Here is a 144,179-nt window from a genome sequence, read left to right on the forward strand (position 1 = left end):
GTTTTCAACAGCTGGCTGATTTTTCAGTAGCTTGCCAGGCCTTTCTTCCAAGGTGCCTCTGGATAGACTCGAACTGCCAAACCCTTCTGGTTAGCAACTGAGGGCATTAATCATTTGCACCACCTATAGACTTTAAGGAAATCCTAGTGGCATGGTGATTAAGACTTTGGCTGTTAGCCAAAAAGTTGGCAGTTCGAATCCACCAGGCATTCCCTGGAAACCCTACGGGGCAGTTCTACTTTGTCCTGTAGGGTCGCTATGAGTCAGAATCCACTCCAAGGCAACCGGTCTGGTTTGGTTTCTTGACAAACATTAAAAGTCTAATAAGGGAATACATTATGAATCACACGCCTTTTCCTGCTTCCTCTGGCTAGAAAGACTAGTTTCTTTCAGTTTTAGTCCCCCCGCCCCCCCCCCCCCGAATGTTACTCGGTTTCACATAACTGGGGCTACCCTTTGGATGCAGCAGGAAGAGAATAGAGAGAGAAAAATGAGACAACCAGGAGACTATTTCCTGATTTTCTGGGTTTTTAGGTGATTCTCTTGGGGTTTTAGACCGCTCTGCTGACACCGTCAATGCAGCAGTACAGCTTTGGCCGTGCTGGGGCTAGACTTTGTGTAGCGTCGGGAGAAAAATGAAAAAAAAGGGGACTTCCACATTCTGTGACTCTCAGGGGCCCCCTGGTTCTCTGGCCAGAAAAAAAGGACCTTCTCTTGGGAGTTTTTGCTGTCCATGCCCATAAAACAGCTTTGTGACTCAGGCCACTTTGGGTCAAATCCAGGAGAATAAAAAGGAAGAAAAACCAGAAAACTCATTACCATATTGTTCATTCTTGAAGTTTTGCCTTCTGTCTTTTATGAGTGCTCAGAGTTGCTTTTTTGTACTTTATCCAATAAATGGTTGTTATAGGCTTATTTCATCTTGGCCAGCACGTGTTCTTTAGTAAATTTCTTTTGTGTATGTGTGTGTGTGTTTGTAATACACAGATTCCTCTAATGTACAGTATTTATGGGGCAATACTGATAGGACTTAATCGTGTTGTTGTTAGGTGCCATGGAATCAGTTCCAACTCATAGCGACCCCATGCACAACAGCACAAAACACTGGCTGGTCTTGTGCCATCTTCACAATTGTTGCTATGTTTGAGCCCATTGTTGGGACCACTTGTTGACTGACCATTGTCAGTCCATCTTGTTAAGGGTCTTATTCTTTTTAGATGAACCTCTACTTTACCAGGCATGAGATGTTTCTCCAGGGACTGGTCCCTCCTGACCTCAGGATAACATCTCCAAAGTAAGCGAGAGAAAGTCTCATTATCCTCGCTTCTGAGGAGCATTCTGGCTATACTTCTTTCAAGACAGATTTGTTTGGTCTTGTATGGTACATTCAATATTCTTTGCCAGCCAGACCTGTTGCCATCGAGTAGATTCCAACTTTTTGCCAACACCATAATTCAAAGGCATCAATTCTTCAGTCTTGCTTATTCACGGTCCAGCTTTCCCATGCATATGATGCAAGTGAAAACACCATGGCTTGGGTCAGGTGCACTTTAGTCCCCAAGGTGACATCTTTGCTTTTTAACACTTTAAAGAGGTCTTTTGCAGCAGATTTGCCCGATGCAGTGTGTCTTTTGATTTCCTGGCTGCTGCTTCCCTGGGTGTTGATTATGGATCCAAGTAAAATGAAATCCTTGGCAACATCAGTATTTTCTCTGTTTATCATGATGTTGCTTATTGGTCCACTTCTAAGGATTTTGTTTTCTTTATGTTAAATTAACATGTAATCCACACTGAAGGCCATAGTCTTTGATCTTCATCAGTAAGTGCTTCAAATCTTCACTTTTCAGCAAGCAAGGTTGTATCATCTGCATATCGCAGCTTGACTTATCATTAAAAAAAAAAGAAAAATTGTCATAGTTTAGTTTAATTATTTGTTCACAAGTCAGTGTCCCCACTAGACTGAGCTCCTCTGAGGCAGGGATCATGTCTTACTCATTTTTGTATCCATAGTGCCTGGTACAGTGCCTAGCACACTGATAATGCTCAGTAAATTGTTGTTTAATGAAAGAATAGGCCACCTATGCTTTGATGAAGGCTTCATGGATAACCTAAAAGGAAGCTGGAATTTTGAAACCAGAAGCAAATGGAAGCCTGCTTTTAGGTGTCTACAACAATGGCAAATATTAGGTTGCTAATACAACTTTTTTTTTTTTTTAATACAACTATCCCAAGCATTAGTCTAAATTTAAAGGATAAATCAGTCCTTCTTGCTGTAGTGAATATGCTTCATTAAAAGCAGCATATCAGACCTAGAAGAAATAGATGAATTCCTAGAAAAACATTACCTACCTAAACTAACACAATCAGAACTAGAACAACTAAATAGACCCATAACAAAAAAAGAGATTGAAACGGTACTCAAAAAACTCACAACAAAAAAAAGCCCTGGTCCGGACAGCTTTACTGCGGAGTTCTACCAAACTTAGAGAGCAGAGTTAACACCACTACTACTAAAGGTATTTCAAAGCGTAGAAAATGACAGAATACAACCTAACTCATTCTATGAAGCCACCATATCCCTGATACCAAAACCAGGTAAAGACATCACAAAAAAAGAAAACTACAGACCTATATCCCTCATGAACATAGATGCAAAAATTCTCAACAAAATTCTAGCCAATAGAATTCAACAACTTATCAAAAAATAATCTACCACAACCCAGTGGGATTTATACCAGGTATGCAAGGCTGGTTTAATATTAGAAAAACCATTAATGTAATCCACCATATAAATAAAACAAAAGACAAAAACCACATGATCTTATCAATTGATGCAGAAAAGGCATTTGACAAAGTCCAACACCCATTTATGATAAAAACTCTCACCAAAATAGGAATTGAATTTTTTTATACAAAGCCAACAGCCAACATCACTCTAAATGGAGAGAGCCTGAAAGCATTTCCCTTGAGAAAGGGAACCAGACAAGGAAGCCCTTTATCACTGCTGGTATTCAACATTGTGCTAGAGGTCCTAGCCAGAGCAATTAGGCTAGACAAAGAAATAAAGGGCATCCGGATTGGCAAGGAGGAAGTAAAATTATCTCTATTTGCAGATGACATGATCTTATACACAGAAAACCCTAAGGAATCCTCCAGAAAACTACTGAAGCTAATAGAAGAGTTTGGCAGAGTCTCAGGTTGTAAGATAAACATACAAAAATCACTTGGATTCCTCTACATCAACAAAAAGAACACCGAAGAGGAAATAACCAAATCAATACCATTCACAGTAGCCCCCAAGAAGATAAAATACTTAGGAATAAATCTTACCAAAGATGTAAAAGACCTATACAAAGAAAGCTACAAAGTACTAGTGCAAGAAACTAAAAAGGACCTACATAAGTGGAAAAACATACCTTGCTCATGGATAGGAAGACTTAACATAGTAAAAATGTCTATCCTACCAAAAGCCATCTATACATACAATGCACTTCCAATCCAAATTCCAATGACATTTTTTAATGTGATGGAGAAACAAATCAACTTCATATGGAAGGGAAAGAAGCCCCGGATAAGTAAAGCATTACTGAAAAAGAAGAAGAAAGTGGGAGGCCTCACTCTACCTGATTTTAGAACATATTATACAGCCACAGTAGTCAGAACAGCCTGGTACTGGTACAACAACAGGCACATAGACCAATGAAACAGAATTGAGAACCCAGATGTAAATCCATCCACATATAAGCAGCTGATATTTGACAAAGGCCCAGTGTCAGTTAATTGGGGAAAAGATAGTCTTTTTAACAAATGGTGCTGGCATAACTGGATATCCATTTGCAAAAAAATGAAACAGGACCCATACCTCACACCATGCACAAAAACTAACTCCAAGTGGATCAAACACCTAAACATAAAGACTAAAACAATAAAGATCATGGAAGAAAAAATAGGGACGTTAGGAGCCCTAATACAAGGCATAAACAGAATACAAAATATTACCAAAAATGACGAAGAGAAACCAGATAACTGGGAGCTCCTAAGAATCAGACACCTATGCTCATCTAAAGACTTCACCAAAAGAGTAAAAAGACCACCTACAGACTGGGGAAGAGTTTTCAGCTATGACATCTCTGACCAGCGCCTGATCTCTAAAATCTATATGATTCTGTTAAAACTCAACCACAAAAAGACAAACAACCCAATCAAAAAGTGGGCAAAGGATATGAACACGCACTTCACTAAAGAAGATATTCAGGCAGCTAACAGAAACATGAGAAAATGCTCTCGATCATTAGCCATTATAGAAATGCAAATTAAAACTATGTTGAGATTCCATCTCACTCCAACAAGGCTGGCATTAATCCAAAAAACACAAAATAATAAATGTTGGAGAGGCTGCGGAGAGATTGGAACTCTTATACACTGCTGGTGGGAATGTAAAATGGTACTTTGGAAATCTATCTGGCGTTTTCTTAAAAAGTTAGAAATAGAGCTACCATACAACCCAGAAATCCCACTCCTCAGAATATACCCTAGAGGAATAAGAACCTTTACACGAACAGATATATGTACACCCATGTTTATTGCAGCTCTGTTTACAATAGCAGAAAGCTGAAAGCAACCAAGGTGTCCATCAATGGATGAATGGTTAAATAAATTGTGGTATATTCACACAATGGAATACTACGTACGCATCAATAAAGAACATCATAACATGGAGGAACCTGGAAGGCATTATGCTAAGTGAAATTAGAGGCAAAAGGACAAATATTGTATAAGACCACTACTATAAGATCTTGAGAAATAGTATAAACTGAGAAGAACACATACTTTTGTGGTTACGAGGTGGGGAGGGTGGGAGGGTGGGAGAGGGTTATTTACGGATTAGTTAGTGGATAAGAACTACTTTAGGTGAAGGGACGGACAATACTCAATACACAGAAGGTCAGCTCAACTGGGATGGACCAAAAGCAAAGAAGTTTCCGGGATAAACTTAATGCTTCAAAGGTCAGCGAAGCAAGGGTGGGGGTTTGGGGACTATGGCTTAAGGGGACTTCTATGTCAATTGGCAAAATAATTCTATTATGAAAACATTCTGCATCCCACTTTGAAATGTGGCATCTGGGGTCTTAAATGCTAACAAGCGGCCATCTAAGATGCATCAATTGGTCTCAACTCACCTGGATCAAAGGAGAATGAAGAACACCAAGGTCACAGGATAACTATGAGCCCAAGAGACAGAAAGGGCCACATGAACCAGAGACTTACATCATCCTGAGGCCAAAAGAACTAGATGGTGCCCGGCCACAACCGATGACTGCCCTGACAGGGAGCACAACAGAGAACCCCTGAGGGAACAGGACAACAGTGGGATGCAGACCCCAAATTCTCTTAAAAAGACCAGACTTACTGGTCTGACTGAGACTAAAGGAATCCCAGCGGTCATGGTCCCCAAACCGTCTGTTGGCCCAGGACAGGAAACATTCCCAAAGACTACTCATCAGACATGGAAGGGAGTGGACAATGGGTTGGAGAGAGATACTGATGAAGAGTGGACTACTTGTATCAGGTGGACACTTGAGACTGTGTTGGCATATCCTGTCTGGAGGGGAGATAGGAGGGTAGAGAGGGTTAGAAACTGGCAAAAAGGTCACGAAAGGAGAGACTGGAAGAAGGGAGCGGGCTGACTCATTAGGGGGAGAGTAAGTGGGAGTATGGAGTAAGGTGTATATAAGGTTATATGTGACAGACTGACTTGATTTATAAACTTTCACTTAAAGCACAATAAAAATTGTTAAAAGAAAAAATAATAATAAAAAAGCAACATATCAGAGAAATGGACCAAGGGCAGGAGTTCCAGGAACAGTAACCATAGATTTGGCCAACGGAGGTAATAAATTTTCTGGGGAAAACTCAGCTTTTAATATATTATGCTTTATTCACATATGTGGTGTCTTAGTTATGTAGCGCTGCTGTAACAGAAATACTACAAGTAGATGGCTTTAACAAACAGAAATTTATTTTCCTACCATTTAAGAGGCTAGAAGTCTGAATTCAGGGTGCCAACTGTAGGGGAAGGCTTTCTCTGTGGGCTCTGGAGGAAAGTTCTTATCTCTTTGAGCTTCTGGTCCTGGGCAATCTTCATGTGGCTTGGCAAGTGTCTTCCCCCATCTCTGCTTCTCTTGCTTGCTTGTTTAATCTCTTTTATATCTCAAAAGAAATTGACTCAAGATACACCCTACACTAACCCTGCCTCATTAACATAACAAAGACAATCCATTCCCAGATGGGATTATAACCAAGGGGCACGGAGGTTAGGATTTACAACACACATTTTGGGGGACACAATTCAATCCATAACAGGCGTGAACCATGACCGATTTTGCTGATACTATAGAATAAAAACAATGAAGAACATCTCAATTATGCATCTTTGTTCACAGTGATTTCTCTAAAATAGATTTATAAAATATAGAACACAGTTTCAATATGCTCCTTCATTTCAAATGCCAAAAAAATGAGGTTTAGTACTGAGATCATTTCCATTGGATTTTATATTAGTATCAATTAATGAGCCTGATTTTAAATTTAAGAAGTAAACCTTAATTATTTCTTTTTCTAAATGAGTGTCAGCTGATTTAATCTAGCCCAAATGAATGGGTCTCTTTTGGTTGATCAATACGAAAGAGAAACTCTGCAGGTACGAAATATCCAAGATACTCCACGGTATCTGGGGTAGTATCATAATGGTAGTGTCCACCTTCTCCATGATGACTGAAAAAATGAGTGTGCTCCAATCGCAAATCAAACCCCTAGGAGAACAAAGCATCTGTTACAATTCGTATTATTTTGGATAGGATTTTTTAAGGGGGAGAGAGACCTTTTTTTTAATTTATGTTACAACAGTTTATTTTATTTTTTAAATATGTAATGCATTCACATGATTCAAAATTCAAAGGATGAAGAAGGATAAAATCAGTAAAATGTCTTGTTCCGCTTCCTCCCCTCCCGACTTACTTCCTTTCCTTGCAAGGAATATAAGGAATTTCTTGTCCATCCTCCCAGAAATATTCATCTTTTTTACTGAAGTGGTAGTACTCTACACAATCTTCTGCATATTGCTTTTTTCCCTTAACAATATACCTTTGAGGTCTTTGCATATTAGAACATAAAAGAGCTTCCCCATTCTTTCGTACTTACATGGTGTTCACTATATGGATATACTATTTCCCAGTTGACAATTAGATTATTTCCAATTCTTCTGCTAATACAACAATGGTGTTAACTATTGTCATTTTACGTATCTGTGCAAATAGTTAAGGATACATTCCTCGGATATAATTTCTAGATCAAAAGATATGACCAGTCATTATTCTGGGAAACATTTGCCTTGAACTGGTCTATACTGCACTGTTTTTCTCTAAGGGTAAGCTTGTAGTATTGTCTTAGAATATAATGAACACCAGATAAGATGATAGGAGATCTGAATCCCGGTTCTGATTTCGCTACTTAACATGGCTCTGGGTGCCATTTAAAATGCCTGTGCCTTCATTTTCTCTAAGGTAAAATTTGCTCTACCTAACGCATAGGTGACTGGTCACTTGCTCCCCTAACTTTCAAGATAATTCTAGATATTATCTTAGTTCTTAAAAAACAACACAAAAAGTAGGATAAAAACATGAGTCCTAAAACTCAGGCGTTATCATTGTAGTATACTGCAATATAAAAGGGAAATACAGACTTACTGGGTCTCTGGAGACAAAAACTGGCAGACAAACCAAAGGAGCCTTCATCTCATAAAAATTCAACCATTTATTCACGTCTTCCTCAGAGTTCAATGGGCAGGAAGAAAATTCTGCAGGCTACAAGAAAAAAATCATTAAGTAAATATACTGAATGTTAAGTCACTGCCATCAAGTCAATTCCGACCCTTTGAGGGACCCTATATTTTTTTTATATAGGACAGAGAACTGTCCCATAGGGTTTCCAGGGCTGTAATATTTATGGAAGCAGACTGGACACCTTTCTCCCTCATGGTGGCTGGTGGGTTAGAACTGCCAACCTTTCAGTTAGCAGCAGATTGCTTAACCACTGTGCCACCAGGGTTCCTACACTGAATATTACTGAAAGTTAAAACTTAGAAATATATGCAGTTTCATTAAGTTAAAAAAATGTATGCCCTCTTTGACATTCTAGTGACTATTTTGGGCATCAAGAGAAGTTATGTACTTTAGTTTTCCAAAGAATAGTCAATGTGTACAAACTAAAACTGATGAAGGAATGAGTCTAATATATTTTTATTTTTCATAGCCTACCAGTTTTCTTGTGACTATGTTGCCATCCTAATCTGCAATCTCATTACTCCTACCAGTACATGAAAGAAAAAAGCAAGGCACGAAAAGTAGATAGAAGGAAAGCTTTGCGTCATCCTCTGTTTTTATGGTTCCTTGAATTCAAATAAAAAACCTGTTGTCATGGGGTGGATTCTGGCTCATAGCGACCCTGTAAGGACAGAGTAGAACTGCCCCATGAGGTCTCCAAGGCTGTAATCTTTAAGGAAGCAGGCTGCCACATCTTTCGCAGAGCAGATGGTGGGTTAAAACCACAGGAATTTTGATTAGCAGTCAAGCACTTAACCACTGTGCTACCAGGGTTCCTTTGAACTCAAATACATTTACAAACATAAATAAATAAGTACACGCACACACACACCATTATTTATGGTAATGCTCTCCTGTTCACTCCTGATAAGAGCTACTAAAGGCTGAAGAATTTATAAATTATAAATTGCTGAAGAATTAGAAAGTTTAAATCTCATCTAAATGAAATCTATACACCCAGGAATTAGGAAGAAAGGAGTGCTTCTATGTACTTTTGAAGACAGCTGGGGTTTTTTTGGTTAAGAACAAAATATAAGCTTCATCTGGAAGTGCAAAACATTATGATTCGGTCCTATAATCCTTTGGTATTTATAAATATATCTATAATTCTTTTGCTAATAATTTGGAAAAGTAAGTAGGTTTACAAATACTACCTCTTTCTATACAGGATCACTGGCTTGCCACTTAAAATTATCAAGATGAAAAAGCATTAAAATACTACATTATCTTATGGCTTTACTGAAAAAATGAAAAAGAAATTAAGTTGAAGTTATTTTTATGGCTCATTCATTCATGTACCAAAAGTTATAAAATAAAAAGTCCCAAATGCCCTGGGTCTGGCTTTGTATTCAATCTCTAATGCTTTATAAACTGATTTAGTCCCTTAGATTATAACTTTTCATAATGAGTTCTTTCCCCAAAAGCACAACCATCTTAATAGTGAAGTTTAGTATGTATTGAGCTTGGGATTCTGGGATTGAAAATAATATTTAGTTTCTAGGGCTTATACTCACATCTATCTTGTTCTTAAAAACACACTGAAAAGAAAGTTCTAATATATTAACATGAAAAAAGAACTCTAGCTAGATGTTATCTCACAATGTGATTTATAGTATTGTCTGTCATCTAAATTTTAAAATAATAGGCTCATAGTAAAAGGATTTTACTCAGGATGTCTTCAAAGATAGAATTATCAAAGTATATTAAAAAATCCTAAATTCTTAAGTGTGGTCGCATACACACACACACCAACACATGCAGAGCCTTACCATAATGTGAGTTTTCACCTTCCCCTTCTGAACGAGGAAAGTACCTCCCATACCTACAGGCTTATCTCCATAATGTTTTTCAAGAGTCTGTCTCATACAAGTCACAAAGTTAAGTTCTCCAGTTCTTCTTTTGGCTTTCACCTCAATGACCTACGGAGAACATAAATACACATACCACTGTTTTAAAATGCAACACTTGATGTTGCATTTTAAACTTCCGAAGTGAAACATCATATAATTAATGCCATCATACAAATATTCACTTGTCTGTTTACAGCACCCAGATCTGAGTTGATGTGTCTCAAATACTCTGTGAGTCTTGATCAGTCAGACATATGCCAGTCATATATAATTAACTCATGGTTTCCTGGAGAAAATCGCAGCTAAATCCTGCATTTAACCCTGGAGACACTCACCACACGTGTCAAGGTGAAAACAGATAGAAAATCCTCTGGTTTAAGGGATTAACCTCCGGTTTTTTTTTATGGGGGGAATGATTACATTTTCTGACTTCCCTCAATATTCTGACTGAACCTATGTTATCTCTATTAGGTTATTTAGCCTTTACTACTTCATTTCCAAAGGAGCTGAAGTGGCTGTCTCTATTAAGATATCCAAGAGCCCTCACAACTGCTAAGAATGAAGTCATCTTTTTATATGCTAACATGAAGTAAATATGAAGGAAGGCACTAATTCACCTTACTTTTTTCTTGCTAAAATGTCCTGCTACCATCATCCCTGTCTAGTTGAATCAGTGTATAAACTGTTAGGAACAAGCAAACCACCTATTTTGCTACCTATAGGTAGGAATCATCTATTTTAGCTGCATGGTTAGTTTAAGCGACTAACTCATTCCTCAAATTACTATCCTGTTACCTTTTAGTTACGCAGAAAAAAGAAACTGGTTACTGAGTATTATTTTTAACCTTAGCTTTAAATAAGTCTCTCACTCTTACAGTAGTACCCTGAATCTTTCATAACTGGGTTATTCAAGGGGCTTTGCCTTAAGCAACTTTTGATTTTTTTTTTAATGAAAATCATGTTTGAAGTCATAAAATTTTCAAAGTTTTAACTACTGGAGACTATTTAGCAAATACAGTGTTATTATGGACAATCACCTTGCCAGGTTGGCCCTCACTGGCAAAAAGATTAGCCATTAATGCACACCCAAAATCATGATATTTCTCACTGTATTTCTCTAGCAGGCACCCTCCATCTGCAGGGTTAACACGGGCAAAGTAACTTCCATTCACAGGAGGTTTGTGTTCACTCTCCGTTTGAACAACTGGCATAAACTGAAAAGTAAATAAAACAATTTGTCAATCCTATAAAGGGATTATCTTTAAAAATGTGACAAAATATTTTATCCCAGACTTGAAAACATTTTTATTTCAAGACCTAATAAGAGAACATAAAACATGCACTATTAAATTTTAGACACCAAATGTTAAAGAAACAGAGATACAAATACCAAAAATCTGGAAAACATAAAACGTTTACAGAATTTCTTAGTGATTCTACAGCATTTGTAACATTTCCTTAAAATGTCTAATTTTAAATTTGAAGCTTTTTTTCTATCTGGAACACAAGGCAAATGATGTTTCTGCAAAAGAAGTTGTGTGATCACTGACAAATGGTCACATCTGAAAAGGCTGAGTGAATGCGCAGACTGACTGCACTCTTCCATTCATGAAGTGTCAAGAAACACTGATGCAATATTTTTGTGTTGAAAATGTACTGACACGTGTAATAATATATAGTACCTTTGGCAAATAATCAACACACTTCTCTAGACTGAAAGAGAGCACTGACTAGATCATTACGTATTCTATTCATCTTCTGATCCAAAGCTGCCCTTTACCAAAAGCAAAGAATTACAGAGGAGCTAGGAATCCTCTGATGTGTGAGGATAAAAATCTTTTACATTCCAGGGTCTACAGTGGGACCTTGGATTCATCTCGGGCTGCACCTACGCCATCAGAGAATTTCTGTAAATAGTGGCTAGTGCTCCATGACAGTTGGGCCAAGGGTAGAATATGCTATAAAAACAGTATCAAATGATGTGACATGACACCAACCACTTACAAGTCAAGCAGGCTTTCTGATAGTAAAAGGAAAAAGGCAAACCAAATGTCAGATCAATAATTACATTATATATACACTGACCTCAGCATTGAACCCAAGAGTCTGAAATGGGCCTGCCCCTGCTCCAAAAATGAAAGCTCCAGGCAGCTTGATTTCTTTTGCAATCTTATTCAGATCATAAACCTATATAAGAAAACAAGAAATATTACTTAAATTAGATCACAGTGGGACCCTGGACTCATAAATTATAACTTATAGTAATTCTCTGGTTTTCTTTTTATTACGAATCCATAACACTTCCTTGCCACATTGATCAATGGCTCTTCAAATAAATAAGAGGAATCAACCCAACTTTTATGATCTTCATGCGAATGTGAAGAGAAAAAGTACAACACTTACTTTTTTTAGGTTTACAAGAGGCAATAAGTAAGGCACACCTCCTACATCTGCAATTCTAGTTTTCCCACAGATGCCTAAAAAAACATAAGCCATCTTAAAAACACAAGAAACATCTAAGTATAAATGCCAGAAGACACTAATTTATTAAGAGTATACAACTTCTCCAGTCTCATAGAGTTTTACGAACAGCAGGGGCTGAAAGATGTATACAGCTAGGACCCCTCCCTGTTCTAACTACCTGTGTCTCTAGTATCTTCATAACTTGATGTAACTGGTAGCATAAAGCCAACAGAAAGTTGATGATAGAGCAAGGGCTAGACTTGGGGCAAAGTCTGGATTTGATGAGATTTTTAGAATTTGTAATGACATACTCCTTTTAAAATCTAGGTGGCTTTTTTTGCTAAAATTGTTTAATTTATCTCTGGTAGAATATAATTAGCTCTTTTAAAAATCCATATTGGGAAATCCTCTTGCCAAAGTTGCTTACTCTTAAGATTGTTTATGAAAATGACAGGCTAATTAGAGATAACTTCAGATGAGAGGAACTTTATTTACATTTCACATTTTATTTACAGGTTGGGAGAAGGCACTTTTATTTTTTAAATGCAGAGTAGAGAATAATCACCTTTTGTTTGAGAAAGGGTAGTCCTGTTAGTTTCATACTAACATAACAACCTGTTGCTGTCATGTAGATTCCGACTCAGAGCGGCCCTATAGGACAGAGCAGAACTGCCCCATAGGGTTTCCAAGGAGCAGCTGGTAGATTTAAACTGCCGGCCTTATGGTTAGTAGCTGAGCTCTTAACCACTGCACCACCAGGGCTCTACTAACATATTACATAGTAAAATAATTATGACTGCTCTATTTATTTTTTTATTGTGCTTTAGATGAAGCTTTACAGAAAAAACTAGCTTCTCATTAAACAATTACTACACATTGTTTTGTGACATTGTTTACCAACACCACAACATGTCATCACTCTCCCTTCTCAACCTTGGGTTCCCAATCACCAGCTTTCCTGTCCCCTCCTGCCTTCTAGTCCTTGCCCCTGGGCTGGTATGCACCTTTAGTCTAGTTTTGTTTAAGGGTGAACTTCAGGAGTGACTTCAGTACTAAGCTAAAAGGGTGTCCAGGGGCCATACTCTTGGGATTTCTCCAGTCTCTGTCCGGCCAATAAGTCTGGTCTTTTTTTGTGAGTTAGAATTTTGTTCTCCATTTTTCTCCAGCTCTGACCAGAACCCTCTATTGTGATCCCTGTCAGTGATTGTTCTATTTCTTTAGCTATACAGAGAGTAGATGTACAAAATTCTAATAGGCCTCACTTGTAACTGCGGATTTTGGAAACGTTTTCCTTGCAATTAGCAGAAATTACTCATGGATAAGACACTAGTAAGTGATAGTAACATGGAAAGGATGTTTAGAGAAACCATTAAGGGGCTATTTCAGTAGTCTAGGCAAAACACAAACAATAAGCTAATAACGATGACTGTAGAGATTGAGGAGGAATAAAGAAAGGAGAATAGGAAACTATGGTGAGGTAATAAGTTAAATTTTAGACATGTTGACTTCAAGTCATCACTAGTATATACAGGTAGAGATGTACTGTAAGCAGATGGAAATACTAATCTATAGGTAAGAAAGAGAGGTATCTAGGTGAGATGTACAGATTACAAAGTTGTATCAAGGTAGTAATTAAAACCACAAGAGTAGATGGAAAATCCCAGAGACAGTGTACAGACTAAGAAGAGGCTGAGGAAAGAATTCTGGAAAACATCAATAATTGATACTAAAAAATTAGAAAGAGAAAGGAGCTAGGAAAAATGATGAAGAACATCAAGGAAGCAGGAAAAGTACCAAGAGAGGAGAGAAGAAAGAACCACAGGGAGAAGAGAAAGAACCAAGAGCACAAGTGCCAAAAGATAGCAATACCCACTGCCGTCAAGTCAATTCTGACTCATATCGACCCTACAGGATGGAGTAGAGTTTACAAGGAGCGCCTAGTGGATTTGAACTGCCGGCCTTTTGGTTAGCGGCCGTAGCACTTAACCACTACACCACCAGGGTTTCTGAGATAGCAATAGTCAGCCTCAAATATATAGCAAGATTACATTGGTGACCTTAGCAAAACCAGTTCATATAGAAGATGCCTAACTGTGTTTAGGAAAGATGATACATATACATAGCCGGCTTCCTTAGTATTACAACTTAAATACTCACAAGTTATTGAACAGAAAACTGTTTTTCAAAGTATAACACTTTGGATGAAAGAATTAAGGTAACCATTTTCCTTCTTCCTTGTACTTTTCTGTTTTATGATTTTTTATTTATTTGCTTATTTACTTATTTAGCAGGGAGTACATATTATTCTTCGGAGCCCTGATGGCATAGTGGTTAAAGAGTTTGGCTACAAACTAAAAGGTCGGCAGTTAGAATCCACCAGGCGCTCTTTAGAAACCGTATGGGGCAGTTACTCTGTCCTATATGATTGCTATGAGTCGGAATCGACTCAATGGCAACAGGTTATATATTATTCTTATATTTAGAATAAACATGGCTATAAAAAAAAAGTATGCTAAATGCTGTCAAAGTAATTTAGACTTCCAAATGGTACATAAAACTCATAGAATTTACAGACGTACTTTAAATCAAAGACTGTTTAAGCTGGAAAGACACAAAAAGAACACTTAATCCTATCCCCCACTGAGGCCCAGATATATTAAGTGGTTTACCCAGGGCAATGAAATCAGCATGTGGCAGAGACAACTAGAGTGCAAGGCTTCTATGACAAATTAGCTTTTTTTCTTTAAATAATTTATTTGATGTTATTGTTAAGAATATACACAGCAAAAACACCAATTCAAGTTTCTACACATACAATTCAGTGACATTGATTACATTCTTTGAGTTGTGCAACCATTCTCAGCCTCCTTTTTCTGAGTTGTTCCTTTCCCATTAACATAAACTCACTTCCCTCTAAGGTCCTATCTAATTTTTCAAGTTGTTGCTGGCAATTTGATCCCATATAGATAGATCTTAAAAGAGCATTATGCTCACGGCAGACATTCTTTACTAGTTGAGCTAAACCACTGTTTGGTTTTAAGAACATTTCAGGGGATATTTTTGGTTTAAAGATTATCTTAGGGCAGTAGTTTCAAGGGTTCATCCAGCCTCCATGGCTCCAGGAAATCTGGAGTCCATGAGAATTTGAAATTCTGTTCTGCGTTTGTTGCTTTTGATCAGGATTTTTCTATAGAATCTTTGATCAAAATGTTCAGTAAGGGTAGCTGGGCACTATCTAGTTCCTCTGGTCTCATGGCAAAGGAAGCAGTTGTTCATAGAGGCAACTAACCAAACGTTCTATTTTCTCTTCCTATTCCTGACTCTCCTTGATCCTCTGTTGCTCCAGGCAAACGGACATCAATTGCTGTGCCTTGAATGGCCACTTGCAAGCTCTGAAGACTCGAGACACTACACAACAAACTAGGAGGAAGAAGAGAAGTACTAAACATGTTATTAGGTATGGCAAATTGGCTTTTAAGAAAGATGTCAATTATATAATAAAGGAACACTGAGATAGTTTATCTCTAAATTCCTCACCACAGCAGGGTATAATGGAAGAAGCTTGGACTTTGGAAGCAAATAGGACTTTGGAAGCAGACAGACCTAGATGTGAATTTCAATTACAAACTAGGTCAGGTTGGGCTTACTTAACCTCTGAGCTTTACTTTTCTCATCTATAATCTGGTAGTGTTATTATAAAAATTGATTAACAGATCAAGTATACGTGTCTATCACACTGTCTGAAAAATTATATTTACTCAACCAATTTAATTTCCCTTCCTTCTCACTTAAGATATTGGCCAGATCATCACCTGGCAAATAAGTATTAAATTGATGATTCGAATACAAGGCTCTTAAGATCCCTTCTGATTTTAAATAAATAAATAAAAACATAACAATTAAATTCCTGTAACAGACACTTGAACAAATAAAAACACCACCACCATGTGATATCAAGGATTCTAGCATAATGAATATCTGTTTAAATTGTGAAGATTATAAAAATGCATAAAACAAAGTCTCTTTCCACAGGGTATAAAGTTAAGTTTGACCAATATAAGATAAAAAATGAGCACAGAAATTAAGCATAATTTAGCCTGTAAGGTGGAAAAACATCTTTTCTCTGTGGATAATTTAAAATAATCCTTAAATATAAACCTGATTTCAAAAAAGATAGGGACTGAAAAATAAAAGCTAATTGCAAAAACTGCTTACCTAATGCAGGAAAAGTAAATGGTTCCTTAGTCAAATCAGGGCAATCAACTACAGAGACCTGGACATCAGCAAAGTTATCTTTTAACCCTTTCTGCAGAACTAATAAAGACAAGAAAAAGCGGAATTTAACATGAGGTAAAAACTTGGCCACCACATATCGAATCTTCCCTAACTTTTTTGTGTGTCACACTCCCAAACTAAACTCATTTAACAAAAATATTGGGTGGGGAAAATGGTAATAAATAATGCTTAGACATTAGATCCATAATTAATCATAAGGTATAATAGACTAAGACAGACACATTAATATCTTATAACAAAAAAAAAAAAAAAGAACAACAAAACCTGTTGCCATCAAGTCGATTCCCACTCATAGTAATCCTCTAGGACAGTGCAGAACTACCCCACAGGGTTCCCAAGGAGCGTCTGAGGGATTCGAACTGCTGACCTTTTGGTTAGCAGCCATAGCTCTTAACCACTGCGCCACCAGGGCTCCTTCTAACTTATAAAAACATAGTGATTATAAATCATTGAAAATAAACAGACTGCACACATAGCCAGAGACTATCTTCCTTTTGGGGAGAGAATTCCAAAGACCTATTGAAATGTAAATATTTAAACTGTTTTAAAATAAATTATATGCAACAACTGCAATGAAGCTTACAATCAACAAAATGTTGAGCAAAAGAAAAAAGAAGCCAGATACCAAATAGTATATACTGTATGACTTCATTTATGTGTATTTCAAAAACAGGCAACTAGTAGAAGTCGGAATAGTGGTTCTCTCTGGAGGTAAGGATATTAACTGGCAAGGTACAGAAAGGCGCCTTCTGGGATGCGGGAAATAGTCTGTCACTTAATCTGGATGGAGGTTACATGGGTATAAACATATGTTAAAATGCATCCAGTTGTACACTTTATATCAGTGCACTTTACGATAGACATTACACCTCAATAGAAATGTAAAAAAATAAGCACAGGTGTCTCAAAGTTATAAACCTAAGAACAATGTACTTTATGTACAAACAGTCTTACAAAAATTTTCTGATAGAAGGACCAGCCATTATTGTTTATTCTTCTTTTCTAAATTTTATTTTGTTGTTGTTGAGAATATACACAGCAAAACATACACCAATTCAACAATTTCTGTATGTACAATTTAGTGACGCTGATTACTTTCTTTGAGTTGTGCAACCTTTCTCACCCTCCTTTTCTGAGTTGTTCCTCCCTTATTAACATAAACCCACTGCCTGGTAAGATTCCTATGTAATCCTTCAAGTTGCTGTTGTTAATTTGATCCCATATAGATAATTGTTAAATGAGCATAATGCTCAAGGCGGACCTTTTTTTACTAGTTATACTACCATTCAGTTTTAGGATAACTTTAGGGGACATTTTGGGTTTAAGGACATTATGGTTTATTGTTTTGGAATTACACACTCTAAAAACACAAAGTTATCCTAAATCTAGCCATATAAACATTCCATATCAGATCTTTTGGAGCCCTGGTGGCACAGTAATTAAGAGCTAGGCTGCTAACCAAAAGGTTCGCAGTTTGAATTCACCAGCTACTCCTTCGAAACCCTATGGGGCAGGCAGTTCTACTCTGTCTTACAGGGTTGCTATGAGTTGGAATCGACTCAATGGCAATGGGTTTGATTTTTTTTGACCAGATCTTTTATCTGTATGAGAATAGGAACCAAAATGAAAAATCCCCCTATCAATACAATAACTGTAAATTAATGAATATATAAATTAAGATTCAGGGTGTAGAAAATAGTAAAATCTATTTTTACCAATTACAAAGGGACCATGTTCTTGCTATAAGATATTCTTGCTATAAGATATTCTGAAATACTGAAAGTCGAAAATAAATTTTGAGCCAAAAAACTTGTATTACATATTTTGTACTGAATATATCCTACACATATAGAAGGAAAATAAACCATAAACATGCAGGAGAAGTAAGTGGCAGAAAGGCACTCAAAGAGAAGATTTGTATCACAATCCAGCTGTCCTACTGTATCGGGAAGGCAGAAAGACTGATAGAAAAGAAATACAGGTAAAAAACACTAATAATACAGATTGTTCACTAGCTGCTGATAAATTTAAGGAAAAAAACAGGCAGGCTCTAAGAAAAAAGCCACAACCAAGCAAAAGATAAGTATACTTTTTGACTTCAACCTCTTCAGGACAGATACACTTTGAGCAATAAGGGTAGGCTTTATAGTTACCATCAGAATAGAACCTAATGGCTCAAAAAAAAAAAAGCGTCGACATTGTGACAGGCCATGCAGTTTTGAATTAGAACTATTCCTGGCTTCACTTTCCATCTGTATTCATATTTTCCTTTTCTTATCTATCTTTCCTCCTTCAATGTGTTATCTTGAAAAAAGCTGCTTTAAATTCTTGTTTGAACAAGGTGATACACATAAAAGTATACTTCAGAGAGAAATCTAAGGAAGTTCGTTGTCAGTCTGTCACATGAGGAGAAGGGGAAAAAAAGTACTATATTGGGAACATGGTTAGTATGCAATAATAGATTATATATTCGAATATTGTAACTGGTAAAATGATAATAAAACACAAAATTGTACAACTCTTTGGGTATCGCACACATTTAAAACTTAGATTACTATGGTTATTTTCTTCCTGTAAAACTGGGATCTTACCAAGAATCTATAAATGGTGAATTTTTGCTCTAACAGCTTTTTTTTTTGCCGGGGGGAGGTTAGACTTTTTGAATAGAAATAGTACAGAATAGACACGGAAAAGGACAACGAGTTTCTATTGTATTTACCTCCAGCCAGCTCCTCCAGGCTTGGCACATGAAAAGGAGACTCGACACAAGCCATTTTCTTTCTTCTTTAGGTGTAAGGTTGTACAGATAAAGCTACTGCAGGCTAATTCTCACGAGAGTCCACAGTGCACCAAACATGAACAGCTGCTGATCTGGAATTGAACACTCAGAGTTTAGTTATTAAAAGAGGACAAAAGGGCATTTAGGTTTCTGTTCATACAGAAAGGCAACCATATCTCTTAACACTTTATTCTCACAAGCAACTCTTTATTAATACTGATATTTTAAGTCATTTTAAACAGACTGGGAAGGGGAAACTCCAAACCAAGAGATCACATGTGATTCATTTTTTTTAGTCATACACAAAGATTGACATGCGATTTAATGGTTGGTGTAAGGAATACAGGTCCTGAAGCAAAAGGTACTGGCAAATATTTCTATAATAGATGATTGGTGTGTTCTACTCTACATTTGACATTTAGGTTAAAAATTCAGTTCCTTAGAGTATCACTTTTACAAAAGAAAATCTAAAGTACTAAAAGAGATGGAAACTTCTAGAAATAATCAGCTTTTGAAATTCAAATTTTTACTTTCATTTACAAATATACGTTTTATAGTAAGCAGGTTTTTGTTCAATTATTCTGATAATCTTTAACCAATTATAATTTGGTATTTTAAAAATATATGCTAAGTGCATGTACCAATAAATAGGCATACATAAAAACATACACAGCGATTAATACCTTACCTCAAGGGTTCACATGATGAGGAGGTGTACCAGCAGAGGGAGATAAAATGAAGCCAAAAAAGACTCCACAAACAACAGACGCAATATGAAGTGGGCGGGTAATCCTACACTAGGCCAGTCACGACAAGGAATAAGAAAAAAAAACCCTTATGGGAGTTTCTAAGAGCACTGTTGTTCTTGTTAAAATTGTTAATAAAACACTTCATTAACTGGATTAGCCTCTGACTTTAACAAGCTTACTTAGCAAGTGAAAGGTTGGCCCCCCAACATCACTTGAAAAAAAAAAAAATTTTTTTTTTAATTCCCCAAAGATTCACAGGTTTCCTAGAAACTGGGTTTCTAGTTTTGATCATTTTTGACAAGTATTTTCTATAAACATAGTACTGCATACATTTAGCACTTAGTGCTTTATCATTTACCAGCTTTTATTTATGAGGATAATAAAAGCACTCAATATCTTTGTTTGCAGTAGAAATTACTCAAATGAAAATTCAAATATAATCCTAATTTTATACCCTTTACTAACTCTAGAAGGTCAGTTTTTTATTTCCCCACCCAAACAAAGTCCAACCCTGCAAGGCTACAGCCTGAATGATTGATTTAGAAATGTACAACTTCAGACAGGCCAACAGTTAGCACAGAAGGCAGTGTGGTAGTAGTATGTGTGTGTACATGTGTGTGAGGGCAGGGGGTTGTTAGGGTTTGAGTGATGAGAGCTAGGGGGTTAGAAAGGTCTTAATATAAATTCATAAAGGCTCCAAGAGGAAAGCCTTGGAGCAGATGTAGGCAAACAATATTTACCCTCCCAATACAATTCGTTGGAGTTAATGGCCCAGAAATTGAGTTTAGAATAGGGAATAGAAATAGGAGGCAGTTGGGTAAGTCAGGTTGCAGAAAGAACACCCCAAAAGGGTAGACCAACTATGGCAACCAAGCTACCATTTACTGAGCGCAGCCTTATACCAGACATTCTCTCAAAACCTCTCACGACCATGACAGGGAGGTATTATGTTTCTCATTTCACAAAAGAGAAAATAGGTCAGAGAGGATGTATTATTTATCTAAGTTCACTAAGTTGGCAAATGGCAGAAACAGAATTCCAGGTCTAGCCCACTATAAAACCAGAACTCATGACACTGTTCCACGCTGGTTAACTGGTGAAGGACTGATACATTTCAGCTGAAAATAAGGAATAATCTGTACAGAGTTATCCTATAGCACTCAAAGTATTATCTATGTACATCTGTTTGCTTGCTCTCTTTTCCATAGTTTGTGATCTGAAGATAGGATTATGTTTCTCATATCTGTATTCCAAGTACCTAGCATACATTGGGGGCCCTGGTGGCACAGTGGTTAAGCACTTGGCTGCTAATCAAAAGACTGGCAATTCGAATCCATCAGCCACTCCTCGGAAACCCTATGAGACAGTTCCATTCTGTCCTATAGGGTCACTATGAGTTGGAATTCACTCTGCAGCAACAGGTTTGGGTTTTTTGTTTTTTTTTTTGTAGCATACAGCGGGCATTACATTCACAACACACCAGACTCATAAAGCTCTGGTACAGGGCCAGCTTCACTGGTGTGCAACTAGTGCAGTCACACAGGGCCATGCACTCAGAAAGGCACTTGGTTAAATGTTCTGCTGTCACCATCTTGAAATTTTTTTTTTTTAAATAATTTTGTCTTCGAACTTGGGTTTTGCAAATAAACTCCAAAGAGACAACAGGGTATGCACAGGAGCAGAGGAGAGCACTGCGACATGCATGCCCACCATGGGTCCTTGCCACCACTTTTGCAGACAGCATTTGTGATGTCCTGTTTTTTTATAAGCAGCAGAGAAGAGCCCTGATGGTACAGTGGTTAAGAGCTTGGCTGCTAACCAAAAGGTCTGCAGTTCAAATCCACCAGCCACTCCTTGGAAACCCTATAAGGCAGTTCTGCTCTGCCCTAGAGGCTTACTATAGTCAGAATACACTAGATTGGAAAGGGTTTGATTTTGGTTTTTATGAGCAGAGAGGATCCCTAGTTAAGTGTTCAGCTGCTAACCAAAAGGTGAGCAGTTTGAATCCACCAGCTGCTTCTCCAGAGAAAGATGTGGCTATTTGCTTTTGTAAAGATTTACATTCTTGGAAACCCTAAGGTGCAGTTCTACTCTGATAAATAGCATTGATAAGAGTTGGAATCATGGACCCAAGATGCATGGGAATTCAGTAAGCCTCAAAATCTTTGGCTTCCAGAGTGTTGGCAGAACGTGCAAGTATCAAGAACTGAAATAAAAACAGTTGAGTTAGCTTTACACAGCGTTTCTACTGTTCTAAGGTATTTCTTACTAGAACAAAACATACATTTGTATGAGCTATGAAATACAAATTTTGTGACGTTTCAGTGATTCTGCCTAAGAGTTAAATGTTATTAGATTTGTATTTAATACTGGCATTGCACAATATAAAGATAAATGATAAAATTCATGCCAACAATTTTAAATTTTTATTTTTCTTTACTTAGAATGGCATTACACAGCAAATAAAAAACATAACAAGTCGAGAGAGACCACGGAAGGAAAAGCTTTTTCCCTGCTTTTTGAACACGGGACCCTGCATTTTCATTTTGTACTGGGCCTCATAAATTCTATAGCCGGGTATGCTCCTTGAACAGGGCAGTGTATAAGACATGCATAGACTCCGTGGGTCAAATGCAGTGGGCTGCCTACAGAATCAGACTTTCTATACCTGAAGCTGTTCGATATCTGGCGCCAAATGGGGTAAAGAGACCAGATTACCCTTAAAGTTCTTTCTAATCCTGGGATGACGCTGACTATAAACGGAGACTAGACAACATCACTGCTTATACAAGAAAGCGGAAAATAATCAAACCGACTCATTCTTTTTTTAACTACTTTGTGGAAAAAAAATCAACTAGTTTAGCTGCTGTACCTTAAACACTCCGCAACCGGTCAAGGAACTTTTTTTTTCAGGGGAGGAGGGTGAGGGAACTGCAAAAAAAAAAAAATTCCTCCGCGGGTAACTCGTGGTATATTAACCAACTCCTGGGAGGCTGACCCTTAGTTTAGAAGGAATGGTGAGGCTAACAAAACGAATCTGAAGGTGTCTGGAGGGAAACTGGGTGTGCTATGGTGTAAGACTGGAGTCCAGGACAAAGGTTACACATTTCGATAACGGTCAAACCATGAACCTTTCCCAATATTTTAACACAGAACAGATATTTGAAGGCAAAAGTATTATGTCAAAAACTGCCAAAAAGGGATGCTTCACATTCCTGAACAGAAACCCAAACTCATCTGCCAACCTAGAATTCTACAGCTTGGCATGTAAGAAAAACACACACCATCCGGTACCAGGCTTTAGAAAGTCAGACGACAGCAGGGCGAATGCGATACCACCGGAAACAATTCACGGTTTTTTTCCTCGCAGTTCACATCCATTCCGCTCCTTTCGCCCACAATTTGTTTTTGCCGTTTGTCAAAATATTTTTGGCTACTGCACTTACCTAATTCGGTCTAGGAAGCCTCAACTTAATCTTCACCGTTCCCTCCGACAACCCCACCTCCTGACGTCACGACCTCAGGCTCCGCCTACTTCTTATCACACCTCCCCTGGCGTTGATCTAAATGGCTCCGGGGAGTCTCATCTCCTCCCACCTCTCGCTGTCGCCCGGGTGTCCAGTTGTATCGCGAGACTTCGGCCCCACTCTTAGGCGGGTCGCGCGATAGCTCTTCCCTTTCCTCCGAACGGTTGGAGAGAGGTAGGCCGTTTTCTGCGCGGTGCCGTGTTGGAGCGGGAGGCTGCTGGGTGCTAGGTACAGACTTCAGGGACACTTCCGCCGCGTCAACCCGAGGCTTCTGGCCCGAGGCCTGGGCTGAAGTGCTTACGGGCGTTTGCTTCCTACCAGTCTGGTGGGCGGGGGAGAGGCCGCTGATCTAGTTTTCCTCGGGACCACCGCGTAGTTTGGGGAAATCGAGCGCTGGAAATCAGGCCCTGAGGGTGGAGGGCTTCCCCGGGCCTAATGGCCGGACAGAGTCCCGAACAATCGCGGTTATCGCCTGTGGGCCTGTTTCGTTGGTCTGGTATGTAGCTGTTAAGATGTATGCCAAACGCCGGCATGTTTCTGACGCCAGTTTTTGGCGTGCGGTTAGGTGTTCCCGGAGGCCTAGCCGAAGGTCACCCGGTTGTGAGTGGTCGTGGGGGTGCTCTGTGTTAGATCTGGCCGAGCGCTCTAGCTTGCCACGTGGCTTCGAAGAACCGCAAAATCCCTGGATGGGAAGACAAGTACGAATGCTAGTTGAGCAGGTTCTGATAAAGTGACTTAAATTAGCTTTATTTTGGTGAGTGCTCGGTGTGTGTGTGTGTGTGTGTGTTTTAATTCCAGGTATACTGTCAGGGTCCATTGGATCCAAATTTTTGGGGTTTTGATTTGGAGCAGTTGGTACTTCATAGCTTATTAGCGGTTTTAGAATTTTGCATTTAAAAAATCTTTAAAAATTCTGTTTTGAGATTACCGCATGGGTCCGTTGGGCAGTTTCACAAGTTTCTAGATTGCAGCACTTATTGTTTCCCTAGACTTGGAACATTTTGCTGTTTTATCATGACAATTTATTGCATCGTTACGCAGTTTGTCGATTTCCAAGTACGCTGAAGACTTGTTCTTTGTTGCCATCTGAGACCCCATGTGTTCAGAGTAGAACTGTGCTCCCTGTGGTTTTCAGGCTCCTCTGGGTGGGTTTCTCCCACTATCCTTTTGGCTAGTAGAGCACTTGAGAGTTTGTCACCCAGGGACTCCTATGTGCTAAAATAATACAAAAATAGAATGATGGCATCCTGTAAGGAAGATGAGCTTAGGAAATCATCTTTCAGTTTTTCAATTGCATTATATGTGAAGTATTGTAAAATGACAAAAACCAAATCAAACTCATTTCGAATCCAGTCGATTCTGATTCATAACAATCCTATAGGACAGTAGAACTGCCTCGTTGAGTTTCCAAGGAGCGGCTGGTGGATTCGAACTGTCAGCCTTTTGGTTAGCAGCTGAGTTATTAACGGCTGCGCCACTAGGGCTCCACAAAAGACACTAAAACCCACTGCCATGGAGCCGATTCTGACTCCTAGCGACCCAGTAGGGTTTCCTGTAAATCTCTAGGAGGCTGACTGCTATGTCTTAATTCCGCAGAGCTACTGCTGGTTTCACACTGCCAATGTTTTGGTTAGCAGTTATCACCATAACCACTTCGCCACTAGGGCTCCTTCAGTAGTCTGTTTTAGCCTTTCATTGAAAGAAATGAAAATTCACAATTCTCAGTTTCTGTGCATGAAGACAACATGGGAACGTTTACCAAAAAAAGGTTTCATAATTACTTAATGTTAAGAGACCATAAGTGAAGTCCCAGACCAGATGTTGAAAATGGTGATGGAATCCAGGTGTAAATGGTGATGACTTTTTCCTGGTGTACTGAGGCCTATTGAACCACAGTCTACCTTCTGGCAGTTTTTCCTAGGAGTTCCTATCTATCTTGGGAAATAACCTTTTGGCTATTAATTGTATATTACTCATGGCTCCTGGTGAAATTACAGTTTTTATTGGTAATTAGAATGACGTTGGATGCTTTTGCTGGGAATGACAGTACTTTTCTGGATGGTATCTTGTACCATTGAATAGATTTGGAAAGACAGAATAGAACCTGTCAGTGCAATTTCTCATTTTTAGAGTTTGATGTGAAACTGTTTTCTAGATGAGAAGCTTTTAAAGGCCTGTTCAATCAAGTGATTGTGCCTAAATTCACAGCTAATGGTGTAAAGTACTTCAAAATTTCCGGTATTAAGATACTTGCTATCTATGTGCTGAAGTTTAGTGTTTATTCAGGGAAGCTATATCACATCTACTGAATTTATATTTTCAGAAATTTATCCCCTTAAAGCAAGGAACGGGTGATGGATAAAACAGTCTGACTTGAGGGACTTGGAGTATTTATCTAAGGAATGGATTCTCCCAGCTACACAATGACATCTGATTTAGCTACTGCTGTAGAAATTGAGGATCATAGGTAAGTCTGCATTTTTAGATCAACTGTTACTGTTTTAAACTGGAATATCTCAGCAGTAGATTCCATTAATGTTTACTGTATTCGAATTACCAGGAAAACAAATCGTTGTAGATATTAGTAGTGGTAAGAGTTAATTTTCAGAAATTAGGAAAGATGAAAGAAAAACTTGATTTACACAGACCTTCAAAATTAGATTAAATCTATGTGATTTTATTGAGTTATTACAACTACTTTGATTCAAAAGTATCTGACTTCCTGGATAAGTTGCCTCATTTTTTTATATCAAGTAAATGGACATCAGTGGAGAATGTTGCATAAAAATCAACCCATTAAGATATTCCACATAATGTAGAATGCTGACGTAAGTATATGAATTATGTGTTTAGTACTTCGTGAATTGTGGGGGCTCGTCAGCATTAGTATATTCTCATCAAATACTTGTCTGGTATGTCATATACACCCCCAGTTGGGGGTCCTGGTGGTGTAGTGGCTAAAAGCTCAGGCTGCTAACCAAAAGGTAGGCAGTTTGAATCCCCAGAGTTGTGTGGGCCATTTTATGTAGGGTGGTCAGAACTCAATGGCTAGGTTACCCTGGCCCCATCCCTGCCTCTTCCATTTTTTAGTGAAATTATACTGAGCATGTATCCCTGCTTTGGTCTTTGGGAGGAGTGTCTATTTGGGATAGGTTATTAATAATCGCATTCAGTAACATGAGGATGCAATTTTTTTCTTTATTTCTAGTGATAACTCTGAATCTTCTGGTAGCAGCTTATTTAAAACTCAGTGTGTTCCTTCCTCACCTAAGCGGAGGCAAGAAAACCCTCTAAGGACTTTTGTTCATTCATCTGAAAGTGTTCAGGCAAGAGATTCATCAAGCGATTCCTATGTGGAACCAAGACCGTTGACTTTAAAAGCAGTTTTTGAGAGATATAAGGAAAGGAAACGTAAAAAAAAGAGAAAATATAAGCCAACAGGAAGACCAAGGGGAAGACCAAAAGGAAGGAAAAGCACTAAAAGCTCACAAATAGACAAAAAACAATTAAAAAATAAAGGATCTGCTTTCCTGTTTTTAGAATCAGAGAATGGAAGAAACCCACTTCCTTGGAAAAAAATTTTAACCTTTGAGGTGAGTCAGCATTAAATATGTCTGTGCACATAGCTAAGGTTGTAGCTTAAAGTTTTTTTGGCCACTTTTAGAATTCTCTAAAGATATCTGGAGTATATTTTCCCTTCAGCTTTTTATGTGTTCATCCGATCTGTAGCTTTGATACTGTACTAACTACTTTTCCGCTCAAAGTATACTTATTCTTTAGCTACTTGATAAAATTGTCACTGAGGCTTCTGGGAGGAACCTTTGGTCTTATTTTCTCAGTGACCCTGGCAGTGTTAATTACAGTTGAATGAATGAACCATGACCAGTAATTATAAGTTCTTGGTAAGGGAATCCTTGCCCCCTTTTGAATATAGTCATTTGCTGAGTCATGAAAGAAAATATATTTTGAAAGACCATGTCTTAGTATATGTTTTTGATTTATAGCAAGCTGTAGCAAGAGGATTTTTCAACTACATTGAAAAACTAAAGTATGAATACCACCTCAAGGAATCTTTGAAACAAATGAATGTTGGCGAAGATTTAGAAAAAGAAGATCTTGATAGTCGTAGATACAAATACTTAGATGATGATGGGTCCATATCTCCTATTGAAGAGTCAGTGTAAGTTGAATCATGTGAAATAATTTTGGCCATGGGTTTTATGAAGTCTGTATTTAAATTTTAATGTTAATTGTTGCCTATTTTGCCATTAATTTATGTTTTAATAGTGATATGAACACAGATACAGTAGGCTATTTGGATTATTACAGTTGAGCTTTTATGACATTGGCACAAAAAGACCTTTATTTGGAATGTTACACAGAATACCACAGAGAATGTATGTCTTGACTGGTATGGCTATTTCATGTGTACATGCAATGTCAAAAGTTCTTAAAGATCTTTTAGAGCAGAGCACAGACCAGATACTTGTAATGGGGTGAGCAACAGGTATTTATTATCTATAGAATAAACAGGACAGGGATGAGAAGAACAGGATACATCATTAGCAGCTGGGTTTCCTGAAGTTAGTCTCCCATCCACATCAAAGTACACCCCAGTTTGTGCCTTGGAAGGAGAATGCATTAAGTTCCTCTCCCCAGAATTAAATACCAGTTGGACAGCCATGTCTGTGTGCCAAGTAGCATGTACAGAGAATAGGTAGGGGATGGTTATAAAAGGGAAAGGGAAGATCATAGAAATGAAAAGCCTCCTCCAGGCAATGGGCATCATTTATTACCCCTGCTCAGGGTGTTCTAGGCTAGATTTACTGGCACCAGAGAATAGCTCTTTGCCTCTTATCCTGCTAGAGCTCTGGGTTTCTTCAGAGGGCAGTCATTTTCCCCTGTAAAACATACTATGTCATAAGTAGCTGTTAAGTCCATTAGCCCCTAAAAAGATGGTAAGTGGCCAGTTAGCATATTTGTGCATCCAGAAGTATGTCAGAATATACATCTAATTGATTGTCATTACGTGACTAATGGTGCGTTTTAATGTTTCAGGGCTGAGGATGAGGATACAACTCATCTTGGACATAGTGATGAATGTGATATCAAGTTGGTGGTAAGTGATTTATATCTTTATCCTGTTTTATTATGGGAGGGTAATTTTAAAAGGTTTAGTAATTAGTGAAGGAACTGCAAAAATATATATATATATATTGGGTACTGATGAGAACATCTAATTCTCCAAAGAAAATGTCATGATTTGCAGGAATTACTAGACTTAGTTTCAGAGTATTTGATGTAACCTATTACTGCCCTGATGACACGGTGGTTAAGAGTTAACGGCTGCTAACCAAGAGGTCAGCAGTTCAAATCTACCAGCTGCTCCTTGGAAGACCCTGTGGGTCAGTTCTACTGTCTTAAAGGGTTTCTGAGTTGGAATCAACTCAGTGGCAATGGGTTTCGTTTCTTTTTATCACCATTGTATGTCATTTCTAAAGATGTCAAGTTGTATTGTTTAATTTTGTTATGCAGGAGGACACTTATTTCATAATAAGTTGTGAATTACCAAAGAAGAGGAAGGCAAATTTAGGTGAAGAAAATAGCGAAGACACTGCATGGATTTCAGAGGCCAAAAGATTGGACAAAAAGGACAGAATGACCTGAAATAGAGATAGGAATATCAATGTCAAACAAGGTAAACATCAGGAAAAAGCAGCTTTTCATGGAAAAAAAGTAAATGTGAGCATATATGTATGCCAACAAGTTTGTAATCATTAGGAAAAATTTTTTTTATTTAAAAAAGCTAGTGAAATTATACATGTCAGAAAATTTGTGGCTTTCATAAAGAGAAATCGTCTGCTAAAAATAAATAAGGGCTGGCTGTGTTTGCTGATACTTGTTCATCTCAGGTGTTATTTCGGCATTGAAGTTTAGAGATCTTATTCAATCCTGGGGGGTGGGGAATCATAGATAAATGACTGACAACTAGCCATACGCTCCTTATGGTACCTAAGTCCTCTCAATCCCAGTTTATTCATACAAATGAATTTCAGTACCAAATGCTTAGTACCCATATACCCAAATACTTTAAATATTTGGAAACCCTGGTGGCATAGTTAAGAGCTACAGCTGCTAACTGAAAGGTCAGCAGTTCGAATCCACCAGCTGCCCTGCAGGAGAAAGATGTAGCTGTCTGCTTCCATAAAGATTTGCAGCCTTGGAAATTCTACGGGGCAGTTCTACTCTGATATGAGTTGGAATTTGACTCGTTAACAGTGGGTTTGGGTATACAACTTTAAACTACGATTTTCTTTAACTTGGTCACAATGATATTCCCGCATAGTCATATATCCTGCATTTCTATGACAGCACTTGTGTTTGTGTTTGTTTAATTTGTGGACAAAGACTCATTGACAGGTGCAAAAATAAATCCTCTTTTGCAACCCAGAACTCATTGTTCAGTATGAGTTTTGATACAGATAAGAAGGGACATATATAATTAAACCACTTGCCATCGAGTTCATTCCAACTTGCGGTGAACTACCCCTGTCTGTCCGTGGAACTGGGCTCCATAAGGTTTTCAGTGTCTGAATTTTGGCACGTCGCCAGGCCTTTTCTTCTGAGGCACCGCTGAGTAGACTTAAATCAGTCTGGGAGCGTGTTAACCATTTGCACCAGATGTTTAAAGTTGACGTGGGTATTGCCATTATGTCCAATTCCTGCACTGTATTGTGGACTTTATTAAAAACCATAGGTCTTAAGGGTTATCTTAGCTGTATCGATTTATTCTAATTTTAACGTTGAAGTGAAACATTGATTGCCTCTTTTTTAGGCTTTTGTCTTGAGAGCCTGATGTGTGAAGTTGAGGTATGTCTAATACTTTAGGTACTAGTTTTTTTTCTTTATTGATCAGCTTTGTCTAAATGTAGTACATTGTCAGGTAATTTAAACATACACTGGTTTCATTTTACTAGAAGACCTTTGGTTTCCTTTTATTTCTATGTATAATACTGATTTCAGGAAGTGATCAGTAACGCTTCCTAATAAAATGGTATCGTCTTGATTTTATGAGAGCTCTAAATGAAAGAATTACAGGAAAGGGTCCTTAAAGCTCTAAGTTAGGCTCCATGTTTTTGTGAGATAGGAGCTGTAACAAGAATCAGAACCTTTAGGAGATGTAGTATAATGCGAGAAATGATTGCAAAGGTAACTTCTTTAATCTGAATAATTTAGAAGTAATTAAAATTCCTGCACTGGGCAGAGGGCACCATGGGCAAATCCTACCTTCATTGCTAACTGGTAAGGATCAGCATGAATCTCAGTTCGCACCTTCCCTCCCCTTCCCACATCTGCATCATGAGCAGCTCCATGCGTGTGGCACTGTCGTCCTCAGCCACCCGACTAGGTCAGCAGATCCTGACTACCACGTCAGTAGCCCACATGACCCCCTCAACTTCAGATCAGCTGGCTCCCAAATTTGGGGTTTTCTTTACCCTTCAGGGTACCATCCATAAATTTAGGGGTCCCCAGCTCTGTAACTTGTGGCCTGCTGGCTCCCAGTGTCCTGTGAGCTCAATAATTACCCGGAGCAACTCACAGAAATCACCAAGAGTATTTATATTTAGTTTAGTTGTCTATGGGAACCCTGGTGGCGTAGTGGTTAAGTGCTACAGCTGCTAACCAAAGGGTCAGCAGTTTGAATCCACCAGGCGCTCCTTGGAAACTATGGGGCAGTTCTACTCTGTCCTATAGGGTCACTATGAGTCAGAATTGACTCAACGGCACTGGGTTTGGTTTGGTTTTAGTTGTCTTATAACCAGAAAGAAGGGTAAGGTCTGGGATGGGTCCCAGCACAGAGCTTCCAAGTCCCTGAAGCACACATTCACTCTCCAACCTAGAAGCTCCCTCTGAGTCTCCCATGGTCTAGGGCTTATATAAGCCATGACACATGGGTTTTTTTGTCAGTTACCTGTGAGACCTCCTTGGGGCTCAGTGAAATCCATCCCCTAAGTTGCAAAAATTAAGGTCAAAAGGACAAGGGGACTCATTGCACCATAATCACCTAACTTGTTCTATTGGTCTTGACAGTGATTTCCAATCCAATAACTGAGGAGAAAACATTTTATGTAGTTCTTGAGGCAAGAAGGCAGTTTGAATAAGTATTTCTCTGGAAATCTCAAAAGAATTCATTTTATACGTTTCCTGTGGTTCATCTACAGCAGCTACTCTGGTACTCTGTATAATTTTCCTTTTGATATAGTAACTCTTACCTTGTGATTTCTGAGGATTGAGTTCTTCCTTGTGATTATTTTCACGGATCAGGCTAGTGCAGATCACAGTTCTTAAAATGGCTTTCCTTTGTAGATTGTTTATAAATTACAGTAGTTGAGGTCTATCCCGATGGGGCTTTTCCTATAGACCCACATCGTTGGAAACGCCTCATAGAGTAACTATGTGGTTTTGCTTTACTCACAGAACTATTTGTTGGATCTGTGGGAAGGAACTACAAGACAGAAAGCTGATGAAAGTAGGAAAGATCTCTAGTAATTTTTTTTTTTACCTTAGGTATTGCTATATCCTGCAGATGTATAGTTTTCTTGGAGATTACTTTTAGGTAAGTTTTAACTGGTGAGAAGTGTAATCTTTTGGTATATTGTTACAGTTCACATGATGAATTTAACTGTTCAACTGCTGAATGATTCATACATGAACTAAATTGCATTCTGACTGAGCTGGCCAGGTATAGCTGAAAGAGTACCTGTACCTGGGTACTGAACTTACGTCCAGGGTTTAGTTTTCACAGGAACTTGAAACACTTAAGGTGTTCTAAACCTTACACTCGGTATTGTCTCCATAGGCGTAGGATTACATTCAACTCGTTCATGGTAGAGGTAAGTGGAATATTTTAATCTATTTGGAAATGTAATGATTCCGGATTTCTGAAAAAATAAATTCTAAGTACAACATGCCATTACCGTTGTAACTAGGAATTATTATTATAGGGATAAAATACAGAATCAAAACCTTGGCAAAAATATTGGCTACAATATTTGTATATGTAGAATGAAATAAACAAGAGGTTGCATGTTGAGGCTATAAAATGCTGAAGCCTGAGTCAATATTGAGTTAGCAGATGAAATTCTTTTTTGTGCCTTTTTCAGGTTGCAGCTTCATATCGTTTCTCCTAATACCATGCATACTTGGATATGTTTGATTCAGTTAGGGATAATGAATTGCTTTAAAGCAGTTCTGATTAATAGCACAATTGAGCAACAGTGAATTGACACCGCCAGTGTATTGTTTCTTTTAGTGATCTGACTTAATTGCTATGTAAGTTAAATACAGGAGACAAGATTAAGATTACTAGTGACAAGGTCGATAGTTTAAAATGCAGCAATATTTCCTTTTGGAATAATAATTGGGAATAAAGGTTAAATTGTGTACCTGTTAGAGGAACTTTGGGTTTTTAAGAGATGTGTGAAAGTAAGCTTATTTCTGAAATGAGTAGCACTGGAGACTTTGGGAAGTGAGTGGGTTATAGTTGAATCGCTGCACTGCATGGTATCTGCATCCAGCAGTTCATTCCTGCTGGGATGTTCAAAGGACAGTGCGACAGAAATTCAGTAGCTGGCATCGTTGGTTTTCTTGGCTTTGTGCATGTTAAACCTGGTATTTCTATTGGTACAGTTTATATAGTTAAATACTGCCAAGTTGGTTATAATCTTCATTAGGAACTAATTATTTTCTTTTTCTAGGATGTCTGAAATTAAGAGTAAGGCAGAATCTATGTACACGGATCCTAAAATGTAAGGCTTTATATTTCTGTAGCTTTTAGCAGTTATCCCTATTGGTAGCAACATCCATTGTATTTAAAAGTGTACTGTAATGTGCTGCGTTTGAGGAACAACTTTTATTCTGTAGCCTCATTTTTTGTGAAAATGGGCACAGTTGATCATGGTGTCCAGAAATTGTCAATGTGGCTAAATTAAGACAGGTTTTGCTTGCATCACAGTGAACTAATTGCAGTGGTGACAATGAGACCTGTAACACTTTGTCCAAGGAATGAGTGGAAACTAGATGTAACAACATAGAAACACATTGAATACTAATACTTTTTTTATTTTTCACCGAAATAATAATGTGCTTTCTATTTCTAGGGCCCTGAAGTGAATGAATAGTTTGAAGAAATTCTAGGTATGATTTTAATTTATTCCCTCATAAAGGCAATGCAAGTATCCTGTAAGATACCTTTTAGCTTCTCCTTTACAAAACATTTAAGCATCGCAGTTCTTGAATTTATTAACCTAAAAATTCTTATAGCAGTCAAATCTCATGGTTTATTAGCACTACTTAACAGGTAAGGAGGAAAAAGAAAGATGTTAAAATGCTACCATGTGTTTATACTCTATCAGTTACGTACGATGTTATGATGATGGGCAAAGTGTTCAACTGCTCTGACTGTGCTGAATGAAAATAGCCTTTCTGAACATCAGTCCACATTAAATGGATGTTATATTTTAAAAAATTATGAAAGCTGTCAAGTAAAATGTACCTACCTTAAACCTGCATGTTTCAAATACCTTCGAGTCATGATCAGAGAGCATTACAGATGACATCGATTCAGATATAAATGGAAGTGGGACCACTCAGCCTCTTGTTTAGTTGTTCATATATTTAGTGTCAGTTTGTTTCCAGACTAGTTGGAATCAACAACTGGATCAAGTTGATGAAAGTAAAGAGTTTCAATACATATTGTGTACTGGGTTTCTGTTCACTTTGGAACCTAATAGGAATTTGAAATATTTTCATAGGTGATAGACTTTTGAAGTACATCAGGATGTCCATATTTAATTGAAAATTAAAGCAGCCCAACTAAAAGAAAATTCTGACAGGTAATTGTTTTTAACTTACCACACCAAATTATTCGCTAGCGTACAATGGTCATTACCAAGGCTTTTAGAATGCAGTTTCTGATTTGCTGTGGACTTGACCATAAAAAAAAACTTCCCACTAGGTTTTCTCTCTTGCTACCTTGTTAGCATTCAACCAATTGGGAACATTTTATACTCTTACTTGTTTTATTTCCATTGCTTAGATCAGCACCAGTAGAAATATAATTTATGGCACACACTTTCTTTAAGCTTTTTCATCTGTACTCACTAAAAGAGTTTTTTTTTTTTTTTTTTTGGTGCTAAGTCTGAGATCTGCTGTGGATTGTGGCTTGGACAACACAGTCAGTCCAAGTAAAAAGTTCCTGATCACTGCACAGTAGTTATCTCTGGAAATCTTTGTATTGACAACAGTGGACTAACATGGGTTCTTCTAAAAAGGTATGTATACATTAGAAAAGATACAGGTCATCTCAAAGAGGGCTTGTGGAGTTGTGAGACCAGGGGCTCTTAACGCTGTGACCTAAGATGAAAGTTCTCCACAGAACGCCACAGTCACTCAGTAGTGTGCTGTTTTTTTCCTGAGGAGATACAAGATGATACACACTGATAGTCCGTGACTGATGACGTGGGGGAAGTAAATGGATCCAAGTTTAACCAATGGTTAATTTCTTCTTCAGGGCTGTCTTGAAGATCAATCTTGATGCAAGCTTCCTGAGGAACTAAGGTGACCTTGATTGATGAAAGACAACATGTAAAACTCATTATATAAAATTTATTAACATTAAATAATTTTTGCCTAATGCTACACATAATAAAAACTTTTACATTGCAGAAAGTCAGCCTGTAGCTTTGGCTCGAAGTTTCTCCAGTGTTTTCTGTGGAGAGAATAAAACTTAATTAGAAGTTGCTCTTATGGTCTGTCTACCTTAGAAAAAATTGGAGGGGAGACAACTCACTTTATGAAATTCTCTTGCCCTTGCCCTATTTTGGGCATAAGCTTCTTTTCTTGCTTTCTCCTCCTGTTTAACTTCAGCTAATTGATTATATGATCTGTAATAAATTAATATAGGATTAAGACAGAATTACGTCAGCAATCAATCAAGCATTCATATAAAGGCTAAACCTACCTTAAAGCCCTTTGGTACATGAGGGCTTGTGCAGTTCTTCTGTCTTCAGGGAGAGACACTCTACCTTTACTCACATCCTTGAGGCGACTCACGGAAGAGCCTTTGAGAGAAGAACAACTGATTGGACATACAATGCTAGATTCTCAACTGATAGAAAAACCTTCACTATCAGATTTCAACCTGACTGGGTGTGAAGATGAGTGTTTATAAGGAACATACCTGTAGAAGGTTTCTGAGCTGTTTTGACTTGTGAATTTCCGGTGACATGAACTCTGTTCTTTATTTCTTTCTGTCTCTGAGTGGATCTCTTGATAAATTTTTTTTTTCTTTTTAAAAATGCTTCTTGTAAGCTCTCTGGTATAGCTGTGAACTCTGGAAGGGTTTCTGTTTAAAAAAAAAAAAAAAGATCCTTGGAACTGTGCCAAATGTTTCACCTCACTTTAGCTTATAAGATGGTGGGGTTCCTACTTTCCTCCTGCTACCCAAAGAGGCAGGTAGAGCTCCCACTGACAGCCCGTCCTCCCTCCCCGCCCCCCAAGTACATGTTCAAGCCATACCTGCAGGCTGTGTTAACTTCTCCCCAGCAAGCTCTGATACAGGTGGACAATCTGTGGTTTCTGTTTCTGGTACAAGAGGCAGAAATTGACTCACCTAATGAGAAAGTCATATTTGAGTTTACCGCTTAAAATTATACATGCATAGTTTTTGTTCTTTCTCAGTACTTGATGTTACAATAACCCAAAACCTGCTTTTTTGGAAGGAGCCAAAAGCTTTGCTCTTGATTCTGGCTATATGACTTTAATCTCTGCCCTCTATTTTTCATTGAACCATTAAGATACTTGACAATTCCATTGCCCCCAAGTATATAAATAATATGACCATCAAAACAAGGACTGTTTTGTGTGATGAAGTTAAACTATTCGTGTACATACTGGAGATGTGTTTTCGTATCTGCCTGTGGAACTTTATAAAGACCTAAGCACGCTCTGAAGTTTGGATCAGTGCTCAGTGGGAGAGAACACGTTTAGGTGTACATTCAATTCACTGGCACAATGACAGACTGGCTCCCATTTTCACAGTACTTTGTGCTGTCCTCGCACCTTTTAGCTGCCATCATCAGCTTTAGGACTACTGAATTTTCTGGGAAGGACAGGCAGCATTAACTATTCCTGTTGACGTGTTCATTACCTCATTGGATTCACTGCTTGGCTACTATCCTTGTCAGTAAAGACACTTACCAGTTAATGGGTTCTGTAGTACTTATCAATATCTTAGACTGATAAAAATTAGAAATTCCCTTTTAAGTAGGTGTCAGGAACTATTATAAATTTATTTCTGCCATAAGCAAGTTGTCCAAGTTAGGTATAAGCTCTGGGAAAAGGCTGGTTGAATTAAAAATGTACTTTTTTGCCTTTTTCTTCACATGTAAAATTGAGTTGTGGAGATTAACCCAAAAGGCATGGCTCTTGGCACGACAGTAAATGTTTAAAAATACATTGATAGTGTTCCTCTTCTGTACCAAGCAGCAAGTGAGGATGTCTTAAGCATTTCTCTAGGTTTAGTTACAGTTCTGTTATCACTGTGCTAACCAGAGTCCTAACTAAATTAGAATTAAATCCAAGGCAGAATTCCTTTCTAAGAATTAAAAGCAGTTCATTCTCATTTGAGCCCCTGCTCAAAACTTGTATTTCCACTCTAGATAGACTAAATCAGAATCTACAGTTTAACAAGATCCCCAGGTGACACTTGTATAAATATATTTTGAGACCTGCTAGGACTGGCCCCTAACCAGCAGCACTGGCGTCACCTGGGAACTTGTTAGAATGCAGATCATCAGCAGGAGCCAGAACAGACCGTTCCAAAGCCCTGAGTACCACCCAGGTGACAATCAGATGGTCTGCTTGGAGTAGAGTGGCGTGCAAAGAATGCGCAGGGAATGTTGAAAATCACTATTGTCTTACTCTTTGCAGTTTTATTGTAATTTGAAACACATTCAAGTTCAAAAGAAACTTACAAAGTTACAGCACTTTATTTTTACAAACACATCAGCTCAACTCTGGATTTCCTTCTAGAGTCTTCTGCCTCTCATAGCTTTTATCTGATTCTTTGGATCAAAGTATCTCATTGGAGACTGCCAAGCATGAGTACCAACCCAAGCCTTCAACACCGACTAATATCTATACTATTTGGTATAAAATGATGCTTTCACGAGGTTGTCTGGGCAGAAAAGGTGGGGGGCGGAGCCTCCTTTACTGTTTTTCCTAATTCTTCACTCTAGGTTGCTAAATAAACAAGGTATATAAATTTACCTGAAAACAGCTTTTTGCCCCGGTGTCGCTCCTTTCTTCTAGAGTTAAGTTTTCAAAATCTGTTTCAGCAATACTAATATCACTGGTGCTTACTAAAGTAAGTTCTGGCTCTTCCATTATACCATGGCCAGACTCTGTCTCCTGTGCAGCAAAATTAAAAAGGAAACCATGTCAGAAAATAAAACTTGAAAATGTGAAAAATGTAACTTGGCAATTAGGCAAGATAATCAGGTAAAACAAGAACTATGTTCCATGTTTGGGTTTTGCAGGGAAAATTTTACTTTCCTAAAGAGGAATATTTACATGACAATAAATATAAACAACCCCACCAAGCTGTGAATTTTAATCTAATGGTTTACCTTCACAATGTATACACGAAAAAGAAAAAAACAGTTGCTGCCATTTCAGTGGCTGATTTTTCCGAAGTAGATTGCCAGGACTTTCTTCCAAGGTGCCTCTGGTGGGCTCAAACCTCCAACCTTTTGGTTAGCAGCCAACCTCATGGCACTGCACTAAACACCTATTTCAATAATGGATTAATTCAGTGGAGTGCTATGAGGTTCAACCCAGAAAGGGTTGAATAAAGCATAGGCCAAGCCATCATTTCTCTGGGAAGCTGGAAAAGGGTATCTGAATTGGAAGGCAAGGTCTTTTGTAAAATTCTCTTAGAGGTCAGCTTTCACTTAAGAGTTTTCATTTCATTAGAGATTGCCAAAGACCACAAGCTTCAAAGTCTCAATGGAGATTGAGCTTTGTTGCTTTTCCTGAACTTTGCTTCAAAATAGTCTTTCCTATAATGAACTTTTTTTTTTTTTTGTAATGAACTTAAATGCTAGCAATACAACACAGATTTCACTTACCCAAACTGGAACAGAGCTCTGTACTGAAAATGACCCAGAACTTAGAAAGAGCTCTGATGGCGCTGGTTGAGATAGGCTTCTTAGGATTTCTGGAGTTTCCCTTTTAGTTGAATTCTCAAAATATTTTTCATTTTGCATGGTTAATGAATGGGGTGTCTGAATTAAAGTTCCCATTTCCACTGTTCTTACACATAATTGAGAGTCAATTTCCTCTGCATGTGGTTTTATGGCTAAAACCCCACCAGCTTTATTTTTATCATCTTCCATGAGACCTCGATTCTCTAACATTGTGTCAAGCTCTCTTTGAGACAGTCCTTCAAAGCACAGTCTTTTTTTTCTGTCTTCTGGTTGGTCTTTTATTGAGCACTCACTAGAGGCAGAATCACATGGAGTGCTATGTTGTACATTTAGCTGACTAAATACACTAACTGGATCAGATGAAATTAGCAAATTTTCTAGAGAGACTGGAAAATGAACACCTTTTTTCTTAATTTGTAATACTTCTTCAGAGGGGTGGTTCTGATTTCCCATGCCTTGTGAAGAATTTCTTGCTTCAATGCTAAAAATACTTGGTAGATCTGCATGCTGGCTCCCCTCCTGAGAAGAAAATTCTGGCAGAAGCTGGTAGAAAGATTGTTCAGATCCTGCATTAAAAAGTTTAAGAAGTCAGTTAATCATCATTTTTTGTTGTAATAATGGATACAGATATAGTCTTTACAACTTTGTGAGTAAATTAAAAATAATAAATCGATCTTCAGACTTATATATTAAAATGTTTATAGTAAGGTTACTCCCTGCAATTTTAGGAGTGAAAGCTGATGGAAATAAAAATGAATAGAAAGCTGAAGGACAGTCACAGTGATCTTGAAACAATTCTGTACCATGTATTTTTTCCTATTTCATAGAGACAGTTTGGCTCTTACACACTGTGGTAACCTTTTTCTCCTCTAACAACTAAATGTTGATTTTACAAGAGAGACTTAGAATAAAAAGTGCATGTGTATCTCACATCTACAGATACGTTTGCACAGAAAGTTCTAGAAGGAAACTTAAGTTGTTAACTGATCACCTCAACTATGGTAGGGAAATTGAAAAGCAAGAGGCAGAACTTTTGTTTTTTATTTCAGTGTTGTAAAAAATGCAGACTGGGCCTATGTTACTTCTGTTGTTTAAATACGTAAGTACAGAGTCAAAGAAACATAACTTGTACCACTGGGGGCAGAAGATGGGTAGAAATAAACTAGGAGCTGCTAAGCACAGTTTCCAAGAGAAGTGGATGTAAAGAACCATGAAACAAAAATGTATTGGGTTTTATTTAACTTTTTCTAAGTTGTTCATACATACCCTCAGTAACATTTTCTGTCATAAAACTCTGAGCTGCAACACGTGCCGAGGTAGGGTCAAGTGGCAGGTCCAGACTCTTAAGAGAAGAATGCAGGTTCCCCCTTGGTGCTGGAAAAGAAACTGTGCTTTTGGATGATACAGTAGCATGTTGGCTTTCAGATGAAGACTCTGAGCCCTAGCAAAAAACGAGAATGGCTGAAATATTAAGATATGTATCATTATTAATTGAATCAATAATCACTATATTCCTTTGATAATATTTTTCCTTAGTTACCACCTTACTATCATAGTAACGATTTGCTTATTCAAACCCAATTCTTCCTTTTCATTCAATATGAAAGAGAATTTTTAGAAAAATATTATTTAGAAGTTTTGAACAGCTTCTGCCAGAATTTTCTTCTCAGGAGGGAAGCCAGCATACAGATTCTACCAAGTATTTTTAGCACTGAAGCAAGAAATTCTTCACAAGGCATGGAAAATCAGAACTACACTGCTGAAGAAGTTTTATAAATTAAGAAAAAAGGTGTTCATTTTCCAGTCTCTCTAGAAAATTTGCTAAGTTCATCTAATGAAGTTAATGTATTTAATCAGCTAAATGTACAGCACAGCTCAAATTGTGAATTAATCAAAACTAGTAGGTTTAGAACATGAGATCATTTTCCGATTAACAGGAACTAGGAATAGAGTAGCCTGGAACGTCAGGCTGTGGAAACAGGAAGATCCAGGCTTGAATCTCAGCTCCTTCACTGTGTAGGAAGAGATTTTTTAAATGTTGCAAAATCATATTTTCTGAACTATTCAAGGCAGAATTCCATTAAAGTAAACAAATGAACAAATACTCAACAAAAACTAACTAAAAACAAGGGCAAACCCTCCAGAGATGATATCTACTAGCTGGAAATAAGGCTGATAAGACAAAATCCTAATGACGCTGTCCTCTACCTTGGTTTCACATTAGAATCACATAGGGAGCTTTAAAAAAAGAAAAAACAAAACTGGATACCCGAACATTCCCAGAGAGTCTGCTTTCATTGATGTGGGTAGTCTGGGCACTGGAATTTTAAAAAGCTTACCACATGATTCTAATAGGCAGCCAAGACTAAGAACCCTAGTTCTAATAGAAGAAAACACTAAAACTATTCTTGGAAATTCACTGCAATGGAGAATCTACTCTACCATACCTTGTAAAAGTCTCTGCTGTCTTGAGAAATCCCAGAGAATGAGGATAACAAATCAGAGTCTAGATGTGGTTCTAAGGGTTTAAAGAGCTGATGATGCAAATTTGGAATAGTGTGTTCCAGTTCTGGGAAGTCAGGATGAACTGCTGGAACTTTGAAAAAAAAGATTAATTTTAAAATTTAAAATAAAGCCTTGAAAATTAGTATTAAGAAAGTATTCATAAAAGCTTTTTAGATAACTCCAACAAAATTACTTCTAATTTTTTCATTACTGGCAGATGATTTCAAATTAAGTCCTATCATGATTATTTTCAAGGTATAAAAAAATGTGGATACTCACAGTGACTGACAACTTTGACAAATAAATTTCCGTTTCTACCAACCCCCAAAAGTCTCATGAGGTTAACTAGGAATAAGAGGTCAAATCTGACCATTGCTTTGATAAATGCTTTGTGGTTCTCACTTAGCTCACTTCAGGATCATGATTTTTTTAATGAGTGTTACCATGGCCCAAGCAATTTGTTTTATGTACATCATCTCATTTTATCTGCAACATTCCTCTTTTACAGAGTAAATCAATTGCCCACTGTCTCAAAGTTAGTAAACAGTCAAACTAGGACTGGAATCCAGGTGTGTCTGATTTCTGAGCTCTTAAATTTAATCCTGGCAGTATTCGATGGCAACAGGGGTTTTTTTTTGTTTTTTTTTTATTGCCTCAGCAGTTATAACTGTGCAATGGTAACGAAAAATTTGCTAATTAATCTCTTCTACGTGTTCTCTAGTCAGTCTAGTTGGCTCTAGATCCCCTTTCTCATTAAATGCTCTCACTGTTTTCTGTATAATAACTGTACTGCAGCAGGCCATAAAAACATGAAGTTCAAACAATCACCAAAACTAAAAGGGATGAAAAGTTTAAGTTGAACAGACTTAGTTTACATAAAAACATTTTTTATACTTACCCTTAAAATCTGTTTTTCCAGGCATCAAATTTGCTTCATTTATGTACTTATCTATGATCTGCTGCACGTGTGTTTGACCAGATGTTAATTCTTCTATCAAAGGCAATGGAGATTTGTGAATGTCAGAAGAGTTCGGCCTTTGATAAATAGCTTGTATTGGAGGAATGACAGAATTTAAAAGATCGGTGTCCTCTTCCTTTCCAGTGGTAGATTCTTGTTGTCTATGATCCACCTGCTCTGCAAATGACTCTGAAAATTGAGTTGAATGAAAGTATTTCATTGCCATGGCTGGGTACTTCCTTAAAGACATATTTTGGTAGAGAGTCATGGTGATATGCCATGGGATCAGTGCAACCAAGAAATTTGCTCAGATTTCCACTGAATGGGAAAATGTGACAGAGTGAATACTTCTCAAAGTGTTGTTAGGGATCTGTGACTTCCAGCCATGTTTAGAATATGATAATGTCCAATATTTACTATTGAGATTTAAAGAGGCAATGCTTCCTTTCACCAGTATCGTAACTCAATTGTTGCTGGTATTTCAATTTATTTACAAACATTCTGAATGTTATTACCTGGATCCGTAAGGCTCAAATCTGTGTTTTCACAACTTAGAAGGCTCCCAGTAGAAATAGTTACTGAAGATAATGGCTCATGAGAAATCTCTTGTGTTTCAGCCTAAAAATCAAGGGGAACATTAGAACAGGATGTAGGAAGTAATATCTAGGGAAAAAAATGTCACTTAAATTTAATAGTGAAACCCCAAATCATCACCATCAGCAATTATCAATTCTGAGCTCAGGTCAAGTGTAGACACCTTCATAGTTCCAAAGGTCAGTAGCAAACTTTTTCATCATTGCTCAGACTGATAAGCCTTTCACACACAAACACACACACATTCAACCCTATTCATGCATCAACAATTTCTCAGTTATCCACTGTCACCTTTATTAACACAGAGACACACACACACACATCAGACATACTGTATTAAATTATTTTATACGATTGCTTCCCAGAACTACAGAGATCATGCATCAGGTAGACTGGAAGGTCTTCTGATGCTCAGATTTGGCTATTTTCATCACTGATCCACTTCATAAGAGTGGATCTCAGAGAATGCAGACATTAATTTTTTACCACTTCTCTAAACAAAAGAGAATACGAAGCCAAATAACTCTTTAAAAATTGTAGCATACATTAAGATATTACTAACCTTATTTTCTGGCTTCACAGTTGAACCCAGATATGTATGCCCTTGTTCCTCCACAGCATGACTTAATGCTGCATAACTGTCTGCAATAGGCTCCTTGGCCTTGACTGTAAAATGGATTTTAGAGTTCAAAATGAAAAAAAAAAAAAAGTTTGGGTTAGCACAATTAAATTCTTAGCACCAGAGGGCACCATTTCCTGCTTTCCTGCGATTTACTTTCAAATGTTGCTTCTTCAAGTTTGCCTTATTAAAAAAAAAAAAAAAAAGAAATTCTTCTCATTATTCATTAAAAGCATTCACCAGTAAACACATAGTCTTTTTCCTGGAAAACTGCAGTTTTCATTGCTATTCTATGTATAAAACTCTTTGAAAAATATTTGAATACTACATCTCAGAGCCCAAAAAAAGCCAATGGATGAGAAATGTTTGTCATTATTTTAAATGGAAAAAGCAAGAATATAGTATAGAATAAATATCATACAATCTCAAAGATGAGAAAAATGCATATAAAAATACAATAAACAAAATCATAAAGGTGTAACGAGTGGTTACTTAATGGTAGGATAAGGTGTAATTTTTACTTCTTTATACCTCTTAATGTTTTCTAAATTAACAATGAACATGTATTCCTATAATTATGAATTATATTTGACATACTAAAATATATATAAAAAATATACTCTCTGTCTCACTATTAATAACTCAGGTATTCTCAGATAATTTTTCTTATTCCCAAGCCAACACTTGTGAGAATGCTGGCCTAGGCATATGAGAGTTTGTGGTTATGACACAGAATAAAATTAAAACTGGTCCACCAAACATAAACTCGTTATAACCTTGATATTTGTCATGGACTGAAACCTGTGTATCAATTTTGCTGGGCCATGATTCCCAGTATTGTGTGATTTTCCTATATGTTGTAAATCCTGCCTCTATGATGTTAAAGAGGGAGGATGGGTAGCAGTTGTGTTAGTGAGGCAGGACTCAAATCTACAAGATTGGATTGTGTCTTGATGCAATCTCTTGAGATAAGAAAGAAAGAAGCGAGCAGCAAGGACCTCATACCGCCAACAAAGCAGTGCCAGGGGCAGAGCGTGTGTCCTTTAGACCCGGGGGTCCCTGTGCCTGAGAAGCTCCCCGACCATGGGAAGACTGATGACAAAATCTTCCTCCAGAGCTGAAAGACAAAGCCTTCCCCTGGAGCTGACACCCTGTATTTGGACTTCTAACCTACTAGACTATGAGAGAATTCATTTTGCTTTGTTGAAGCCATCCACTTGTGGTATTTCTGTTAGAGCAGCACTAGATGAGTAAGACAATACTATTATAGGTAATTGTACACATTAAAGGTATGCTTCTTAAATGTTTGTGTAAAAAATATTTTCTTAAATGGCAACTCAATACACATGCATAAATATATGTACATATATATGTGTGTATATACATTTATTCCAAAAATTCCATAAAATATTATCTATATTACAGGTAATGAAGTAGAAACAAAGTTAATATCAAAGATTATGTCTAAACAATTTAAGTCTATTTAAATACAATTTTTTACTCTATTTTATTCTATTTCTTTAGAAAATATATTATTGTGACCTAATTAGCCATCTACCTGTTTCTTGGTAGAGTCTATACTCACTGAAATTTTAAATAAAGAAGACAGAGATGGTGAAATTTTAAGGTGAGGTATTTTTAATTCAGAAGAAGAAAGCTAGATGAGAGATGGGAACTTCATCTAGGTTTTTCAATTCAATTAATCACAATTATTTACTGTTATCTATAACATAGCTAGAAGACAACAACAGAGGAGAGGTTAAGTGAACAGAGATGCATTTGGGCAGTGGTTAAGAAGTAAAATATAAAAACTGAAAAGAGCAAAGTCAGAGTAATTTAAGGTATAGAAGAATACATTGAAAGCAGGTGGTCCCTGGAAGTAAATGGAATAAATGTCATCAGTTTGGACGTGGTTCACTGGCAATAATCTGTTGCTGTCCAGTCAATTCTGACTCACAGTGACCCTACAGGACAGAGGAGAACTGCCTCACAGGGTTTCCAAGGAGCGGCTAGTGGATTTGAACTGCTGACCTTTCGGTTAGCAGTTGAGCTCTTAACCACTGTGCCACCAGGGCTGACAATAAACACAAAACCAAACGTGTTGCCGTCAAGTCGATTCTGACTCATAGCGACCCTATAGGACAGAGTAGAACTGCCCCCTACAGTTTCCAAGGAGCACCTGGTAGATTCGAACTGCTGACTTTTTGGTTAGCAGCCGTAGCACTTAACCACCACGCCCCCAGGGCTGGCAAAGGGACTTATTAAGAGGTTCCTGAGTAGGGGGAGTAACATCATGAACAACTCCTTAACCAGGTTAATCTTCCCACACTACGCAGGAAGGCACCATTTCCTGTTTTCATACACAAGCAAAGGGTATAAAGCTTGAGTTCGCAACATACCTAAAAAGCTATTAAGAAATAAGGTGTGAGGTGTTGAGGACTTAAACAAAGTGGCAGGGAGGAAATGGAGAATAACAAAACTGAGACCCTTCCAAAATAGAAATAATATGAATCTGGGGATGCAAAGAAGGAGAAAAGCAGCCCCTGAAACACTAGAGTTGACCTGGCGTTATCAGCTAGGCTGTAGTGTTGCTAGGAGGTGGCCTGGAGCTCACAGCAAGATCTTGGTCTTCTACTGTTAAGCATTAGAAATTTCATGGAACACCAGTATCAGGTGAGGCTACTCTGTGACCATGATAATCAAAAAACCAAACCTGTTGCCGTCAAGCTGATGCCGACTCATAGTGACCCTATAGAACAGGGTAGTCCTGCCCCACAGAGTTTCCAAGGATGGTAGATCTGAACTGCCGACCTTTTGGTTGGCAGCTGTAGCACTTAACCACTACGTCACCAGAGTTTCCTGTGACCATGAGGGATCAAGAGAAAAACCAGACCACTCATAATCATGTGTGAACATAGGCAAAAAAACGAATGTTGCTGTCCAAACCACAAAAATGACAAAGCATCACCCCGTCCTGGCCAATATGAGTAACTACTGCTGTTTTACCAATTACAGATTTAGCCTCACTCTATTCTTCCCATCTCCTAGATAAAAATTTCGAGATGTTCGATAATAGTTACCCCTGCTTTCTAGCAGCATGCAACATTAATAAACTAAGCTCTGTATGCTTGAACCCTTCCCCAAATCACATAATACATGCCCATATACTATAGGAAGTCCTCTGTAATGCCCTCTGACTAAGATGCCTCATGGTTCCCTGTGGTGCGTGTTCTCCTACTGCAACAAGTCAAAACACCCAGCTTTGTTCAACTACAGTGTGTTTCTGGTGGCACTGAGAGGTCAAATAAAAACTGACGGATCAATTGGATAAATCTAAAAGAAGGATGTAACAGTTTTATTTTAAAATGTCAAAAATTATAACTCTCTAGAAATTATATCCTTTACAGTTATTTAAATCTATAATAAAAAAAGATTATGAAGTCAATTTTTCTATAAATCCCAAAAATATGTCTCTCTCATTCTATTAAATTACAGCTATAACTAAAATAGCGATTATTCAAGTAGTTATATTACAGCTAAATAAAAAAGAAATCTGGTTAGAAAAATTAACTACTTACGGAATGCCTTAGAACTAATAAAGCAGTACCAAGCTATGCTTTGTAGGTTCAGTAAGCAATATTATGCATATAAAACAGCTTGCTATATACGCAAATATATTCAAAAGCAAGAAAATTAACACTGGTTGTCTTTGGCTGATAGGATTAAGTGATTTAAGGCTTTTGTCCTTATAATTCTCTATTTTCCAAATATTTGAAAATAAACATACAGAAACTCATTTAGAATGCCTCAGATAGAATTTTTTAAAGGTAATAATGAAATGTGGGTCATTACAAACAGGGTTGAACAGAAAATATAGTAGGATACTAACTATATAAAACTCATATACTCTATTATATCCCCTCTCCTAGTATTTATTCAACAAAACAAAAGTGAAACCACTTATTTTCTAAAGAAGTTCCACTTCCCTCATTCAACTATTTTTTATACAAAAATAATAACATGCCTCTTATAAAAAATCTTCAAGACATGAACATATAAAATAAGAAGTGAAGCCCATTCTCCATCAAAGGTACATGTGATGAGCACTTTGGTAACTACCATTCCAGATAATTTTCCATGCCTGAACAAAGATTTTTTCCTCTCATTTGCTTTACCAACTGCACAGCTACATAGCATGGGTGTACCGTAATGATTTCCCTACCAACAGTCACTGCAGTTATTTACCATTTTTCACTAGTATAAAAAATGCCATAAGAAATATCTTTTGTATCTTTTGTGTATATATCCTTGTGAACAGCAATTCCATTTTCAATTTATTTATCTCTCACCTGCTTCATCACAGTTATCACCACACACATTCTTCTGGGTAACTGGTTGATGATCACCAAATGAGTCATGGTCCAGTGAGCTACCAAGTAAACTTTGTTCTCGGCTTATTGAGACCCTCATGGGGTCTCTGTCTTGATAAAAATCTGTTTTGCCTGGAAAAAAAAAAATTGTCTCATCAGATTTCCATGTAAATTTCTAGAGCTAGCTAAAATTAAAATGGCAATTTAGATTACAGATAAAAAAGCTAAACCTTTAAAGACTTTCTGATCTATGTAGCAAGTAAGTAATAACTGCTTATCTTTCACACAATCAGGCCTTCAAATTATTTTACTTCAAATTTTACTGTATTTTTAAATGATTTATTTATGGTGGCATAGTGCTTAAGTGCTACGGCCGCCAACCAAAAGGTCAGCAGTTCGAATCCACCAGGTGCTCCTTGGAATCTGTATGGGACAGTTCTACTCTGTACAGTAGGGTCGCTATGAATCGGAATCGACTCAACAGCAATAGATCTGGGCTTTTTTTGGTTTTATTTATTTTTGTTATTGAACATAGACAGAGAACACAGACCAATTCAACTGTCTCTACATGTACAATACAGTGACGCTGATTATATTCTTCAAGTTGTGCAACCATTGTCACTCTCTTTTCTAAATTGCTCCTCCCCCATTAACATAAACTTACTGCCTCCTAAGTTTCCTATCAAACCTTTAGAGTTACCTATTTTTATGCAAATAACGCGCACCTTCTGTTTGTTTGCCAGCTGCTCCGTCCCTGAACAAGGTATTTTCATAAGCACACTTATACTAATTTTTGCTGCAAAAAAAAATTGGTATAGTGGCACTTATGAAAATACCTCACAAGGGGAGGAAACAGTTGGCAAACAAACATAGAAGGCGTATGTTATTTGCATAAAAATATAGTATTGTTATCAGTTTGATTCCATATAGACAATTCTTTAAAAGAGCACAATGCTCAAGGCAGACATTCTTCAATTTTTACTAATTTTTTTTAACAATACCCCTATTTTCTAATACTAAATTATGCTTCAGTATTGACTTACCACAGGAAAACTGCTTGGAGAATTTAATAACCATTGATAGTATTAAAAGAAATAATATGTATTCATAATATATATAAAGTTCAAAAATAGACACAAGAAATCTGTGGTTAAGAAATAAGGATAGGAGTTGACTCTGGGAAGGGCAGAGAGAATAATAATTATGAGAGTACAAAAAAGGAGTTTGTGGGGTTGTCTAATGTTCCAGTTCTTGACCTGGTGGTGGTTACATGGGTGTGTTCACTTTGTGCTAAATTACTCAAATGAACACTTAAGATCTGTACACTTCTCTGAATGCTATGTTTCTATACAAAAATAAAAACAAGCAAAGGGGTGATTTATACCAAAAGAAGCAAGCTAATTTACTGTGCAAAACCCCAGGAACACCTGGGAATTAAAGGCTTCAGGTATTACAAAAGGAAACCATAAGTCAGGGAACTAAAAACAGGAAGAATGTTTAAAAGTAAGTATTTTCAACAGTTAGATGCCCCCACTCCCTGCCCCCACCTGAGATTCCTGTCCCATAATGTCATGCCCTGAGGATGGTAAAGGTTTACATGCTGCAGAAATCGAATCTTCTATACTCTAAATTCAGGGGTATTATTAGGCAGAGAAAGGAGGTCAGGGTGGAAGGCCATGGTAGAATGCCACAAGGAAACCAGGGTATTAAAAGAAAGTCTGTATCTTCAGTGGTAAGATCCCATATTCCCCAGGTCTGGCTCCACAATACCAACAGCCAAGCTTATGTCAAACTTGGAGGATCATTCTTTCAACAAGCTAAACTGTGAACTGCTTCAGGGAAAAGAGCTAAGATACTCAATCAAAAGTCTCCAATGAAAAGCCATCTTTTCCAATGAAGTTCAACAGTAACTAAGTCCTAGTCATAGACAGAACTTCCAATTAGCATTTTTGTGTCCCATTCAAATATGCAAGGAAATAGCAGAAAGCCTCCTAAATGTAACACAGATAACACCTCAAACAGCAAATGAAGGGAACCAAAGAAAACTTAAAAACAAACAAAAAAAACCCATAAATATTCAAAGATAATATTTTGCATCCATGAAACAACAGCAGGATGCTATGAAAAAGGAAAAAAAATCAGAAAAAAGAGAACAAGTTTTTAGAAACTACAATTTAATTGTCAAAATAAAAATTTACAAGAAAGGCTAGAAGGAAAAGTTGAGGAAATTCTCCAGAAATGAACAACAGGAGAGAACTGATAAGAAAACCAGAAGATCAATATAAATCAGTGTTTCTTGACCTTGTATTCATTATCATCTCCCTAAGGAGCCTTTTCAGATCTTTTTTGTCTACAGTAAACTGGTTTACCCTATGTGGAAGATAAAGAAACTAGTTACCTAATCCTGTGGAGGTAAACCATTTTTTTTTTCCTTTTGTGAGTACTCACAGCCTAAGTTTAACAAAAAAATTTAGCACCCTGAAAAAATGTAGAAAATTGGCACACTATTATAAAGTCTAATTTTATCAACCCATCTATTTACCTAGTGCAGAAGCTCTGCCGCTTGCTGGTGATTCAACTTCTTGTATAGCACTAAGTTCATGTTGGTTCAAGTCTAATCCACATTTAACTTTTGCTAGAGGTGGTTTTGAGGATCTCCTACCCAGTTCTTTGTCCAGATGTTCACCTATCAAGTCAAGGACAATGTTAGGCACAATAAAAATCTATTAACACACTACAAACTTTTCTTCAGTCAGCAAGACGCAGAAGTTAAAAGCAATGAAAAATCAGCAGAGTAATTACAATAAAATGTGACAAATAGCCTTACCACTTTGCTTGGTAGTAGTATCTTCTGAAAGCAGTTGATTGTCACTGGAGTTGTTCCTATCTGCATGATTAATGTCTTCCTGATCATCTGTTGCTACGTCTTGGATGTGAGGAAACCACTCTCTGAGCTGCTCCATCTTCTGAGTTTTTAAATCATTTTCAAATATAGGCTTACTTGCCTGAAAAAGTAGGGGTGGTGAGGAATGACACAGGATGAGGGATCATTTCAAGAATTCTTCATTAGATTTATATCACCCTTTCTTAAATTTGAACCTCAACCACATAAATAGTCCCACCAACCACACTACTGCAACTTTATCCATAGATTTAAAAAAAGGATGTGCTTCCAATACTCATTTGGTGGTATTTTCATTAAAAAGTATAACCACTCCCGATGGTGGACCTAAAAACTTAGCCTCTACTGTACCTGTTTGGGGTAATGGAAAAGTTTGGGGAATAGATGGTAGAGATGGTTGCCGAATATTGTCAATGTAATTAATGTCACTGAATTATATACTTAAAAATGGTTAAAATGACAAATTTTAGGTTATATATATTTACCACAATAAATATTGAAAAATCAAAAACTTGTCCTAAACCTAGTATTAAAACTAATATTTAGCTCATCTGAGCCATGTTACCTCTATCGCTTAATTCTTAGACATTCAACTTCAAAACATACCTGACTGTCTTTAAAGAAATCCTTCAAAGTCTCTTGATGTTTCTGTATCTGCTGTTGCAATGCTGCTTGTCTCTGGACAAGCAATTCTCCTTGGCCTTTTTGGCTATAATGTAGAGCTTCTCTTTGTAGATCCAACTGCTTCTGAAGTCCCGAGTTATCTTGCGTAGCCAAAACAGGCTGTGAAGAACTAGAAATATCCTGTAATTTGGGGGTCATAAAATTGTTTGAGGGAGCTTGATGTTCATTGTTGGATGAATACCATTCCCAATTTCTTTTAGGTTTAGTTTCAGCAAAAGGTAGTGGAATAAATGAATGCTCTGTCTCCTTGGGAAGAGACAAAGAGAAGACAGAGTGTTCAGAAGATTCACTTTTGTTCAACTTGCTTTGTTTGTTTAAAAGTAGTTCTTCCTGGGTTTTCTCACTAGAACACACTTTCCTTTTTAAGTCCAATAGTTCTTTAAGTGCTATCAAATTATCTTGTTGAGGCAGAACAGACTGGGATAAACTCAAAAGCCTACCATGTGTTCCTGGAATCTCAGGAAGATCTGAGGGAATAATGTTGTTACTTTTGGTTGGGAAAGGCTCTTGAATTCTTCCAGAGTCAGCAGCAGCCAATACTTCCTGGGGTAAGAACGAAGAGGTATTAACCTGCTCAGATGATACCCTTTTCTCCAACTTACTTAGTCTTTGTAAAAGCAATTCTTCTTGGACTTCCTGTGTTCTCCTTTGTACATCTAACCGCTCTTGAAGTGCCTTTAAATCACCATAGTGAGGTTGGATAAACTGCTCACAAGACACCTTCTCCTCAAATTTACATTGTCCAGGCAAAACCAATTCTTTCTGAGTTTTCTCACTAGAAGGAAGGACATTTGTCTGTGCATGTAAGTGTTCTTGAAGTGCAATCGAATTATCTTTTTGAGTTAATGCAGGCTCTGACAAATCTAAAAGCCTGTCAGGCAATCTTGGCATCTCAGAATAACTTGAGGAGACTGTACTATCACTCTTAGTTGGACAAGATTCTTGGATCCTCTTCAATTCAGCAAGAGGTGTTGAAGCAAGTGAATGCTGGGATACTACGGGTAAGAAGGATGAGGTACCAACTTGCTCGGGAGATATCCTTTCCTTCCATCCACTCTGTTTATATAAATGGAATTCTTCCTGAGCTTCCCGTCTAGACTGAATAATAGATTCCCTCTGTGTAGCTAACTGTTCTTGAAGAGACTTCAAATTACCCTGTTGAGGCTGGATAAGTTGTGATAGCCTCAAAAGTCTTTCCTGCAGTTGTGGTATCTGAAAATGGCTGGAAGGAATTTTACTATCACTCTCTATTGAGACAGGTTCCTGGACTGTACCAGACACAGCAGAAGGTAATGAAGTATATGAAAACTGTTCTAACTGGGGTATGAATGAAGAGGAGCCAGTTTGTTCAGAAGATGTATTTCCTTGGGCTTTCTGGGTAAGATGAAGAGCCTCTTTCCCTGTGTCTAGCCATTCTTGGTGTTCTTCCAAATTATCTTTTAAAGGTAATATATGTTGTGAAGGTCTCAGAAGTCTTTCTTGAAATTTTGGGATCATAGAATGGCTTAAAGGAATTGTACTGTCACTGTTGAGTGACATAAATTCCTGGGATCTTCCTGATTTGGCTACCTGAAATAGGGATGAAGAGGGGCCAGTCTGTTCAGAAGAAAATCTTTTGTCCAATTCATTGTGTTTATACACCAATCCTTGAGTTTCTTGTTTAGTGCCTTGTATTACGCTCTGCATGTGTGATTGTTCTGGGAGTGTTGTCAAATTTTCTTGCTGTGATAGGTTATGTTGTGGAAAACTGAGAGATTTGTCTTGAAATGTTGGGATTACCAAATGATCTGAAGGAATTAGACTCTCCTCAGATAAATAGTGTTTCTGAATTCTTCTAGGTTCAGCTTTAGCAGAAGCTTGTGAAGCAACTGAATCTTGAGCAACCGTTGTTAAGAACGAAGAACTCATCTGCCCAGACTTACTGACCTCCAAATCCCTTTGTCTATGTAAAAGCAATGCCGCCTGAGCATCATGCCTGGCCTGAAGAGCATCCCTCTGTACAGTCAGCTGTTCTTGGAGCAACTTTAAACTATCATGGAGAGGTAGGAAGTGCTGTAGGAAACTCACAGGCCTATCTTGAGATGCTGAGATCTCAGACTGGCTTGCGAGGACTCCTTTCTCACTCTTAGATGAATACTGCTGCTGGGTTTGTGTAGATTTCGTTTCAGCAGAAGGTAGTGAAGCAAATGTATGCTGAGCTACCTGAGATGGAAGAGTAGAGGATTCAGCTTTCTCAGAAGGTACGCTTCCATCAAATTCACTCTGTTTATACACACGTAATACTTCCTGGGCTTCCCGCCTAGCCTGAAGTCTGTCCCTCTGAACATTTAACTGCTCATGGAGAAATTTTAAATTATCTTGCTGAGATGAGTTAGGCTGTGAAAAACCCAAAAGCCTATCTTGAATTTGTGGGGTCACAGGATGGCCTGTATAAACTGTAGTGTCATTCTTGGTTAAAGAAGACTGCTGGGTTCTCCCTAATTCAGTTCTGGCAAACGGTAGTGAAGCAAATGAATGTGAAGCTACCAAAGGAAGAAATAAGGAGAGGTCAGTTTGCTCTTCCAATTCTTTCTGTTTCTGCAAAAGGAGTTGTTCCTGAGATTCCTGTCTTGCTCGGAGAACTTCCTTTTGTAGGTCCAACTGTTCTTGGAGAGCCTTCAAATTATCTTGCTGGACTGTGATATGCTCTGAGGATGGCAAAGGCCTATCCTGCATTTGACTGATTACAGAATGGTCTAAGGAAAATGTACTTTTGCTCTTCATTGAAAAGGGTTCCTGGATTCTTCCAGATTCACCTTTAGCAGGCAGAGAACTAAAAGAATGCTCAGCTACCAGTGGTAGAAACGAAGAGGATTCGGTCAGTTTAGAAGATATATTTTGACTGTTTTCTGAGAACATCTGCTGGGAGTCTAAAGTTTGAAAAGCTGTTGCCCTAGATGTTGGAGGTATTTCTCCAGTATCTTGAAATTTTAGTGGCCTATCATGTGACAAAGCCCTTGAAAATCTATGAGAATCTTCAGGAACCAATTTATAGTCTCTCTGCTGTGTTTTAGCTTGTGAGAATAACCTTAGATGTTCCAAAGACTGCTTGGCTAAAACATTTGAAGAGCTCAATGTTTCTGTTGTTTCCACCTGTCTCTGTGAAAAGAGATTCTGTCTTGGTACTTGCAAATGACTTTCTTCTAATCTGGAGATATGTATGGGTTGATGTTTGTTAGGGCTCAACTTGGGTCTCTGACTTTGATCCCAATGCTCTGATACAACAGTGGGCCTTTCAGGTTTCTGAGGTGGTACGGACATAACAGAGTCGGGAATCAATGATGTTGCTGATATGGATGGGTACCTTTCTTTTAACATGGTCTGATATTCATGCAATTGTTTCCTGGCAGCTTCGACAGACTGTCTGTGTAACCTACCAAAAACAAACATTGCTCTTTTATGATGAAAAGCAAAACACAAGCACCTTATTCTCAAGTGTCTATACATTAAACATAAAAAACATAAAAACTCTACGGTTGGCCATAGTCACGGTCATAACCATACTCAAAGAAACAACTCTTGTACTGCCAGGAGAAATCTATAAGCCACAGTCCTAAGGGAAACCCAATGAGATCCTCATACAAACTAAATAATAAATCCTGAAGATGTAGCCACACACGATCAAATATGAATTGTATCCTAGCTAATACCTGTTTCGTTCTAAAAGCTGATGTTGATAGTTACGAATCATCCGCCTATGACTATCTTCATCAGAAATTATGGTGCCTGATGCTGGAGCAATGCCAACCTAATAAAAGATAATACAACTAATTAAAAGGCAAATTCAGAAAGAAGTACTAAAGTATTTTATATAAACCGAAGTTCTAAAATTGTAAACTTCCATGTAACTTTGTTTCTCATAAAGAGACAGATACTTCTCATTATTAAGAAAGGAAGTAACCTGTTATTTTCCATTAGTGCCAAGTCTGAGAGCTCAACATACCCATTACATACAAATCCTGGCCATATATACTGGCACCCCACAGAAACTGAAAGATGAAGCCATTAGGTTGGTGCACACTTATACATACATTATTAAAAAAAAAAAATGACCAAGTAAGAATTTGACAGACATTTTACTTTTCTTTGAATGCTCAGGTTGCTCATATTTTTTATCTCCCTATGATCTATGAGAGATGAGATTTCCTGCATCCTACCTCAGTCTGTTGAGTTTTTTTTCTTTTCTCTTCTTCCAGCTGAGCCTTGAAATGGTCAGTTTCTAATCTTAACTTCTGTTGTTCAATTTGTTCAAGTAATTCCAACTGCTTTTGCTTCTGCTCTTCTATTTCCATTATCTAGGTAACAAAAATACTACTGATCTACTAACAGCAAATTCTCACGAATACAAGTTCACATGCATTGCAACAAAAAGAAACAGCTTTTATCACCAAAAGCACAATTACCCAAGAAGTAGTGATTTTTTTTCTCTGCTGTTGCTACTGCCAGAGAGAGGAAGGAAGCGAGAGGCGAGAAGAGGGGAAAGCAGAAAGAGGGAGAGAAATAAAACAAGGCAGAAGAGGAAGAAAAAATAAAAACATCAACTATTTCTACTTTCTGAGAGCTCAAGGAAACCCAAATCACCACTAAAGAAACACCTCTAAATAAATAGCAAATGATGCTCTGCCATATTCTGTGTCCACATCTTTGGTTTACATTGTTCTCAACGTAAATAATGACTACAGAAATTAAGTATCAAGGCCTTCCAAAACACGGACTTCTTAAGCACACCTATAAAGGGGCGCACTTACCTAGAGGCTAAAAAATAATACGATGAGCAACATTCTGTGTCTCTTCTGTCACGCATGGAACAGATGGGAAGAAAATGGCAACTGGCAGAAGGGTTACAGTCTAATATTACACACACACACACACAAAGGATCAAAGTACTATGAACACATGTCAGAGTAACTCAGAGTTTCATGAAGACAGGGACTAAGCTGCTGCTAAATTCAGCACCTAGTACAGAGCCTGATGCCAAGTAGGGACTTCATAAATGTTTACTGAATGAACAGAGAAAGGAATGCATGCAGTTGTATAAAGAAAAGCACTCCTATGAGAGAGATTTAAAAAATGATCTTGCTTTCAAAATACAAAAGTATCTCAACGTGATACTTTAGCATCCCTATCTCTAATCAGGAAACACTAGCAACAGCTGAGTTCTTGTTTAAACCTTCCTTACTTTCCCACACTTACAGGATCCACTGAATTTGGGTGTTTACAGTTCTGTAGTATCTCCAGAACTGTACTATCAATATGGTAGTCACTAGCTACATGTGACTATTTAAATTTAAATTAATCCAAATTAAATAAAATTTAAAATTCAATTCCTCAGTCACACTAGTAACATTTCAAGTAGTGGATAAGCTCACGGGGCTGGTGGCTACCACACTGGACATATATTTGGGGATTTTCATCCGCATAGAAAGTTCTATTGGACAATATTACTCTAGAATATCAATTAGAAAACACTAATCTGAGAAGAAATACTAACTGATAGAATTTTCACTGCCCAAGTATATTTTGTAAAACCTAACTATGACTATAAACTGACTGGCTTAATAATAATTAGCCTCTTACTTAGTAATAATTACCAATTGTATAAAAACTTTTATTGACAGTAGATAAGACCACTGAGTTTCTGTTAAGGGTGATGAAAATCGTTGGAAATGGACAGTAGTGATTGTTGCACAAGATGGGGTATGTAATCGATGTTACTGAATTATACATTTAAAAATGGTTAAAACAGCAAATGTTTCGTTATATATTTTCATTACAATGTTAAAGAGACCAAAATTATAGTTAAGGAGGTTTAATTTTTTTTAAGTTTTCAAAAAACTTTTAGGATTATAAAGTCTAGCTATTTAACATAAAATAAAGGTACTCATTTATTCAACAAATTTTTATTGAGCACTATGTATAAAGCAATGTGCCAGAAACTAAATTGAACTAAAAAAGGGCAGTTTCTTCCTTTTAAAAAACTTACACATCTTATAGGGAAGATACTCCTGGTGGTGTAAAGGGTTAACTCATCCAGCTGCTAACTGAAAAGTCAGAGGTTTGAGCCCCCCAAGAGGCACTTCAGAAGGAAGGCCTGGCAATCTACTTCCAAAAAATCAGCCATTGAAAATCCTGTGGGGCACAGTTCTACTGACAGATGGTGCCGCCATGAATCAGAACTGACCCAACGGCAACTGGTTAGGATATACACAAAAGTATAAAATACAAGTATAAAAAAGCAGAACGCAGTAAGTATCAAGTGGCTTATACAAGCAAAGAATGAAGTGCTATCGGTTAAATGTTTGTGTAAGACATGGTAGAAGAGGTGGTATCAAAAGCAGCCAGACATTAAGACAAATTTCATTGGTCAAACAAAATTATAGTATGTAAGGGAAGAAGGAAACCTTTAAAATTAAAATTCCAAATTACCTGTTTCTGCCTTGCTGACATTCTAATTCTGGCTGCTGCTTCTTGAGGATGAAGTAGAATTGACTTCTGAGCTACAGTCGTGATAGGTTGGATCTCATTTACTTCTAAGAGAATCCCCCAAACAGAAATGAGTTTCAACAATTTAGAATTTTGATACCACTATAATGTCCTTTCATTTATTTATTACATGCAATTTTATTAGAAAAAAATCTGTGAAAAATCAAGCAGGTTTAATTTGAGGATGTGATAAAAAGAAATACCTTGTTGCTTTTCAGAGTCTGTACTGCATGAAAGTGGCTTATCTTCAATAGTAAGTGATCCTGACTCAACTGTTTGTGCATCACTTTCAAGAACTGTAAAAGATACTCTTGTTATTATGAACATATCATCATTGTCTGGAAACCTGGCTGGTGTAGTTGTTAAGAGCTACAGCTGCAAACCAAAAGGTCGACAGTTCAAAGCCACCAGACACTCCTTGAAAACTCTATGGGGCAGTTCTATTCTGTCCTATAGGGTCACTATGAGTTGGAATAGACTTGACGGCAACGAGTTTGGTTTTGGTTTTTGGTACTACTGTCAAGCTTAGATCTAAAGCAAACAGTGAAACGAAAATCGGCATTCAGATTAACAATTTAATTCTGGTCTACCTGAAAGTCTTAGTTAGTCACGATCCAGTCACTTTCCTGATGACCAGGTGTATTATCCATTAAACCCAAGACCTAATCAATCCAAGAAGACAGATAGAAAATTGAAAGTGTAAACAAAAAGTAAAATGTGCAGAAGCGCTGATTAAAAAGGTATGTCCATAGGGTTTCAAACACAACAGAAAAGGATATTACTTTGATCGTATCAGAGTAGCCAGAAACTCCTGTGTGACTTATTCATTCACTCACTCATTCATTCTGCACCTACTTACATGCAAGATACCGAAGACGCTGAGGTAAATAAGAAAAGGCGTCAAAGAGGTTTTATAGTGTTGTATGAGTGACTGAATCATTATATAACTATCCCAGAAAAATTATAAAATTAGAAATTGTAATAAACATTATATAAGGAAAAAAAAGGGGGTTATACAATAGAGTATAACAGGGGAATCTGAATTAGATCAGTGGGTCAGGTGAGATTTCTCTGAAGAAATGACATATAAGCAGACCTGTGAAAGGTAAAGAGGAATCAGGCAGGTAAAGGATATGGGCGTATGTAGGAGACCTTTGCAGAAAGACAGATCAGCAAGTATGAAGACCCTGTTAGGATAAAAAAAACATGACCCATTCAAGGAGCTAAAAGGTCTATGTATATAGGGTGCAGTCAAAAAGGCAGAGAATGAAGCAAGATGAGGCTGGAGAAAGCCTAATCATACAGGATCTTTTTCAACGAACTTGGATATGGATTAAACGTGAAAGACCTCCTTCCCTCCCTCCCCTTCTGCCTTCCAACAACCATATTCTCTCTCCTACTTTTCTAGCTACTTTTTTTTTTATTACCTTTGCTGTTTCTTCTTTCTCTAGCCATTTAGCCTAGAAATATACACTTGGTATATTTATATTTAAGGTGATGACATTAGAGGAGATCAAATACAGAGAGAAGAGATAGGAAGAAGGAGCTCTGGGGTGAATGCTTAGTGATTGTAGAAATGAGGATAAACAGCAAAGGAAACCATGAAGGAGGAGCCAGTGAGGTAGGAAAACCAAGACACAATGGTCTCAAGAGGCCAGATGAGGAAAATATTTCAAGAAGGCTTCCTATTATACTTAGGACAAAAGCCAAAATCCAAATATGGACAAGTCACTGCCTTCTTTCAGAAGGCTGGTAGTAAAACATTTCCTCACAAATTCAATTATATCTTTAAATCTAAAAGAGAAAATTTTAAGGAAAAAAGCAAAACAGAGATATATCACCATCATTCCATTTGCTTGTATATAATTCAAAAAGCAGATATTGTAAATTCTGATATTTAATAGGTTATTTAAAACAAGTTCTTTAAAATGAACAAAGAAACCAAATATCTGGTGGAATATGAAACAAAACAGAAAACACTCAAAAGCCACTAATACGTTCATATTCTTTGATTCAGGAATTCTCGTTTTTAAGGGTTCATCCTAAGGAAATAATTAAAGATGTGGAAAAAGACTTCACTAAAAGAATGCTTACTACAGATAAGAAATAACAAGAAAAATAAGAGAATTGATTAATTTTGGTTCATCAATTACACAAGAATTAATATGTATTATCAACAATGATAATACATTGAAAGTCATCTGGAAAAAGATTCAGTACGTTTTCCTGGGATTTGTTGCCTTTAATTGGTAGGATTATGGACTTTAACATTTTTTCTTCCTTTTGACCTCTAGTCCTTTATTTTTCAGGAATGAGCATATTTTTAAACAATTTTAAGGAGGGTTTGTGTGCTATAAAATAAGGCTATTGGAGAGAATCACCTTGTTCCTGCCCAGCGGATAATGCTTGCTCTTCACTGGCAATCGTTCCTGATTCCATGGTAAGTGCTTTACTCTCAGCTTCACTAACAGTCGTAATCATTTCACTTTCATCCTCAGACACGGATTTAATTGTCCAGAGAGATTTTTGGCTTCGGATCTTATTTAATAATTTTTTAAAAAGAATTTTTGAAGGGATCTGTTGGGTCTTCGTTGCCAAGGGAACTAAAAGGAAAAAAAAATTGTTCAGCATCTATTACAGATCAGGTAAATTGTTCTATATTTATACTTAGTTACTTCTACAACTGCTATTTAAAACAAAAACACAACTTTATTTTTCTCAATATTTACAATTTAACAATGTATACAACAATGCTACTTGATTCAGTTCCAATTTTAAAACCAGAAATAATTTTTTCAACAAGTTCAAGTAGTAAAGGTGTCAAAATCCAACTATTTTCCGATACAAATTTAAAGCTTAAAAAAAAAATTACCAGGTTTCTGGAGCCATGGAGGCTGAATGAACCCCTGAAACTATTGCCCTGCAATAATCTTAAACCAAAAAATATCCCCTGAAGTCTTTTTAAAACCAAACAATAGTTCAGCTTAACTAGTAGAGAATGTCGGCCTTGAGCATTTGCGCTCTTCTAAAATCTATCTAAATGGTATCAAACTGACAATGGCAACTCAAATAATTACACAGAAAATTTAGGGAACAGCGAGTTTATGTTAAAGGGGGAGGAACAACTTGGAAAATGAGGGTGAGACTGGTTGTACAAATCAAAGAATGTAACCAATGTCGCTGACTCGTACATGTAAAAATTGAATTGGTGTATGTTCTGCTGTGTATATTCTCAACAACAACAAAATATATTATTTAAAAAAAAAGCTTATCAGAAAGATGCTAGGTCAGCTTGCTAAACGAAGTCAGGATGTATACCTACTAATTAATTTGTGGGCAAGATTAGTATCTGAAATATGTGTTTTAAGGTTCTATATTCTCTGCTACAGAAGGGTCCCAAATATGGCTCTGTACTTCCTAGTAGCCTAAAGAGGAAAACATCACTAGTTATAAATGTAAAAGCAAACTCATTGCCCCCAAATTATTTCTGGTACTATTCGAGGAAAATTTCTTCCACCTATCTTCATGAAGAGATCCCATTAAAAAAAAAAAAAAATTTAAGTTGTTTCTAAGAACATTCTTCCATCTAGGCTGATATATGCAATGTTAAAAATCAGTACAACATAAAATGGTTAAGTGCTTGGCTGCTAACCAAAAGGTTAAAGGGCCTTGGAAGAAAGGTGTGGTGATCTACTTTCAAAAAATTAACAACTGAAAACCTTATGGAGCACAGTTCTACTCTGGCACACATCGAGTCATCATGAGTCAGAATCGATTCCGTGGCAACTGGTTTGATTTTTAGTTAACAGGACAAAATAGTGTTGCAAGTACATAGTCTGCTGGTTTCATCAAGGAATAAAATTTAAGAATACCTACAGAGATTGTTTTTAACTTTTTGAGTTATAACTCAAAACTTAAATGTTTTCAATATGCATAAAGCATAAATGCTTTCAATGAATTCTATCCATCAATCCACCTACCTAAAACAGCACCCAGATCATTATATGGAACATTTCCAGCACCTAGAAGGTTCCTTCATGCCGCCTCTCAGTCAATACTTCCCTTCAAGATAACCACTATTCTAACCTCTAGTGCCATAGATTAGTTTTGCCTGTTTTTATCTTTTTTAAACTTCATATAAACAAGAATCATACACTTTTGTGCCTGGTTTCTTCCATTCATCACTGGTATTTAAGAAATAAGTTAGTCACTAATATTTAAAAATAAGGATGTAAGAACAAAGGAATTCCTAGCTCCTAATAATCAAAAGACCTGGAAACACCAAGCTAGCAATCCCAAATGGGATCAGCTGGAACTGAGGAGTAACTACCCCTTTAGTGCCAAGATATAGAGAAACAAAAACCCTCATACCCTCATACATTGTTGGTGTGAATGTAAAATGGCATGGCAATTTTGGAAACAGTTTGGCAGTTTTTTAATAAGTTATACATAAATTCCAACTCATAGTGGCCCTATAGGACAGAGAAGAACTGCCCCATAGGGTTTCCAAGGAGCTGCTGATGGATTTGAACCGCCAACCTTTCGGTTAGCAGACGGACACTTAACTACTACGCCACCAGGGCTCCACACATAAATTTACCATACAACTCAGTAATTCTACTCCTACTTATCTACTCAACCAAAATGAAAATACACATCCACACTTACATGTGAATATTCACAGAATTATCCATAACAGCAAATATATAGAAAAAATGCAAATGTTCAACTGGTGAATGGATAAGTAAAATGTGATAGATAGCTCTACACGGAAATACTATTCAGCAATAAAGAGGATACTGATACATGCTATAATACTGATGAACTTCAAAGTGCTCATCCAGATACAAATGACTACATAGTATATAATTCCATTCATTGGAAATTCTAGAAAAGGCAAAACCAGGGTGACTGAGAGCAGATTACTGGTTGTCAGTGGCCAAGGATTGAGGAAGGAGACTAACTACCAAGGGGCCTGAAGGATCTTCTTATGATGATAGAAATGCTCTATATGTTGGCTGTAAAAAAAAAAAACACCGTCGCTGTCAAGTCAATTCTGACTCAAAGCAGAACTGCCCCATAGGGTTTCCAAGGAGCGTCTGGTGTATTCGAACTGCCGACCTTTTGGTTAGCAGCCATAGCTCTTAACCAGTACACTACCAGGGTTTCCACAATATCTTGACTGTGGTGGATTTTTACTCTAAGTAAATTATATCTAAATAATTTCCGTTTAAACAAAGTGTAGAATTTATTCTGAGGGCCCATTAAAGTCTTTCAAAGAGACAGCAAGGAGAACAAGATTTGAGTTTCATTTGATAGGTCATTCTAGCTGCACAGCAGAATCAGACCACAAGAAAATAAATTAGGTTGTTGAAGCAATCCAGGGAGAAACAATGAGGTTTTGAAGGAAGACAATAGTAGCAGGCACAGGGAAAAAAGGTCAGAATGAAGGATTTTGTTATTAACGAGATGTAGAGGTAAAAGAGAAAAAGATGTTAAAAGTAACTCCTATTGTTCTGGCTTGAGGACTGCAGGTTGTGGTACCATTCACTAAGATAAGGAAGACAGGAAGAGCTTTAAGCAGGCATGAGAAAATGATACATTTATTGTTGGACACTCTGGGAAAGACAGCCAAATAAAAAAGTTCAGAATGGTGAAGATATACAGACGAGTGACGGAGGGATTTAAGCTTGGGCTATTCATTATACACGAAGTACCTAGCAGTGACTGAACACAGTAAGATCTCTCTGATGATTTGATGAAAGTCTGAAAAAAATCAAAGGAATTCAGAATTGAGCACCTAACTTAAATAACCTCAAAATCATCAGACTGTATGTACCTATGAATAAAAAAAGCTTTGAGTCCTATGTATATGAAAAGGACCTTTAATGATGGAAATTTGAAAATGCTGTTTCCTCCTTCCACCACTCCTAATAGTTATTAGTCATTGTACTTAAATTAGACCTGATTTTCCTAACTGTTGGCTGATGATTAGCGTTTTCTCCCTGTGAAATACTGCCAACTTGGAAGGGCTTTTTTACCGTCTGTTTCACCAGGGCAGATTTTTTCAGCTTCTGTCACTTGTAGATTCTCAGCTTCATTTAAATCTTCTTGATCCGCTGAAAGGTCCAGTTCCTGATCCTGGGTCTGATCAACCACCGTGGGCAAAGGCTCTGGTTCAAGGTGCAAAATCAAGTCCCCTTTCACCTCTCAATAAAAAAAAAAAAAAAAGACAGAGACATGTTTCTATTCCAAAATGATTAAAAATAATTTAATCGTAAGATTTAAAGGCCCTCATGGATTCTAAGTATATGAGAGCCTCTTTCAAACTCTGAATTCATTTAAAAATAAAAACTGCCACATCATTACAAGTTTATTTTCCCACCAAAATGTTTAAAAGTACTGTTGAAAGTCTACTGAAAATTATCTTACTCTTGTCTGCATTGTACATATCTTCGAAGGCAAATTCTAGCTCTCTCTGCCAGTCTTCTTTCATTTCACTGCGTTTGTATGGCAGCTCAACTAGTTGTGGTGGCATTCGTGCTACGTTCTGTCTCCTGCGTGCCAGGTCCTCTTGTTGTAGCTGTTTGAGTTCTTTCATTAGTTTCTCTTGATTCTTCAGGAATAAAGAAAGAGAATTAATGACAGCTGAGTCACCAACTTTGACTATTAACACTAATAATGAAGGAAAAGTGGAGAAATAATGAGAAACAGGGCCTGGGGTTCCCTTCTCTCCTCCACCATTTGTTCTGCCACAAAAAAAACCTTAATTTATTCATTCAACAAATATTTCCTGAATGCTAGGTACCCTGCTAGCTGCTAGGGACACAACCTCTGTTCATTACAGCTAGGGCATGAAGGGCAAGGGTGGTTAAGGAAAAAGGTTGGAGAGGTAGGTAGAAGCCAAAAACTGTTTGTAACAGACCCTAGCAGGAAACAAGGCTCTAGGCCACAATAGGATCTGCAGCAAAAAGGTTAAGACAAGGGAAAGGAAATTCTCTAACAGTAGTAAGATTACATGGTTTGGACAACAATTCTTATTTAAGAATTTATTTATATAAAAAGGAGGGGACAGCCTGCATAATAAAGTGTCAAATGATAATATATACACACTACTTATTCTTTTGTAAACTTTTTAAATATTTTGTTATTTGGGGGTGAATTTTTTTGCCATGCCCTTAAAATGAATCAAATTATGAACTAATTTATTCCACTACATTAAGATTCGAATCATCTCATGACATTAACCTCAAAGTTACTTGAATACACTATTTTCTAGGTCACTCAAAGTTCGACATATTATTCTACCTGGATTATTTACACTAACACTGACCGCCACCACCACCATTTACTCAGAGCTGATGAAATTCCAGGCACAATTCCAGAGTGCTCTGTTAAACTCACTTAATCCTCACAAAACAGACGATAAACCAGAGCTCAGAGAGGTAAAATGGCTTGCTTCACCAGCTAAGTGATAAAGAAGGGAGGCAAACCCAGGCTGACTATGGAGCCCACTTTCTTAACCAACTAAATGTTATGGCTTTCATGGAGAAATGTGTTCAGTTTAAGATTGCTTTTCATGCATTTTTTACCATAGGCTTAAGGCTCAAATAAGGAGAGTTGCTGACAATAATGCAGACATTCAATTATTTTAGTCCTTAATTCACTGTCAGCTTATAACATCTAAAAATTTAACAGAAGGTCATAATTTAGTTCAAGTTACGCAAATGAACTTTCATATGACAGACACTTAATTCCTACCAAACTACTTAAAAACTCATGCTTAAGATGAGGGTTTAAAACATCCAAATGCATCAGTCGAATTCAGAAAATAAAATCAGACTTTTAACAAGATCAATCATTTTTATGCTTATGTTTGAACACTAAGAAATGAAGCTGTATTTAGAACTGGAAAGTCAGTTTTCGTCATATATATTTTGCAGGTCTGTGACAAAGTCACTTTTTCAAAGTTCCATACAAGCCAGGATAATGACTTCACCTTTGAATCAATACTCTACAAAGCCAACAAGTGTTTTGCTCATTAAATATTTCTTGAATTGAACGTTCAAATCTAAGGAGCACAAACGCAATTCAAATACTTAAATTAGAAAACTGATGCAAAAATATTAATTTCTTCTCAGGCTATTTTTAGACTGATTAAAATATTAGATTTTTAATCAATCTGTTGTTGTTAGGTACCATCAAGTCTGTCTGAGTCATAGCAATCCTATGCATAACGTAACGAAACATTGCCCAGTCCTGTGCCATCCTTACAATCGTTATGCTTGAGCCCATTGTTGCAGCCACTGTGTCAATTCACCTTGTTGAGGGTCTTCTCTTTTCCACTGACTCCTGACAACAATTTACCGTTTGCAAAATGTTTAGAGTGCAGTGATATACTGTAAGTTAGAATAGCTTTACCCAATCTGAAATTTGGAACAGGAGGGCAAAGAAAACTGGGTAACTTGAAGTCATATGAATCAGGAGACAATGCTTTAATACCTTTATACTTCCTTACTTTGAGCCCATTCACTGATCAGTTCTGCACTGCTACCAATAAGCCTACCAGTAGTGGTCACAGCTGGAATATAATTCTTACTTGAGCCAAATGGATCTTTTTCATTGCGTGGAAACCCCGTACGTGCGCCTTTTCAAACTGTTCCAGTCTCTCTTGTGCTACTTGTTTTTGTAGTTCTTCCAAACGTTTGGCTTCTTCTTCCGCAGCCAAATGAGGATCTGGCTAGCAGTCAATCAGTAACATTTTAGACAATTTAAGAATGAAGTGTACTGACCCAAAGTCATATCTAAAAAACAAAACTTTAAAATCATGTTTTTCTACTTACATAAACTTAAAGGGTAAGAAGAATTATATTTTAAACACCAAGAAACATCAATAGCACACATCTATGAAAAGGATCAAACTGTTAGTCACGCTATGAAAAACTTAGGTCGTTAATTTCAAACCAGGTTAGGCTATACTCCTCTGTCTTTTTTTATTAAGTAAAAAAATTCCATCAAAACGAAAATGTTGAAAGGTAAAGACCAACAAATCTAGCAGTTAGGCAACCACAAAAATCAAATTTCATATAAATAATTTAGGGAAGCATCAACGCTTGGCTTTGGTTTGCAGACAAAATGTGAGGCTCGGCTTCAGCCTCATGAAGGCCAAATCACCAAAATATCTACTTCAATATCACCTCTGACTTTCTAGAATTTGTGTGTAAACAGTGATTATACTACTGCATAGCCAGCCATCATATCTCATTAGGGTAACAACCTGTATACAACCCGTTGCCACTGAGATGATTCTGACTCATATCGACCCTACAGCGCAGAGCAGACCTGCCTGATAGGGTTTTCAAGGAGCCATCAGTGGATTTGAACTGCCAACCTTTTGGTTAACAGCCAAGCTATTAACCACTGCACCAGGAGGGCTCCAGTGTACCAAGAGTAATACAAAAAAAGGCAGGTAACCTAGATTTACTATTACTATCTCAGCATTCACTTACAAATATAGGTAAACATTCCACATGTAACTTGGAGTGAAAATCTCTTTATGTATTTTCTATGTTGAAATTCTATCAATCAGTTGAAACAGCATTAACGATGCCTGTGAAAGCTATTAACTTTACATGAAAAATTATTAAAAACTCTCAAATAATGAGGTAAATTGGTAAAGAGATTGACATTAAGAGGATATCGCCTTAAGAAGTTTATTAAAAAAACTATATCCCTTTTGAGTCAATAAACATCTATGCAAATCTAAATAATATCTGGCAGAATAATAAAGGTTACATTAAATCTAAGTTATAGTTTTTGTAGAATTATTTAGTATATTAACATGTATAACATTAAACAAAATAACCTTTAAGAATAATATTTCAATCCATTTAGGCCATGACGGTTTTTAAAAAAAAAATCATTTAAGAATTCTTCACATATTTTGAGGGTTAATTAAAGACAGAATGTCAAATAACGTAACATGCATGATAAACATCTTCAGTCCAGACATAATAAAGTACGTAGAGAAAATAAAGGGTTACAAAAAAATAAGGTATCCGAAACAAATTTCATTCTTACTGACCAAACTTCAAAACAAAATTTTACAAGAATGCTTTCGGGGGGAAAAAATCACTTCTAGATTTGTGTCAATATAATTAAAAATTTAAACAAAAATCTGCTTGAAATTTTTATAGATTCCATTTTCAATAGTTGAAGATAAAAAGATATATGAACTTTGTACAAATGTGACTCCCAGGCAAAAAAATTCTTTTTAGAAAACACGTTTCTGAAAAACTTTTCCATGAATTCTAACCTGCAGGGTACAAAATGACAAGTGAAACTAACTATTAAATATGCTACTTTTGCATCTTGTACAGAAGGCATTTGGACAGGAGTCCTTTTAAGTTCGATAGCGTGGTAAATTGATGACGAATTTTACTGTCTTGACTTTACGTGTCTGCAGACATCTCTGGGACTCACAGCAAACAATATAGTGGGCCTGAATGGATAAATATTTCTAGAATGAAAAACCCATTTTAAAAAAGTGGTAATGCCACCATCATTGACAAAGGTACAAACATAATGAAGGCCACAGGTAATTCAGGAATATCAAGCATGTTTTGTTTAATTTTTTGTAGAAAGTCAATGTAGCACAGCACAATTTAGAGAATTACTGGCTCTAAATTGGAATACAGCATTTTGATCATTTTTCTTCAGCCAAAGACTTAATGAGGCTCTTTAAACAAGACATTATAGCAGCTTTTACATGCTAAAAAGGCTGACTAAAGCTAAACAAATGAAAGTAGTTCCTGTGCGGAAAGCTGCTAAGAAATAAAAAACCAAACATATATTCCAAGAATGCAAGTATTCTCAAAGGAAGATGCTTAATTACTGTGCTTATGATATGAGGTGCAGATGAAAATTCACAGACAATTTTATCTTGAAAGCCAAACACACTGCTCTATTGTCAAATTTCTGAAACCAAGGCTTAAGGGCAGATTTTTCCTAGGTGCTGGTACGAAGCAGCAAATGAAAAGAAAATATTATATATAATAATTTTACATAAGGGAAGACAGCAATCACAAGCCTGTTCCTGAAAACATTTAGAAAGCATGTTCTTCAACCAATACACAAAGCTCTAGTTTGTGGGACTGCTTTTGTAAAATGGCACTAGAGCTACTGCTACTGATCTCATCTTCAAGTCCAGAAACTGAAGATGAAATAGGTCTTTTATTTACTACGAAAAAGGAAAGTTAATGACAATGCAACACCATCAGCAGTAACCTACACCAATGGAGCTAGCCAAAAAGTCTTCCTTCACCAATCTTAGTTAAAACTGAACATCTATTTAATATTGCAAAATATGCTATATAGTAACCATAACTGACTAAAGTTACTGTTCCTATATTACAGTAATATTAAAACTGTAATAATAATTTAAGGTTTAAATAAATCTCAGATTTATTCTTGTATCCCAGAAATCTATTCTATGATGGTGACATTCACCTTAGGTCTTGACTGAATATTGATATTAATATCTGCTATTTAGCAATCCACCAAAACATGCAATTGATGCATTTTTAAACACCATATGAATGCTATATTGAGGAAGTTTGTTTTCCTAGTAGCCAAATATGCCCACAAACATGGGGTAGGGGAGGACACTTACAAAAAAAAAGCAATTGTACAAGCTCCCTTAGCACTTTTTTCCCCTTTGTTTGCTTGTTTCTTTTTGTTTCCTTTTTTCTCTCCTTTCTCTCGTCTTTCCCATACCCCTATTAGCTCCACGCATCACCACCTCACCCCTCTTTCCTGCCTACCCACACCATATGCTGAACATCACACCTCCAAGCAGCATAGGCATGGCCTACTAGAACCTGCCCAGCACTGATTCCTGGCCAGCCCTGTCAGCCCTAGCACGTGCCACAAACTACCCATCCAGACCCCTCCGCTTCAGCTGGACCTGCCTTGCTGCACCATAGCTGAATAACTGGCCCTGCCCATTGGACGAGGAGGTGAAAAGTATTATGACTACAGACAGACAAACAACAAAGAATGCACAGCCTGCCTGCTCAGACATAAACAAATAAAACAAAAAAAGCAGGATGAAACAAATCTACAATCAAGAAACAAAGAAAATAACTACTGAATGTCCCAAAGACAGCAGACAATATTAAAACATATTTAAAAAAAGGACTGGATGGGTCCAGCAGGTGATCAAAATAAAAGATCAGATGACTTTCAAGTAGAAGAAAAGGCACTAGAACTACCTGACAGGGAATTCAAATCTCTAATATTCAGAGCAATCCAAGGGCTGAAGCAAAAAGCAGACAAAAATGAGGAAAAAATAGACGACTTTATGGAAAAGGCAGACAAATTCATGGAAAATACAGACAAAAAAAACGGAACAATTCAGGAAAGTAATACAAAAACAACAATTAGAAATCCAAAAGATAAATAACAAGATTTCAGAAATGGACAGTGCCATAGAAGGGCTGAGGAGCAGGTTTGAAACAACGTAAGGCAGAATCAGCAAAATTGAAGACAAACACTCGAATACGACTCTGAGGAAAAATCAGAAAAAAGAATGAAGAAAAATGAAGAAACCCTGAGAATTATGTGGGATACAATCAAAAGCAAAAATTTTCTAGTGATCAGAGTTCCAGAACAGGGAGAGAAAATGGAAAACACAGATAGGATAATTGAAGAATTGCTGACAGAACTTCCCTAATATCATGAATGATGAAAAGCTGACCATCCAAGGAGCTCAATGAACCCCATACAGGATAGACCCCAAAAGAAAAACAGCAAGGCATATCATAATCACACTCACTAAAACCAAGGACAAAGAAAAAATCCTGCGAGAAGCTCGAGAAAAACAAAGTCACATGCAGATGAGAAACAACACTAAACTCTGATTATTCTGCAGAAACCATGCAGGCAAGAAGGCAAGGGGATGACATACATAAAACCTTGAAAGAAAAAAATTGCCAACCAAGAATAATACATCCCGTAAAACTTTCTTTCAAATGGTGAAATCAGGACATTTCCAGATAAACAGAAATTAAGGAAATATGTAAAAACCAAACCCAAACTTACAAGAATTATTAAAGGGAGTTCTTAGGTCTGAGAACAAGTAACATCAGACCACAGCCTAAATCTAGGATGCAAGATTGTACCAGCCAGATACTCACCTAGGAAATGAATTCTCAAGGACTATTCAAAACCAAAACAATTGCAATAGGGAACCAAAGAGGTTACTCTGTAAATGACAACGTCAGAACAATAAAAGAGGGAATAAACAGTATAGGTATAGAACTTTCTAACGGGGAGGAAGGCAAGGTGATATCACGTAATAGACTGGTTCAAACCTAGGAAGACAAGGGTAAATTTGAAGGTAACCACAAAGAAAGTTTAACAAACCTACTCAACAAAATAAAGAAGAAAAACATAAAGCCTCAATAAAAACAAAATCTGTAAAAACAAAAGACATGAAAAAGAATTCCACAAACAAAAGGAGCCCAGCACAGTAGAGTTAGAGGAACAAAGAAAACGTTAGCACCACAAAAAAAAAAGCGCTACAAAATGACAGCGACAAACTCAAAGATAAAGAACAACAATGAATCTGTGAAACATCTCATAACATGGATGCATCTGGAGGACATTACACTGAGTGAAATAAGTCAAATGCAAAAGGACAAATATTGCAAGAGACTACTATTGTAAAAACTCATGAAAAGGTTTACATACAAAAAGAAACACTCTTTGATGGTTGCGAGGGAGAGGACGCGTGGGGATGGAAAAATACTTAATAGACAAAAAATAAGTGGTAACTTTGGTAAAACATAAGACAGTACGCAATACTGGGGAAGCTGGCACAACCTGGACAAGGCAAGGCCACGGGAGTTCCACAGACACATCCAAACTCCCTGAAGGATTGAACTGCTGGACAGAGGGCTGCGGGGACCATGGTCTCAGGGAACATCTAGCTCAATTGGCATAACAGAGTTTATAAAGAAAATGTTCTACATTCTACTTTGGTGAGTAGCATGTGGGGTCTTTAAAGCCTGTGAGCAGCCATCTAGGATGCTCCACTGGTCTCACCCCTTCAGGAGCAAGGCAGAATGAAAAAAACTAAAGGCATAAGGGAAAGATTAGTGCAAAGGACTAATGGACATCTACCACAGCCTCCACCAGACTGAATTCAGTACAACCAGATGGTTGTTAAGTGCCATCAAATCGATAAAATGCACAAGATTATTATGTTAACATTATTTACAGAAGGAAAAAATGGAATAGGAGAATGATTAAATAAATTCTATGATGAAATATTAAGTAGTTGTCAGAAATTGTTTTTAAAGAACATGTAAGAAGTAAGAAACTGATCCCAAAACTGTGCAATGAAAAAGTAATTTTCAAATAGTATAATCCCAGTCTTTTGGAAAGTGTGTGTAAATGTTTACATAAAAATGAAGACTATAATAAATTCATTAAAATATTACCTATTATTATCTTTTGGCAATGATATCATAGGTGTTTTTCCTATAATTTATGCTTATGTGGATAGTTTCAAAATTTTCTATGTATTATTTTTATGATTAAAAAAGTTTTAAAATTCATTATTTAAAAATATGACTATTTAAATAGCCAACTCCTTTCTTTCATTCATACTAAACCGTCATATACTTGACATGGAAATTCAAAGCATATTTAAAAGGTTTTTGATCACTATTACCCTAAAATGGTAATAGTAGAGTTTTTCAAATTTTGAAATCTGGGAATACCACATATAGAAACCAAGATATAATTCAACTCACTGAACACAGAAATAATAAAGCAAGGGCCATAAACAATAAGTCAATCACCTGCTTTGTGTCCATCTCTCTATTCACCAGTGTGTAAAGATGATGGTAGGTAGAACTACTGGTCTTTACTGATGGAATTTTCTTTACATCAATGTTCTGAAAGATAGAACATAATTTAAGTTAAAAGCATTAATTTTCATTTAAAGCTGAATCAAAAAAAAATCAACTTGTATTTTAACCACTTACTTTGACCCCAGATAAAATGAAAGTTTGCGCACAATGAAATAAATCTCTTTTTTCCAGAATTAAATAATTCCCAGTTTTAACATGAGTATAAAAAATAAAATAAAGGTTATTAAAAGTTTTATTTTTCAAGAGTCACTAGTACTTCAAAACATTTTCTAGGTGTCTCTAGTGTAATTGATGTCTTTCACTCACCTCAATTCCTGATATAATCTGTTATTTACAGACAGTTATCTTTAAATCTCCTGAGTATATACATGCTCACCTTACAAGGTATGTTAAATCAAATTATAAGCATTTTACTTTATAAGAAAACAGAACATAGCTATTATGTCCTATTCCATACCTAATCGACAGAAGTTCTAACTTAATTTACATTAGTCTTACTTCTTCTCAATGTCTAATGATATATTTTCAGTTATGGTCCTAGGACAATGGCCAATATTTAAATTACTCTTATTCCTAAACAAAAAACTCAACAGAACCAACTACCGTTCCCACTCTTTCCTACATTGGTCATAAAAACAGATTCAGTGTTGGAGAGGCTGCGGAGAGATTGGAACTCTCATACACTGCTGGTGGGAATGTAAAATGGTACAACCACTTTGGAAATCTATCTGGCGTTATCTTAAACAGTTAGAAATAGAACTACCATACAACCCAGAAATCCCACTCCTAGGAATATACCCTAGAGATACAAGAGCCTTCATACAAACAGATATATGCACACCCATGTTTATTGCAGCTCTGTTTACAATAGCAAAAAGTTGGAAGCAACCAAGGTGTCCATCAACGGATGAATGGGTAAATAAATTGTGGTATATTCACACAATGGAATACTACGCATCGATAAAGAACAGTGACGAATCTCTGAAACATTTCATAACATGGAGGAACCTGGAAGGCATTATGTTGAGCGAAATTAGTCAGAGGCAAAAGGACAAATATTGTATAAGACCACTATTATAAGATCTTGAGAAATAGTAAACCTGAGAAGAACACATACTTTTGTGGTTACGAGGGGGGGAGGGAGGGAGGGTGGGAGAGGGTTTTTTATTGATCAATCAGTAGATAAGAACTGCTTTAGGTGAAGGGAAAGACAACACTCAATACATGGAAGGTCAGCTCAATTGGACTGGACCAAAAGCAAAGAAGTTTCCGGGATAAAATGAATGCTTCAAAGGTCAGCGGAGCAAGCGCGGGGGTCTGGGGAGCATGGTTTGCGGGGACTTCTAAGTCAATTGGCAAAATAATTCTATTATGAAATCATTCTGCATCCCACTTTGAAATGTGGCGTCTGGGGTCTTAAATGCTAACAAGCAGCCATCTAAGATGCAGCAATTGGTCTCAACCCACCTGGAGCAAAGGAAAATGAAGAACACCAAGGCCACATGACAACTAAGAGCCCAAGAGACAGAAAGGGCCACATGAACCAGAGACCTACATCATCCTGAGACCAGAAGAACTAGTTGGTGCCCGGCCACAATCGATGACTGCCCTGACAGGGAGCTCAGCAGAGGACCCCTGAGGGAGCAGGAGATCAGTGGGATGCAGACCCCAAATTCTCATAACAAGACCAAACTTAATGGTCTGACTGAGACTGGAGGAATCCCGGCGGCCATGCTCCCCAGACCTTCAGTTGACACAGGACAGGAACCATCCCCGAAGACAACTCATCAGAAATGAAAGGGACTGGTCAGCGGGTGGGAGAGAGATGCTGATGAAGAGTGAGCTAATTATATCAGGTGGACACTTGAGATTGTGTTGGCAACTCTTGCCTGGAGGGGGGATGGGAGGATAGAGAGAGAGGGAAGCCGGCAAAATGGTCAAGAAAGGAGAGACTGAAAGGGCTGACTCAAGACGGGGAGAGTAAGTGGGAGTAGGGAGTGAGATGTATGTAAACTTATATGTGACAGACTGATTGGATTTGTAAACGTTCACTTGAAGCTTAATAAAAGTTATTATAAAAAAAAAAAAAAAAAAAAAACAGATTCAGTTCACCACAATTTACTATGCACTGATATCTAACTAAATCAATTAAACAAGAAATTTCTTAAGCACCTACCATGGGTTAACACACTGCTAAGAAGCCAAAAACACACTGCTAGGTGTTGTGAATGTTACCGAAAAGTGAAATAAAATAATGCCCCCCGTCTTCAAAGAGCTCAAGCTATCAGTTGTAACAATTAGAAACAAATTAAATAATAAGGCATGCATTTTATATTGTATCCTAATGAAAAGAATATTGAAACCCTAGCAACATTCTTTAGCTTTTCTGTCTCGCAGCTTTCTCAAGAAAAACAGGTATACAGCTGTGTACCTGTACCACATGGTCACTGTGACAGTTACGGTGGGAACCAAACAATAATGTCTGAGAAAGCACTTGGAGAATTGTAAAAGCAGTAACACTAATATCACAAACTCAACACAAGCTGAGAAGAGTGAAAAGTTTAAATAGGAATACTCTGTGAATTCATCAAAGGCTTAGCTTTAATATGTATGTGTGGAATGATGAGGACTCATGTAAAATGAAAAGAAGAAACATGGAAATAGGGCAAGAAGGTGGGATTATGAAATGTCAAGTAAAAAAGAATAGTCTGATTAGAGCAGAATCATCTGAGTAGTCTGTCTTGGTCCTATACCAAACCAATTAAAATCAGAACCTTTGAGGACACAGCCTGGCAGTTGTACTTTTAAAATATCAATGTACAACCAAAGTTGAGAACTCTTTAGACAAGTCAGAAGATAGTTATTGGCAAGTACCAGGAAATACATGTGGATGGATATAATAGGGTGACCTTCATTCAGGCGAAAGATAAAACTGCAAGGAAATATTTTCTGCCAATGAAAACATCAACATTATAATCAAAGCTTCAATATAATCACACATCATTTTAAGAAACTGAAATCACAGAACAAAAATTCAGATATGGTAATACACGTTAAAAAAAAAACACTTTACAGAAGGATTTTAGCTTTTGAATTAATGCCTTAAAAAATAAACCATGAGGCATCTTGACAAGGAATTAAGAACCTTGAAGAAAAGGAATCACTAAAGTTATGTAATTTGATATGAAAACATGATTCAATTTACATGTATGTAACTTTCAAGTACCAGTACTTCTGAAATAAAGTGAACTATATATTGGAAACCCTGGTGGCATACCGGTTAAGAGCTACGGCTGCTAACCAAAAGGTCGGCAGTTCGAATCCACCAGGTGCTCCTTAGAAACCGTACGGGGCAGTTCTACTTTGTCCTACAGGGTCACTATGAGTCGGAATCGAATTGATGGCAACAGGTTTGGTTTTGGTTTTTTATATATACAGATTGATCGCATGTGAGATCCTATAGGAAATTGGGATCACAGTTTTGAGATTTAAATCATTCCCAGCCCTTATCAATTTTAATATGACTTCCAGTAAAATTATACTTAAATGTTTTTAGTCAAATTAGTCCATGAGACTTTTCATAGGCTGACAGTTAGGATGATTCCCTAATAAGTTAAAATCACTCAGTCTATTTCCTAATGTGTTCTCTCTGGCTTTGGGGTGTTTTTTTCTCTCTGGCTTTACAGTAATTATTTCCAGCCTGACCTAACCAGGTACAGGCCAATACCAGCACTCTGAGGTACCTGAAACTGGCTCACACAGCAAAGGAAAATAAGGAAAAAAAAGTATCCAACTGAGGGAAGACCCATGATTGTAAAATAAGCCAATTTTCTCCTGATTCTGACAAACTATCTCTAAAGACAGTGCAAACAGATAAAGTAATATTTTAGAAATGTAAAAGGTATTATATAAGATGAATGTAAGAGATATGAGAAGCTTATGAAGTCTTAAAGTAGCTCAAGGTTTTCGATATAAACTTTATTCTTTAACAGCCCTATGACAAGATTATGGTTATTTACATTTACAGACTGTTCACTGCCTAAACAGTTTATTTAAACAGTTTATAAAGTGAACTCTGAAGTATATTTATAGAAGGCTAAGTGGCAGAGTAGAAAGATCAAGAGTTTATAAAATTAGATCCTGGTAAAAATGCTGGTTGTCTCCCTTATCTGTTAAATGACTTTGGCCAAGTTACTTAATCTCTGACATTCGGCTTTCCTCACTTATGAAATGGGGATAATAATACCTACCTCGCAGGGACATTGTGATTAAATGAGATGTGAATGAAGAACCTTGTACAACTAGTATCTTATAAGCACTCAATAAGTGACAATTCTCTTTACCATGTGAACAGTTCTCTTGTAAGGTTTTAGCTCACAAAAAGCAATGTTATTTTCTTAGATTACTTAAGGAAGGCCTTCTTGGTTTGAGAAGACTAAATATTTTAGATTCATTTCCCCAGGTTTTTCAGCATTCATAATTTTATCTGCTTGGAGGAACAGTGATACAGATGTACCTACATCCTGTGTATATGACAGAAGGTCTTTATATGGTATATTTCCCTGGTCCCAAAATGCTTGTCCTACAACCTAGCTTTTCCCAAATCAAACCTTTTTTTTCCTTACACCCCACATATCTACAACCAACTCAACATACATTCAGAGACATTGTCCCCCTTTCCCTAACACCTTTAGAGGCAGGGTAATGGATCTCTTTTTAAAACAATGTTTTTAGTCAAATAATACAATGACCCAGATCTTGGTTTTTAAGTGCCATTCTCTGCTTAAAAGACTCAACGCTCCTTAGAGATTCCAGAGCTGGGGCAGAGAAAGTATAAAGTAACCTGGGTCATTTGCTGGGCCACAAAGCAAGGAAGTGCTTGAAGAGGCTTCCACTGACTAAATTGAAGACATTATGAACATCAGAAAGAATAATGACTACGTAATAGTGAATAAATAAAAATTTACAAGTCCACAGTGACACAGAAAAGAAAGGAAAAAACTCATTTGCCACTATTGGAGTTGATTATTATACCAACTCTTTAAAAATTGGTAAAGGGAAAAAGCTAAGAATATATCCTGTCTTTGAAGTAGAGAAAACTTTTTTTTTTTTTTTTTTAGTGTTTTAGTATTGAAGTAGAGAGAATATATTTTCTAATGTTTTAGTATAACTGTATAAGCTAGTCTTTGAAACGTAATTACTTGCTCTGGAATCTGTCCCACGATTGTTCCTTTAAAGAAAAAAAATCAATTTTTAGTTGCTGATTAAGCTACGTTCCTCTCCCAAGGAAAAAATACACAAAACCGAGGTAGCTGAACAAAGCTTAGATCCATCTTGTGACAGAAACCAGGATGGCAGGAAGAGACTTGCAGGACTTCAATAACAGATCACTTTATCACCGTGTCTACCTCAAAGAAAAACCAACATTCCTGAAAACCTTCAAACCCTGACCTTCCCCGTATAAAAACCCTCCAATTAGTCCTCTAGGTTGAGACAGAATTTGAGAGAAATTTAACCCTCTCTGTCTCTTGAATACTGGTATTCAATAAAGCCTTCTTACTGCTTACCTCCTCCTGTCTCACTATTGACTTTGTGGTAGGCGGCACAAATCCGCAATTTGCGTTAACATCTTTTTAAAAGGAACTACGGTTCATGCCTATTGACGAAAATGCTTTTTTCTTTCTTTTTAAACAAAAGGAGACCAATGAATAATTACCGGAGGATAATAGATACCTTCATGGTGCTGAAGTATCCCGTCACAGATTACTTGGTAATTAACCAAGTATTAATTAACCAAATTAAGGGAAAAACAGACCTTTATGATGAGATCTCTTGCAGTCACCACCTAACCAAATGGTCAAACTTAGAATCATTAATAAATAAACAACCTGCCATTATGTGCCTCCTGACGTGGTACAATAAATTATACAGCATCACCTGCTTGGTATTCTTGCCTAAACATAAAAAAGCCTTTAAACCTAACTTCCAGTTTAATGAAAATACAGTGCATGATCCCATGTCTAAACAATGAGACAAATGCAGAATGAAACATTTTAAAAGAAACGAGTCTCTTTAAGAAGTCCACAATAAAAAGCTGGCTGGGGCAGGGGGTGGATAATGCTCCAGGCTAAGAGAGACCAAAGAGACAAAACAATGTATGAGTCTTGACTGGACCCTATTTTGGGGAAAAAAAAAAAGCTACAAGACATTTTTAGGGACAATCAGAGAATTATGATTCTGGGCTAAATATTAAATGCTATTAAGGAATTGATGTTAATTTTCTTAGTGTGATAATGGTATTTTGATTGTGTAAAAGAATGTCCACCCTCTCAGCTCAGTAATGAAGTCATTTCTGAGGTTAACCCTTCAGCCAAAGATTGGGCAGGCCCATAAAACAAAATGTAACAAATGTCATAAAACAGTATGTGTACTAACTGTTCAATGAGAAGTGAGTTTGTTGTGTAAACTTTATCCGACGTACAATTTTTAAAAAAAGAGAGAATGTCCTTATTCTTAGAAGCTGCTGCTGAAGTATTTACGGTTAAAACGTCAACTCTGCAATTTACATTCAAAGTATACATATATAAACGTATCTATTTCAAATCTATATACAATTTTATATCAGTGGAATCTAAGTGGTAGACATACAGGCATTCATTGTACTCTTTAATGGGGGAAGCACAACCATATATTTACATATAATTCATACCTGCCAAAGCACTTACACAGACATTTCATTTGCTTTTTGTAAATTTTTGACCCTGGCTTCTTATGAACATTAGGAATTATGTTAAAAGGTAATCAAGATAAAATATTGCCTGGCCTGTATCATTTCACATGACTGAAATCTGACTCTTAATCTGAATGTTATTGGATCAAATGTTATGTAGCAAAGGGCTTAGCACAAAAGCAGGAATCCTGATAAAATGAAAAGCCTAAAAGGTCACTGCCCAGTATTTATGCTTATCACACACATCCCTAGGATGTGTATACAGGTCCATGGGTGGCACAGTTTATGCTTGCCTACTAACTGAAAGGTTGGTGGTTTGAACCCACCGAGAGGAGCCTCAAAATAAAGGCCTGGTGATCTACTTCCAAAAGGTCACAGCCTCGAAAACCCTATGGTGCACAGTTCTACTCTGTAACACATGGAGTAACCATGAGTCAGAATTGACTTAACAGCAACCGGTAGTATTTGTATGGAGTTCCTGGTTGGTCTGAATGCTTAATGTGCTCAACTGTGACCAAAAGGTTGGAGGCTGGGGCCCACCAAGAGGCACCTACAAAGAAAGGCCTGGCGATCTACTTCTGAAAAATCAGCCACGGAAAACACTATGGAGCACCGTTTTAGTCTGACACACGTGGAGTCATCATGAGTCAGGGTCACCATGAGCTGGAGTAGACTTCAGAGCAATTGGGTTTTTTTTCTATTTGTACAGAATTTTTTTTATTGTGTATATAAGATTTTTTTCCTTTTACTTCTACCTAACTTTTTAGATAAAAAAACAGAAGCTAATGTGAACAAGATGATACCTTTTAAAATTAATTTCCACGTTACTTAAAAAATTAAATGTTATACTCAAAATGAGCAAATTCTGGTGGTGTAGTGGCTAAGAGCTATGGCTGATGACCAAGAGGTCGGCAGTTTGAGTCCACCAGGCACTCCTTGGAAACTATACGGGAGTTCTACTCTGTCCTATAGGATCACTATGAGTTGGAATTGACTCGACAGCAATGGGTTTGGTGTTCAACGGGTATCCAAAATGAGTTCCAAATTGTAAAAGCACACATTTTACTTCCATAAAAAAATAGGCCCCTTTCCTTCATGAGATCTTGTGCATATTAATTAACTTATCTGAACCTTAATTTCTTCAACATGCTGACTATTTATAATCAGCCAAATTCAGAGTGTGGTAAATTCTATAGCAGATAGTTCAGTTTTTTTCAGCAAATAAAGAGCACTGAAAAAACAAACTACAGAACTAATATGATTTTTAAACACGAAAGCTATAGCTTTTTAAACAACAAAAAAAAGTTTTTGAGTGAATTGGAGAAAAATGAACACAGACTGGGTATTAGATGACATTGGGAATAATAACAGCATTGTAGTTTTTTTTTTTTTTTTTTTTTAAAGTCCTTATGCATCAGAATTACATACTATTTATGGGTAAAATGATGACAGTGACGATTATTTTTAAATACTCCAGATATACACGTGTTACTGGTGCAACTAAAAATTAAGCTTAAACAAATGACGGTTACTTTGACCTCCACCGAATTCTAAGAGCAAAGAAGAATTATTATAACTTAGTTCTTCTCAACATTCAAAGTATTCACCTCAAAAAGAGTTGGAGGAGGAGGCGGCAGACTTGTAATCTTGGCAGATCTTTCTTTTTCCATGAGCAGTGCTGCCTGTCGAGCTTTTATATGCCTCGAGAAAACAAAAGATGTCATAAATGAGTCTCTCAGGTAATAATACAGCGTAATCCTTGGCAGTAAAAATATAAAAAACATAAGATCTCAAGAAATCCTTCACTCTGATTCCACAAGTTCAGTATGCTGCTACAATAGCCTATACACAGTAGACAAGTAAGAATCATTTTCAAAATTTGTATTAATACTCCTGACATTTAAAGGGCTATGTGTATGCAATTAATATAATTTGGGCAAACGGTCAAGAGGTATATCTAAAAACTTAAAACTCTATGGTGGAGACTGACTCAAGAAACATTTAATCTTTATTCTATAATCCTTATTGTAGAAGAGTTTAGAATAAAGAAGCTCGTAGTGTTGATAAAGATGGGCCACCATATGAAATGACCACTGCTGACTACTGACAGAATCCTTAATTTTTACAATATGCAAAAATACTCACTAATGACAACTTCTTTTAATGTTTTAATTGCTCTGATTTTTCTTCTCCCCTTTTTGGCTGACATGGGTGTTACTGGACAATTACTTTCTGTATTAGTATACATTCTCCAGGAACTTAGTAATTACTACTGAACCCAGAATATTCAAAACACAGCTAAAAGAGAAAGGTCACTTGTTACTATGTTCACCTATGCAAACTACTCCATACTGCATTATTTTTAAATTCAGTTTAACAAATTTAGTCAATACACTATATGACTTTTATTTAGTATCTTCTTATACAGTACCCAATGTACCTTCTACTGCTAGCCAAGTCAGTTTCAGTTGAGAATATGGTAAAATTAATATTACTTTACCAGGTTTTTTGTTTCATTAATATTTCTTTTTTATTTTTCTGTATTTTCAGGGCCTCTTTATGCCTCATTTCTGCTTTTTTTTTCCTTTCTGCTGCCTGTCGTGCCAGGCCATCCAAATCAGGTTCCTAAAAAATATATTACTTAAAAGGTCATGTCAAACAAGATAGAAAAGCATCTTATCTGCTATCAGAACAGAAGTGACTTTTCAATTTTGTTATTCTCTTCCCATATACTACAGTAGCATTTCCCAAAGCATGGTAATGACACCACTGATGATACGCCATGTAAGTGGGAACATTTTACTTTAAAGTTAATATAATTATTTGAATTTATATTATTAGAGAAATGTAAATAGAATACCAAATTACTTAGAACAAGGTTAAAAATTAATTTAAGTAATTAAAAAAAGGCATCCGTTTAAATTAAAATACCAGCCAGGGCAAAAATCGTGAAGATGATATTCCTGAAATTTGGGAAACACTGCACTAAAGCACAAAGTTAGTGGTGGGATAAACATAGTTACAAAAATCTGATATGAGAACTTAAGGCTATTACTAGAAACACTGACTAAACTCAGGGACTAAGGAACACACTTGATTGTCACATTCTTAACAGGTATTTCTTTTCCTTACTAACCCAGAAAAACCCAGTGCTCTCGTTTTCCTTACTAGAAGTTATCAAAGACTTGCCTTCTTTGAAATCAGCTTGTTTATTTTATGAGACTGTCTCTGGGACTGCAATCTAATTATTTTCCAACAATATATCACAATAAATAATCAAATCAAGGTCAGGAAACAGTCTTAAATACTAAGCTTTACATTTCTAAAAGTGATCAACGGATTTTTACTCTTTGTGAATGAAATTCAAGTGTATATGTTCAGAGGTATGAAAAATGATACTGAAATGGGAAATCTGAATTCCCCCCACTGAATCTGTGCAAAATTTGAAATAAATAAGAACTTCTGGTTCAGAAAGTGATTATGTATACATGAGGGCTAGAAGAGAATAATGCTAATTTGAACATCACAGGTACATTTTAACCGACTGACATAACTCTTACAAACTTAGTATCATTCTTCTCGAATTTATTAAATTTATAAAAAAGTTCAGGCAGCCCAAAATAAATTCTATACATAAAAACATTTTTATCATATAAACATTCAGTAACTATAATTCACTATTAACAAATATTATTGTCACAGGTAGTCAAATAAAGTGCTCACTTACATTTTCTTTGGCCTGCCGATGCCCCTCTCCCATATTTTTTAAACTTGCCAAATATAGTCTTTCTAAGTTCTTAATTTTCTGAGTTTGTGATTCTTCCCATTCTGCTCTTAGCTCCTCTGCTAAACGAGTGAATTGCTGATTTCTCCTCTGTTTTATGTCTTCTCTTATTTGTAAGGCGATATCCCTTTCTTGTTCTCGAACCTGAAGAAGAGTGTTTAACACATTATATAAAAGGAGGCTTGCTTGAGCTTTTTTGGAAACAGGAACTCAAATGAATTCTCTTTAGGCTTTATCACTTCTTTTGAATATTCATATCAGATAAGGGCTGTCAAACAGAAAATCTAAGTGATATAAAAAAATAAAAATCTCAACACTACATCTAATATCCCCTAAGTGGCTAGCTATTATCTTCCCCTTTCCCCCATGTCTTAATGGGACTGCCATTATCACTCCTGTAACCTATAAGAAGCTAAGACAGTAAGCACGATTCAACAAATTTATAGCCTGGATGACTACAGACAGAGCCAGATGAGAACTACAGATACGGGGTACATCACCACCAATGCTGCACAAAATGACACCTAAAACATGCTTCACAGTTAACTATCTTCCACGAAAGGATAATCTACAACCTCCCTAATTAATTTGCTTCAGCAAACAATCTTTCTACTAAGTCTTCTTAAAAGCCATTCTAATCTTCCTGCTCTTAATCTTCACCAGTTACAGATAATTTAAAAAATAATATTTAAAGAAGTATTTTCCACTAATTATTAATTTAAATAATCCCTATCCTCAAACTGTTCTTCAATCCACTTACCATCTTGTTCCATTTTTCAAATGTTCCAAAACTAGTTACCACACAAGATCCAGGGCTCTTGTACCGCTGGAAAAGGTTTTTTAAAAGCAAAATTTGACTTCGAACACTCTCATGTAGAAAATACAAATAATCTGGGGGGAAACAAGGAATCTGAAACTCTATTCCAAATAAACCATACCTGCAGCAATCTTAGTTTTCGTCGTCTTTCATAATCTTCCTTCAAAATAAAAGCTTCTTCGTTAGGACTCAATCTCAGCCTGCCAGCCTTCACTACTTTTCTTTTCATTTCTGTGCACTTTAAATATAAAAGTTTTAGTTTTTTTTTTAAAGAAGAAAAATGTCTTTAAGAATATATATCATTAAAATAGGGCAGCAAAAATTAGAATAATTTTTAAAATGTGTATTAATACTTTTGACATTTTAAGGGCTGTGTGCACGCAGATAAAATAATAATTTCGGTAAACAGTCAAAGACCAACCTGTTCACAAACAGCAATTATTAATTCAGCACTCAGATAGCGGTTCTCAGACGGGTGAAGGAAGAGAAGTGGAGAGTACATCAGAATCACATGGATGAAGTACTTCCCAACCTACAGCAGATGACTGTTCATTTAGAACTGGCTTATTCCTGACTGCAGCCTTGGTGGCGAAACGGTTAAGAGCTACAGCTACTAATCCAAAGGTTGGATGTTCGAATCCACTCCTTGGAAACCCTATGGGGCAGTTCTACTTTGTCCTACAGGGTCGCTATGAGTTGGAATCGACTTCATGGCAATGAGTTTGGCTTTTTTTCTGGTATTCCTGGGCATTTACGGAGTTTACCTAGCTTAAACGTAAAACATGTTTTTACATTTTTAAGAATGTAAGAATCTATAGTTTCTGTAATTTGAAAACTCTCCTCAGGACTGGAAAATGTTTCATTCTCTTATATACGGGGTCACTATGAGTCGGAATCAACCCATAGGCGCCTAACAACAACAAACACAAAAAAAGTAAAAAGACTTAAAAAGATGTTAGCATAAAAACGTTTTCACAATTATAATTTAACACCTTAGAACTCTGATAAGCTGCTCATAACCAGCAAGACTACTATAATTTCAGGAGTTCCTGGTTCTCAGATTCAGCTCCCAGTCTTTTTTTATATAACTTGATCACTAGGGTGCACTGTACCTCATGAAATCACACCAAACCCATGTACTAAATTCTACAGTAAACAATTCTTCAACAATTACAATGCTGTGTTTTTTTAAATGATCGCTTAAAAAATTCTTTTAGAATAATTTTGTGTGAATGTCTCAAGTGTTTGGACCCCCAGATTTATTCCATTCTACTGTTTATACCTTCCTTCCTAGATCACAACATTCCAGTATCTCTGAAAGTGGAGTAGGGTGAAACGGAAAGAACATAAGAATCTGTAGTATCTATAATTTGAAAACTCTCCTCAGGTGATCCTGGTATTATCTGTTTGTTCCATTACTGCCACCTCCAAAAATTAGACCCTTATCATCAGCACATAACCATGACATCTGAGACAAGTCAACATTCTCATGTTTCCTCACAACAGCCAAGCAGACAAACTGGATTTTTGGTGTGTGCATCTTTCTGCAGTTATAGCTTAAGCCCCACTTCTTTGTGAAGCTGTCCTCAAGTAACTCCTGCTCTGCCCTCCTCACGCACTTCTGACTTGCCCACCTATAACACATTACCGATACATCCACGTGGGGACTTTATTCATGTTGTCTTGGTATTACCTGCTAGTTTCTCATCAATTATAGTTTGGACTTTCTAACTAGATTTCTAACAATTAAAGGACAGGGGCTATGATTTCAAAAAAATATATTTTAACATTCAAACCAATTTAATAAATATTGCTGAGTAACAACTGAAGTAACAACTACCAGGTATTATTTCACATACTATAGATGAATACAAAGAATAAGAGCTAGGAGAGTATGTTCGAATCCACCAGCCGCTCCTTGGAAACCTTATTCTACTCTGTCTTACAGGGTCGCTATAAGTCAGAATCGATTCAATGGCCATGGGTTTGGTTTTTTTAACAGGAGCTAATAAATAATTTTCCACTGAATTCTCCATCAGAATGTAAGATCAATGACGGCAAGAACTGTCTTACTTGCGGTTTTATGTCTACAGCCTAGAAACAGGACCTTGGTGCACAGTGGGCACTTCAGCAAACATGCTGACTGAATGAATGACTCATTCCATGAGCTAATTTAGGTAAAGTGCTAGACCATGGTTAAGCACTACATAAGTGTAAGACATTATTACTGTCTTAACATTAGCTCTCTGATGCCAAAAAGCAATAATCACTTGCATTTAAAAATATTTTCTAATGATCCCACTCATTTGATACTCCCAAGACTTTGATAATGATAGCTGCCTACTGTTTTCTCCATTTTAGATGTGAACAAAGGCCTCCTGAATTAAAGGACTTGCCATAAGTGACAGTATCTAGCAGCAGAGCCAAGAAAAGAATTTGGTTTCATTATTCCAAATGGTTCCTAAATTTCTGACATCCTTTAGAGGGAGGAACATTTTATTTAAGCTAATATTTTTCATGAGTGGGGATACTGAAGAACAACGAAGAACTGAACAAAGAAGAAAAAATGAGCAAGACTGAATTTAGTCTTCACAGTGTGCCTTTTTTAATTTGTCTGAAGATCTTTGAAAATTCACTCATATTCAAACTATTAAAACGAATCCATGATGAAATATCAGAGAAAATATCACTGAAAGATATAAGCCAGGCACAAAAGAAAATATACTATAAACTTCCATTTACATGAAGTTCAAAAACAAGCAAGACTCATCCATGATGAAAGAGGTTAAAATAAGGGTCACCTTTATGAGGATTAATGACTGGGAGGGGGCACAAAGGCACCCTGGGGGGGGCTGGAAATGTGTATTTTGATCGGTGTGGTGGTTACACAGGTGTATACATATGTGAAAATTTATCAAATGGTATAGTTGGATTTGTAGATTTTATTCTACTTAAATTATACTTCCTAAAAAAGAAATAAGTTATAATTTTTCAGATTGTTTTGAGCACCAATCATTCTCATTTGCCAGAGGACTACAGGGAAACATCATATACACATCTGTTATTTTTAGCCCCTAAGATGTGACAGAATAACTTGTTTTCTTGTGTGTGTATGTAGATATCTATCTATATATGTGTGTGTGTATATATATATTTTTTAAACTTGACATTTGAAAATAATTTCAGATTTAACCAGAAAATTCACATTGGCACTATTAACTAATCCACAGACTCTATTCAAATTTTGTCCACTGCCCTACTAATGTCCATTTTCTGGACCAGGATCCAATTCAAGAACACACATTACTCAGGATCCTACAAGACGCAGATGCCAAGATGGGATTAAAACCCCACAGATTTTATGAGGGAAAATGGGGAGGTAGCTGGTAAAGAGTGGGAGAGCCTCAGACTTCAAGTCTGACACTGAGTGAAGAAGGGAGGGAAAGCTAGGTAGATGCCTCTTAGACTGCCATGTAGTCTGAGGAAGGCTCTGCAAGACCTCCAATGAGTTCTTGATCCAATTCCTTGTCTCCCAGGAACAGGTCTGCTTTAGTATCATGACAGAAGCCCGTGAAAAGTGTTGCCTCCACGCAGAAGGATTTCAGAGTGCAGCAGCTGGGGCACTTGACCAATTACAGTTCAAGTATATTTTCAGGTTGCCAAGGTTGTCATGTCTCCTTTGTCTCCTCTAATCTGGGACAGTTCCTCTGTTTGTCTTTGCCTTTCTTTTCAACACCTTGACATTTCTGTAAAAATACTCTTCAGTTATTTTGTTGAATATTCCCCAATTTGGATTTGTCTGATTAGACTGCCGTTATGTGTTTTGGGCAAGAATAACACAGAAGTGACGACGTGCCTTTCTCAGTGCATCAGATCAGGAGATAAACGACGTTGATGTTACGACCAGTGACGTATCACTAATTAAAATGGTGTCTTACCAGGTTCTCCACTGTAATGTTACTACTTCTCCTTGTAAACTGTAAGTATCTCGTGGACAGATACTTTGAGGTTATGTAAATACCCTGATTCTCATGGTACTTTTGCCCACTTAGTATCCATTGATGACTCTGGTCTAGAACAATTACTGTGTTCATCAAACAGAGATTGTCTATTTTCACTATTTATTCTACACTTATGAATTGGAATTCTACTTAAGGAAGTTTCCCTGTTCTCCCATTATTTATTTATTCAATTACTTATTCAAATCAATATGGATTTTTTAACTCTAAGTATTATTGCTATCCAATAACAGGGATGATTCTACTTACCTTGCAAGATTTTGTTCTGAGGATTAAATGGGACTGCAGCATAAAGCCCCTGGTTGATACATGGTAATCATTCAGTTAATAGCAGACTTAGATGTGGGTTCAAGACTAACAGTGCAACTTACTAGCAAGAAGACAATGACCAAGTCACTTAGTCACTTTGGGTCTGTTTCCTAATCCGTATTACGGGGATAATAATAGTTACCCCAGCAGGTTGTTATGATGATTGTGACTTAATGAATGTGAAAATGCCTACTACATTCTAAGCATTAAAGGCTCAGACGTTGGCCATTGTTTTAAAATCTCGGTTCGTGACAGGGCTGAATACATGGAAAATTTAAAGTGGCAGACACCAAAACAGAGCACACTCGCTGCATGAAACGATTCCAGGCAAGGCTCTTAAATGGCTACCGAGTTTCAGGCCATGCTCACAGCGATCTGGGGGAAGGGTAGGCAAGATGCACGGCCAAGTGTCTGCAGCAGCCGCGGAAGTCCTCCTGGCCATCAAGCGACCCGGGAGACTGCAGGGCAAACCCACGCGATCCCTCCCCGCACCCCGGGAGGGCGCACAAAGCCACAAGCGTGCAAGACTGACGACCAGCCTCTCGCACTAAGCTCGTGGACCTGAATCGGGACGTGCCTCCTGCCCCGGCGCTCTTTGCAGCCGCCAGCCCGACCCGGGCCAGGGCCCGCGACTTGCCGAGGCCACCGCGGGGCGCGCTGTTAGCTCCGCGGCCCTTTCATGGAATCCCCTCCTGCCTAAGCACACTCACAGCTCCTGGGCCTCTGGAAGTCGTGCACGCCCAGGACTGCGGGGAAGCCGAGGCGTCACTCACCTGAGAATGGGGAGCCGGAGTAAGAAACGGAAGCCCAGAAGCAGCAGGACCGAACAGCCACGGCCACTCAGCCTCCAAACAGCCGTTTGTGCGCCTGCGGGGCGGCCATCGCCGAGCCATCGTCACTTCCGTCATTCAAACCGCCCGCCAATGGCGGGACCACACCGCGGGAATCGGCCAGGTCCCGCCTCCCCCGGGGGCCGCCGGGAGGGCCGCGCCGAGTTAAAGCCTCTCGTCACGCGCACGCGCGCAGTACCACGTGCCTGTCGTCACTACCACGTGCCAGTCACTACCACGTGCCAGTCACTACGTAAAAAAAAAAAAAAGGGGGCCCATTATTTCTCATCGGTACGGCGGCTTTGAAGTTTTCTGCCTCAGGACGCTTATTTCATCAGGAGGTGGAGATTTAGAAAAGTGAAGTCATTCGTCCAGAGCCATGAAGTCATAAAGCCCCACCATGAAGATATCTTGGGATATATCTAACTTTACGTATTGAGTACACAATTCATTGGCACTGTAATACTGCAGGAAACCCTGGTGGTGTGGTGGTTAAGTGCTACACACTACAGCTGCTAACCAAAAGGTCGGCAACTTGAATCCACCAGGCGCTGCTTGGAAACTGTATGGGGCAGTTCTACTCTGTCCTGTAGGATCGATAAGAGTTGGAATCGACTCGACCTCAACAGGTTTGTTTTTTTGTTTTATTATACTGCAGTTTCTGATAACTTTCACTTCAGGCCTCCAACCTATATAACAGTGAACCGTATCATGTTGCTTTGCCTCCAGAAGTCCCAGACACCAAGAACATGCCAAGGATTTATCTGTAGTAAATAACCTATAACCCAGAGAGGAGGTGAGCACAGGTTCATATTTATTGAGCACCTACTTTTTTTTTTACTATGTGCCAGGAGCCCTGGTGGTCAAGGGGTTAAGCGCTCAGCTGCTAGTCAAAAGGTTGGCCAGCTGCTCCTTGGAAACCCTATGGGGGCGGTTCTACTCTCCTATGGTGCTGAAAGGAGTCTACTTGATGGCAACAGGATTAGATGGTATGGAGCCCTGGTGGTAAAGTGGTTAAGAGTTCGGCTGCTAACCAAAAATGTCAGCAGTTTGAATCCACCAGTTGCTCCTTGGAAGCCCTGTAGGGCAGTTCTACTCTGTCCTATAGGGTCATTATGAGTTGGAATTGATGGTCTGGCACTGGGTTTGGTGGTTGTGGATTATGTCCCAGGAGGCCCTGGGTGATGCAAACAGTTAAGGCGCTTGGCTGCTAACCCAAAGTTTGGAGGCTTGCATATACCAGGAGCCACCTGGGAAGAAAAGCCTGGCAATCCATATCTGAAATTAGCCACTGAAAACCCAGTGGAGCACAGTTCTACTTTGACATACATGGGGTTGCCATGAGATGGAGTCAGCTCAATGACATCTGGTTATTACGTGGCAGGTACATTGTGCTAGGTACAGGGAGACAAATGGAAAATGATGAAATGGAATGTAGCACCATTCTCCTAGCTCTTGCAGTATAGGAGTTTAAAAAAAATACCAGGAATCAGAGAATTAGAAAACAATGGCAGGGAGGGTGCTGACATGATCAGATTCTGGCTACATTGTGGAAAAGAGGTCAGAGGGTGAAGATTGAAGGCAGGGAAACCAGTTAGGGTACTACTGCAGGAAGTGAAAACTGATAGCATTGAGAATAAACAGAAGTGGGTAAGGATGGAGAGACATGGTAGATTTAAGAGGCAAATAGGCTAAGCCTCAGGATTTGGTAGTTTCCTGGTTATAAGAAGCAAAGAAAAGGGAGAAGTCTAGGATGATGCCTAATTTCCATAGTAGGCAATTGGGCAAATGGCTGTGACATCATAGAATATCTAGGAAGGGGAGCAAGTTTGAGAGAGGGGAGTAATGAGTTAAGCTTTGAATATTTTGAATATGAGCTGTTTATGGAATATCTAGACAAAGGATGAAGGATGTTTCTTATCTATTGCTGCTATAACAGAAATACCACAAGTAGATAGCTTTTACAAAGATAAATGTATTCTGTCACAGCCCAGGAAGCTAGGAGTCCGAATTTCGGGTTCTAGCTCCAGGGGAAGGCTTTCTCTCTCTGTTGGGTTTAGGGGGAAGTCCTTGTCATCAGTCTTCCCTGGTCAAGGAGCTTCTCAGAGCAGGGACCCCGAGTCCAAAGGACGTGCTATTCTTATGGCTCTTGTTTCTTGATGGTATGAGGACCCTATGTCTCTCTGCTCACTTCTGTCTTTTATATCTCCAAAGAGATTACTTAAGGTACAACCTGATCTTGTAGATTGAGCCCTACCTCATTAACATAACTGTTACTAATCCCACCTCATTAACATCATAGAGGTAAGATTTACAACACATAAGAAAATCACATCAGATGACAAGGGTGGACAATCACAGAATACTAGTCAAGTTGACACACATTCTTTGGGGGACATAATTTAACCCATAACACTCCACCTTTTGGCCCCCCCAAATTCATGTCTTTGCCACATATAAAACACATTCAGCCCATCATACAGCAAAAGTCTTAGATCAAGTCCAAAATCCAAAAATTCGCCTTCATTTCTTTCATCTGTGAAATGTGGAATAGAAGTTATCTGCTTCCAAAGTACAATGGTGCAACAGGCAGGCACAAGCTAGTCATTTCCATTACAAATGGGAGAAATTGGAGGGAAAGAAGGCATAATAGACACCAAGCAAGTCAGCAGAACATGTTACATCAGCTCTGAAGGCTTAAATATAATCCTCTGTTCTCTGAGATTATTTTCACAATGCCCCAGCCCTCCAGACTCTAGGTATTGGCCACACTCTCAGGATTCTGTGTGGAGGCCCCTCTGCCCTGGGCTTCAGCTCCACCTTCTGGCCCACTGGAAGGGCAACACTGTTCCCTTGTGTTTGGGTGACACCATTCTTCTAGTTCATCTGAGTGTCAACTCTACCCTTTGAGACCCCAGAGTTTGTAGCCCTACCTTGTGAGACTGAGCAAGCTTTGCTTCCTGTGTTCCTTGTCTCTTCAGCTTCTGCTTCCTGGTTCCTTGACCTCTTGGCCTCTCGGACCTTGCTGCCAGCCAGCGTCTGCCCAGCTCAGGAAAGTATTTCAAAGCTCTGTGGCTCCACTGATAAGTGCCTGGAGGCACTCCACTCTGCCAGTACACTTCAGCTGGAAGGCATTCAGCTCTCTTGCTCTGTGGGTCAGTGTCTTAGTCATCTAGTGCTGTCATAACAGAAATACCACAAGTGGATGGCTTTAACAAAGAGAAATTTATTTTCTCAGAGCCTAGTAGGTTACAAGTCCAAATTCAGGGCGTTGGCTCCAGGGGAGGGCTTTCTCTCTCTGTGGGCTCTGAACAAAGGTCCTTGTCCTCAATCTTCCCCGGTAGAGGAGCTTCTCAGGCACAGGGACCCCACGTCCAAAGGACATGCACTGCTCCTGGTGCTGCGTTCTTGGTGGTATGAGATCCCCAACTCTCTGCTTGCTTCCCTTTCCTTTTCTCTCTTGAGAGATAAAATGTGGTGCAGGCCACACCCCAGGGAAACTCCCTTTTCTTTGGATCAGGGGTGTGACCTGGGTAAGGGTGGTGTTACAATCCCACCCTAATCCTTTTTAACCTAAAATTACAATCACAAATTGAGAACAACCACAGAGTACTGGGAATCATGGCCTAACCAAGTTGACACATATTTTTGGGGGGACACAATTCAATTCATGTCAGTTGGCAAGCTTAGCTCCACCAATAAGTACTCAGAGACATCCCACTCTGCCAGGAAGCTTTCTGTGCAGAGGCACTCAACTCTCACGTTGTGTCATGGGTAAGCTCCAGCACCATCTCACACTAGTCTCTTCATTCTGCTGATGCTGTTTCTCTGCTACTGCTTCTTTCTGTCTGCACCGTCTCCAGTGTAACAGCTCTACTCACTTTCTTCTGAGTCCTCACCAGAATTGTCTTTGATGTCCATAATTCCACCAAGAGTCTCTTCAAGGCAGTCTAGGCTTTTACTATTAGGAGCTTTAAAACTCTATCCATTCACAGTTTCAAAACTACTTCCACATTTTAGGTATCTATTAGAGCAGCACCCTACTCCCAGTAAACAAATTCTCTCTTAGTTATCTAGAGCTGCTATAACAGAAATACCACAAGCGAATGGCTTTTACAAAGATAAATGTATTCTCTCACGGGCTAGGAGTCCAAATTTAGGGTGCTAGCTCCAGGGGAAGGCTTTCTTTCTTTGCTGGCTCCAGGGGAATGTCCTTGTCATCAACCTTCCCTAGTTGAGGAACCTCTTAGCACAGGGACCCCAGATCCAAAGGATACACTGTTCTCCTGGCTCTTGTTTTTTGGTGGTATGAGGTTCCCACGTGTCTCTGCTCACTTCTCTCTTTTATATCTCAAGTGATGGGCTTAATACACAACCTAATCTATTAGATTGAACCCTGCCTCGTTAACAAAACTCACTAATTCCACTGCATTAACATCATATAGGTAGGATTTACAACACATAAGAAATTCGCATCAGAAGACAAAATAGTGGACAGTCACACGATACTCGCCAAGTTGACACAGATTCTTTCGGGGACACAATTTGACCCATAACAGATGTATTCCAGAAACATTTAAAAAGGCGAAATTAACAGTACTTGAGAAACAATTGAGTGTGAGATTGAGGGGAAGGGAACAGTGAAATTAGCCTCAGGGGCCACTAGCTTGGACAGCTGTTTTGATGGTGGTGCTGCCAACTAAGGAAGAAATTAGAAGTGGGAATCAATTGAGTGTCTTAGTTATCCAGTGCTGCTGTAACAGAAATACCACAAGTGGATGGCTTTAACAAAGTGAGATTTATTCTCTCACGGTCTAGTAGGCTAGAAGTCCAAATTCAGGGTGCCAGCTCCAGGGCAAGGCCTTCTCTCTCAGGTCTGGGGGAAGGTCCTTGTCATCAATCTTCCCCTGGTTGAGGTGGTTCTCAGCACAGGAATCCTGGGTCCAAAGGACGCGCTATTCTCCTGGCTCTTGTTTCTTGGTGGCATGAGGTCCCCATGTCTCTCTGCCTGCTTCTCTCTTTTATATCTCAAGGGATTGACTTAAAACACAAGCTAATCTTGTAGATTGAGTCCTGCCTCATTAACATAGCTGTCTCTAATCCTACCTCATTAACATCATAAAGGTAGGATTTACAACACGTAGGAAAATCACATCAGATGACAAAATATTGGACAGTCACACAATACAGGGAATCTTGGCCTAGCCACGTTGACACACATTTGGGGGGGACATAATTCAACCCATGACAGTGAGTAAGGCCATAAGCTCACCTCTGGGCAAATGGAACTTGCCATGTTCGTGGAACATCTAGTAATGTTCACCAAACAGATGAGTACGTTGGTAGACAGCCTGCAGAGAGAACTGGGCTAGTGTATGAGTTTGGGTTTTATTGTCATATGCAGTAGTAGATGATATCACTTAAGGAGAATTTGCAGTGGGAAGAGCAACAAGCTGAGGACAAAATTCCAAGGAAAGCCAAAACCTGAAGGGGAGGAATTAGAGGAACAGTCAAGTACATGAAGAATAGTGAGACCTCACCTCAGTCTTACAGACCAGGAAGCTGAGTTTCAATAAGGTTCAATGGCTTGGCCAAAAGCACATGTAAATGAAGGGCAGAAGCAGGACTAGAATTCATGTCTCCATCCCAAATACTAGGACTCTTTTTACCTCCACTCACTCCCATTTCTGTTCCATTTATCTTGATGTATAATTGTATTCATTCTATGTCTACTCTCCAGCAACCTCAAAACAGACTCCGAGATACCCTCCCATACCCAGCAAAAATTGTACCCGTTATTTTATGCCTTGGGCTAGGTTTAGTGCCTGACCATGTCTTCCAAAAGCATCTTCCACATTACCCATCAGGGTATTTATCAATCCATATTGAAATCAGCAGTTTATGGGGCATCTCTTGCTATAGACTCTGAGTTCCTTGAGAATAGGGAATGCATTTTGTTCAGTTGCCTGGCACATTAACCCATTGCTGTCGAGTCAAATCCAACTCATAGTGACCCTATAGGACAGAGTACAGCTGCCCCATAGGGTTTCCAAGGATTGGCTGATGGGTTTGAATGCTGACTTTTTGCTTTTCAAATATTTGTTGGATGAATTAATGAATAAATTATGTGCTCCACTTTCCCTACTTCCCTCCTGGGGCTGAACTTCTACAATAGGAAATGCTGAATTAAGGCTTATTCTATTTCTAATAGAAGGTAGTGGGGAATCAAAGAAAGCGCCGTGGCTTAGGGTCAGAGTATCATTTAGTTTAGCATCCTAGCTCTGACACTTTCTACCTATGAGACCTTTAGCCAATGAGTCTTAGTTTCTGTTTTGGTTGTCTATTTCTGACAACCAAACCACCCCAAAACTTAAAGATTAAAATAGCAGCCATTTTATTATCTTTTCCAGTGCAGTGGTTGAGTGACTTCATTTGGTTGGCTCTTTTCCCTGTTATCTTGACTGGGACTTGCAACTATCTAGGGGATCGATTGTGCTGGAATGTCCAAAGTGGCTCACTCAGATGGCGGGCAGTTGATGCTGCCTGTCTGCTAAGAGTTCAGCTGGAACTGTTGACCAGAGAACACCCACATGTGGCCTTTCCATGTGGCTTGGACTTTTCACTGCATGGTGGCTGGGATCAGAGAGAGAGAATCTTAAGAGTGAGTTTTCCCAGAGAAAGAAAATAGAAGCTGCAAGTTATTTTAAAGGCAAGGCCAAGAAGTTGTAGTAAGTTCTGCCACATTTTCTTGTTAAAGCATCATAGACCCAGCCCAGATTCAAGGGAAGGGGAAAGAATGACAAAGACTTTGCAGCCATCTTTAATCCACCAGTTTCCTTAGAAAATCTTATCCTGCCATCTTTACAAGGTGGTGAGACTCAAAAGGTATAAATCATATGACAGTACTTTTTGAACTTCAAAGAGATATCAGCCTTTCCAGCACTTTCCTCTCCTCCTCTGGCACAGACCCAATCCCCCCAGGTCACAGGCATGTGACTCAGGCTGAACAAAGCATAGTTCTCCATCTCCCTTGCCATTGTAGTTAACCCTAGGATGGTGTTGTAGATTAAATTTTGTCCACCAAAAGTGTGTGTCAACTAGGGTAAGCAGTGATTCCCAGTATTGTGTGATTTTCCACCATTTTGTCATCTGATGTGATTTTCCTGTGTGTTGTAAATCCCACCTCTATGATGTTAATGAGTCAGGATTAGAAGCAGTTATTTTTTTTTTTTATTATAATGAGGCACAACTTAATCTATGAGATTAGGTTGTATCTTGAGTCAATCTCTTCAGAGATATAAAAGAGAGAAGTGAACAGAGAGATGGGGAACTTCATGCCACCAAGAACAAAGAACCAGAAGGGGAGCACATCCTTTGGACCTGGGGTCCCTGTGCCGAGAAGCTCCTAGACCAGGGGAAGATTGATGACAAGGACCTTCCCCCAGAGCTGACATAAACAGAAAGCTTTCCCCTGGAGCTGGCGCCCTGAATTCAGACTTCTAGCCTCCTAGACTCAGAGAAAATAAATTTCTGTTTGTTAAAGCCATCCACTTGTGGTATTTATGTTATAGCAGCGCTAGATAACTAAGATGGATGGATACAAGGATGACCTAAATTGGCCCAATTGGAGTCTTTCACAGAAATTTTTCTTACTGGTACCAGCAGGGAACCCTATTTTCTTCTCTGGGCTCATATTAGGATATGAGAATGGAGCTGATACTATGAGGTCCCCTATAAGCTGGTCCGAAAGAATGAATCTGACATAGAGCAAGGAGCGTAGAGAGAATCCTGACAGTGTTCATATCTCTGGACCCACCCATCCCAGAGGTCAGCGTCACCCCTGCCCACTCTGTAGCTTACTGACAAAAAACCAAAAAAAAAACCAAAACCCAGTGTAGTCGAGTCGATTCTGACTCATAGTGACCCTATAGGCCAGAGTAGAAGTGCCCCATAGAGTTTCCAAGGAGCGCCTGGCGGATTCGAACTGCCAACCCTTTGGTTAGCAGCTGTAGCACTTAACCATTACCGCCACCAGGGTTTCCAAAGCTTACTGACAGGAGCCATTAAATCCTTTCTTTTTTTTACATGAACTGCTTCGAGTGAGAGTTTGTATTATTCTCTAATTGAAAGAGCCTGCAGATTTATATTTAAAATCTCATAGACCAACAATGTCTGCATAGTATGGAAGAATGATTAAGTGCTTGGACCTAGAGACCAGCTAAACCAGCTACCTGTATTTAAATCTCTGACTTACCAGTTCTGTGACTTGGAGCGAGTTACTAAACCTCCCTAAATGTCATTTCCTCATCTTTAAAAGGGACATAGTAAATGTACAGCCATGCATCACTTAATGTTCACTATATGTTCTGTGAAATAGGATGTTTTGTGATTTGGATGTTGCTCACAGGCTGCGAAAGTCAATGAATCCCAAGACTGGCAGGCAAGAATACAGGTAAGCTGCTAGTTCAAGTCCTAAGAACTGGAGGTCAGATAAACAGAAGCCAGCTGCAGGATCCAGTGCAGGCAAAATGCCCCATAGCCTTGCCAAAATGTGTGCTTATATTCAATGCAGGCCACATGCCCAAGGAAACTCCCTTTCAACTAATTGGCTACTCCCAGCAGATCCCATCATGGGGGTGATCACATATCAAATCTCAACATGGAAGTGATCACAATATTATATGACTGCCAAAACAGTGAGAATCATGGCCCAGTCAAGTTGACACAGAATCTTAACTATCACAGTAGGCAGAGGCAGTAATGACAGTAGTATAACCGGGTCCCTCTTCAAAATGCAACCGAAGCCATTTAGGATTGGAGCAGTTTAAGTTTCTCTGATGGTAATAGCTTTACTGCTGAGTTCACTTTAATCTTTATCCACATCCGATATGAGAGACTGACATTAAAATGGTGGGGAGAGGGGGGAAAGCCCTCAATAATTTTCATGTATAACATTCAGAAAAAAATGGGACCTCTGCAAGAACAGAAGTAACTGAAGAACTTCCACCTGACCATCTGGTGCCAACTGCCCTCTCTGGCATAAACACCACAAGAGCTTAACAAGAGTGACAATGTCTCAATAGAATAATTTAGTGCTTCAACCATGGGTTAAGTGTGCCCAGCAGGAGAGGAAAAATGGGCTGAGAAAGACTTTTACAAGCAGTAAATTTTTTTTTTAATAATTTTTATTGTGCTTTAAGTGAAAGTTTACAAATCAAGTCAGCCTCTCACACGAAAACCCATATACACCTTGCTACACACACCCAATTACTCTTCCCCTAAATGAGACAGCCTGCTCTCTCCTTCCACACTCTCTTTTTGTGTCCTTTTCGCCAGCTTCTGACCCCCTCCACCCTCTCATCTCCCCTCCAGGCAGGAGATGCCATCATAGTCTCAAGTGTCCACCTGATCCAAGAAGCTCCCTCCTCACCAGCATCCCTCTCCAACCCATTGTCCAGTCCAATCCATGTCTGAAGAGTTGGCTTCAGGAATGGTTCCTGTCCTGGGGCAACAGAAGGTCTGGGGTCCATGACCACCGGGGTCCTTCCAGTCTCAGACCATTAAGTCTGGTCTTTGTGAATGTATATTTTTTAATGTGTGTGGGTGGAGGAAGAGAGGCATTGAGCCATTTATTTAAAGAGAGAAATGAGAAGAATTAATGGGGAAATTAATTGGTCTTATTTCATCTTTTCAATCTTTTCCAGCACATTGCTAATCTAATATTTTATTAATATTACCAATATTCTTAAGCCATAAGTGTATAGACTGTGAGTTACATGCTTAAAAATACAGGGAAGTCCACAGGACTATACAACCTAAAGAGTGTACCCTAATGTGAACTGTGAACTTCACTTCATAGGAAGGTATCAGTATTGATTCATCCATTGTAACACATGAACCACAGGCATGCAGGATGTTAATAGAAGAGGCGATGTGCAGGGGCAGGGAGTCTCGGAACTCTGTACTATCTGTACAATTGTTCTGTAAACTGAAACTGCTCTAAAAATAGTCTATTAAAAAGGGGGGAGCGGGGAGGGGATGATAAAAAAGACAGAAATGGGTAAATGAAAGGGAAAAAACAGAGTGTTTACAACCCAGAAAAGTAGGAAGTAGTAGAGGGGGGTTTGGGTAGGGTGGGGAAGAGTTTTTCACTTGAAGTCAGAAGATGTGGTTTTGAACATCTACTTGACCAACAGTTAACCTTTCTGAGGCTCACTTCCTGTATCTATAAAATGGGCATAATAATGAAAAACCCAACATTTATTGGGTACTCTATGTATCAGGAATGTTAATTCCCATCCTATCTTATAGAGCAGTTGTAAAGATCAAATTTTAAAAAAGTACGTTGTGAAGATCAAGTAGAAAAACTTGTAAATATCCTACGTTAAAGCCTATGAGTAACTGTAAAGGGTCATGCTACGATTTGGCCGCCAGCACGGAGTTGGCCAAGTAACTTCCACACTGCAATTTCCTTGTTCCTGCCATTTGATCTGCTTTAGTTGGTCCAGCGTTTATAGAACAAGGCTCAACACTATTTGGTTAAAGTTCTCATCATCTGAAAGTATTTCCATTTACATGTGGGCATATCAGTAATCAAGGAGCCCTGGTGGTGCAGTGGTTAAGCTCTCAGCTGCAAACCACAGAGTTGGCAGTTCAAACTCATCAGCCGGTCCATGGGAGAAAGATGTGGCAGCCTGCTTCCAATAAAAGATTTACAGCCTTGGAAACCATATAGGGCAGTTTTACTCTGTCCCATAGGGTCACTATGAGTCGGAATCAACTCCATGGCAATAGGTTTTTATATCAGTAATCTACACCATTGCTGCCCAAGTGTGGCCCAAGAACCATCAACACTGCCATCACCTGGTTGCTTGTTAGAGATGCAGACTGTCAGTCCCCACCCCGGACCTGCTGAATCAGAATCTGCATTTTAACTAGATTCGCAAGTAGATATGCAAAGAAACCCTGGTGGCGTAGTGGTGAAGTGCTACGGCTGCTGACCAAAGGGTCAGCAGTTCAAATCCACCCAGCGCTCCTTGGAAACTCTACAGGGCAGTTCTACTCTGTCCTATAGGGTTGCTATGAGTCGGTAAGACAGCATCGGTATGCAAGTAGTTCATATACACATTAAAGTCTGAGATGCACTGTGCTCTACACAAAGCTCCATGTGAGGTAAATTTAGGACAGAGTAATTTATATCCAAGTAGGAACAGAAAAGGGGAGGCACAGATGAGCAAATAGCTGGTTAAGTGGCAGAAGCAGACCACTAAGTACATCATCTAAAATGTGAATAGTGGTTCCTTTTACTAATGTAGACCAGGGACACCTATGATATATGTCAGTGGTGTGATGGAAAGAGTATACTGGGTATGAAATTCTTATCCTAGCTCTGCTACTTAACTAACTTAGAAAATCAATCGCTCTGAGACTCCATTTCTTTATCTGTAAAATGGGGATTATAATATTAAAAATTTACACGAAAGCCCTGAGTATTGAATCAGGAACCCATTGTTCCTTTCATCTTCCTCGAAGGAGTGTGTCAAGGAGGAATAATAATATGATGGACTAGTGTTATTATCTTTATGGTGCACTGTGTTTCTCTTCACTGGAGATCTCACCCAGAAACCTGCAATGTCTCTGTCTTAATAAGATGGTAATTATGAAGCTGTCAACTAATAGATTCTTGTACAGCAGACTAGCAAATTGAAGTCAGCCAGACACAGGGTTGGAAGAACAGAAAGGTTTATTCACAGTTTGCAAACTGGGAGACAGGCAGGGTCTAGTGACCTACGGCTGCCAGCTCCCTGAACCAGGGCAGATTTGCTCCTTTTACAGGGAGTGACATACATATGCATGAAGAGTGAGGGGGGATCTTCAGTCTTGGGATGCATGTGCAGTTCGCATAATTTTAGTGAGTTTTTTGTGCATGGCTCTAAAAATATTGCGCACAGCCCTGAAAAAATGGCGACTGCTCGCTACTGCCGCCCCATATAGCGGGTAGATTCAGAGTCAGTGCACCTGTACCTCGGCCTCCTGCCAGGAGAAGACAAGAAACCTGAGGATTCAAACAATCATGCTGAAGTGCTGTAGACGTTGTAACAAAAATGTAGCAAGAGGAGACAGAGTAGACTTTTCTGAAAAACAACTATTATGGAATGGTTAATAATCCTTGGTAACCCTTTCATGACTGCCTGCTTCAATTACCTACTCGTAAGCATTTTGGCCACATTACATTCATTCATTCAATTTTCACTGAGCATCTACTAAGTGCCAGGTATTCTGGTTGAGGATATAGTGATTACCCAGATATTGAGGGTACAATAATGCACATGATGGACATGATCCCACCCTCAAGTAGGCAGTACAGACATCTAGATAGGCTTTTACAGTACCAAATGCTAATTAACTGCAATGGCCTGTTTATTCCTCACACATCTATATGCCCAGGCCAGTGTCCTGCTGGAGCTAAAGTGGGGTTCCAGCAAGACTGGTGAACTGATGAGGTGACCACCAGAAGTCTGCGGGCTTCCTGAAGACTGGGATTATATCTGTCTTCATCAATTTTTGAGCACCTCCTACATGCCAAATCTTTTTCTAGATGCTACAGTAGTGAAAAAGATGAAGACCTTGCCCTAAAGGAGTTTAGTTTAACTCTAATGGATATTTTGTTTTTGTTTGCAATTCTGTCTTGTTATTACCCACAATGCTGTTTCCCCAGGATTTAGTATAGTGCCTGACATAACAGGTATTAAAAAGAGAAAAACCTTCATGAAAAGAACTCCTTTTAAAGAAAATAGTCATGCATGATAGGATTGGCCTCACTTTAGTTGTAAGAAGGGGGTGATGATTCTGACTAGAGACAGATGGAAGCTATCCCTTGATTTCCAGTCCAGCCCCATCCCATGGACCCGTGTCTGAGTTCTGTGGACAGGAAGGACTAGACATAACTGAAAGAGCCATTTTATTAAATTTGAACACATTGGAGCATGAGCAGCATTCCTGAAGTGTATCACAGAGAGGACTGGGGCATTCACCTTCCCTTTCCCACAGGTGGACTTGGTACCTTGGAGATTCAACCAGTTGGTAGAAGTCCCTAAAAGATCTAGCAGTGTTGCCTAGGAGAGTGGGCCAGGTCATTGACTGGGAATATTTCTGGGAATACCCAGAAATACTTGGAGGGAGTGCTTTGCAAAAGGCTAAGTTCCTGTGTCAGAAACTGAATCAAAGAACCAGTGAAAGGTAGATTATTATTGTTAGCATGGTTCTATATGCATGCACAGGCTGGGTGTCCTGGGCACTTGGGATTTACATGTGATATGGGAGGGATTTCAGAAGACTCTTAGTCTTTCACACACTAGTATAAACTAATTTATCAACTAGTAGAACTCCAACATAGGAAAAAGATGATAGCTTTTGATGAGACTGGAAGACATGTATAGAAGAGGGAGCAGCCTGGCTGACACCCCATACCTAAATTATTGCACTGGCCTCCTTTCCCTTTTCCTGATCCAGGAATATTGTAGCCAAATTAATTTTCCCACGCTTTCTGTATTTCTGCACATTGACTTTTGTAGTTTGATCAGGCTCTAGGTTGACCATTGGTATAATCAAATCCAAGGTGAAGTTCTTGTTTGCCTATAATGAAGCAGGGCCTTTTTTCAGTCTAGCTGCAGTATGTATGCTAGACTTCTATGTATACCTGAAGTCTTGGAAGAATAAAATGAAGCCTAAGGGAAGGGCTGGTTGTGCTAGTTTGTCACGTGCATTGGTTAGAAATACCTTTGGCTAGAAGAACAAAAAAAAAGAAAAACCTGACTACAGAGGCTTAAACAAATAAAAAAGAAACACTGGTAGTGTAGTGGTTAAGTGCCCGGATGCTAACCGAAAGGTCAGGAGTTCAAACCCACCTCGGGAGAAAGATGTGGTAGTGAGCTTCTGTAAAGATTACAGCCTTGGAAACCGTATGAGGCAGTTCTAGCCTGTCCTGCAGGGTTACTATAAGTTCCAATCCACGGCAATGGGTTTAAACAAATAAAGATTTCTTTTTCTCACAAAACGAGAAGTCTGGAGAGAGGAATTTGCTAGCATTGTATTATCTGCTCAACGCTGCCATCAGAAATGCAGGTGTTTGCTAGCATCCTTAGAATGTGGACTTACAGCCTTCATGTTTGCCACTTCATGATCTCAAGATGGCCACTGTAACTCCAGGCATCCCTGGGAAAAGGGGAAAGGGACAGCCCCAGCCTTGTCTGTCCCTTTTATCAGGAGCCCAAAATCTTTTCCAGATGTACTCCCACAGACTGGGTCCCTTGGCTACCTCTAGCTGCAAGAGAAGCTGAGAAGTCAGGTATATGGCAAAAAGGAATAGAGTTATCATGACTGGTTTACACTAGTGGTTATCAATCCCAATTGTACTTCATAAAGAATAACCAGGGGGGCTTTTAAAAATTACTGATGCTTGGGCCAAAGCCTAGTCCAATTTAACTGAAGAATCTACAGGTGGCACCCAAGCAGTGGGAGGTTTAAAAAGCTATGCAGGTGATTGTAATGTACAGCTAGAATTGAGAACCACTGGCGTAGGCTAATAGTGTTTCAGTACCTAGGGCTCGGCACATTGCCACCCTTAACAACACTGGGCTCCACTAGCAGAAGAAAGGGGGCAATGACTATTGGACAGGCAACTGATGGGTTCTGCCACACCAAGGAACCAAAACATATGGTAAACATTCTTCGGTCACCAAAAAGGAGGGAACTCCCACTACAAATCTTTGGCACTAGAAAGAAGATAGGGGACCTAAGACATTCTAGCAATTTCAAAGGGAGAAATGTCTTCATGATATAATGCATATTGGGGTCATTGTGTCCTGATGGTGTAAAATATTTATTTACATGATTGTAGCTTGGTGAAACAAGCATATGGAGAGGAATTCTGCTCTTGTTGACCACTCCCAAGCACAGCTGACAGAATAAAATTTGTGCCTACTTCAATCTCTCTGTCTTTGGATTCATTTTTTTTTTCCTCAGCATTTCAGAAAGTGGTGACATGGGGTCAATCTTTTGGCCAAACACCACTTCTGTAAGCGTTAATGCTCTTCTTAAGAGCCTAGAGTGATTCTCTGTTGCATAAGACAACAACTTCAAATGTTTCTTAATAGCTTTGCAGATCCTCTGTAACATGGAACTAAAAAGAACAGAGCCCAGGGTTTCAGTCTACCACTAATAGCTTTGAGCCTTAGTTTCTTTATTTTTGTTATAGGAGTAATAACACCACCATACCTATCTCAGTGAACTGTGTGAGGGCCAAATGAAATGATGCACATGAAAGCGCTGAGTACTATAAAAATATTATTGAACTATTAAACCACCAAGTACTATACAAATATTATTATGGCACTCTTATCCATCCAACCTGAATTCACAACACCCCTTAACACTGCTCTTCAGCTGGGCCACAACATGCTATGAGCATTCGCATGTCTGAGTCGTTGTTCATGCCGTGCTCCGGCAGGGTGGGATAGAGTACAGACTCTTAAACCTGATTGGCTGGGGTCTAGATGATAGCAGTGCTTACTCACAAGGCTGTCACTGTTGTAAAGCGCCATTGCCTGGCATGCAGTTAAGTGGTATATGTTTGCGGCTGATGCTGCTGCCTCTGTTAATGTGTGCTGTTCAAACCGTGCATGTCCTTCAGGTCTAGTTCATATCCTATCTCCTCCATGGAGTTTTATCCCATAGTTTCTAACCACTAGAGGATTCTCTGGAAACCCTGGTGGCTACAGCTGCTAATCAAAAGGTCAGCGGTTCGAATCCATCAGGTGCTCCTTGGAAACTCTATGGGGCAGTTCTACTCTGTCCTATAGGGTCACTATGAGTCAGAATCAACTCCATAGCAATGGCTTACAGGCCTAAAGGATTCTCCTACCTATGGAATGTTGCACTAAAGAGCCAGTGTCACACAAATTAGCTGTTTGTTTATTGTTTAATGGGATTATTGTTCTCCCTGATAGATGAATGAATTCAGCATTCAATGCACACCTGCTATTACCAGGATCTTCTCTATGCAATGGAATAGAGATACAAGACACAGAGCTCTTTCTCAAGGTTCTTATGGCTAGTAGGGAAGACAGGTGAGTAAGCAGAAAATTACAATGGGAGGTAACAGGAACCCTGATAAAGGAACACAAGGTCTATAGAGGCAAAGCAGAGAGAAAATTCAGGTTGGGAGAAGAAGTGTGGTGGTTAATGTTATATGTCGATTTAGCTAGGCTATGGAACCCGTGGCAACCCTGGTGGAATAGTGGTTAAGTGGTTAAGTGCTATGGCTGCTAACCAAAGGGTTGGCAATTTGAATCTGCCAGGCGGTCCTTGGAAACTCTATGAGGCAGTTCTACTCTGTCCTGTAGGGTTGCTATAGGGTCGCTATGAGTCGGAATCAACTCGATGGCACTGGGTTTGGCTTGGTTTTTTTGGTTATGGAACCCATAAACGTCGATATCCTAGGCATTAGTGAGCTGAAATGGACGGGTATTGGCTATTTTGAATCAGACAATCATATAGTCTACTATGCTGGGAATGACAACATGAAGAGGAATGGTGTTGCATTCATCGTCAGAACATTTCAAGATCCATCCCGAGGTACAACGCTGTCAGTGATAGGATAATATCCATACACCTACAAGGAAGACCAGTTAATATGACTATTATTCAAATTTATGCACCAACCACTAGGGCCAAAGATGAAGAAATAGAAGATTTTTATCAGCTGCTGCAACCTGAGATTGATCAAACATGCAATCAAGATGCATTGATAATTACTGGTGATTGGAATGCAAAAGTTGGAAACAAAGAAGAAGGATCAGTAGTTGGAAAGTATGGCCTTGGTGATAGAAACAATGCTGGAAATTGAATGATAGAATTTTGTAAGACCAATGACTTCTTCATTGCAAATACCTTCTTTCACCAGCATAAACAGTGGAACGGGTATACACATGGACCTCGCCAGATGGAACACACAGAAACCAAATTGACTACCTCTGTGGAAAGAGACAGTGGAAAAGCTCAAGATCATCAGAACAAGGCCAGGGGCCGACTGTGGAACAGACCATCAATTGCTCATATGCAAGTTCAAGCTAAAACTGAAGAAAATCAGAACAAGTCCACAAGAGACAAAATATGACCTTGAGTATATCCCACCTGAATTTAGAGACCATCTGAAGAACAGATTTGACTTACCGAATGCTAGTGACAGAAGACCAGATGAGTTGGGGAATGACATCAAGGACATCATACATGAAGAAAGCAAGAGGTCATTGAAAAGACAGGAAAGAAAGAAAAGATCAAGACAGATGTCAGAGGAGACTCTGAAACTTGCTCTCGAACGTAGAGCAGATAAAGCAAAAGGAAGAATTGATGAAGTAAAAGAACTGAAGATTTCAAAGGGCGGCTCAAGAAGACTAACTATTGTAATGACATGTGCAAAGAGCTGGAGATGGAAAACCAAAAGGGAAGAACACGCTCAGCATTTCTCGAGCTGAAGGAACTGAAGAAAAAAGTCAAGCCTCGAGTTGCAAAAGTGAAGGATTCTATGGGGAAAATATTAAACAACACAGGAAGCATCAAGAGAAGATGGAAGGAATACGAAGAGTCATTATACCAAAAAGAAATTAGTTGATGTTCAACTATTTCAAGAGGCAGCATACGATCAGGAACCAATGGTACTGAAGGAAGAAGGCCAAGCTGCTCTGAAGGCATTGGCGAAAAACAAGGCTCCAGAAATTAATGGAATATCAATTGAGATGTTTCAACAAAGAGATGCAGGTCTGGAGGTGCTTACTCATCTATGCCAAGAAATACGGAGGACGACTTCCTGACCAACTGACTGGAAGAGATCCATGTTTATGCCTATTCCCAAGAAAGGTGATCCAACCGAATGTGGAAATTATTGAACAATATTATCAATATCACACACAAGCAAAATTTTGCTGGAGATCATTAAAAAATGGGTGCAGCAGTATATCGAAAGGGAACTGCCAGAAATTCAGGCTGGTTTCAGAAGAGGACATGGAACCAGGGATATCATTGCTGATGTCAGATGGATCCTGGCTGAAAGCAGAGAATACCAGAAGGATGTTTACCTGTGTTTTATTGCCTCTGCAAAGGCTGTGTGGATCATAACAAATTATGGATAACATCGCGAAGAATGGGAATTCCAGAACACTTAGTTGTGCTCATGAGGAACCTTTACATAGATCAAGAGGCAATTGTTCAGACAGAACAAGGGGATACTGATTGGTTTAAACTCAGGAAAGGTGTGTGTCAGGGTCATATTCTCTCACAATACCTATTCAACCTGTATGCTGAGCAAATAATCCGACAAGCTGGACTATATGAAGAAGAAGGGGGCATCAGGATTGGAGGAAGACTCGTTAACAACCTGTGTTATGCAGATGACACAACCTTGCTTGCTGAAAGTGAAGAGGACTTGAAGCACTTACTAATGAAGATCAAAGACCACAGCCTTCAGTATGGATTGCACCTCAACATAAAGAAAACAAAAATCCTCACAACTGGACCAATGAGCACCATCATTATAAATGGAGAAAAGATTGAAGTTGTCAAGGATTTCATTTTACTTGGATCCACAATCAACAGCCATGGAAGCAGCAGTCAAGAAATCAAAAGACACACTGCATTGGGTAAATCTGCTGCAAAGCACCTCTTTAAAGTGTTGAAAGCAAAGATGTCACCCTGAAGACTAAGGTGCGCCTGACCCAAGCCATGATATTTTCAATCGTATCATATGCATGTGAAAGCTGGAAAATGAATAAGGAAGACCAAAGAAGAATTGACGCCTTTGAATTGGTGGTGTTGGCGAAGAATACTGAATATACCATGGACTGCCAAAAGAACAAACAAATCTGTCTTAGAAGAAGTACGACCAGATTGCTCCTTAGAAGCAAGGACGGCAAGACTGGGTCTTACATACTTTGGACCTGTTGTCAGGAGGGATCAGTCTCTGAAGAAGGACATCATGTTTGGCAGAGTACAGGGTCAGCGGAAAAGAGGAAGACCCTCAACGAGGTGGATTGACACAGTGGCTGCAACAATGAGTTCAAGCATAACAACGATTGTAAGGATGGTGCAGGACCGGGCGGTGTTTCATTCTGTTGTGCATAGGGTCGCTATGGGTCAGAGCCAACTCAATGGCACCTAACAACAACAACAACATGATTCTCAGTGGTTTGTTAGACATTGAACTGATTGCTCTTCCGTAGTGTAATACAATGTAATCACTTCCATGATGAGATGTGCTATGAGCTATGATAAATCAATTGGAAGCGGAATTTCCTTGGGGGGTGTGGCCTGCCTCCAGTATATAAGTGGATATTCCAGCAAGGCTCACTCTCTCTCTGGATCCTGCATTGGATTCATCATCCTCTGACCTCCGTTTCTTGGGACTTGAGCCAGCAGCAGACCATCTGGCCTGTTGATTTTGGGTTTGTCAGCCCCTGAAACCACGAGAGTCAGGAGAAGTCTCCAGCCTGATGTTTGACCCACGGATTTGGACTTACCAGCCTTCACAATTGTATGAGCCATTTCCTTGACTTCAATCTCTGTATGTAAATACATATACATTTTTCTGGTTTTGCTCTTCTGGAGAACCCAGCCTAAGACAGGAAGGTTTCCATGATTTGCTGAACGTCTTGATGAATACCACCACCAGTTGCTGTTGTCGATGCCCGCTCACGGCAACCGCGTGTGTGTCAGAGTCAAACTGTGCTTCACAGAGCTTTCAATGGCTGATTTTTCTGAAGTTGGTCACCAGGCCTTTCTTATGAGTAGACTCTGGGTGGACTTGAACCTCCAGGCTTTCCAGTTAGCAGCTGAGTGCATTAGCCATTTGCACTACCCAGGGACTCCTAAATATGAATAGAAATTGGCAAACACTTGAATACAGTCACCATGTCTTTTGCTGCTTTGAGTCACCAACAGGCACTGAGGTAAGTACATGTTTAAATCCCACAACTCACAGTGACCCAATGCAGTAAGTACTACTATTAGCCTCATTTTATTCATGAAAACATCAAGACTCAAGGAGGCCTCATAGTAGGAAGTGAGGGCAAGTGGACTTCAAAGTTAGGACTTTTTTATTCCAAAGTCAAACGCATAAGCTCGCTCCATGGCACCTAACAACAACAACAACTACTTCTGTGAGCAAGCAATGCTCTGTATTTTCTGAATTTCTCTCCCAGCCAGCAGTAATCTGTGTGTATCCTGAACTTTCTCTGCTGAACATCAATAGCACCTTCTTCTGAGTTTTATAATTATTTTATAACATGCTGCATCCTCTGGTAGACTGCAAACACCTTGAAGGAAACCACCACATCTAATTTATCTTCCACTCCTACGATATTAGGTAGAGCACAGTATTTGAGCCACAAGTAGTCTTTAATACATATCTGATGAACAAGTGAAAAAAATGTGTGCGCCCATGAATATTAGCCATTAAACCATTTATCAGGTTTGTGTTCAGATAGATGATCTGACAACGTGCTCTAGCTTCAAAACCAACTCTGGGCTTTAACTCGTTGGGTAGGAGGGAGCCTTTCTGTTACGTATGATGGGATAAACCTTTGACTATAAGAATATATCTTCCTGTTGTACCACTTTTTGTTTGTTCCTAAAAACTGATTCCAGCTCATGGTGACACCTATGTGTGCCAGAGTAGAATTGTGCTCTGCAGGGTTCTCAGTGGCTGATTGTGAACAGTAGATCTCCAGGCTTTTGTCAGGGTGCCTCTGGATGGGCTCGCACTACCGGCGTTTCGGTTGGCAGCGCAGTGCTTGACTATTTGCACCACCATGACTTGACCCTAAGTAGTGCTGTTATTCCAGTGATTTTCTTGGCACTTACTGACCCAGTTTTCAAACCAAATCAGTTGAGACTGGTTTTATTATCATTTCGGCCTTGCACCACCCATTGTATAACTACCTTTCCTGGCACTTCCAGAACCCCCTCCAGTGGGTCATCTCCCTCAGACTATCACTGTGGGTTTCACATACGGGCTTATGTCAACCTTGCTCTGTTAGACACAACCCTTATCCAATTTCTGTGAATTGAGACTCTTATATCCAGTAATATGTCACAGGTTTCACATTCCTGTGCTCTTTTTTCCCCTTTTTTCTTTTTCTCCCCTCCCATTTTTGTTCCTAAGACTTCACTATTGAGACTCCACTATTGGAATTTCCCCCAAGCCGCTCCAAGAGGGATCTACTCACCCTCAACTTTCACTGAAGAGCCCGAGTACTTCATAACCTACCTCCTGATATCATTAAGCCACCAGGCCCAGCTCAGAACAGGGGTGTTTCTTTTCAGTACATGTCACTCTTTTACCTTCAGCACATCACAGCTCACCATTCTCAGGGAGACCCAAAGTAACAAACAGAAGCTATGGTTTACCAAGCGTTTTACTGAGAGCAGAATTATCACCATCACCCCCATTCTACAGATAAGAAAGCTCGTGCTCAGAAAAGCTAACTGGCTTCCTTGGTAGTACACATCTTGTCAATGACAAGGGTGAGACTTAATCCCTGGTCTTTTGACCTGAAACCCAGGGCTCTTTATGCTAGTACAAATGTATGCTAACGTGTTAAAGGAGTCACTTTTTGGCCCTAGGAAGTTTTATTCCTTCAAGACCTATGTTTCACTTTTATTGTATCTGCCTCTGTTTGGAGATATTACTCCTAGAGAGACAATCGCTGTTCTTGAGGGAGCAGAAGAGCCATTTTTGGAACTTGTGACCTTTGTTCTCCACCCTTGGAATACCCAGGGCCCCCATGAGGCACTACATCTGGACTTTGGACTCACCTTTATGGCTGACTTCCCAGGACTAACTCTCCCGACCCACGTCCTGCTGTAATACTAATCTACTGAGTGTCATCCCTTAGGATAAAAAAAAAAAAAAATAGCTTATTTCAAATTAAAGGGTTCCCATCAGGCCACTCCTCCTAGGTACAGGTTTGCATTTTAAGTAGGTCCTATTGGAAACCCTGGTGGTATAGTAAGGTGCTACGGCTGCTAACCAAATGTTGGCAGTTCAGATCCACCAGGCACTCCTTGGAAACTCTGGGGCAGTTCTACACTGTCCTTGTAGGGTCACTATGAGTCGGAATCAACTCGAAGGCAATGGTTTTTTAAGGAAGTGAGTAATGGGTCAGTTTCAGCCACTTTCCTTCCTTCATATGGTGGTGGCAGGACCAGTAGTAAGAGAGGAAGATGAGGCAAACACTCCCTGTATGGGCATTTTCTATTTCAACTCCTACTGAGGACAATGTGAGGAGCCCTGGTGGCACAGTGGTTAAGCACTTGGGTGTTAACTGAAATGTTGGCAGTTCGAATCCATCAGCTGCTCCATAGGAGAAAGATGTGACAGTCTGCTTTCGTAAAGATTTACGGCTTTAGAAACCCTATGGGGCAGTTCTACTCTGTCCTATAGGGCTGCTACGAATCAGAATCAGCTGGACAGTAAGGGGTTGGTTTGTTTGGTTTTTTTTTTTTTGGTTTTGGGGAAAACATGGTGGAAATTACAATGTCTGTCACTAGAGGGCGAATTAGCCACATTTTGGAAAGTTTGCTGGTAATTGAGAAGCAATGGGAATTTTTTTTTTTTTCTCTCCCAAATCCCCCTACATTACACAAGAGAGGAGAGAGACTGGTATCACTAGAAATAGAAAAAGCAAAAGGCAACTTCATTGATATTGTTAAGAGGATTCCCCCCACCCTTTTCTTCTCTAAGAGTATATGGCGTAATAGGCCTGCCCTAGGTAAACAAACACCACACCAGATATTAAAACAAACCCAGTGCCATCGAGTGGTGCCGCCCAGTATTTAGTAAAAGGAGCCCTGGTTGCACCATGGTTAAGTGCTTGGCTGCCAACCAAAAGACTGGAGGTCTGAATCCACCTAGCTGCTCCACGGGAGAAAGACCTGCTGATCTGCTTCTGTAAAGACTATAGTAAAGAAAAGCCTGTGCGACAGTTTGCTCTGTAACATGAGGTCGCTGTGAGTTGAAATTGACCTCACAGCACCCAAGAAGCCAAGCCCAAGCCAAGCCCAGTGCCGTCGAGTCAATTCCGACTCATAGCAACACTACAGGACAGAGTAGAACTGCCCCATAGAGTTTCCAAGGAGCGCCTGGTGGATTCGAACTGCTGGCCCTTTGGTTACCAGCCGTAGCACTTAACCACTACGCCACCAGGGTTTCTCACCCAACAAGAGTATTTATTTAAAAATTTTTTTTATTGTACTTTAGATGAAAGTTTACTGAACAAATAAGTTTCTCATTAAACAATACACATATTGTTTTGTGACATTGGCTGCCAACACCAAGAGATGTCAGCATTCTCCCTTCTCAACCTTGGGCTCCCCATTACCAGCTTTCCTGTCTCTACCTGCCTTCTAGTCCTTGCCCCTGGCCTGGTGTATCCATTTAGTCTTGTTTTGTTTTATGGGCCTGCCTGATCTTTGGCTGAAGGGTGAACCTCAGGAGTGCCAACGACGATATTTAGTAACAGTTATGTGTCAGAAAAGGGAGTCCCTGTGTGGCACAAAGAGTTAAGCACTGCAAAAGGTTGGTGGTTTGAACTCATTCGGAGACCCTTGGGAAGACAGCCCTGGTGATTTGCTTTCAAAAGGTCACAGCCTTGAAAATCCTATGGAGTGCAGTTCTACTCTGCAACACATGGGGTCCCCATGAGTCAGAATAGACTCAATGGCAACTGGTTTGTTTTCTTTTTTTTATGTGACAGGAACCATGCTACACGTTTTACCCACGTTATCCTCGATCCTCACAGCAGCCTTCTGAGGCAGATTTTTTTTTTTTAATAATTTTTATTGTGCTAAAGTTTACAAATCAAGTCAGTCTCTCACACAAAAACCCATATACACCTTGCTACACACTCCCAATTACTGTCCCCCTAATGAGACAGCCCGCTTCCTCCCTCCACTCTCTCTTTTCGTGTCCTTATCGCCAGCTTCTAACCCCCTCCACCCTCTCATCTCCCTTCCAGGCAGGAGATGCCAACATAGTCTCAAGTGTCCACCTGATCCAAGAAGCTCACTCCCCACCAGCATGCCTCTCCAACCCATTGTCCAGTCCAATCCATGTCTGAAGAGTTGGCTTCGGGAATGATTCCTGTCCCGGGCCAACAGAAGTTCAGGGGGCCATGACCACCGGGGTCCTTCCAGTCTCAGTCAGACCATTAAGTCTGGTCTTATGAGAATTTGGGGTCTGCATCCCACTGCTCTCCTGCTCCCTCAGGGCTTCTCTGTTGTGTTCCCTGTCAGGGCAGCCATTGGTTGTAGCCTGGCACCATCTAGTTCTTCTGGTCTCAGGAGGATGTGGTCTCTGGTTCATGTGGCCCTTTCTGTCTCTTGGGCTTGTCATCGCCTTGTGTCCTTGGTGTTCTTCATTTTCCTTTGATCCAGGTGGGCTGAGACCAATTGATGCATCTTAGATGGCTGCTTGCTAGCATTTAAAACCCCAAACACCATTCTCCAAAGTGATATGCAGAATGTTTTCTTAATAGATTTTACTATGCCAATTGACTTAGATGTCCCCTGAATCCATGGTCCCCAAACCCTGCCCCTGCTACACTGATCTTCGAAGCATTCAGTTTATTCAGGAAACTTCTTTGCTTTTGGTTTAGTCCAATTGTGCTGACCTCCCCTGTATTGTGTGCTCTTTCCCTTCACCTAAAGTAGTTCTTATCTACTATCTAATTAGTGAATGCCCCTTTCCTGCCCTCCCTCTCTCCCCCCTCTCGTAACCACAAAACAATGTTTTCTTCTCAGTTTAAACTATTACTCAAGTTACTATAATAGTGGTCTTATACAATATTTGTCCTTTTGCAACTGACTACTTTCACTCAGCATAATGCCTTCCAGGTTCCTCCATGTTATGAAATGTTTCACAGATTCATCACTGTTCTTTATCGATGCGTAGTATTCCATTGTGTGAATATACCATTATTTATCCATTCATCCGTTGTTGGGCACCTTGGTTGCTTCCATCTTTTTGCTATTGTAAACAGTGCTGCAATAAACATGGGTGTGCATATATCTGTTCATGTAAAGGCTCTGATTTCTCTAGGATATATTCCAAGGAGTGGGATCGCTGGATGGTACGGTAGTTCTATTTCTAGCTTTTTAAGAAAGTACCAAATCGATTTCCAAAGTGGTTGTACCATTTTACATTCCCACCGGCAGTGTAGAAGTGTTCCAATCTCCCCACAGCCTCTCCAACATTTATTATCTTGTGTTTTTTGGATTAATGCCAGCCTTGTTGGAGTGAGATGAAATCTCATTGTAGTTTTGATCTGCATTTCTCTAATGGCTAATGATCATGAACATTTCCTCATATATCTGTTAGCTACCTGAATGTCTTCTTTAGTGAAGTGTCTATTCATATCTTTTGTCCATTTTTTAATTGGGTTATTTGTCTTTTTGCGGTCGTGTTTTTGCAGTATCATGTAGATTTTAGAGATCAGGTGCTAATCAGAAATGTCATAGCTAAAAACTTTTTCCCAGTCTGTAGGTAGTCTTTTACTCTTTTGGTGAAGTCTTTCAATGAGCATAGGTGTTTGATTTTTAGGAGCTCCCAGTTATCTAGTTTTTCTCTTGCATTCTTAATAATGTTTTATATACTGTTTATGCCAGTATTAGGGCTCCTAACGTTGTCCCTATTTTTTCTTCCATGATCTTTATCGTTTTAGATTTTATACTTAGGTCTTTGATCCATTTTGACTTAGTTTTTGTGCATAGAGTGAGGTATGGGTCTTGTTTCATCTTTTTGCGGATGGATATCCAGTTATGCCAGCACCATTTGTTAAAAAGACTGTCTTTTCCCCCATTTAACTGTTTTGGGGCCTTTGTGGATGGATTTATGTCTGGATCCTCAATTCTGTTCCATTGGTTCGTGTATCTGTTGTGCCAGTACCAGGCTGTTTTGACTACTGTGGTGGTATAATAGGTTCTAAAATCAGGTAAAGAAAGGCCCCCCACTTTGTTCTTCTTTTTCAGTAATGCCTTATTTATCCGGGGCCTCTTTCCCTTCCATATGAAATTGGTGATTTGTTTCTCCATCTCATTAAAGAATGTCTTTGGAATTTGGATCGGAATTGCATTAAATGTATAGATTGCTTTTGGTAGAATAGACATTTTTATAATGTTAAGTCTTCCTATCCACGAGCAAGGTATGTCCTTCCACTTACGTAAGTCTCTTTTGGTTTCTTGCAGAAGTGTACTGTAGTTTTCTTTGTATAAGTCTTTTACATCTCTGGTAAGATATATTCCTAAGTATTTTATCTTCTTGGGGGCTACTGTAAATGGCATTGATTTGGTGATTTCCTCTTCAATGTTCTTTTTGTTGGTGTAGAGGAATCTAATTGATTTTTGTATGTTTATCTTGTATCCCGATACACTGCTGAACTCTTCTATTAGTTTCAGTAGTTTTCTGGAGGATTCCTTAGGGTTTTCTGTGTATAAGCTCATGTCATCTGCAAATAAAGATACTTCTTCCTTGCCAATCTGGATATGCTTTATTTCTTTATCTAACCTAATTGCTCTGGCTAGGACTTCCAGCACCATGTTGAATAAGAGTGGTGATAAAGGGCATCCTTGTCTGGTTCCCGATCTCAATGGGAATGTTTTCAGGCTCTCTCCATGATGTTAGCTGTTGGCTTTGTATAAATGTCCTTCATTTTGTTGAGGAATTTTCCTTCTATTCCTATTTTGCAGAGAGTTTTTATCATGCATGAGCTTTGAACTTTGTCAAATGCCTTTTCTGCATCAATTGATAGAATCATGTGATTCTTGTCTTTTGTTTTATTTATGTGGTGGATTACATTAATTGTTATTCTAATGTTGAACCATCCCTGCATAGCTGGTATGAATCCCACTTGGTCATGGTGAATTATTTTTTTGATATGTTGTTGAATTCTGTTGGCTAGAATTTTGTTGAGGATTTTTGCATCTACATTCATAAGGGATATAGGTCTATAATTTTCTTTTCTTGTGGTGTCTTTACCTGGTTTTGGTATCAGGGATATGGTAGCTTCATAGAATGAGCTTGGTAGTGTTCCATCCTTTTCTATGCTCTGAAATACCTTTAGTAGTAGCGGTGTTAACTCTTCTCTGAAAGTTTGGTAGAACTCTGCAGTGAAGCCATCCAGACCAGGGCTTTTTTTGTTGGGAGTTTTTTGATTACCTTTTCAATCTCTTCTTTTGTTATAGGTCTATTTAGTTGTTCTATGAAGCAGATTTTTTAAATCATTATTTTATGGGTGAAAAACACAGGCTTATTAAAGTTAAATATATTGTTCAAGAGCAAAGCGGCTAATGAGCCCTGGTGGCACAACAGTTAAGCGCTCGGCTGCTAACCAAAAGGTTGGCGATGTGAACCCACCCAGCGGCTCCATGGGAGAAAGACCTGGCAATCTGCTTCCATAAAGATGACAGCCAAGAAAACCCTATGGGGCAGTTCTACTCTGTCACACAGGGAAGCTATGAGTTGGAATCAACTCAATGGCATCCAGCAACTACAACAAAGCATCTAATAAGACACCCAACAACAAAGCAGGCCACTGAGCTGGAATTTGAATAAATGTTTATGTTTGAGGGAGGAGTTGGTACGGAGAGATCTGGAAGGGGCCTGAAATTAAATGATAAATCACCATAAAAAAACAACAACAAAAAACCCGTTACCATCGAGTTGAGTCTCTAAAAAGGCTTCAGGGGGTGGCACTGTGTATTTTCCAGCAGTGGCTAGAAGTGCAGAAAATAGCTTTAAACAAATCATACATGTGCATTGTAAAAAGGAAATAATACAAAATATCATAAAGAAGAGAGCAAAACTACCTCCCAATCTTACCTAGATAAGATTTTAATCACTCATGGTCAGGATTCTACTATACTGTTTTTAGTTTTTCATTATTTTGTTTTTATTATGAACACATTACCATGTAGGTAAGTATAGAATCTTCACCATCAATGTTAATGAGTGTGTTTCATTCTATTTTACTTCAACTCCATAAATCATGTATCTAGTCCCTATCGATAAACTTTAAATTAATTTCTAGTTTCTCACCATAATAAACAATTGTGTAATGAATTCTTCGTGTCTGGATCTATCCAAGGCATCTCCTCTTGTGTGAATTGGACCCCATCCTATCTCCTTTAATCAAACAGTTGGTCCCTCTTTTTCCTTCATCATATTTTTTTGCTCTCTGCCATACTATATCCTTAGCAAACAGACATGCAGTAATAGCTCCCATCCTTGATGTCACCTACAGCTCTATTTCTTTGTTCCTCTAAACCAAAAAACCCAAACCTTTTTGCTGTTGAGTCAGTTCTGACCCATCGTGACCCTGTAGGACAGAGTAGAACTGTCCCATAATCTTTATAGAAGCAAACTGCCACACCTTACTCCCAAGAGGCAGCTGGTAGGTTTGAACTGTCAACCATTCAGTTAGCTACCCAGCTAAATGGGCTTTTTTGTTCCCCTACCAAAACCCAGAGTTTGGTTGCTAACCAAAAGGTTGGCAGTTCAAATCCACCAGCTGCTCCTATAGGATTTTTATTTTTTTTTTTACCAAAACCCAACCTGTTGCCCTCAAGTTGATTCCAACTAATAGCTACGCCCTAGGACAGAGTGGAAACCCTGGTGGTGTAGTGGTTAAGTGCTAAGGCTGCTAACTAAAGGGATAGCAGTTCAAATCCACCAGGCGCTCCTTAGAAACTCTATGGAGCAGTTCTAGTCTGTCCTATAGGGTCACTATGAGTCAGAATCAACTCGACGGCACTGGGGTTTTAGGACAGAGTAGAACTGCCCCATAGGGTTTCCAAGGAGCGGCTGGTGGATTCAGACTGCCGACCTTTTGGTTAGCAGCCGAGCTCTTAACCACTGAGCCAGCTCAAATTCTTGAAAGAGTTCTTTATACTTGCCATCTCTGCTTTTTCTTCTCCTGCTTTCTCTTGAACCCATTCCAGTCAGTTTTTCATCTACATTCCTCCACAAACAGTTCTTGTCAGTGAACTTCATGTTGTCAAATTCAGTGGTCTGTCCTCCACCTTCATCTTTCTTAACCTGTCAACAGCATTTGAACCTTGATCACTCTTTTTCTTCCTTAAAATTTTTCTCTTGCCTTCCAGGAAACCACTCTCTTGGGTTTTCTTCTATTTTATTGGTTACTCTTTTTCTGTCCCCTTTGCTTGTTTCTCCTTGTCTTCCTGACCTCTAAATTTTGAAGCATCTTAAGGTTCAGTTCTCAGACATCTTTCACTTCTCTACATTAATTCCTTAGGTGATCTCATCTGCTTTCAGGACTAAATAACATCCATGGGCTCCCAAATGTGTATCTCCAACCCTCTGCTTGAAGTCCAGATTTATAACCCAACTGCTCACCTGACATTTCTACTTAGATCGTTTAATAGACACCTCAAACAAGTTGACAAGCTACTTGACAAGTTGAAAGCCTTTGCTTTCTCTGACCTTGCCTCCCTCAACCCCCTGTCCTCCTATGGGCCTCCTCATCTCAGTAAATAGCATACTGCCCAGCCGAAAACCTCAAAGTCATCCTTGACTCTTTTCTTTCTCTTAAAACTCACACTTGCTCAGTCGGGAAATCCTGATGGCTCTACCTTCAAAACATAGCTAGAATTCAGCGACTTTGAACCACCTCCACTGTCCCCATCTTATCTTGCTTAGGTTATTGTAATCACTTCTCAAGTGGTCTTCCTACTTCCACTTTTGCCCACTTCCAACCTATTCTCCACTCAGCAGCCAGAGTCTTTACAAATTCAAACTGGAGCACATCACTGCCCTACTCCAAGCCCTCCAGTGCTGGCTTTCTCACTGTCAGTAAAGCCCTATTGGCCTCACCATGACCTATAAGACGCTCCGTGATCCATCAGCCCCCGCACCTCCCAGCCTCATCTCCCACCAGTTTACCCCGCGTTCACTCTGCTCTGGTCTCACTGGCCTCCTTGCTGGTCCTCAGACACATCAACACACTCTCACCTTTGTGCCTGCTCTTCCCTCTACCTAGAGCCACCTTTTCTCAGGTATCCCTGCATCCTGCTTTCCTACCTCTGTCAAGACTCCACTCAAATGTCTCCTTATCAGAGAAGATTTTCCTAATCACCCTGTTTAAAAAAATAACAGTTGCAGTAGTCACTTCTGACTCATGGCAACCCCATGTGAGTCAGAGTAGAACCGTGCTCCATAGAGTTTTCAATGGCTGGTTTTTTGGAAGTAGGTCACTAGGCCTTTCTTCCGAGGTGCCTGTGGGTAGATTCCAACTGCCAACCTTTTGCTTAGCAGCCAAGCACATTAACCGTTGGCATTTCCCAGGGACTCCAATCACTCTGTTAGGAACAGCATATTCCATTTTCTATTGTCCTTACCTTGTTTTATTTTTCTTAGCTTTGAAAACCACCATCACCACTAACACACACATTTGTTCATTGCTCATTTGTCTCTGCTGACTAGAATTTATGCTCCTTGAAGGCAGGAATTATTGCCTGTTTTGTTCTCATCTGTATCCCTTACTCTCAAACTATTGCCTGGCACGTATAAGGACCCAATAAATATCTGCTGATTCAATGAATGAATGCATATTCATCTTCTCATGCAATTTTCTCCTTAGGGTAGATTTCTAGGAATGGGATTGCTGGTTCCAAAGGTATGAATATTAAAGATATTTGACACATGACAAATTTATATTCCCATGAACAGAGTATGTGACAGTGCCATTGCCCCAAATGTCACCAAAAGGGATTTTGTCAATACTTCTCGATCTTCAGTAATCTGATAGGCAAAATATTTTATTTTTGTTTGCATTTGGGATTATTTGCATGTTTTATGTATACTTATTGACTGTTTGTATGCACATTGTTTGTGTGAATTTCTCAGTTATGTTCTTTGGCCATTTTTCTATTGTGATTATTTTCCTTATTGACTTGTAAGATCTCTTTGTGTATTGAGCCTTTGTTTAAATTGCCAATTTTTTTTTTACTAGTTTTCCATTTGTTTTTCAACCTTGTTTTGTTTTTGCCAAAAAGAAGTAAAAAAAAAAAAAAAATTATGCAATCAAGTTTATTTATTTTTCCCTTGTTGTTTTTGATATCCCCAGTAAGAATATAGCTATGTAAATGAATAAATATTGAGGCTGCTCAGGCCTTCTTAGTAATGTTTATTAAGTATTATTCTTCCCTGTTAGATAAATTTCTCACTGAAGTATCACATCATGAGTCCTGGTAGAAGGAGATGGCACAGCACCATCAAATATACAGCCCCAGGAATCTGGGGAGTAAGAATGCTACACCAAGGCAAGACCCCATGAAACCAGTTACTTAGGGAGTTCATGCAACGGTGAGCTGACACAGCTGTTAAACATCCAAGTGTAGAGCAGGTGCTAGAGGGAGAACATCGTGTAGCTTCCGGAAGCTATGCACTCACATTGCTCAGCTCCTAAGAGAGACATGTAAATGAGCATAACTACATAGTTCCGGAAAAGCAGGAAGGTTTAGAGTGACAGGTTTCTCAGCTTGGAGAACCATATATCCACCAGCGATTTCCCTTCCTCTGTCACCAGTATAGGCTGATATAGCACCACAAAGTAGTGTTGTACTTATCCCCAGGTAAGGCAGGCTTCTTCCCGTCCACCATCCTTCCTCCCTCCACGTGCATCAGATACTAATAAATTAGATGAGTTAGGGTAGCACTTCCCATTCATTGTGCCACAGATGGGTTAAGATATACTGAGATATCACAGTGGTGGATGGGGTGTCTCAGTGGCCTGAGTGCTAAACTATTTCTCCCTGAAGTACTGCCCATGGACTGGCAGCACAGACATCTTCTGGGAACTTGTTAGAAATGCAAAATCTTAGGTCTCACCTTAGAACCTGCATTTTCACAAGATCCACAGGTGATTGCTCGTTTAAGTCTGAGTAGCTGCACCCAAGACAGTTGGCTCTGGTCTTGAACAATCATATTCCACTGTGATGTATAAATATCATTCTCTATTCCTTGAATGTAAAAACATTTGGGAAGCACTGATTATTATAATAATCAGTGAAAGAATGTCAGATAATATTGTTGCTGTTACCTATAGGGTCACTGTGAGTCAGCATCTACTTAATGGCAAGGAGGTTTGGTTTGGTTTCTGGAAAATTCTGAGCCACACTATATATCACTTGATTTTATTGGCCTTGTACCCACCTCTGGAAGAAAGACCTGGTGATCTAGTTTTGAAAATCAGCCATTGAAAACTCTATGGGGCACAGCTCTACTCTGGTCACCATGAGATGGAATCAACTCCACGGCAGCTGGTACTGGTACCCGTCTCTAATTGCTTCATGTATAATAGAAGGCCTGCTCCTTTCCAGTAAGGCTATTGAGACCTTAAAGAATAAGGACTATTTCATTGTATAACACTGTAATTTTTTGGTTCCATAAAGCAGTGTTTTACAAACTTTGCATAGGAATCATTCGGGGGAGGAATCATGTTGAAATGCAGACTCTTATTTGGTAGGCCTGAGACTGCATTTTGAGCAAGCTCTCAGGAGATGCCGATGCTGCTGGTCCATGGATCACATTTTGACGAACAAGGTTATAGCATGTTAATTTCACTCTCACAACAAGCTTATGAGGTAGGTGGGATAGATATTGTTCCCATTTTACAGATAAGGCATCTGAGGAGCAGGGAGTTAAAAGTAGCTTGTCCAAGATCAGACAGCTAGGAGGTGATGGAGCTGGATTCCTTCATGGTGTTTGCCTCTTGCAACATCTCCTTCCTTTGTACAGTAAGGGATAAAAGGGCAATGGAGACAGGTTCTATATGGAATTGCTGGAGGCTCCAGGGCAGACTAGGGGCTAAGACCAAAATTTTCTCTTTTGTCTTTTGATAACCATGACTCAAGCAGTATACTTAACACGGGCATCATAATGAACAAGAGCTTTATTCTGGGGGACATTTTTGACACTCAAAGGTTGCAAAATACATTTTATCCAAGATACTTTTATTATTTTAAATCCAGTGGTTCTCAATCCTGGCTCTCCTGTAGCACTTAAAAACATAGATACCTGGGCTCTACCATAAAGATATAGGAGTCCTGGTTGTGGAAATGGTTAAGCACTCGGCTGCTAACTGAAAGGATCGATGATTTGAACCCATCTAGCTGCTCCATAGGAGAAAGACCTGGTGATCTGCTTCCATAAAGATTACAGCCAAGAACACCCTATGGGACAGTTCTACCCTGTCATATGGGGTTGTTATGAGTTGGAATTGACTCAGTGGAACCACCACAACATCCAACCATAAAAAGACTGAGTCAGAATGTTTGGAGATGGGAGCCCAGGCACCTGTGTTTTTTCAAAGCACTGCAATTGATTCTGATAATCAGGGTTTAAAATCTGTCTTTCCATCCTGGCACAGCTGACTCTAATAATAGAATATCTAACATTTGTTAAGAACTCGCTATGTGCCTGGCAATTGCTCAAATTGTGGACACAGAATCAGTAGCATTGACTTCACTGGGGAGCGTGCTAGAAAGCCAGAATCTCTCAGGCCCCACTCCCACACAGCCACTGAGTCAGAACTTGCGTTTTACCAAGACCCTCAACTGATTCCAAGCACACAGAATTTGAGAAGCGTAGGCGTAATGTCATTTCATTTTACACTTCCAACAAACAATGGAGTAGTTTCTCAGATGTGAAGGCACTGAGGTCTACAAAAGTATTTTAACTTGCCTAAGTTTTTTTTTTTTTTTAAGGTCACATAGTGAGGACTCAAGAATCCATGCTCTTAATCAATATACTAGCAATTATCACAATTTAGTGTGCAAAAGATTTACTTAGGAGCTTATTAAAAATATTTGTTCCTGCTCCGTCGACATATCCAAACTCCCTGAGGGACCAAATTACTGGACTGAGGGCTGAAAGGACCATGGTCTTCGGGAACATCTAGCTCAATTGCCATAACATAGTTTATAAAGAAAATGTTCTACATTCTACTTCGGTGAGTACTGTCTGGGGTCTTGAAAGCTTGTTAACAGCCATCTAAGATATTCCACTGGTCTCACCGCATCTGGAGCAAGGAAGAAGGGAGAAAATCAAAGACACAAGGGAAAAATTAGTGCAAAGGACTAATGGACTACAACTACCATGGCCTCCACCAGACTGAGTGCAGCACAACTAGATGGTGCCTGGCTACCACCACAGACTGCCCTGACAAGGGATCACAGTAGAGGGTCCGGGACAGAGCTAAAGAAAAATGTAGAAAAAAATTCTAACTCACCAAAAAAAAAATGAAAAACAGACTTATTGGCCTGGCGAGACTAGAGAAACCCTGAAAGTATGGCCCCTGGACACCCTTTTAGTCACTCCTGAGGTTCCCCCTTCAGCCAAAGATTAGACAGGCCCATAAAACAAAATGAGACTCAATGGGCACATCAGCCCAGGGTCAAGGAAGAGAAGACAGGAAGGGACAGGAAAGCTAGTAATGGGGAATTCAACGTCAGGAAAGGGAGAGTGTTGACATGTCGTGGGGTTGGCAACTAATGTCACAAAACAATATGTGTATTGTTTAATGAGAAACTTGTTTGTTCTGTAAACTTTCATCTAAAGTACAATTTTAAAAAAAAGTACCAAAAGAAAAAAAAAATTGGTCCCTAGGTTTACATTCTGATCCAACCCATCTAGGTAGTACCCTGAAATCAGCATTTTAACTCTTTCATTCTAGGAATTTTGAGGCAAGAGATCACAGGACACAATGTGTGAAGCAGCACATTGTACTTTACTTACTAATGTGCTCTAGGAAGAAGAAAAAAAACTCATCTGTGTTTCCAGAGCATTTAAAAATGAGGGCTTGCCTGAGAGTAATAAAGATTTTGTTCCAAATGTTCTGGACCTAGATCCCTGAAAAGCTCCTGGAACCAAGCCCAAGCTTTGGAAGAAGGCGTGGAGGAGGCCCACTAAAGCTGAATGGATGTATCAAAGTAGGGGCTTTGTTGGATACCAGATACCGAGACCAGGTAAGGGAAAGATCGAATCTATTCAAGAAGAATACTAAAAGCTTGTTATTTTTCCCAATCTACAAAATTGCACGTAGGCAGGGATGTTAGTTACCTTGTTAAAATTTTTAGTATGATTTCATGTATAATTCAGATTACTGGATGGTTGTAACTCCTGCTAATAAATTGTGTACACTCTGAACACGGTAAAAATAGCCTACACAGCAGAAATCAGTCTGCTCATTGCTCAGCCCCTCAGGGGATGGTGGAGTTAAAGAACAATCAGCAATAACTAGCCATGAAGGTGCAGAATTTCTCTCCTCTTGAATTCTATTTCAACAGAATACATTTTTAAAACATATTTTGTTTGACATAACACTCCTTCTCTGAAGAGCTCAGGTGCACCACATGCACACACATTTACGTCCCTTTCATTTGGTTATTGGCACAGTGAGGGTCAGGATGCAGTAAGAACAGAAGGAGAACTAAGGGGAAGGAAAGTAGAAAGAAGAAGTAGTACTAAATTGTTTTGTAAGGCTCACTATTTTGAGTCCATTCATTCACTCGTTCTTTTTGTTTCTATTTTGAAAGAATTTTAGACATAAAGTTATAAAATTAGTAATAAAGTTCCCATATACTGTTCACTCAGCTTCTCCTAATATTGGCATCTTATGTAGCCATAGTACAATGATCAGAGCTAGGAAATTAACATTAGTACAATACTATTAACTGAACTACAGACTTTATTTTAATTTCACCAGTTTTTCTAATTTTTCCGTTTCAGAATCCAGCCCAGGACCCTATATCGCATTGAGTTTTCAAGTCTCCTTAGACGACTCCAGTCTGTAATGCTTCACCAGTCTTTCCTAGTCTTTCATGAACTTGAAATTTTTGAAGAGTTGGGTATTTTATAGGATGTCTCTGGGTTTGTCTGTCAGTTTCTCGTGACTAGATTGAGGTTTTGCATTTTTATAAAACTACATCTTTAACTAGCTCCTTGGTGATTTTTTAAAAAATGTTTTATTGTGGTAAAAATATGTGTAGCAAAACATTTACCAATTTGACATTTTTTACATGTACAATTCAGTGACATTGATTGAATTCATCGTGTTGTGCAACCCATTCATTCTTTTCATATGTTCATTCAATACATATTCAATAACATGTACTGAACATTTATTATACTCCAGGCCGTTTGGTAGCCTCTACCCCCTCGGTGCCATGATCTTCTGGAGAGGGGGTTGAGAGTAGGCGGGAAAACACATAAAGACACAATGTTAAGACCTTAACTTAATAAAAGATATGCCTCTCCAACATATATCTCCCTGGAATTTTTTTAATCTGTAATCAGTAAGGAAGAAATCCAGGGCTTGGAAAAGTTGCAGCAGTGATCAGTCACCATTTTCAGAATGCCTACTCAGTGTCAGACACTCAGAGCAACTTGGAATCTTGGAATAATTATCCCGGACTCACAGAGGAGGTGAAGGCCCTGGGAGGGTAAAACGTTTCCCAAGGTTACACAGGGGGAAAGTGGCATAATCAGGACCTAGGTCTGTCAGGCTCTAGAGCAGTGGTCTTTCTACCTTGCCACCTTATCTCCATGGCTGAGAAGGTAATAAAGAGAAAAAAGAAAAATCTATATGTGACAAAAATTTGACAGAAAGTAACATCTCTAAGGATTACTGCTGGGTTTTTAGAAACTCACTTTTATTGTACTGGTAATTTTCTAGATAGGCAGATGACTTGGGCCAGGCCAGATGGGTGATTTCCTCTTATCAGGCCCGAAAGACGCTCTTAGCAGAGTTCACCACAGCCTTCTAATGCGATAATGCTTCTTTTACCCAAAGAGGACTCTGGCGTACAAAGTAGGATGCTAGATTCTGGGATGAGAGCTTGTGTCGTGGGGTAGATTCCAACTTATGTCGACCCCATGTGTGTCAAAGTAGAATTGTGCTCCAGAGGGTTTTCAATGGCTGATCTTTGGGGAAGTAAATTATCCGGCTTTTCTTCCGAGGTGTCTCTGGGTGGACTCGAATCACCAACCTTTCAGTTAGTGGCCAAGTGCGTTAACCATTTGCACCATCCAGGGGCTCAGCACTCTCTACCACTCCTCTATTTAGTGCTCATCTTGCTAGTTTGGGAATCTTACCTCTGAGAGGCAGCCAGTGCCCTCTTGCATCAACTGCCGCATCCTACCCAGACTTGTTTCTCAATAACAGTGTCCCAGTCTCCAAAATTCTGTCCCATTTTTCCACTGTCAAAATTGCCATACCATTCCCTTGGCTGAGGACCTTGGTTGAAAGATTTGCTTAAGAACAGTACCTGAGGAATCTGCGGACTGACTAATTTACACGAAAGTGGAAGTGACTGGTAACCATTTAATGTGTTACCTTTTCAAGGCAATTTTGCATTTCAGCCTGACCAAGGACAATGCTTCAACTAAGCAAAAAACTGGCACGATAGTGTGATATCAGGCAATATGGCTTGCCAGTCTGGGAGCTGTATGAGCCTTTTCTGGTTCATTCCCAGTCCCTTCTAAACAACCTCATGTATTTGCTAGCACTCAACTGATACACAATTCAAGTGGCCCAGCAGCTGATGGCTTCTGCACTTTCAGCAAGATCGTGTGAATCTTGATCTCAGGTGTTTGAGCCTGCTTGGCAAAGAGAAAACTCGTAGCTACAAGATCATAGGTATCATCAGGCTTGATGATCTCCCAAGCACTTCCACATGCGTTAACATAGTTACTACTCAAAAAGTCCTTGGTGGAGGCAGGGCATGATTATTTCCCATTTTACGGATGTAGAAACTGAGGTTCAGAGAGGTTAAGTGACTTATCTAAGGTCACACAATTAGTTGCAGCCCTGGATATAGGAGCTGTGTCTCCCTATACAAATTCCAGTGCTTTGCCTTCATGCAGTGCTTCTCCTTTAACCTCTAGCACAACCTGGACTATGGGTGCTTGGAGTTTGGATCATACAGGGCAAAGTGCAAAATGGTAGGGGGCGATGTCATCAGTCCAAGCCCCCACGGTTCAGCCCCACCTAGGACGTGGCCACAGTGCTTTGCTTGCTGCAGGGTACCACCTCGGTAGCGGTGTTTTCTCTATATTGGTATTCTGCATCTGTGTGGGTATTGATTTCTTTCTCAGAGGGTTCCATCTGCCTTCTGTCTAATTATGTTACTAATCTTCATCCCAGTCCTTTGAGAATTTTTATCCCCGTTCTACAGAGGTGCGGGTTTCCAGGGTTACAAGAAATCCATAGATTGCAGCCTTTCTTTGGTTTTCTTGTAAAGGTCCTTTTCAGTGGAAATCTTACTTTTTGTCATCTTTATGTTTTATGGTGTACCCCTTACAACTTTTCCCTTTTGCTTCTGCTTGCAGTTAAATCTGTCAAGAATAATCCCAAAAAAGCTGCTTTGTCAGAAGATGCCAAATAAATTATAGACACTGTGTCCTCAAGGACATTTAAACAATCAAAACCTACATCAAGGCCAATGTCATGAGGTAGAAAGTGCCCTGCTGTTGGAATCATCAGTCCTGGAACCAGTCCCAGCCCGTCAATAACTAGCTGTATGGTCCTGGGTTAGTCAGGTAATTGCTTCTATTTGAGTCTCAGTTGCCTCACCTGTGAAATGGGGAAATAAGAACTGTCACACTGGCTGTGAGGATTTGATGAGATGGTTTTGTCACACAGGGCTTTTCATACTTTAATGTGGGGTTGAAAAGATACTGTTCTAGAACAAGCGTGGATATATTATTGTGGAATCTCCTGCAGGGAATTCAGGTTAAAATGCAGATTCTGAATCAGTACGTCTGGTGCCTGAAATTCTCATTTCTATCAAACTCCCCGGTGACTCCAAAGTACAGCCGTGGTTGAGAACCATTGTCTAAAGAAATGTTGGCCCAGCTCTGTGGCTATAGCCAGCAATAACCATCTGAATGCTGCAGGGAGGGGAGAATCAGAACTTCCCCAGTTCATCTTTCCTGGTATTTCAGACCCTCCACAAAGTAGTGTTTAAATGCAACATTTATTTTATTTTCTTGTGTTTTGGGTTTATTACAGAATGAGCAGTATTTGTGGACACAAGGCTAACTCACATCACAACACTTTTCTTGGCTGACATTCAGGGTGATTTACAGTGCCGGAGGCTAAAGGCTTGAAAATATCCCCAGCATCCTACTGTACAGGCAGCTAAATTAAACCCAATACCCAGGACCTGTGTGATTAGAATAATGAATGATTCCAATCCACCTGGCAGACCTGCCAGTGGGGGAGTGCTGTAGAAACAGGAGGAAGCCAAATTTGGGAAGCGAAAACTGTATTGCAAAAATAAGAAGTTTTGGAAATTACTTACATATTAGATAAATTGTTTCTTGGGATGGGGAGAAATTTGCTGTTTGAATTAGCCTTGAAGTTGGATGGATTCTTGGCCCAGAGAATTTGGAGAAAGTAGGCTCTAGTCAGTAGCACATCCTTCTGTATTCCAGTGAACAAACCCTCTGACCTATCAACAAGTGCTGAACAATCTCTGGGAAGAGCTGTAGACCAACCACGCTGCTAACCTTAGATGTTGTCATCTTCAGAGTATAAGAGCTAAAACTGTGCAGTATTTTATGGTCCTTGTGACTGCTCTTTAAGTCGAAAAGTATTATGCATCCAAGGTCATACATGGCAGAGCTGGAATACAAAACCATCTTTTGACCAATTATTTTTTGTCATTTCACAATAATATATCTATCCTTGTTCTAGAACAGTATCTTTTCAACCCTGGACCCACATTATTGCTGTGCACCTCTGAGTCGATTCCACCTCATAGTGACCTTATATGACAGAGTGGAACTACCCGATAGGGTTTCCTAGGTTGTAATATTTACTGGAGCAGATCGCAAGGTTTTTTTTTCCTGTAGAGCTGCTGGTGGGTTTGAACCACTGACCTTTTGGTTAGCAGCCAAGTGCTTAACCATTGTTCCAACAGGGCTCCTTCAGAGGCTTTTTAAAAATACAGGTCCTATTCCATATCAATGAAATCCGTATGTATTATTATTTTTTTTTTTAACTTGGAGGGTGACTCTATGTGTATCTAGGAGTGAGAAATCACTGCTCTGAAAGAAGTTTTTGAGACTGCCGAAGAAATTTTTTTTTTCTTCAAAAGGAAGGTATTGTTTATGCAGGACCAAATATGTTGTGGTAATGATTCTTTATATGTATGATTCCTGGCACCCAGCCCAGTGCAGGCACAGAGTAGGGGAAAGGAACCAAAAACTTACTGAGCCCCTTCAGTGGGTTAGGTGCTCTGCTGGTCATTTAACTGCCCTATACCACAGTGATGGAGCACTGGTGGCACAATCGCTAAGCACTCAGCTGCTAACCAAAAGGTATTTGATTCAAACGCATTAGTGCCTCTGTGGGAGAAAAGACCTGGCAATCTGCTCCCATGAAGATTACAGCCTAGGAAACCCTAGGGGGCAGTTCTACTCTGACCTATAGGGTTGCTATGAGTCAGAATTGACTCACAGTGCACAACAACAACATACCACAGTGAGGTAGGTATCAGTTCCTCACTTTATAGATGAAGACACTAAAATATATCAAAGTTACATAATTCATTCAAGATCATGCCATTTGTAAGTTATCAGGGCTGGAATCTGAACTCACATGACATCTGCTACTTCAGAAACCAGTGTGTTCCACCATGTCAGTGGTTCTGAACCCTGCTGGCTGAGAGTCTGATTAACTGGTCTAGAGGAAGACCCAGAAGTTGGTATATTCAAAAAGCCTCCCAGGTTGTGAATCACTGCCCCACACCATTCTGCCTTTCCTAAGTGCTCCAAATATCTAATGAACTTGAAAGATACTAGGGACGGGCTTTCTTAGATATGCAGACGTGCACACCCATCAACCTGCGCACATATCCCTCCCTACTCCCACACCCAAAATTAGGAAGGTCAAAGACTTTCATTGCCCAGAAGGTGAGCACTTTTTAGAATAGAAAACCCAGTCACATAAATTCATGTATCAAGCCTTTTCTGAGAGCAGAAAAAGAGGAAGAACCTGTGCCCGAGGACCTGGGTGGATGGGTAGAGGGAGAAGGCACAGAGTGGATAGGGGAAAGTGTAGAAAGTTGAGTTGGGGACCACAAAGACAAACTTGGCCATCTTGACCATTTTGCCTGGAGTCAGTTTGCACTAGGAAGCACCCATGTCTTGGCAAGCAGATGTGATAATTCTGACCAAACTGTGTAGAGAATGGTCTTGTGACAAGATCATTAAGAGGATTAGAAAACGCCTTATTAACACCCTGGATCCTGGCATGAGCTGTGGAATGGGGATTAGTCCTTTTGAGGAAAATGTAACAGATTTTCCCAGTGGATCAAGTTCCTGGCTCCACTAATCTTCAGTGGCCCCAACATGCACACCCAGCACTGACTGGATTTACCATAGAGGTGGGTACGTTTCGGTCTCAGTTAAAGTGGTTCCTAGGCACTGCCACTCTTTCCAAAAGTCATATCCAAGTCATCCTGTTTTTCAAGATACCAATTAAGTGCTTTGTAATTACTCCTTAGAAAGGCAGAGACCCTTGCATCTCCTTACCCATCAGTGTTCCTGCTGTGTTAGAAGAAAACACAGTATAATTTCTTGGATAGGTATCTGAATTTTGTCCACATGAAAAATTCTTCAGCAAGTCCATTAAATTGGTTGCTCTCAACCTTACCAGAACCCAAGACTCAAACTTCTAAATACCAGACTATCATCTGAGGGTCACAGCTCACTGACAAAAACCTTAAGATACTGATTAGGTTGGGTACAAATTAATTTGTTCTTGGCCAAAGACCATGCAATGACTAAACAAAGGAAGAATTTTTGCTTTAGCTAAAAATTTTGAGTCTCCTAAACCAACATTTCAGAAGGGGCCCCCTTAACCTCTATCAATGACGTTCCAATCCAATTCAAGAAGTATTAACACAGTCCTAGTCACTTGTTCATCAAACACGCTGGCCTACACTCGTGAGTATAAGATAAGCTGCTGCCTCTGCCCTAGAGGCTTCTAGTCCAGTGGGAAACCCACAGCTTTTCTTCAGCCTCCCTGCAATGCCAGAGCAGTATTTTCACCTCTGGTGTTCTGATCAGGAGAAAAAGAATGAGCACAGCTGGCAGGGGCTGTCTCTTTGTTAGCTCTCCATTGTTCCTTCCTCATGCAGGCCACAGCCACACGAGGAATCAAACTTTAATAAACTCAGCATTTCCATACCTCCTGAATGTTTAGAAGGTTTAGTTGTGGTACTTTTTGGAGCTCTTCAAGGTAGTGATAATACTCCCTGACTTCCTCTGTGGGATCACAAGTTTTACCAGTAGGTACGAAGTCATTTCTGACTCAAGTTGAGCTAATGTGTGTCTGAGTAGAACTGTGCTCCATAGGGTTTTTGTGTTTTTTTATGTAATTTTTATTGTGCTTTAAGTGAAAGTTTACAAATCATGTCAGTCTCTCACACAAAAACCCATTCCATAGGGTTTTTGATGGCTGATTTTTCAGAACTAAATTGCCAGGGCTTTGTTCTGGGGTACCTCTAGGTGGACTTGAATCTCCAACCTTTTGGTTAGTAACCAAGCACATTAACAGTCTGTACCACCCAGGGACTAACACCCAGCTGTCTTGGCCAAAGTAATGTTACCATTTGGGTGGGACTATGATCATAGATGGAGCCCTAATTGTGCAGTGGTTATGAGCTATGTCTCCTAAACAAAAGATCGGCATTTCAAATCCACCAACTGCTCCTTGGAAACCCTATGGGGCAGTTCTACTCTGTCTTACAGGGTCGCTATGAGTTGGGTTGAATCAATGGCAATGGGTTTTTTTTGTGTGTGTGTGTGTGATCATAGATATAGCTGAGTGGTTAGGGCAGGAGAAAGTGGATGGATGCTGCACGTTGTTAGAAAACCGTTTCTACTCATCAAAGCAGAGTAAGTTCTTCCATACATATCATTGACTTTGATCTCCTATGTATTTTAGTTAATTTTTATTACATGCTCCCTCCCCAGCAGACTGTCAGCCTTCCAGGGCAGAGACCATAAGCTTGCTCTGCATAGGTTTGGCACACAGTAGGTGTTGTTTGAATTCAGGGTTCTTTACTGTCTCCCAAAGGTTTTCTCATGGTTTCTCAAACCCATAGAAATGATATCTCTGAAAACTACCCAGGTCCTTTTTGCTGACATTGCCTCTGACATAAGGGTTACAGTGGCTTGCAAATCAGTGGCATAACGTTGAGACTTTGCTTATATGTTATGCCAAAATATCCAAATAAAATAATACTCATTGAGAGCTGCTGCAGGCTGGGCACCGTGCATATGGTGCTAACCTCAGTAAAAATACTCCAATAACCATTGCCCTCTATCCACCTGGTTAAGTAAAACCATCTCCAAAAGATGCAGCTCCTCTCATTGCACTGATTATGGGCTGCTGTCTGCTATCTCCTAATCTTCTGCTTTCCTGCCTCTTCTGGGTTTTTCCCTCCCAGTGACAGTCTTCTAATGAGGTATGTCATTTATTTTTTCTAAATCCCAAAACACTGTGGTACAGTTAAAGCAACATTATTGGTTGTTCTGCCTTATAGTTTTGTAAAGAAGGAAATAAATGAAAGAAGGGAGGGAGTGAGAAGAAGGAAAAGATCAGGGAGTGAGGCAAGGGAGAAAAATAGGAAGAAGGGCAAGGGAAAACAAGAAAGAAAATAATTTGAATCTTCTTGACAGTTTGAGTCTTGCCTTATTCAAAAAAAAAAAAGGATGTTTAAATCCTTCACGGTTTCTCCTTGAAGCCAGTCCTTTGTCAGGACTTAAAACGGCATCTCTTCTGCCTGAGACACAAGCTAGGACTCTTTCAAGATATCCTTATAGACAATTTCCCTACTTAGGGTGTGTGTATATTTCCCTTAATGGGACATATGGCAACCACTCTGGAGTCTGAAAACCAAAGATGAGTTCTCTGTTTTTTTTTCCCAGGACATAGGTTCATCTTGTGGTTTGTTTTTTCATTGTGAGGTGGCTTATTGGGATGGCTGAGAGGAGAGCAGTGATTCACGTATTTATTTTCATGCCATTAATTAGCCAGGGGGCAAGGGGAGAGAGAGAATTAACTTTCTTATTCATATGGTTGCTTAGTAAATTTTGAAGAAAAAAGTCAGCAGTTGTAAGCTACCAGCAGCTCCTTAAAAATCTATAGGGCAGTTCTGTCCTATAGGGTTGCTAAAAATGGTAATCAACTCGACAGCAATGAGTTTGTTTTTTGGTTAGGAAACGGTGGTGCCTTGCTTAAAAATGGCGGCGGACCACGCCACATTGAATGTGTTTTGCTCTCCATAGTCCTGCCGATAATCCCATCTGCCACATCAGGCTCCTGAAATTTTGAGATTGGTGTGGGAGATGGGATTATTGGCAGGGCTATGGAGGTCACTATGAGTTTGAATCAACTGGACAGCAAGCAATGGGTTTGGTTTGGTTTTATGGAGACCAACACACATTCAAAGCAACAAGGTCGGCCGCCATCTTTGAGGTGGTCACCACTGTTTGTTTCCTACCGGGGTCAAAATCTCATCAGCAACAGATTTGGTTGCTATGCAATGCACGTGCTGAACTGTTCCCAACCGGTTTGAACTCCTGGAGGATAGAAATACCAAGTCACGTGGAAAACTCTTCAATGAATGTGCAGTGACAGGAGGTAAGAGAAGTGAGCAACACAGAGAGGAAGAAAAGGGAATATTGTGTTGGAATTAGGAGTGTGGATTTAGACCAGGGTTTCCAACCAGCTCATTCTGGTTTGAACCCCTGCTGAGAAATTGCATTTCCACCCGGGATATACTAAATCAGAATCTCATTTTAACAAGATTCCCCAGGTGATTCTTAAAAAAAAAAAAAAAAAATTTTTTGTTTTTTTTTTGATTCTTATGTATAATAAATTTTGAGAACCACTGGTCTACTAGTGGTTCTCAGAATTGGTCCCTAACCAGAAGCATTAGCATCGGCCTGGGAAATTGTTAGAAGTGCAAATTATCAGCAGGGGTTCCAACCACAAAGAACCAGGTTCTAAGCCCTGCTTTAGACTCATTCAGAATTGAATCGCAGTGTTAGCACACAATAGCTATGTAATCACTTAACTTCTTTTAGTTTCATCTTTCACATTTGTGAATGGGATAAATTAGCTTATGCATTTAGGACATTTAGCAATGTTATAAAATGTAATAAAAACTCAATATAGGTAGACATTATTAGTGTAGAATACCTGGAAGGTAAGAGCATTGAAGGAGTAGTTTTGATATGAAGGTGCGTGAGCAACGAGTTGAAAGCAGCATGTACACTAGTCCCACAGACCTTTCATTCATGCGCCAGTTCTGTGGGCAAACATGGGACTTGGGAGAATGGATTGCCTCCACTTGAAAGGACTCAGGGAGGCCTTGGAGTAGAGGTTATAAACAGGTTTTGAGTGTTCTCTTCTTTAAAAATTATGCCTTTTCATAAACAGAATACAAAACATTACTAAAAATGATGAAGAGAAACCAGATAACTGGGAGCTCCTAAAAATCAAACACTTATGCTCATTTAAAGACTTTACCAAAAGAGTAAAAAGACCACCTACAGATTGGGAAAAAAATTTCAGCTATGACATCTCTGACCAGCACCTCATCTCTAAAATCTATATGATTCTGTTAAAACTCAACCACAAAAAGACAACCCAATCAAAAAGTGGGCAAAGGATATGGACACGCACTTCACTAAAGCAGATATTCAGACGGCTAAAAGACACATGAGAAAATGCTCTCGATCATTAGCCGTTAGAGAAATGCAAATTAAAACTACGATGAGATTCCATCTCACTCCAACAAGGCTGGCATTAATACAAAAAAACACAAAATAATAAATGTTGGTGAGGCTGAGGAGAGATTGGAACTCTTATACACTGCTGGTGGGAATGTAAAATGGTACAACCACTTTGGAAATCTAGCTGGCGTTTTCTTAAAAAGTTAGAAATAGAACTACCATACAACCCAGAAATCCCACCCCTCGGAATATACTCTAGAGAAATAAGAGCCTTTACACGAACAGATATATGCACACCCATGTTTATTGCAGCTCTGTTTATAATAGCAAAAAGCTGGAAGCAACCAAGGTGTCCATCAATAGATGAATGGTTAAGTAAATTGTGGTATATTCACGCAATGGAATACTACGCATCGATAAAGAACTGTGACGAATCTGTGAAACATTTCATAACATGGAGGAACGTGGAAGGCATTATGCTGAGTGAAATTAGATGCAAAAGGACAAATACTGTATAAGACCACTATTATAAGTTCTTGAGAAATAGTATAAACTGAGAAGAACACATTCTTTTGTGGTTACGAGAGGGGGGAGGGGGGAGGGTGGGAGAGGGCTATTTACTGATTAGTTAGTAGATAAGAACTACTTTAGGTGAAGGGAAGGACAGTACTCAATACAGGGAAGGTCAGCTCAACTGGACTGGACCAAAAGCAAAGAAGTTTCCGGGATAAACTGAATGCTTCGAAGGTCAGTGGACCAAGGGCGGGGGTTTGGAGACTATGGCTTAAGGGGACTTCTAAGTCAATTGGCATAATAAACTCTATTATGAAAACATTCTGCATCCCACTTTGAAGCGTGGCATTTGGGGTCTTAAATGCTAACAAGCTGCCATCTAAGATGCATCAATTGGTCTCAACCCATCTGGATCAAAGGAGAATGAAGAACACCAAGGTCTCGTGATAACTCTGAGCCCGAGACAGAAAGGGCCACATGAACTAGAGACTTACATCATCCTGAGACCAGAAGAACTAGATGGTGGCTGGCCACAACAGATGACTGTCCTGACAGGGAGCACAACAGAAAACTCCTGTGGGAGCAGGAGAACAGTGGGATGCAGACCCCAAATTCTCATGAAAAGACCATACTTAATGGTCTGACTGAGACTAGAAGAATCCCGGTGGTCATGGTTCCCAAACCTTCTGTTGGCCCAGGACAGGAACCATTCCCGAAGACTACTCATCAGACATGGAAGGGACTGGACAATGGGCTGGAGAGAGATGCTGATGAAGAGTGAGCTACTTGTATCAGGTGGACACTTGAGACTGTATTGGCATCTCCTGTCCGGAGGGGAGATGGGAGGGTAGAGGTGGTTAGAAACTGGCAAAAGGGTCACGAAAGGAGAGACTGGAAGAAGGGAGCGGGCTGACTCATTAGGGGGAGAGTAAATGGGAGTATGGAGTAAGGTGTATATAAGCTTATATGTGACAGACTGACTTGATTTGTAAACTTTCACTTAAAGCACAATAAAAATTATTTTAAAAAAAATTATGCCTTTTTATGAGCAAAATAAGTCAGTCACAGAAGGACAAATATTGTATGATCCCACTTGTATGAAATAGGCAGATGTATAGAAACCAAAGGAGTCCCTGGGTGGTGCAAACAGTTAAGCACTCAGCTACTAATCTAAAAGTTGGCAGTTTGAATACACCCAGAGGGTCTTGGAAGAAAGGCCTGGAGGTTTACTTCTGAAAGGTCACCGATATTGAAAATCCTATGCACAGTTGTACTCTGAAATACATAAAGAAAAAAAAAACAAAACATAGGGTCACCATAAGTTGGAATCAACTCAATGGCAACTAGTTTGGTTTTGATTTATAGAGACCAACGCTTATTAGTGGTTACCGGGGTGGAAAGGAAGAGGAAATGTGGAGTCATTGCTTAGGAAGGCACTAAGTTCCTGTTGCTGGTGGTGGAATAATTCAGAAAAGGATAGTGGTAATGGTTGCACAGCACGATGAATGTAATCAATGTCACTGAATTGCACATGTAAAAATTGTTGAATTGGCAAATGTTTTATATATATATATATTATACATGTATATATATATATATACATTGTTGGTAGGTGCTATTGAGTTGACCCCAATTCACAGTGACCCTATGTACAACAGAACTAAACACCGCTCAGTCCTGCACCATCCTCATAATCATTGCTATATTTGAGCCGATTGTTGCACCCACTGTGTCAATTCCTCTGGTCGAGAGTCTTCCTTTTTTTTTTACTGACCCTTTACCTTACCAAGCATGATGTCCTTGCCCAGGGACTTACCCCTCCTGATAACATATCCAAAGCAAATGAGACAAAGTCTTGCCATCTTCGCTTTTAAGGAACATTCTGGCTGTACTTCCAAGGACGTATCTCTTTGTTCTTCTGGCAGTTCACGGTATTTTCTATATTCTTCACCAACACCATACTTCAAAGGCATCAATTCTTCTTTGGTCTTCTTTACTCATTGTCCAACTTTTCTATGCATTTGAGGTGATTAAAAATATCATGGCTTGGTTCAGATGCACCTTAGTCCTTAAGGTGAAATCTTTGCTTTTTAACACTTTCAAGAGGTCTTTTGCAGAAGACCTAACCAATGTAATACATCATTTGATTTCTTGACTGCTGCTTCTATGGGCATTGATTGTGGATCCAAGTAAAATGAAATCCTCGTCAACTTCAATATTGCCTCCATTTATCATGATGTTGCTTATTGGTCCAGTTGTGAGGATTTTTGTTTTCTTTTTGTTGAGATGTAATCCATACTGAAAGCTGTAGTCTTTGATCTCCATCAGTAAGTGCTTCAAGTCCTCTTCACTTTCAGCAAGCAAGGTTGTATCATCTGCATATTGCAGGTTATAATGAGTCTTCTTCCAATCCTAGTGCTGCATTCTTCTTCATATAGTCCAGTTTCTCAGATTATTTCAACGTACAGATTGAATAAGTGTGGTGAAAGGATAAAACCCTGCCGTACACCTTTTCTGATTTTAAACTATGCAGTATCCCCTTGTTCTGTTTGAACGACTGTCTCTTGGTCTATGTAGAGGTTCCTCATGAGCACAATTAGGTGTTCTGGAATTCCCATTCTTCGCAATGTTGTCCATAATTTGTTAAGATCCACACAGTCGAATGCCTTTGCATAGTCAATAAAAAACAGGTAAACATGTTTCTGGTATTGTCTGGTTTCAGCCAGGGTGCATCTGACATCAGTAATGATATCCTTCCTTCAACATCCTCTTCTGAATCCAGCTTGAATTTCTGGCAGTTATCCTGTCAATGTAGAGCTGCAGCTGCTTTTGAATTATCTTTAGCAAAATTTTACTTTTGTGTGATATTAGTGATATTGTTTGATAATTTCTACACTCTGTTGGATCACCTTCCTTTGAAATGTGCACAAGTATGGATTTCTTCCAGTCAGTTGTCCAGGTAGCTGTCTTTCAAATTTCTTGGCATAGATGAGTGAGCGCTTCCAGCACTGCATCCGTTTGTTGAAGGATTTCAATTGATATTCCATCAGTTCCTGGAGTCTTGTTTTTTGCTAATGCCTTCAGTGAAGCTTGAACGTCTTTGTATGCTACTTTCTGAAATGGTTGAATGTCAACCAATTCTTTTTTGGTGCAGTGACTGTGTATTCCTTCCATCTTCTTTTGATGCTTCCTGGGTCATTCAATATTTTGCCCATAGAATCCTTCAAAATTGCAATTTGAGGCTTGACTTTTTTCTTTAGTTCTTTCAGCTGGAGAAATGGCAAGCACATTCTTTTGGTTTTCTAGCTCCAGGTCTTTGTACATTTCATTATAATACTTTGTCTTCTCAAGCTGCCCTTTGAAATCTTCCCTTCAGCTCTTTTATTTCTTCATTTCTTCCTTTTGCTTTAGTTACTCTACGTTCAAGGGCAACTTGCAGAGTCTCTTCTGACACTCATTTTTTTTTTCTTTTAATGACCTTTTGCTTTCGTCATGCATGATGTCCTTAATGTCATCCCACAACTTGTCTGGTCTTCATTCATTAGTGTTCAATGTGTCAAATCTATTCTTGAGATAGCCTCTAAATTCAGATGGGATATACTCAAGGTTGTACTTTGCCTCTCGTGGACTTGTTTTAATTTTCTTCAGCTTCAACTTGAAATTGCATAGGCGCAATTGATGGTCAGTCCCAGAGTCGGCCCCTGGCCTTGTTCTAACTAATGGTATTGGATTTCTCCATCATCTCTTTCCACAGATGTAGTTGATTTGATTCCTGTGCATTCCATTTGGTGAGGTCCACGTGTATCGTCACCGTTTATGTTGTTGAAAACAGGTATTTTCAACAAATACGTCATTGGTCTTGCAAAATTCTGTCATAGGATCTCTGGCATTGTTTCTAGCACCAAGGCCATATTTTTCAACTGTTGGTCCTTGTTTGTTTCTAACTTTCACATTCCAATCACCAGTAATTATCAATGCATCTTGATTGCATGTTTAATCAACTTCAGCTTTCAGAAAGTTGGTAAAAATCCTTTATTTCTTCATTTTTGGCATTAGTGCTTGTTGCGTAGATTTGAATAATAGTAATATTAACTGGTCTTCCTTGTAGGCATATGGATGTTATCCTGACACATCACTGACTACATGTACTTCACGATAGATCTTGAAATGTTCTTTTTGACAATGAATGCAATGCCAATCCTCTTCAGTTTGCCATTCCCAGCATAGTAGACCACGTGATTGTCTGATTCAAAATGAACAATATCAGTCCCTTTCAGCTCACTAATGTCTAGGATATCAATCTTCAAGTGTTCCATTTTATTTTTGACAACTTTCAATTTTCCTAGATTTATACATTATACATTCCATATTCCAATTCCTAATGGATGTTTGGAGCTGTTTCTTCTCATTTTGAGTTGTGCGGCATCAACAAATGAAGGTCTCAAAAGCTTTATTCCATCCACATTATTAATGCCGACTCTGTTTTGAGGAGGTGGCTCTTCCTCAGTCGTATTTTGAGTGGCTACCAATCTGAGGGGCTCATATTCTTGCAAAATTATCAGACAGTATTCCACTGCTACTCACAAGGTGTTCACTGGTCAATTTTTTTCAGAAGCAGACTGCCAGGTCCTTCTTCCTAGTCTGTCTTAGCCTGGAAGCTCAGCTGAAACCTGACTACCATGGGTGACCCTGCTGGTATTTGAAATACTGGTGGCATAGCTTCCAGCATGACAGCAACATGCAAGCCAACACAGTATGACAAACTGACAGGCAAGTGGTAGATACATATACATATTCACATATATATATTTACTATAATAGTATAAATGTATATATATATAAAACCAAAAAAAAAAAACCCATTGCCATCGAGTTGATTCCAACTCATGGCAGCCCTATAGGACAGAGTAGAACTGCCCCATAGGGTTTCCAAGGAGTGCCTGGTGGATTTGAACTGCCGACCTTTTGGTTATCAGCCATAGCTCTTAACCACTATGCCACCAGCGTTTCCATATATTTATATTTACGTTTCAACTTTAACTAGATCATCCCCAAGGTCCTTTAAAAAGTAGTTTTAAAGACATGCACATGATTCGAAATCCAAAATATATAAAGGATTTAAGTATAGTAGAAAGTAAATCTCCCTCTTTCCCCTGTCCAAGTCTCCCAGTTCCTGTCCCCAGAGACAACCACTATAATCAGATTCTCAGATATTTTAGTGCATTTAAATGTTTTCATTTGTGAAATCCCTTTTCAGAATATCCCATTCTCTAGTACACCTGCATTAAAAACTAACTTTACATGTTCCGTTTTATATCTATTCAGAACTTGCATGGCTGAAATCGTTGGTCTGATCATGACCCTGCCAGCTGCTCAGAAATATGGTGCACTGTGCTTTGGCGAACACCCAACAGGAGAACAAGGAGAAGATATGAAAATACACGAGGTCCGAGCGGGGCCTGGGCAGCAGCTGAAAGGACCCTGCCCATATGCTAGAATGTCCCTTCCTACTTACTCTTCCACTGGGGACACTTAATTTCTGCTGTGGCATCCCATCCTCCCTGTGTCCCGATGCACAGTGAAGCAGGATAATGCCAAAATAGGAGAATGCAGTGTGGTTAGAAGAAGGGGAAAGGGTCCCTAGGTGGCTCAAATACCTAAGTTCTTGGATACTAATCAAAAAGTTGGTGGTTTGAATCTACCCGAAGGTGCTTGGGAAGAAAGCCCTGGCAATCTACTGAAAAATCAGCCACTGAAAACCCTATGGAGCACAGTTCTCCTCTGACACACATGGAGTAGAGGCACGTATTTTGTTTTGTTTAGAAAAAATGGCTAGAGAACAGCATGCAGGCACAGGAGTTAGTAGTAGAGGAATGGAAGGGGTGTTTCCTTCTGTTCGAAGAGCCTGGAGAAAAGGCCTGTAGGACTGAAAGGAGGAAACGCTTAACTAGGAAGTAAATGTGAACGCAGAGGACAGAGTGTCACCCACACTGGTGACTGTAAAACTGGAAATGTAAATGCTTTTCCTCCCCTGTTGCTCTAAAACTACCTAATTTTATATTCTTGCCAGAGGCAAGTTTACTCCTTATGTTGTTCCACATTACACTGACTCCTTCTAATAATACAGTATTTACTCGTTGTTGATTTTGCTGAGAAACCCTCACAGGCCTGCTCATCCCCAGTTTCTACAGCATGGTGTGGTTTCAGTAATTTTATGAGGCCAACTCATTACAGCCAAGTTAGGGGGCCTAAGAACAGATAAATAAACAGCCTGCCAAGCCATCTATTTAAAATGACAATAATAAAAATGTTAATAAACATTAATATTTGTATGGTGGTTTATGATAGCTTTTAACAAGCAAGTCTGCTGTGATCTTTGAATGCTTTTCTCTTAACAGATGACTTCCCTGTTGTCAGATTTGATCTTATCTCAACGTGATTATGCTACCCCACCACGTGCATGCCTGAGTTAAAAAGCTTCTTGGCTGAGTTCCACAGCTGAACTCAAGAGTTAGACTCCTTGAGGATTTTTTATAAGTGGTCATCACCTTTATGCATGATTTGGGGTGGAGGTTGTTGCTGATTTAAATTGTAGAATTAAAACCCACTTAGATGACTGAATAATTCAGGCTCTCCAAAATCCATTTCAAGGTCAGAATTGTCTGGATTGGAACTCTGGACAACTACTGAGTAACTAATATACTTTCAACTTTATATTCTACTCTTTAGACATTGACTTACTAGGCCACACAAAGTTCTTAAAAAACAGATTGGGTTGGGTAATCGAAAGGTTTTATTCACTCTTTGAAACTCAGTTTCTTCATCTGTAAAATGGGAGTGATAATAATCTCTACTGCTCAAACTTAAATACAACACAAGTGTGTATGTATGTGTGTCTTATTTAAATAAGGTGCTGTATGCTAAGTGCCTAACATAGTGTCTGGTGTGTTAGCTGTTGTTATAATTACTATGCAGCGGCCTCCTCTAGGATTTTTCCGAAGTTCCTCAATCACGTGTATCAAAACAGTAGGCTTAGTTTTGTGTTTCCCTATTTTAGCTTAAGTTTTGCATAGTTTCGCAGATACCTGCAAATCAGGCAACACAGAAATAATCAGGCTGTGTCAATTACCAAATGATACTCTTCCACGTTTTTTTTCTTCTTCTTCTTTTTTTTTTACTTCTATTATTTACTGCTGCTCTCATTGACATGGGTGCGTAGGAAATGGAATATTCCATATATTGAAAGATTAACTTAAAAAATTAACCATGAAGCCCCTGTTTTTCAGATCTTGGTGAAAGTATTTCCAGATGACCATTTTCTTGTCCTCAGACAATTCCATGAACATATATGCACAGCTTTCTTTTGTGATAGGAGCCCTAGGGGTGCCTGGGTCATCGCTCTGAACTTGGCTTTCATCAGACAGGCCTGAAAATATAGAGGCCGAACAGCAAATGTTGACAACCTCTGACACGTGCCAAAGTTGGCACTGAAGCGAAACTTTCATTGGGCTTAAAGGAACTATAGCTTTGTATTGTAGGCACTCAATAAATGTTTGTTAAATAAATGATTATTGCACTCTTGCTCCCTAGTCTCCCCAGCCCCTTCAGCCACCTCTCTTTCTCCTATCTTTTTCTAGAAAATATTCAAGCTAACTTATGACCAGTTGCTGTTGAGTTGGTTCAACTCGTGGTGACCCCATGTGTGTCAGAGTAGAACTGTGCTCTATAGGGTTTTCAATGGCCGTTTTTTTTTTTTTTTCCAGAAGTAGATCGCCAGCCCTTTCTTCCAAGGTGCCACTGGGTGGATTTGAACCACCAGCTTTTTTGTTAGCCACTGAGTACATTAACCATTTACACCACCCAGGGACTTCTAAGCTAGCCTACAAACCCAAAACCCAAACCAAACTCATTGCTGTCAAGTTGATTCTGACTCATTGCGACCCTATAGGACAGAGTAGAACTGCCCCATAGGTTTTCCAAGGAGTGGCTGGTGAATTCAAACTGCTGACCTTTTAGTTAGCAGCCATAGCTCTTAACCACTACATCACTAGGGCTCCAAAGTCTACAAGGACTTCTAAAAATATAAAGAATGTAGGAGACATTACGTAAGAATAAACCAGTCTCAGTCCATTCTTCCCTCTCCCTGTGCTGTGTAGACCCATTCTGCTGCCACTGCTGATTGGACCAGGAATGAGGGGAGTGGAGTAGGAAAATATTGGCAGGGCAAAACTAATCAGATTGCCTCTTCTAGGAGAGAACTGTGTTCACGTCATTTGTGCCGGTATTTCTTTCAGAAACGTACTTTTTTGTTTAGTTAGCTTGAGTGTGTTCTGTTCTTTGCAGTAAAACAATCCGTGACTCAAGCTGGGCCACCGATTTGGTTCAAGCTTT

The 144,179-nt window shown here is 39.0% G+C and overlaps 3 protein-coding genes and 10 non-coding genes across 22 annotated transcripts; 9 read left to right on the top strand and 4 right to left on the bottom strand.

Moving 5' to 3' along the window:
- Positions 1-4,919: 4,919 nt before the first annotated feature.
- C7H11orf54 (chromosome 7 C11orf54 homolog) lies at positions 4,920-23,548 on the bottom strand. 5 transcript variants are annotated; one of them, XM_049889530.1, is made up of 9 exons: positions 23,464-23,548; positions 19,209-19,360; positions 16,409-16,507; positions 12,134-12,207; positions 11,816-11,917; positions 10,768-10,944; positions 9,650-9,799; positions 7,746-7,862; positions 4,924-6,812 (listed from the first exon to the last, which is right to left on the bottom strand). In XM_049889530.1, the coding sequence occupies exons 2-9, from the start codon at positions 19,261-19,263 to the stop codon at positions 6,639-6,641; spliced, it is 948 nt and encodes a 315-aa protein (XP_049745487.1). In that variant the 5' UTR covers positions 19,264-19,360; positions 23,464-23,548; the 3' UTR covers positions 4,924-6,638. The 5 variants fall into 5 exon arrangements, with proteins under 5 accessions (XP_049745488.1, XP_049745490.1, XP_049745489.1 ...); XM_049889531.1 differs by lacking the exons at positions 12,134-12,207; positions 16,409-16,507 and having other exon boundaries at positions 4,920-6,812; XM_049889533.1 differs by lacking the exons at positions 12,134-12,207; positions 19,209-19,360; positions 23,464-23,548 and adding an exon at positions 15,483-15,613 and having other exon boundaries at positions 4,920-6,812; positions 16,409-16,493.
- A 66-nt stretch (positions 23,549-23,614) lies between these two features.
- Positions 23,615-34,829, top strand: TAF1D (TATA-box binding protein associated factor, RNA polymerase I subunit D). 6 transcript variants are annotated; one of them, XR_007518154.1, is made up of 12 exons: positions 23,615-23,718; positions 25,868-26,011; positions 26,753-27,137; positions 27,549-27,724; positions 28,603-28,663; positions 29,080-29,242; positions 30,380-30,414; positions 32,113-32,161; positions 32,405-32,438; positions 33,303-33,353; positions 33,705-33,741; positions 34,359-34,439. XR_007518154.1 is itself a non-coding variant. In XM_049889535.1 (6 exons), exons 2-6 carry the CDS (start codon positions 25,947-25,949, stop codon positions 29,209-29,211), a joined length of 819 nt encoding a protein of 272 aa, XP_049745492.1. In that variant the 5' UTR covers positions 23,615-23,718; positions 25,868-25,946; the 3' UTR covers positions 29,212-30,373. The 6 variants fall into 6 exon arrangements, 1 of the variants encoding a protein (XP_049745492.1); XR_007518157.1 differs by lacking the exon at positions 34,359-34,439 and adding an exon at positions 34,744-34,829 and having other exon boundaries at positions 30,380-33,353; XR_007518153.1 differs by having other exon boundaries at positions 30,380-33,353.
- On the top strand, positions 29,915-30,041 carry LOC126081292 (small nucleolar RNA SNORA40). The gene has a single exon (XR_007518339.1). It is a non-coding gene; the product is annotated as a small nucleolar RNA SNORA40 (small nucleolar RNA).
- Positions 31,932-32,063, top strand: LOC126081288 (small nucleolar RNA SNORA18). The gene has a single exon (XR_007518335.1). It is a non-coding gene; the product is annotated as a small nucleolar RNA SNORA18 (small nucleolar RNA).
- LOC126081297 (small nucleolar RNA SNORD5) lies at positions 32,209-32,279 on the top strand. The gene has a single exon (XR_007518344.1). It is a non-coding gene; the product is annotated as a small nucleolar RNA SNORD5 (small nucleolar RNA).
- LOC126081283 (small nucleolar RNA SNORA8) lies at positions 33,098-33,236 on the top strand. Its single transcript, XR_007518330.1, has one exon. It is a non-coding gene; the product is annotated as a small nucleolar RNA SNORA8 (small nucleolar RNA).
- On the top strand, positions 33,467-33,599 carry LOC126081285 (small nucleolar RNA SNORA1). The gene has a single exon (XR_007518332.1). It is a non-coding gene; the product is annotated as a small nucleolar RNA SNORA1 (small nucleolar RNA).
- LOC126081281 (small nucleolar RNA Z40) lies at positions 33,967-34,039 on the top strand. The gene has a single exon (XR_007518328.1). It is a non-coding gene; the product is annotated as a small nucleolar RNA Z40 (small nucleolar RNA).
- LOC126081287 (small nucleolar RNA SNORA32) lies at positions 34,486-34,609 on the top strand. Its single transcript, XR_007518334.1, has one exon. It is a non-coding gene; the product is annotated as a small nucleolar RNA SNORA32 (small nucleolar RNA).
- A 72-nt stretch (positions 34,830-34,901) lies between the features above and the next one.
- LOC126081284 (small nucleolar RNA SNORA25) lies at positions 34,902-35,033 on the top strand. The gene has a single exon (XR_007518331.1). It is a non-coding gene; the product is annotated as a small nucleolar RNA SNORA25 (small nucleolar RNA).
- Positions 35,034-35,231: 198 nt separating this feature from the next.
- On the bottom strand, positions 35,232-89,567 carry CEP295 (centrosomal protein 295). Its single transcript, XM_049889507.1, has 30 exons — positions 89,339-89,567; positions 84,359-84,475; positions 83,364-83,564; positions 82,137-82,261; positions 81,244-81,337; positions 72,835-72,930; positions 66,567-66,707; positions 64,400-64,583; positions 64,009-64,176; positions 60,349-60,570; positions 58,171-58,263; positions 57,911-58,014; positions 55,642-55,779; positions 55,135-55,232; positions 51,368-54,857; positions 50,687-50,864; positions 50,402-50,545; positions 47,839-47,991; positions 43,433-43,536; positions 42,792-42,894; positions 42,217-42,465; positions 41,261-41,409; positions 40,080-40,254; positions 38,736-39,379; positions 37,876-38,016; positions 36,124-36,217; positions 35,786-35,950; positions 35,567-35,666; positions 35,396-35,489; positions 35,232-35,314 (listed from the first exon to the last, which is right to left on the bottom strand). The coding sequence occupies exons 1-30, from the start codon at positions 89,471-89,473 to the stop codon at positions 35,276-35,278; spliced, it is 7,938 nt and encodes a 2,645-aa protein (XP_049745464.1). The 5' UTR covers positions 89,474-89,567; the 3' UTR covers positions 35,232-35,275.
- LOC126081290 (small nucleolar RNA U2-30) lies at positions 43,010-43,078 on the bottom strand. Its single transcript, XR_007518337.1, has one exon. It is a non-coding gene; the product is annotated as a small nucleolar RNA U2-30 (small nucleolar RNA).
- LOC126081291 (small nucleolar RNA U2-19) lies at positions 43,230-43,309 on the bottom strand. Its single transcript, XR_007518338.1, has one exon. It is a non-coding gene; the product is annotated as a small nucleolar RNA U2-19 (small nucleolar RNA).
- Positions 89,568-144,179: the final 54,612 nt, after the last annotated feature.

Source organism: Elephas maximus, chromosome 7 (assembly GCF_024166365.1).
Source record: "Elephas maximus indicus isolate mEleMax1 chromosome 7, mEleMax1 primary haplotype, whole genome shotgun sequence".
NCBI classification, from domain to species: Eukaryota; Metazoa; Chordata; class Mammalia; order Proboscidea; family Elephantidae; genus Elephas; species Elephas maximus.

What these genes read in the sequence shown, in the direction of transcription:
- C7H11orf54 (XM_049889530.1), bottom strand. Translation starts at nt 19,263, where the DNA reads ATGGCTTGTGTCGAGTCTCCTTTTCATGTGCCAAGCCTGGAGGAGCTG. An exon ending in CCTGGAGGAGCTGGCTGGAG is followed by an intron (nt 16,508 to 19,208) that starts GTAAATACAATA and finishes TGTCTTTATTAG; the next exon opens with TTCTGCAGAAAGGGTTAAAA. An exon ending in CTCTTGTAAACCTAAAAAAA is followed by an intron (nt 11,918 to 12,133) that starts GTAAGTGTTGTA and finishes TTTCTTATATAG; the next exon opens with GTTTATGATCTGAATAAGAT.
- TAF1D (XM_049889535.1), top strand. Translation starts at nt 25,947, where the DNA reads ATGGATTCTCCCAGCTACACAATGACATCTGATTTAGCTACTGCTGTA. An exon ending in GTAGAAATTGAGGATCATAG is followed by an intron (nt 26,012 to 26,752) that starts GTAAGTCTGCAT and finishes CTTTATTTCTAG; the next exon opens with TGATAACTCTGAATCTTCTG. An exon ending in AATGTGATATCAAGTTGGTG is followed by an intron (nt 28,664 to 29,079) that starts GTAAGTGATTTA and finishes TTTGTTATGCAG; the next exon opens with GAGGACACTTATTTCATAAT.
- CEP295 (XM_049889507.1), bottom strand. Translation starts at nt 89,473, where the DNA reads ATGACGGAAGTGACGATGGCTCGGCGATGGCCGCCCCGCAGGCGCACA. An exon ending in TATGTACAATGCAGACAAGA is followed by an intron (nt 64,177 to 64,399) that starts GTAAGATAATTT and finishes TTTTTTATTGAG; the next exon opens with AGGTGAAAGGGGACTTGATT. An exon ending in GGGCAAGAGAATTTCATAAA is followed by an intron (nt 35,315 to 35,395) that starts GTGAGTTGTCTC and finishes TTCTCTCCACAG; the next exon opens with AAAACACTGGAGAAACTTCG.